The 144,179-nt window shown below is 37.5% G+C and overlaps 1 protein-coding gene and 1 non-coding gene across 3 annotated transcripts; both read left to right on the top strand.

The window, feature by feature from the left end:
• The first annotated feature begins 3,555 nt into the window (after positions 1 to 3,555).
• On the top strand, positions 3,556 to 101,708 carry PPDPFL (pancreatic progenitor cell differentiation and proliferation factor like). Of its 2 annotated transcripts, none has more exons than XM_034650124.1 (5): positions 3,556 to 3,716; positions 97,947 to 98,009; positions 99,586 to 99,657; positions 99,759 to 99,858; positions 101,623 to 101,708. In XM_034650124.1, the coding sequence occupies exons 2-5, from the start codon at positions 97,955 to 97,957 to the stop codon at positions 101,657 to 101,659; spliced, it is 264 nt and encodes an 87-aa protein (XP_034506015.1). In that variant the 5' UTR covers positions 3,556 to 3,716; positions 97,947 to 97,954; the 3' UTR covers positions 101,660 to 101,708. The 2 variants fall into 2 exon arrangements, with proteins under 2 accessions (XP_034506015.1, XP_034506016.1); XM_034650125.1 differs by lacking the exon at positions 101,623 to 101,708 and adding an exon at positions 99,968 to 100,107.
• Positions 99,079 to 99,264, top strand: LOC100463904. Its single transcript, XR_002142534.1, has one exon. It is a non-coding gene; the product is annotated as a small EDRK-rich factor 1 (transcript).
• Positions 101,709 to 144,179: the final 42,471 nt, after the last annotated feature.

The following is a 144,179-nucleotide window of genomic DNA, read 5'->3' on the forward strand; positions in this document are numbered from 1 at the left end:
AGACAAGCTCCTGAGGACAGTTTTATCCCCAGACCATATGCAACAATATAATGAAACATTGTATTGTCATAAGTATCCTTTTCAAACTAGCACATGCCATGAAAGACTGGAAAGGGTACATCTTTATCTACAGAGATTAAGTCTTAAAAAGTAAGAAATTTCTTGCACCTGAATCCCCACAGGTGAGATTAGAACAATTTGGTTCTAAAATATGCTCAGGACTATCTCAGTTTGCCCAGTTCCTTTTCAGCTTGGTGGTCTAAGGAAAGATCATGATCTGGGTGAAGCTGGAGGTCCTACTTGAGCCTGGGACACCTTTCCTCAGCACACATGAAATGCCTGTAGTTTACTCATTCAGTCCATTATTCAGTAAATGTGTATTGAACTCCAGCTAGGTGACAGGCAGAGTGCCAGGAAGTGGAATTCAACAATAAATAAAAACGGACATTCCAACACTGGATTACTCCATCCTCAAGTCTCTCCAAGTATCACTTTTTCAAAGATGCAAGGCTAATACAGCTCATAAGGAAACTACCACTGGCCTCCCATTTGGCAACTATAGATACACAGCTAAATCCCCAACCCAAAACTCTAATCATCTCAGCAGGTTACAACTTAAATATTCTTCCATAACAGTAATTCCCAGAAAAACAAACAAACAAAAAGTCAAAATACAGTGTTCTTACAAGTTTATACATAAATTAGAATTTGGGAGGCGGCGTAGTGCAGTCACTAGCACATAGTTCTGGACTATGGTGAGATGGCTCTGGTTCCTGGCTTTGTCTCTTATCAGTTGTGTGACTTTGGAGAGTTCTTTCATCAGTCTGTTCTGATTTCCATCCTGTATACTACAAGGATAATAAAAGTATCTGCATTGTAGGATTGTTGTGAGGATTACATTTATTTAAAGCATTGTGGACTTTTTACATTTGATTAACATATTGCAAGTGGTCAATGGATATAAACTATTATAATTAACAATCTCATCTCTGCTCTCAGGCATAGATCACATGTTTGGGGAAAAGTTTAAACAGAAGAAACAGGTCACTTTCCTTTCCCAGGTTACCAAACAATCTACACCAGTGGTTCTGTGAAACTGAGTGATTTTGAAAACACAAATTCCCTAAAGTAGTAAATCCTAACCAGTCTTATGCTAATGCATACTTTTTTTCTACTCAGAGAGTGGCATCCAGAAAGCTCCTGTTTGCTGGCTAAAATGACAAATTTATGACATCAGGTCTTCCCTGAGGATACTTTCTTCCCTGTAGAGTATATACTGAATTTGATGTCTCTAAATTCACCTTCCCCTTTGTTCCTGTCACTGGTGGTCCTAGTTTTGGAATACTGGGCCAAGGCTGTATTCTGGGTGGGACACAGTTTACAGTCTCTAAGGATAGGATAACTGGTGCTTATAAAACACAACTGTACAAAGCTCATGGTCTGGCATTTCCTGCAACCTCAATCTCCTGATGTGGTCTCTCTAGAATGAGCAAGACCCTTTCCCAGGCTTTAGGATGACAGCGTTACCATCTACATATGATACCCAACCTGCTGCCGCCTGTGCCCTCTGACCTGCACTTCCTTAAGTCTACAATTTCTCCTTTATTCTTAATGTACTTCAATGGGAGAATTACCTCAAACTGTTTCTGGAATGGACATGCTGCTCTGGAAACTTGCTCAGCCTGTGCCTTTATGATCCAGGGAAGGTGGCTGTGTCCTCTGCCTTGTGATTTTCTTTCCTAAAATCTTGCTTTGTCTCAGCTGGTACATCTCCTGAGCATCATCATCTCTCAAGCAACCATCAAACATCCTTTCCCTCTCTCCTCCTGCCTCCATAAGATTCGCCTCTATTTCCCCAGGCTTTGATGCCCATGCTTTCCTGATACTCATTCACTTATTCACTCAGTGAAAACACATGAATGGCATGCCTACTGTGCCTAGACATGGGTAAAGTCCTAAGGACGTATCGGTAAGCAAGACAGTTCATGTCGCCAAGAGCCTGACGTTTTTAGTTGATTGATGTAAAGTGCTATGAGAGTGCGGTGAGCATGGAGGAGCATGCCCAACTTTGGGGGCAGGCAGTCAGGGAAGGCTTCTTGGAAGAAATGGCATTGCCACAGTGGAATCTTGAAGGGGGAATTGTAGGCATCTAGGCCAAGGGGCACCTCCCACAATGAAGAGCTGGGAGTTGTTTGGGATGAGATGATGTGGACAGACCTGAGCTACCAACCTGGTAGGACAAGCAAGGTCACAAGGACCACATTCCATTCTGGGATGGAGGCTTGGCTTTCACAGCACAAAGAAGCCAGGCCAAGGCTACAGAGATCACATTTGTATTGTAGAAATCACCCCATTCCTTTCAAACAGAGTCAATTATTTTTCTGAACACTTCAGCTTATTTGTAAAGCCTTCCTGGCAAAAACCTAAGAGGAACAACTGGATCTGAATATCTTTCTTTTTCATTTCACAGATTATATATTGACTCTAAGAATAAAACGGATTTCTTTTTAAGCAACTCTGTTCCTCTGAATTTCTGATATGCTCCTTGTATATGCACGTGTGCACACACACATATACAGAAATGGTACAGTTCATGAAAACAATTTCTGTCTGCCCTTTCATATAGTGGAAAATTTAAAACCCAATAAAGCTATCCTGGTCTTGCCTGGACCTTGAGTATTTCAGCAACCACACATGAAAGCTGCCTGGGAGATGCTCCAAATTGGGCTGTATGACCCGGACATTCCCTAGCTGCCTGTTACCTAATCTGAGTAGTAACAGTTGAAATTCTGAAGTTGAATAATTCATACTATAACACAGCTTTCTGGAAAAAAGATTCATTACATTATATAATTTTCTATTGTTATATTTCTACGTTTGTAAAACAATATAAATTCCATTTATATATTGTGATTATATAATTTTCAAACTTTTCAGGAATGGAACTGGCTCAGAAAAAATCACATGCAAAATACACGCAATAAATCTCTTATCTAGATCCTAAAAGATGGAAGTATTAAACTATATCAATAGAAATCAGATTTCCCCAACCACACTAAATAAACAAAGACCATCTTTTAAAGGGGGCCACCCCATGGGTCCCTCAGATGTCGGGAACCCCCACTTCACTGAATTTCTCAGGCAGATTGTTCCATATTTCTCTATCATTTCCTCTGTCCAAACTCACCTATGTCCTGTTCATTCAGCATGGAGCTACTCTAAAAAACAGTTCATATTAATTTATTTTAAATAAGGTAATATTGGTTGATTGGGCTCAATGCTTATGCTATTTCCATAAAGAATAGTTTTCCAAGAATGGGTCCTTCATAGTGAGATTTACGGTATCAGTAGAAAGCCGGTGGTGAAAGAGTTGCTTGACAGGGGGGACTTTCCTAATGCTTTTTAGGTCAGACGGTGTTGGCTACCAATTCCTTTGCTGACTCATAGGAAGGCCCAGTGCCAAAGGCCAGAGGGCAGTCCCTCCTCTCTGGGTGACACCAGGGTTCCCAGGTTGGGCCAGGATTTAGTCTGGACATCAGCAATACATTAATCATGACTGAGGAGTGCAGGCTCTGAGAACTTTTTCACAGCCTTCCCTGGTCAGCAAACCCTGGAATTTCAAAAAATTTGGATTCTTTGGAAGGAAGATCATCTTTATCATTTCCAGATCCTGACCTAGGTCCAGACTAAGGGTAATGCTTCAAAGGCATGAGAAGGTATGGACATTTAACCAAACAACATGTTCTGAACAAATGAGCATGATATAAATGTATCGAATTATGTAAGTCTTGAGTAAAGAAAGCACTTGAAGATATGTACAATTTGGTGCCATTTAAGTAAATTTTAAAAATCATAGCAATGGTATACTGATGTATAATTTTATGGATACATGCATACTTAGTGCAGTTATAAAGACTTTCAAGAGAAAATCACACACAAACATTAGGTCAGAAGTACCTGAGAGGGACAGAGGGGCAAGGGTGTGGGTTGGATTGCTGTTTCTGTCAAGACAATAACTGTGACATATTTTGGAGATGGGACAAAAGTGTCTTTAGATATTTTCTCTATGCTTAAAATATTTCACAATTTAAAACAATAATAAAACACAAAAGGAACAAAGACAATACTTCTGTTATTTATAATTTTTTGCATATTAAAAATACCACTTTTAAAATTCCTTGGAAATTACTCCCTAAATGTATTCCAAATGTCATATTTTATTTATTTATTCATTCATTCATTTATTTGTTTGAGAGAGTGTGTGTGTGTGAGGGGGAGAGAGAGAGTGTGACATGAGCAGGCAGGAGGGGCAGAGGGAGAAGCAGGCTCCCCACTGAACAGGGAGCCCAGATGCAGTACTCGATCCCAGGACCCCGGGATCATGACCTGAGCCAAAGGCAGATGCTTAACTGACTAAGCCATTCAGGCATTCCCAAATGTCATATATTTCTGAGTCCTTGATGGGTGAAATGTCTTTATTTTTGTCCTCATACATGATTAATAGTTTGGTGGATAAAGAACTTTAAGTTCACATCAGTTTCTTTATAACCTTGCAAACACTGTTTCATTGCTTTTCAGAATCCATTCTGACAAATAAAAAGTCTCAGATCAGTGTGATTTGAATTCCTTTGTAGGAGAGATGTTTTGTGTTCTTTCTATCTCTGGATCTCAAGATCTAAGGATTTTTGCTTCTATAAAATTTAATAAAGATTTCTTTAGTTTTGTATATCATTTTTTTCATCTTTCCTATTTATCATTCATCCCCTTCAATCTAAATGTTTATCCTTTTTTTTTTTTTTGAATAATGAACTTTTTGTGGCTGTTGTTTATTTCTTCTCTTCCATCTTCTCTGCTGGAAACTCCTATTAGTCAGAGTTTGACCCATCCATATAGAGCTTTTATATTTTTTTCTCTTATATTTTTAATGTTTTTGCTTTCTAGCGGCCTTTTTAAATCTTGATTTCATATTCTGTCCTTCTTATTGGCACTTTTATTTTAGCAATCCTACATTTATACACAAATTCCCTTTCTTGTTCTCTTAGTTAATAAATGCAAACACTCTGAATCTTATTGAGGGTGGCAGTTAGAATTTTTTCAACTCTTTCTTTTGTATCCTATTATTTCTGTTTCTGTTTATTTAGAACAATTATTTTTAGGCTGTCAATTGTCTGCAAATGAGATCTTTGACCTTCTCCTCTGTTATGCCTTTGTTAAATTAACACTTGTTAAGTGGAGGAACTGTAGCTCTGTTATCTACTCGTTGCTCTTGATTCATTCAGGAATTAATTTTTCATCCTTAATGTAGTGGTAAGCATGTATATGGAAGGCCTGTATCTTGGTAACAGTAGTCAGCAGCAGTGAGAAACAAAGCCAGATTTTGATTGCACTCCTACATGTGAGGTTTCAGTTTTTTGGGTTTTTGTTAAGATTTTGCTTATTTATTTGAAAGAGAGAGAGAGCACATGCTCTCAAAAGTGGGAGGGGCAGAGGGAAAGGGACAAGCAGACACCCTGCCTATTGGGGTTAATGTAAAGCATGAAATCATCCATAATACCTGGCTTGCTAAAGTGTAACACAGAGGCAGCTGGGGGCGATGGAAGGTTTCAGAGAAGGGCGTAGTAGGCTCTGGAATGCCAAGGCCCGTGGGACCACACTGCCCTTGGAACGCAGCAGAGAGTTGCCCTCAGGGAGGCATTCCCAGCCCCAACAGCCACCCTGTGCTCTAAGACAGGTAGGCAGCGTCCCTTAGCCTATGTTTAGCAGCACTCAGAACACGCAAATTAGCCTATTGTATCTTTCTGTTAAACAGATCCTCCCAGTTTCAGTAAGACCCCTTGTCACACATCACGTGCTTGAGAAACAGTGATAGGATTTGTGATTATCCTGAAGGACCAATAAAAGCGGGAGCAAAGAAGAGCAAAGGGTCTTTATCTCTGAGTGTTGACCCTCTTGCCTTCTCCTCTCTTTCACGGCATTGTTTGGAGTAATCTTTCATCCATCAGTACAGGGATTGCTGATTGTTCCCGGTACCCGCTGAGCAGGGAGCCCCACTCAGGGCTGGATCCCAGGACCCTGAGATCATGACCTGAGCCAAAGTCAAACGCTTAACTGACTGAGCTACCAAGGCCCCCCATGAGTTGTTTTTTATTTATGTTACAGTCCTTAACACTGGAATCCTTTCTCTGTTCCCTATCACCTGCCAGCATAAATACAAACTTTTTTGTGTGTATTCCTTACTATAGGCTCCTTATATAATTTACAACGATGCTTTCACTTTCTCTTTAAGGGTATCATAGAATTCATCAGAACTGAGCTATTTACTTTCACTGAATGGACCAGAGCTTTTAAACTTTTATGTTTTCTGAGGTTAGTGCTGATGCTTGGAATACCGTTCCCTACAGTGAAACTTTGCCGAACTCTTAGCCAGTCCATTACAGTGGTTTAGAGAGACTAAGATTTAGGCTGAGTTTGAATCCTGAAATTAGCTATGTGATGTTAGGTGAGCTACTTCACTTTACTAGACCGGTTTCTCATTTGTAAAACCGTGACAATGAGAGTATTTATTGATTAGGCGATTATTAATATTCTATGAGATAATCTATAGAAAGCAATTAGCTCAGTGCCTAGTAGGAAATACACTGAATATAAATGTTAGTTATTATTAACTACCATCATACTTCACTGGCCGTCTGAATAGCCCTCCCCTGCCTTCCCAAAACAGATGGATTGAGCTGTCATTCAAACTCTGCTAGCTCCGTTCTCTGGAGTGTGTGTGTGTGTGTGTGTGTGTGTGTGTTATAATCATAGTCTTACTCTATTTTGCACAGCATTTGTTTACTTATCAGTGTTCTAGTAACTATACTAAACCTCAACGTACTCAGAATACAACTGAAAGTTTGTATTCAATTTCCAATAGTATGTATTTCTAAACTATGTATGAACAGACTTCTACTTTCCCAGGATACTCTGTTAGGCTAATCTCCACAAGAAGGTCTAACACAGTGCCTAGCTAATAGTACATATCTTGTGGAATTGATTTTAATAGCAATGCTAATAAAAAAACAGAAAACCCAACAATCTTCCAACAAGAGGAATGGTTGGAAAACTAATGGTAGTACAATAGTTTTTGATTGGGGAACTCCCCACATAAGGGGACTGGAAAGGACATAAGTGTTAATGCATCATCTCTACCCACATTTAGCGCTGCACCATACTAAGTTTACAATTTAAAACTGCTTTTACAAGAGTATTTCTTCTCCTCCTTCTTCTTCCCAATTTTATTGCCTTTTTTTTCTTTTTTCTCTCCCTCCTCCTTCTCTTTTTTCTCTTATTTTATTAAGTTTTTGTTTTGTTTTCATTTGTTTGTTTGTTTTCAGTAATCTCACATTTAACATGGGGCTTGAATTCACACCCCCAAGGTCAAGAGTCACATGCTCTTCTGACTGAGCCAGCCAGGTGCTCCATCCTTTTTCCCTTTTTTTAAAAAATGCTGGGTGCTAACAATCAATATCATCATCTAAAGGTGATCTATGTGGATTTACTAGTTCCCGGATACATTTTAATATAATCGTCCTTTGTGTAATGAAAAAATGTGTGTCTCTCTACCAAGAGACTATCTTTGAATATTAATATATAAATGTACTTGCAGAATCTTGTATTAAGTACAAATAAAAAAAATAAAAGAAAGCTTTCTATTGAAAAAAATAATATGCATGAGAATCAGCAAAGCTCTCGGTCTGTTTTTATTCACTGAATGCCAACTCTTTTCACATCTGTGTTTCCAGTAGCCCTCCTACCTATGGACCTGTGGTTCATTTTCATGACAAAATGTTTGAATATAATTTGAAAAGAACTTATCATCAAATATGCTTCCCATTATTTCTTCCTTCTAACATTTGGACGAGTCACTTAACTGTTCCAGAATTAGATTCCTCGTCGGAATATGCAAGTGTTGAAATACTTGGTCTCTTCAATCTCCTGCAAATCTGTATAATTTATTCCAGGCTGTTTGGTGTGTTCTCATTAAAGCCAGAACTGGGAGACACAGAAATCGCAGAGTGTGTCACTCTTTCATAGCTACTTAAACTTGTATTCTTTTCTGAAGCTGTTCTTTCATGGCATTAGTAGTGAAATGAAGGTCTTTATCTAGCAATCCTGCTGAGAAACATTAACTAAAATAACATATTCCCCTCTTTGAGATATAACATGGAACAGTTCCTTGACCCAGCCATGTCTGACAGGGGAAATAGTAATGAGAAACATGTTAATACCTTCTAGACTCTTGCTGTTGAATGTGATTTTTGTGGTGCAGTTTTTTCCCAACTTTCCCTCCTGCAGTTTTATCTTATATGTGTGTCATACATTCCCCTATTTAATCAACTGAATTAAGATGACACCATTTCATACTCTCTTCTTTGCTCCTCTTTTTTTTTTTTTTTTTTTTTTGAGAGAGAGAGAAAGACTTCCTGCATGCACCTGCAAGCCTGGGAGTGGGGGGTGGTGAGCAGATGGAGAGGGTGTGAGAATCTTAGTAGCTACACGCAATGCAGAGCCTGACTCAGGACTCAATCTTACCACCCTGAGAAAATGATCTCAGCTGAAATCTAGAGTCAGATGCTTAACCAGCTGAACCACCCAGGCCCCCCTCTTTGCTCTTACAGCCATCTACTCCTTTCTCAATTACAGTCCTTTAATTGTATTTTTAAATGACAATTTCAATTTAACAATTGTAGATTCATATGCAGTTACATGAAATAATAGAGTGATCCTTCATACACTTTGTCCAGTTTCCTCAGTGGCAATATTTTGTAGAACTGTTATATAATATCTCATTTGGGATATTGATACAATCCACTAAGCTTATTAAGACTTTCCCAGATTTGGGTGTCTGGGTGGCTCAGTCAGTTATGTGTCTGATGTCAGCACAGGTCATGATCCCAGGATCCTGGGATCAAGTCCCACATCAGGCTCCCTGTTCAGAGGGGAACCTGCTTCTCCCTCTGCCCCTACCCCTGGCTTGTGCTTTCTCTCTCTCTCTCTCCTTCTCTCTCTCTCTCTCCCCCCCCCCACAAAAATAAAGAAATAAAAAAAATCTTAGGGGCGCCTGGGTGGCACAGCGGTTAAGCGTCTGCCTTCCGCTCAGGGCGTGATCCCGGCGTTATGGGATCGAGCCCCACATCAGGCTCCTCTGCTATGAGCCTGCTTCTTCCTCTCCCACTCCCCCTACTTGTGTATCGTCTCTCGCTGGCTGTCTCTATCTCTGTCAAGTAAATAAATAAAATCTTTAAAAAAAAAAAAAAAAATCTTAAAAAAAAAAAGACTTCCCCAGTTTTACTTGTGTTTATTTATGTGTGTGTATTAAGTTCTACACAGTATTAGGAACTTGTGGGTTCATATATCCACCAGCAAAGTCAAGCACTAAATAGTTCCAACACCACAGGATTCTTTATATTGCTGTTATATGACCATACCCAATTCTTTACTTCCCTCTCCATCTAACCCTTGACAACCACTAATCTGTCACCCATTTCTATAATTTTGGCATTTAAAAATGTTATAAAACTATAAAATTATTTTATCATTTACTATTGGCTTGAAGAACTTACTTCCTTTGGTAGTCTTTTAGTAACAAACTAGTTAATTTTTTTCTGTCTGAGATTGTTTTCATTCCTCTTCATTCCTGAAGGATAGTTTTACTGGGTATAGATTCTGAGGTTGATAATTCTCTTTCAGCACTTACTTCTTATACCCATCTTTTGTATGAGACATTCATTCTCATTCAAATTGATATTTTCTTATAGATCATGTGTCATTCCTCTCTGTCTGCTGTCAGTAACTTTTTCCTTATCTTCTATTTTTGGAAGTTTAATTATTATTTGTTGTGGTTTGTTTTTTGTTTGTTTTTGTTTTTGTTTTGACGAGGGGGTTCATCTAATCTGTGGTTTGTTTAGCTTCTTGGATCATCAGGTTTGAGTTTTTTCTCAAATTTGAACATGTTTAGGCATTATTTCTTTATATTTTCTGTCAGCTTCATTATCTTTCTCCTGTCCTTTGGGGACTCCAATGATGAATGTTGGATGTGTTGTGATTTTTCTCTAGGTGTCTTATGTTCTCTTCATTTTATTTTTCAGTCTATTTTTTTTCTCTTATTCAGATTAAGTGATTTCTATTATTTTGTCCTCAAAGTCACTGATTCTGTCTTCTGTTATCTTCACTCTATCACTGAAGCACTGTGATTTTTAAATTTCTCTTTCTTATCTTACAATTCTATAATTTCCATTTGGTACTTTTTAATTGCTTATATTTCTTTTTTTTAATTAAAAATTTTAAAATTTTAATTCCAGTGTAGTTAATATCCAGTGTTATCTTAGTTTCAGGTGTACATTTTTTAAGGTTTTATTTTTTTATTTTTCAGAGAGAGAGAACATGTGAGCAGGGGGAGGGTCAGAGTGAAAGGAAGAGAGAGAATCGCAAGCAAACTCCCCTCTGAGTGCAGAGTTTGATCTGAGCTAAAATCAAGAGTTGAATGCTTAACCAACTGAGCCACCCAGGTGCCCCTCAGGTGTACATGTTTTTGTTTGTTTGTTTTTATTTGCTTCTATTTCTTTGCTGAGGTGTTTTAAATTTTTGTTTTAATAGATTTTAATTGATTAATGAAATATTTTTATGATAGCTGCTATAAAATCCTTATTAGATAAGTCCAACATCTGATCCATCTTGGTGTTGGGATTAGTTAATTATTTTCTCATTTGAGTTATGTTTTTCTTGGTTCCTGTTGTGACAGGTGATTTTTTATTGAATTCTGGACATTTTACCTATTAGGTTAGGAGACTCTGGGGTGTATTGGCACCTATATTTCAGCAGACAGTCATATCATTTAGGTTTAGCACATGGCTTTTGGCCTACATTTGGGCTGTGTTTCCAGTGGTACTTTAATTTTCAGAGCCTTTGCAGGATTTTGTTGGTTTGTTTGAGTTATGTGTTGCTACTGGACTTCCCAATGGTCCCTACTGGAGCTCCTTAATAGGATAGATAGTACTTTTCAAACATTCAACTCTTAATATCTCTCAGTGGGGTGGTGAGTGATACCGTGATGAGTTTGAGAAGGGGAAGAGGGTCTTAAGGCTGTGGGAACAGAGAGTCTTCCCAGATTAAAATACTTGCTGTGGCCTGATTCCTTTCTCCTGTTTTGCCTGCCTGCCTCAGTGACTGTATATAGGAAGGGAGACTCCTGCCTCTGCAGGGACAAAAATCTTCCTGATCGAAGCTCTTTAGCAAGGTTTGTCTTGTAGGCTCTCTTAATCTGGAGGACAAGGTGAGTCTCAACCTTGATGAGGAAGGGAGAACAGTATTCCCTGGATCACTCTTTCTTTTGGGTCTCCTAATCAGATCCTTTGTCATACTGTCATGCTCACCTGAGGCTGTCAGAGGGACTCTCATTCCATTCAAGGGATGCAAGAGCCTGCCTGCACTGCCTTTTGTTGTTAGTTCAGGGGTGAGAAGTTTATACCTTGGGTGACCTTTCTCTGTGGAATAGGAGGAAGAGGGTCACAAGACACCCTGACACTGTGTTGCTCCTCTAGTCCTGGGGTCCAGAACCAGGTCACCTTCCTCTTAGCACATTTCAGAGCTTTCCATTGGCTGCTTCATGTTCCATTTTTAAGGTTTATAGTTGAACTTAGTGGGAACAAGTAGGGAAAAAGTTTGAACCATCTTGTCCAGATTGGATATCCCTTTATACTACATTTTACTTTTTTTTTTTTAAGATTTTATTTATTTATTCAACAGAGATAGAGACAGCCAACGAGAGAGGGAACACAGGCAGGGGGAGTGGGAGAGGAAGAAGCAGGCTCATAGCGGAGGAGCCTGATGTGGGGCTCGATCCCACAATGCCGGGATCACGCCCTGAGCCGAAGGCAGACGCCTAACCACTGTGCCACCCAGGCGCCCCTTATACTACATTTTACTTTTTTGATTATTTGCATGCATCCTTCCCTGGCCTGACAGCCTCTCAAAGCTGGAATCATATCCTTCTCTTTTTTGTTTCTGATGTGAGAGTAGATGAATATTCACCAGACATTCACCAATCACTTTATGTGCGAATGGGTAAGGTGATCAAAGGTCTCACTAACTTCAAATGTCACAGTTGAAAGCAAGATGATTATTAAAAGGAACTTGAATTAGGTCTGCCAGAGTTTGGTTTGGCCACTATGGAATTTTATTAAAAATTGAATTTGAATACCTTTAGAAAGGAGAAGACTCATTATGCCCCACAGGTTCCAGAGTCCTCATGTATCATAAGCAATGCTAGAATTTTGCTACTACAGGTGAAATGAGTATTGTGGCTAGTGTCACAATGGATTGAATAAAACATTCACTCCTTAAAATTCATATGTTAAAGCCTAATTCCAAAGATGGTATTAGGAGGTGTAGCCTTTGGGAGGTGATTAGATCATGAGGGTGGAGCTCTCATGAAAAGGATTAGTGCTGTTTAATAGAGCCCCAGAGAGCTCTCTACCATTTCCCCCATGTGAAGACACTGCCAGAAGACAGCCTGTGAATCAGGAAGCAGTCTCTCACCAGACATTGAATCAGTCAGCACTGTGGTCTTGGACTTGCAGCCAACAAAACTGTGTGAAATAAATATTTGTTGTTTAAGCTACTCAGTCTATGGTACTTTGTCATGGCAGCCTAAACAGAATAAGACATAACCTGTTAGATTTTCTCTTCTAAATGAGTAAGGAAAGTTTTGATTTATGATAAGAAACCCTATGTAAAGGAGTCTACTTATCTATGTATCTATCTATCTTGGATGATTCTACTTTGACTTTCCTCATCCTGTTTCTGCTGTGCCCTGCTCACATGTTCTTATGCCAGCTCTGGTCCAGTCTTCTGCATAGTTGGGCACACTGACCACTGTCTTAATTTTGCCCACCACAAAATGCTGTAATGTGCTATTTGCATTTCTGTTTATCTGTCAGTCTCCCCACTAAAATGTAAGCTCTCTGAGAATTGGGTAAAAGGGTTATTTATTCCCAACAAACAACATAGTACTGACACAAAGTATGAGTCCTCAAAATACTCACTGAATTAAATTAATAAATGAATTAAATATTCATTAAGAAATGAAACGATATTTTCTGGCTCAGCACCCATGAATTAGGCCTTCCATAACTGATTGCAACACATTAAAAAGATGGAATTTGTAAAAGCTGTTCTTAACTGTTCTAATTCTGAAATTTCTAAACTATTTTTAGTAGAACTCAATTACTCTCTTTTCTGTCATCATTATTTTGGGAAGTAAAAACCTATTAGAAATAAAATATTATATGCAAGGACATAGAATAGGGCTAATAGTTCAGGGGATTACTTAAGATATTTATATACAAGATCATGCCATCTGTGAATACAGATAATTTTCCTTTTTCCTTTACAATCTGCATGCCTTTTATTCCTTTTTTTTTAATGCCTATTTGTCCTGTCTAGAACCTCCAGTACAATGTTAAATAGAAGTAGCAAGAGTGGTTATTCTTTTTTTTTCTCCCTCTGATCTTAGGGGGTAAGGATCTAGTTTTTCACAACTAAATATGATGTTAGTTATGGGTTTGTCATAGATGTTCTTTATCAGGTTGAGAAAGTTTCCTTCTATTGGTAGTTTGTTAAATGTTTTATCATGAATGGCTATTGACTTTTGACGAGTACTTTTTACATGTCTATTGAGGTATCAAGTAGTTTTTCTTTTTTTTCTATTGATATGACTTACATTAATTAATTTTTAAATATTGAATAAAGCTTGCATTCTTGGGATAAATCTCACTTGGCCATGTTGCAAATTATTTTTATATGTTGCTAGATTTGGTTTTCTAGTATTTTGTTAAGAATTTTTGAGTCTGCATCTGTAGGATATTAATCTATAATGTTCTTGTTATGTCTCTGTCTAATTTTGGTACCAGAGTAATACTGGCCTCATACAATGACCTGGGAAGCCCTCCCTTATCTTCTAATTTTTAGAACAGTGTGGAAAATTTAACTAATTCTTTAAGTGTTTGGCAGAATTCATCAGTGAAGCCAACAGGGCCTGGACTTTCCTTAGTGGGGAATTTTTAAATTACTAACTCAAACATTTTACTAGTTACGGGTCTACTCAGATTGTCTATTTCTTCTTGATATAGTTTTGAAAATGTATATCTTTCTAAGAATTTGTCTATTTTATCTGATTTATCTAATTTGTTGGTGTGTGATTGTTCATAGTATAATCATTTTTATTTCTGTAGGGCCAGTAATAATCTCTCACCTTTTCTTGATTTCTGATTCTAGTAATTTAATTCATCCTTTTTCATGATAAAATGTAAAGGAAACAGGTGCCTGATGTGGGACTCTGTCTCAGGACCCTGGGACCATGACTTCAGCCAAAGGCAGAAGCTTAACCAACTGGGCCAAGCAGGTGCCATGGGCTTAGTTTATATTTTTAATTTAGATAACATTATGATGATACATTCTACATTTCTGCAGAGACATTTTTCAGTTTTTGAGTAAATTCTATAACATTCTGCACACCTCTTAAAGTAAGAAATGGTGCAGTTTTGTGTTTATCTGATTGTTTTTAACCTTGGCCATTTAGAAATAGAAGTCACACATGTGATCCTTACAAGATTTGTCTTGATCTTTGTATCCAAATAGAAAATAAGTCAAGTTCTGTATGTAATTTTCTTATGAAAACGACTTTTGTTGTCATTAAGCCATGGCTTGAGGTCCTCCATGTTTTTTATATGCAATCAGTCCACTTCTAACACTCTGCCTCTGACAACTAAGGTTTTGTTCTCTTTATCTTTAAGCTTAGTTTTCTTTTTCTTTTCTTTTTTTCTTTTTAGACTCCACATATAAAAGATCAGACAATATTCGTCTTCTCTGTTTGACTCATTTCACTTAGCACAATGCCCTCAAGGGTGACCCATGCTGTTACAAATGTCGAGATTTTATTCTTTTTTATGGCTGAATAGTATTCCATTTTATATGTATATACAACACTTTCTTTATCCATTTATCTTTTGATGGACAATTAACTTTGTTTACATATTCTGGCTATTGTAAATAATGCTACAATAAATATGGGGTTGTATGTTCTTTATTAATACAGACATTTGTACCTATAAATTTTCCACTCTTAGCTGTTAAACTTTGTCCACTCTTAGCTGTTAAACTTTGTTAATTTCTGGCTGATTCTCTCTTGCTTCCAACAATGAACTGAGCATACATTGCTCTACGATGTAATGTAAACAAATTGTGGCTAATTTGAAGGCATTAGTTCTGAGGCCAATGTATGATGTTTGTTCTGACCCAAAGAGGGATTTCCCAGCTGTCTTATTCCCACCTTCTCTTCTTCAAACTAGCTGGCTTCCAAATTACCTTCACCAAAACCTCCAATATTTTTGAAAGTGTCGTTAGGTCTGATCTCTCCATTCTCTGTTATAAATAAAGCTAGTGCCTTTTGGAAGAGTTTAGAAGTTTTCTGTTTTATGGCCTGCTTCTATCCAGGCAAAATACCTGAGCCAGGGCTCTGGAGCTGAGGATGTACAAAGGCAAACTTCTCTTCAAGTGACACTCCCATAGGAGTAATTGATCACTCCTTGGAGGGGGGCAGAAGTGTGAGGTCCTCTCAGCTCATCTCTTCTGACATGGAACCAACATGTTCCATGGAAATGTCAGGCACAAGCCAGGGATAAGTTATTAAGGGCTGCAGTATTTTCAATGTACCTCTGTTTTATGAGTGGGAGCTGGATGGAAGAAAGGAGAGCCTACTTCTGGACTATACTCACCAGAGACTTGGACTTAGCAGCAGGCAGCTGGAAGAAAAATAAGAAATGCTGAAGTTCTACCCCACCTTTGAAGATAGTCCTCTGTCTGTGACCTAGACAGAGAAGGACCCTGTGTTCTTGACTGTAGCAAGTCTGGAGTTGGGTTTCTACCTTGCTAAGCTAGGAGGAAGAAAGAGAGACCAATCTAAGTTCCAATAATATAGACTCACTTTCCTTTTTTTTTTTAAGATTTTATTTATTTATGTGACAGAGAGACAGCCAGAGAGAGAGGGAACAAAGCAGGGGAGTGGGAGAGAAAGAAGCAGGCTCCCAGTGGAGGAGCCTGATGTGGGACTGGATCCCGGAACTCCAGGATCACGCCCTGAGCTGAAGGCAGCCGCCTAACGACTATGCTACCCAGGCACCCCAGACTCATTTTTCTTACCTAATTTTCCTAAATTTTATTGAATAGATGTTTCTTAATTTGCTCTGTTCTCTTAGAATTATTTCCAGAGGCAGTCAATTATTGATTTTAAATAATTCTCAGTACTTTCATTGATGAGCAGATTAATGGAGTTTCTTATGCTGTCAAGGTAGAACTTGATCTTTACCTGCATAATTTTTTATAAAAACACTTTGACTACATATAAATCAACCTTAAAATACTGGGAGTAAGAAAAAATGTATGGCATCAAAAAAAAAAAAGCTGTGGTACAGATGTGAAGCAAAAAGTCAATAAAAGTCACTGGCACATTAATTGGAAGGTAAATTGATACCTTAGGATTTTTGTTTTTCTTGTTTTGTTTTTTACTTTATTTCATTCCTAACAGATTTTCTCACATTTGATAGTTTAGTAATATTCCTAGGAGGCAAGATGCCATAGTTGGTAGTTTTCCAAAGTTATAAATTAGAAAAAAAAATACAATAAATTAGTGACATATCCAAGGTCACGTAGCAAGATGGGTCAAACTTCTGCTACAGTTAAAGTTTATTGAAGTATAATTAACTGAATTTCCCTACAAGCTTCTGTGCCTAAGAGGCAACTGGAGTCTTTTAGCCATATTGGCATTTATTTTCAGAGAAGGGCCCAACTTTTATCATTATTGTTCATTGCCAGGGAAGCCCCTAATACTCTCCATAGCTCCATGAAATAAACATGTGAGGCTGGTGAAGAAATCTAATAAGAGTGCTCCACAGGGACACTTAATTTTAGACGCAAGACAGATGTGTTGCTGGGATGGAGCCACCTGGGAACTTCCTCCTTCCAGAGTCCTGCAATCCTGCCTCTGTCTGCATTCTGCTTTCTGGCAGCATTGCTCTCTTTTTACTCTTCATCCAGTTCTCATCCAGTGGAAAGTGAGTGTCAAATGAAGTTTAAAAAGCAGTAAGCTACACAGAATAAAGTTTATTCTAGCATATGTTTCAAACACACACACACACACACACACACACACTATTGAAGAATATTAGTGTTATGCTTCTGGATATAAAAATGTGTTATATTTGGGGGTCCTTCAGTGGCTCAGTTGGTTGAGCATCCAACTCTTGATTTTGACTTGGGTCATGATCTCAGGGTTGTGAGATCAAGCCCTGCATCAGGTTCTGTGTACAGCATGGAGTCTACTTGAGACAGTCTCTCTCTCCCTCTCCCTCTACCCCTACCCCCGCTCACATGTACACTCTCTTTCTAAATAAATAAATAAATAAAATAATTATGTTATCTTTGAAGTATTTACTTTCTATTATTAACTTTATTTTTATTTTTTCCATTATGATCGGTGACCACACTTTACATTATTTTAATTATTTGAAATACACATATACATACATATATATATTGCATATATATACACACTTATGTGTATGTACATATTGAATATATAACTTTTGCTTCATATATTTTGCAGTTCTGTTTCAGTTCATAAACATTTTGGATCGCAGTATGCTCTTGGTAAACTGACCCTTTTATATTCATGTAATAGCATTTTCTGCCTGGTGATAGTTCTGATTTTGAAGTTTACCTTATCTGTTATTAGTATAGTCATTATTGCTTTCATTTGATTAATATTTGCTGTAATTTTCATTCATTTTACTTTCAAGTTATCTAGATTGTTATATTTGAGAAGAGTTTTTTTTGGACAGTATTCATGTGTTTTAACTGCTGTGCCTATCTCTGTCATTTAGTTGGTGTATTTTGACCCTTTACATTTAATGTAATTATTGCTATGTTTGTAGCTTGTGACTACTAATTTTTTTGTTTGTTTGTTTTCTCATTGCTCTCTGTTTTCATGTTTGGGTTTTATTTTCCTTCTTGTTATGTGTTAGCAAAAAATATTATAATTCAATTTTGATTCATCTATAGTGTTTTTGAGTATATCTCTTTGTATGGCTTTTTAGTGATTGCTCTGGGCATTATATTACATTTGAATAGCTTACTGCAGTATACTGGTGTCATCATTTCAAAAATTGGAGTTACGTATGGAAAATTTACCTTCCTTTATACTCCTTTACATGTTTCCATTTATAATATAATTGTTTTAAATATTTCCTCTAAATACACATAGAGCTACATCACATATTGTTACAATTTTCTTCAATTTAAACATAATTTTGGAAACTCATTAAGAAAAGAAAATCCATTTTTATTCATATTATTACTCTTTCCAATGTTCATTCTTCCTGATATTCCAAGATCCTCTCTTTTATTAATCTCTGAAGAACTCTTAACAATTTTTTAATGGTTATCTGCTGGTGACAAATTCTCTTAGTGTTCTTTCAGCTGAGAATATCTTCATTTTTTCTTTATTTCTGAAAAAAAAAATCGACTTTTTGCCAATAAAGAATTCTGGGCAGACAGTTTTCTTTTAGGCATTAAAAAAATATTATGCCACTTCCTTTGGTCTCCCTGGCTTTGAATGGAAAATATGCTGTCATTAGAATTAATAAAATTAATTTAAAAGTCAATAAAGCTGACCAATTAATTAATAATTAACTTATGCATTCATATCATGGAATACTAATCCATAATGAAAAGGAACAGATTACTGATATATACAACAACTTGGATAGATCCCTAGAAAATTATAATGTATGAATAAAGTCAGTCTCAAAACATTACAAAATGCATGTTTCCATTTACATAAAATTTTTGAAATAACAAAATTATAGAAATGGAGAGCAGATTAATAGCTTCTGGGCTGAAGGATGGGAATAGGTGGTGGCAGGAGCAGTGGCAGAAGGGAAAATGATGTGGCTATAGAAGGGAAGCATGAGGGATTCTTGTAACAGAACAGTTCTGTATCTTGCTTGTATTATGTCACCATCCTAGTTGTGAAATTGTACCATAATTTTGCAAGATGTTGCCATTTGAAGAAACTGGATAAAGGATATGGCATTTCTCTGTACTATTTATTAAAATTGCATTGAAGAAGAAAATTATATCAAAATAGAAATTTTGATTAAAACAAACTTTCATGAAGAGTAAAGAAAAAATATAAAGACTTAAATATACATACGCCAATTTTTTCCCTCACATAGTCGCCATTTTTTTTGTGTAGAGAAAACACTTGAAGTACAGTCTTTAAAAAAAAAAAAAGATTTACTTATTTATTTTAGAGAGAGAGTGAGCACACAAGCAGCAGGAGAGGAACAGAAAAAGATGGAGAGAAAGAATCCTCAAGCAGACTACCCACTGAGCACGGAGCCCTACATGGGGCTCAACCCAGGACCCTGAGATCCTGAACTGAGCTGAAATCAAGAGTCAGACCTTAACTAACTGAGCCACCAAGGTGCGCCTGAAATACAGTCTTTACAGATTTCAAGTATAGAACATTTTATTGTTAATTATAATCACCATTCTGTACATTAACTACCATTTTACTTTGTTATTATGAGTTAGACTTTTTATATTCTACCCATAATTGAGATCATGCAGCATTTATTTTTCTGTATCTGACTAATTTCACTTAGTATAATGTCTTTGCATCCATTTTGCCACAAATGGCAGGATTCCCTTACTTTTTAAAGTTGAACATATTCCATTATATATATATTCCATTATCTATATATATATACTACATTTTCCTTGTCCATTCATCCATTAATGGGAACTTTGGTAGTTTCCATATCTTGGTTACTGTGAATAATGCTTTAGTGAACACGGAAGGGCAGATATCTCTTGCAGACAGTGATTTTCTTTCCTTTGAATATATGCTCAGAAGTGGGATTGCTGAATCATATGATAGTTTTATTACTAATTTCTTGGTGAACCTCTGTACTGTTTTCTATAATGGCTGAAACAACTTACATTCCCACCCATGGTGGGTAAGCATTCCTTTTTCTCTACAACCTTGCCAACATTTGTTACCTTTTGACTTTTTCATTGTAAGCATCCTAAAATGTATGAGGTGATACCTCATTGCAGTTTTGATTTGCATTTCATTGATGATTAGTGATGCTGAGCACCTTTTCATACACATGTTGGTCATTTGTATGTCTTCTTTGGAAAATGATCTATCAGGCTGTCCATTTTTAAATCAGGTTATTTATTTTTTGTTACTAAGTTGTAAGATTTTCTTACATATTTTGGGATATTACCCTTTATCAGATATATGGTTCACAAATACTTTCATCCATCTGATATATACATGTCTCTCTATTTATTGTTATTATTATTGTTGAGATTTTATATATGATTATATATATTCTTAATATATGTAATTTTTTTCCTGTGCAGACACTTTTTTTTAGTTTAATGTAGTCCTATTTCTTATTTTTTATTTTGTTGCTTGTACTTTGGGGTCAAGTACAAAAATTAATTGCCAGGACCAATGTCAAGAAGATGCTCCCCTATGCTTTATTCTAGAATTTTTACAATTTTAGGTTTCATATTTAAGTCTAATCAATTTTGAGCTAATTTTTGTGAGTGGTGTAAGATAGAGGTCTAGTTTCATTTTTTTAACATGTGGATATCCAGTTTTCCCAACACCATTTATTGAAGAAACTACCCTTTCCCCACTATGTGTTCTTGGAGTTAGTTGACTGTATGTATTAGTTGATTGGATATATTAGTTGACTATATATGCATGGGTTTATTTCTGGGCTCTTTATTTTACTTTATTATACAGTGACCTCATAGCTTCTTCTCCTTTATTTTGGTTTCCATTTGCATGGACTATCTTTTCCCATCCCTTCACTTTCAGCCTATATGTATACTTAAAGCTGAAGTGATTCTCTTGCATATAGCATATAGTTGTGTCTTCTTTTTTTAAATCCATTTAGCCACTCAATGTCTTTTGATTGGAGAATTTAATTTTTTGTTATTTTGAACAAACTTACTGTGAACTATTATTTACAGGTATTGCTGTTCTAGGTTATATGATAAAGGCATATTTAGTGTTAAAAGAAACTACCAAATTACTTTCCATTTTATCTGTATCATTTTACATTCTCACAAGCAATGTGTGTTTCTGTTTATCTTCACCAACATTATGTTATCACTATTTTTTGTTTTCCCTTAAATCTGATATTTTATTATTTGTTTTCTTTTTGTTTGCTTTGGACCGAATTCTCCCATTTCTATTCTCTTGCTTTCTTATCATGGGTTTTTGCCTTTTAAAATTTTTTTATTTCATCATTAGTTATTTACAGTGTTTTTGAGTTATAGTTTGTATAGTTTTCATAGTGTAGTTCTCATTTGTATAATTTTCATATGGTTGCTTTGGGCATTATTATATACATATTTATGAATTATCACAATCATCTGGTATCAGCATTTACCACTTCACCAGAAAATATGGAAATATTGTTTCTATTTAGGTCTGTTTACTTTTAAATTTTATTGTGTTGAGTACCATTTGGTGTTGTAATTTTTGTTTCAATTATCAAATTCCATTTTTAAACTCACAAAAGGAGGTCTATGGAATGTACCCATATTTCTGCTCATCCTAATGCTCCCAAATTTCTTCTTTTATCATTTCTTTTCTATTTGGAAAATCATCATTTAACCAAACTAAAGGATGCTGTGACAAACTCTCTTACATTTCCTTTTTTTGTTGTTGTTTTTTTTTGTTATGTTTTTGTTTTTGTTTTATTTTCATTTTATTTTGTTTTGTTTTTTATTATAATGTTATGTTAGTTGCCATATAGTACATAATTAGTTTTTGATGCGGTGTTCCATGATTCATTGTTTGCATATAACACCCAGTGCTCCATGCAATATGTGCCCTCCATACTACCCATCACCAGACAACCCATCCCTCCACCACCCTCCCCTCTGAAACCCTCAGTTTGTTTCCCGGAGTCCATAGTCTCTCACAGTTCTTCTCCCCTCTCATTTTCCCCCCTTCATTTTTCCCTTTTTTCTTCTAATGTCCTCCATGCTATTCCTTATGTTCCACATATAAGTGAAACCATATGCTAATTTTCTTTCCCTGCTTGACTGACTTCATAATCCCCTCCAGTTCCAATTATGCCAGTACAAATGGTGGGTATTCATCCTTTCTGATGGCTGAGTAATATTCCATTGTATGTATGGATCACATCTTTTTTATCCATTCATGTGTTGAAGGGCATCACAACTCCTTCCACAGTTTGGCTATTCTGGAAAATGTTGCAATGAACATTGGGGTGCACATGCCTCTTCTTTTTACTACATCTGTATCTTTGGGGTAAATACCTAGTAGTGCAATTTCAGGTCATAGGGTAGCTCTATTCTTAACATCTTGAGGAACCTCCATAGTGTTTTCCAGAGTGGCTGTACCAGCTTGCATTCCCACCAACAGTGTAAGAGGGTCCCTTTCTCCACATTCCCATGAACATTTGTTATTTTCTGTCTTGTTAATTGTAGCCATTCTGACTGGTGTGAGGTGGTATCTTATTGTGGTTTTGATTTGTATTTCCCTGATGGCTAGTGATGTTTAGCATTTTTTCATGTGTCTGTTAGCCATTTGTATGTCTTTTTTGGAGAAGTGTCTGTTCATGTCTTCTGCCCATTTTTTGACTGAGTTATTAGTTATTAGTTTATAGATCTTGAACATCAGCCCTTTATCTGTAATGTCATTTGCAAATATCTTAGGTTTCCTTTATGTGAGAATATCACACGTGACCATTTTTTTCTTTCTGCGCTTGAAGAATGTGGTGTCCTTTGGCCTTCATGGTTTCTGATGACAAATCAGCTTTTATTCAAGTTTTTATTCTCATGAAGGTAATATGTCATTTCTCTCTGGCCACTTTCAGGCATTGTTGTTTGTAGTTTTTAAAAGAATAACGATGGCTCTTAGTTTGGATTCCTTTGGGTTTATCTGATTTGGGTTCAATCATCTTCAAATTATTTGTGTCTCAGAAAAGTTGGGACGTTCAGCCATTGTTACTTCTAATGTACTTTAATTCCCCTTTCTCTTTCTCTTTGATGCTGTGTTAATATTAGTGTTGGATCTTTTATTATTATCTCACAGGGCCCTGACACTCCATTCACTTTTCCTTCATCTATTGTTTATATCGGCTAATATCCATTGTTCATCTTCAAGTTCACTAGTTCTTTCCTTTGTTGCCTCCATTTTTCTGTTGAGCCCGTATGTTGAGATTTTTGTTTTTGTTTTTACTTGTTATTGTATTTTTTGTTCTATAATTTCCATTTGATTCTTTTTTATAATTTCTATTTCTTTGGTAACATATAGTCTTTTCATTTGTTTCAAGAGAATCTGTGACTGTTGAAACTTTTTGTGATGACTGCTTTTAAACCCTTCAGATTATCCCCACCACCTGATTTGTTGAGTTGTTGTTGATTGAACCTTTTTTCATTTCAAGTTGTGATTTTCTTGATTTTTAGTATAATGGGTGATTTTCTATCATAACCTATACACTTAATTATTATTTTAGGTGTTTCTGGGTACTATTTCAATATTTTATTTTCATAGACTGTCATTCTCTTTAGGTTTAGCACATGGATCTTGAAGTATTTTTGTGGGCTTTGGTCACAATGGTAGTTTAATTTTCAGATTCTTTGCAATGAAATTTTAGTCTTTTTTATTTGTGTGGTGGTGTTGGTGCTTTTAGTGGACTCTGCTAGTGTTTCCTGAGGGGACAGAAGAGGTTTCTGTGGGCTGACCTCAGGTATCTATCTGTGAGGGAGGGGGAGTCTGAGATTGATTGCCTCAGTGGGCTTTTATGGATGGGTGCTTGTTGTGGTTGGATCCCCTCTGCCATTGCCACTGGCTTCCCTATTTTCTCTGGGTGCAGGATGCGATCCTCAGGCCCACAGGGTCAAAAAGGCTTCTAGAGTTGGGCACTTATATCTAAACCCTTCTTGGTATTCCCTTCCAGCTGCCTCCATAAACCTGGGTTGGGGAGAGGGGTCTTAGGTCCATTTCCAGAGCTCATAGTTGCAACTTAGCAGGAAGGAGAAGAAAGAAATGAGTATGACTTCTTGTCAGGATCAGAAGTCAGTGGTCACAGTTTAAACAAAGTGCAATATAGCTCCTCTTTTTCTACCTTTTTTAAAAGATTTTATTTATTTGATAGAGACAGAGAAAGAGAGAGAGAGAGAAGACAAACAGGGGACATGGCAGAGGAGAGGGAGAAGGCAGGGCTGGATCCCAGGGCTCTGGGATTATGACCTGAGCCAAAGGAAGATGCTTAACTGACTGAGCCACCCAGGTGCCCCTAGAGCTCTTCTTCTAAGGAACAAATTAGTGACACAAATTCTCAAAGTGTTGTCTAAGAGTTCATAGGGATCCCTGTGCCACATTCAAGTGGTCTACCAATGTTTTTTTTTTCCAACTACATGTATATTTGAAGACAAATTTTTTTCACATTCTTCAATAAAAACAACATGATACAACAGATTGAATGAAGAAACATATATAAGAATCCAGCTGTCTTCCATTAAGCCTATCAGTAAGGAGGCTGTAAATATGAAAAACTGCCACTCATATCACTAAATGCTTATTTCTATTTGGGAAATTTCTTGTGTAAATATGTTACATTAATACATAGTGAATTTATTATTGTTAGGTTAAATGGATAGGTACATCTATATTTTAAAATTTTGTTTTAAATATCAAATATGATAAATATTAAAGATATAAGCCACAGAAACATAAGCTTTTTAGGGAATTCAAAAGTTTTAAGAGAATAGTGGGTCCAGATACCACAATGGCTGAGAACAGCTAAACTGATCAAGGCAAGCAGAGACCCAGTTAATTTAATTTAGTGCCATAAAGACTGATTTAAGACATAGAAATTATTACTTCTAAAATCACTATAATACTTACATAAAGGTATAGACTTTCACAAAATATCTTATAAAAATATTCAGTTAAAAATTTTTCTTTTAAATATTTAATAGTAGAGCAAAGGATTCTGAGACAAACAAGATTTTTACTGTTCTTCTAACTGTATTTAATTTCATTCAGTTGAATTCAATTAATCAAACATTGTACACCTACTATGAACTGATACTGAACTCTGTGGACCTTAAGATGAATTAAAAAATAGTCTTCCTTTTTTTCTCAAGTTGCTCATAAATTACCAGGGAAGATAACACTGAACAAACACACTGTAGAGAATAACCAATGTTCCAGCAGAGGAAGACAGCTTCTAAGCCTGGAAGAGCACAGGTTCTTCTGAGAGCAAACTATATCTAAGATGCCAATGGAGTCTATTCTTTGTTCTCTAAATGTAGAGTTGACCTACCACCCAACCTATCCCTTCCACATCTGGGACACATTTTTTCAAAAGCTAGAGGCATAAGAGAGAGTGCATGATTGAGTGTCTTCAAATGGTTAGGAATGACTGAAACATGGCTGTGAGGGAGAGAGGAAAAAGGGTGAGATCAGGCAGAACATTGCATAATTTAGTCCCAGGAAGGTAAGGTTGCAACAGAGCATTCTAAGGAGCAGAGTAAAAGGATCAGAATTATATTCTAAAAAAGTAACTCTGGTGGTGTCTGTAGACATTTGACTAAATTAGAACCATATGTAGAAGGCCCTGTGGGTGACTGTATTAATCCAGTATGAAAAGATAAGTGCCTGATTTAGGATCCTCTCAGTGAGCACTTACTTTCAGCCCTATAGAAATGTAGTTTCCAGAAATGTCCTGCTTTCCATCACATTCTTGTTCCTACCATCATACTCACATATTTTTAGAAATAGCATTCTGCTTTCCTTTCTTCTGGATTGATTGTGATTTTCTTTTTCTTTTTCTTTTCCTCCTTCTTTCTTTCTTTTTTCCCTTTCAAATCTGCTACCATGTTTTTTTGTCTGAAAACATTTCATGCCCTCTCAAAAAACATTTAAATTTCTTCAGTACCAAAGGGAATATGACAGTTCAGCCCCTCATGATTTTGCTGCAAGTGCATTCACGGGCTTATTTCTCATGGTGATGGAAACACAAACTTCTGTTTCGCTCCAAAATAGTAATGGCAAAAATTGAGTGTTCTCAAAATTGCGCATGAAAACAAATTGTATCACATAGAAAGTGAGGAATATATGATTTTGTTTATGATAATTTTTATGCAAAATAAAGTTGAGAACTACTGAACTAGGAAATAACAAAACTGTTCTTAGGTAGATACCATTCTGCTTTTAAGATAACTGTAAATATATAAAAATTAAAGGGAGAATGGGTAGAGAATTCTGATTTCCCTGCTTATTTACAGGGTTTATTCCACTTTTCTTAAATATTAAAGGTCTCTAACTTGAAGTGATGGTAACAAATGTGTTGTTGATATCAGGATTCAAGGAGATGGCATATTTTACTCTCCTAATCCAGGGTCAGACACTCACATAGTAAGTACTTTCATCTGAGTTACTAGCAGATTTCTTTGCTGGATTTATATCTGAATTTGCTTGAGGCTCTCCATTGCATGCAGTTCTCTAAATGGTGAAGGAAACATGGCTCTAGGTTTTTGTCCTTCCAAATTGTCTTTCTGGGCCAGCCTTACTGAGCAGTAGGCTCTAGGTTGTGCTGATACTGGACTCTGAGGTCATGCAAGTTAAATGGGGCATTGATCTCTCATTTACTCCTTTCAAACCTGCACCTGCAAGGTTGCCTCCTTCCTGTTGTGTGCTGTGGTCTCAGACATGCTTTCCAAGCCCCATTTACTACAACCTTCTCCTCACAAAATTCCCTCCTTCTCTTCTAAAGATGCCTTTGTTCTTAAAGCAATGCTTCTCTTCCCCCAAAAATCATTCCCTCCAAACTTCTTTAGTAAATATAAGAAATATAGTTCTTTTGCCAATTAATAGACATTTTAATTGTTTTAATATTTTTTATTGAATGCTCCTTCAAAACTTTAAAGTTTCTAATCCATCCCTCAACTATATTGTAGCTCTGATGGTCTGCAAACAGCGGTGATCACTTATTATTGATGGATTAAAGGAAAGTGACAAGTTAAGGAATTCACCCAGGAAATCTCAGACCTGCCATACCAAATTAATATTTTCAAAATACTGTGCTAAATAATTTTTAGCACATCTGATAAATACTTGTTGAAATGGGATAAAATAATATCAAAGATAAAATTAAAACTAATTTCCATTTTCCTAATTGCCAGGAAACCTTTTCTGCTTCATAAGAGTTGTAGGATTTCCAGGTAAGAATTGCTTCAGAATGTTTTAAATTTCCAGAAGGAAAAATTCTCAGACTTCTTCTTCTCATTTCCATATATAGTTGTATTGGAATTGCTTATGAATATAGCAAGGCATTAATATTTTAAGCTCAAGAAGTATAATAATAAAGGGCTCATATTTTTCTTAAGTACCTAAACTTAAATTATCTCTGATTTGCAAGCAATAAAATGTAAAGGAAATAATATAGAATACAAATGAATGACGTATTATAAAATATAGACATGTTGGGCTTAATTTATGTTTATAATTCAGATAACAATATGATAATATATTCAGAGATTTTCTTTCTTTCTTTCTTTCTTTCTTTCTTTCTTTCTTTCTTTCTTTCGTCCTTCTTTTTTAGTTTTTGAGTAAATCCTGTACTGTTCTTCACACTTCTGAAATAAGAAATGGAGTGATTTTATATTTATCTGATTGTTTTTAATCTTTGCCATTTGAAATAGCTAAAAATGTGGTCCTTACAAGATTTTTTAAAAAGATTTTATTTATTTATTGGCCAGAGAGAGACACAGAGAGAGACACAGGGGAGTGGGAGAGGGAGAAGTAGGCTTCCTGCTGAGCAGGGAGTCCAATGAGGGTCTCAATCCCAGGACCCTGGGATCATGACCTAACTACCTAGCCACCCAGGCACCCCCAGGATTTGTTTTTGAAGTTTGTATCCAGGCAGAGAGCAATTCAAAACCTAATTTACTTATGAAAACAACTGTTGATGCCATTCAGCAGTGACTTGAGAGCCTCCATGCTGTCTATGTGTAATTGGCCTTTCATTTATTTATTTATTTGTTTGTTTGTTTATTTGTTTATTATTTAGATAAATGAATACCCATTTAAAAGTATATTAACTGGCATGTTTATAGAAATTACCTTTTCACTAAAAATAGAAGTTTTATTGTTGGACACTTTTTTTTACTTCATGAAAGAATTAGAATTTGTAGTACATTTGACTCATTCTTTTTTTAATTAATGTTTTTATTTATTTATTTTTATTTAAATTGAATTAACATGTAATGTATTTTTGGTTTCAGAATTGGAGGTCAGTGATTCATCAGTCTTATATAATACTGAGTGCTCATTTCATCATGTGCCCTCCTTAATGTACATCACCCAGTTGCCCCATTCCCCCACCCCTCTCACCTCAAGGAACTCTCAATTTGTTTCCTATGCTTAACAGTCTCTTATGGTTTGTCTCCCTCTCTGATTTTGTCTTGTTTAATTTTTCCTCTCTTCCCCTACAGCCCTCTGTTTTGTTTCTTAAATCTGACATATCAGTGAGATCATATGATAATTGTCTTTCTCTGATTGACTTATTTCACTTAGCCTAACACCCTCTATTTCCATCCACATCGCTGCAAATGGCAAAATTTCATTTTTGATGGATGAGTAGTATTCCATTATATATATATATATATATATATATATTAGTATTCCATTATATATATATATCTATATCACATCTATATATATAGTATTCCATTATATATATATGTATGTATATATACATATACATACATATATATATAAATATATCACATCTTCTTTATCCATTCATCTGTTAATGGACATCTGGGCTCTTTCCATAATTTGACTATTGTGGACATTGCTGGTATGAGTATCTGGTGCAGGTGCCCCTTTGGATGACTACATTTATATCTTTGGGGCAAAAACCCAGTAGTGAAATTCCTGGGTCATAAGGTAGCTCTATTTTCAACCTTTTGAGTTACTGCTATACTGTTTTCCAGAGCGGCTGCACCAGCTTGCCTTCCCACCAAAAGTGGAAGAGGGTTTCCTTTTCTTCTCATCCTCACCAACATCTGTCATTTCCTCAGTGGTTAATTTAAGCCATTCTGACTGGTGTGAGGTGGTATCTCATTGTGGTTTTGATTTGTATTTTTCTGATGCCCAGTGGTGTGGAGCATTTTTTCATGTGTTTTTTGGCCATTTGCATATCTTCTTTGGATAAATGTTTTTTCATGTCTTCTGCCTATTTCTTGACTGGATTTTTTGTTTTTTGGATGTTGAGATGGATAAGTTCTTTGTAGATCTTGGATACTAACCCTTTATCTGATAAGACATTTTCAAATATCTTCTCCTATTCTGGTGGTTGTCTTTTGGTTTTGTTGACTGTTTCATTTGTTGTGCAGAAACTTTTTATCTTGATGAAGTCCCAATACTCATTTTTGCTTTTGTTTCACTTGCCTTTGGAGATGGATCTAGCAAGAGGCTACTGTGGCTGAGGTTGAAGAGATTGCTGACTGTGTTCTCCTCTAGGATTTTGATGGATTCCTGTCTCACATTGAGGTCTTCCATCCATTTTGAATTTATCTTTGTGTATGGTGTAAGAGAATGGTCCAGTTTCATTCTTCTGCATTCTGACTGTCCAATTTTCCCAGCCCCATTTATTGAAGAGATTGTTTTTTTTTCCCCCATTGGCTATTCTTTCTTGCTTTGTCAAAGATTAGTTGACCATAGACTTGAAGGTCCATTTCTGGGTTCTGTTCCATTGGTCTATGTGTCTGTTTTTGTGCCAGTACCAGGCTGTCTTGATGATTACAGCTTTGTAATAGAGCTTGACGTCCAGGACTGTGATGCTATCAGTTTTGGTTTTCTTTTTCAACATTGTTTTAGCTATTCAGGGTCTTTTCTGTTTCCATACAAATTTTATGATTGTTTGTTCCAGCTCCATGAAAAAAGTTGATGATATTTTTATAGATATTGCATTGAATGTATAGATTGCTCTAAGGAGCATAGCCATTTTAACATTTGTTCTTCCAGTCCATGTGCATGGAATGTTTTTCCATTTCTCTGTGTCTTCCTCAATTTCTTTCATGAGTGTTCTACTGTTAGTTCTGAGTACAGATCCTTTTACCTCTTTGGTTAGGTTTATTCTTAGGTATCTTATGGTTTTGGGTACAATTGTAAATGGGATCAACTCCTTAATTTCTCTTTCTTCCATTTCATTGTTAGTGTATAGGAATGCCACTGATTTCTGTGCATTGATTTTATGTCCTGCCATGTTGCTGACTTCCTGTATGAGTTCTAGCAATTTGGGGGTGGAGTTTTTGGGTTTTCCACATAGAGTATCATGTCATCTGCAAAGAGTGAGAGTTTCATTTCTTCTTTCCCTATGTGGATGTCTTTTATTTCATTTTGTTGTCTGATTGTTGTGGTTAGGACTTCTAATACTATGTTGAACAACAGTGGTCGGAGTTGACATCCCTGCTGTGTTCCTGATCTTAGGGATAAAGCTCTCAGTTTTCCCCCATTGAGAATGATATTCATTGTGGGCTTTTCATATATGCCTTTCATGATATTGAGGTATGTTCCCTCTATCCCTACACGGTGAAGAGTTTTAATCAAGAAAGAATGCTGTGCTTTGTCAATTGCTTTTTCTGCAACTATTGAGAGGATCATATGGTTCTTGTCTTTTCTTTTATTTATGTAGTGTATCACCTTGATTGATTTGTGAATGTTAAACCATCTTGCAGCCCAGGAATAAATCCCACTTTGTCAGGGTGAATAATCCTTTAAAGTACTGTTGAATCCTACTGGCTTGTATCTTGGTGAGAATTTTTGCATCCATGTTCATCAGGGATATTGGTCTGTTATTTTAAAATAAGAGAAATATTCATTGTCATATTACTATTGATAATGAACAAGTGAGTTCATTTTCAGTAGAAATCACAAATAAAATTATAAAGTAATCATAAAGATTAATTATTATAGATAGGGTTTCTTTTCTGTTGACAAACACGACAGTTCTGAAGTTTTGTTTGGATAGATTTGGTAATAACCAAGAAATTCTAGCTCCTGAACTTGTCTTCCTGTAAGTAGGTTCTACAGGGATAAAGCCCTGTTTATACCCAAAACAATTCTATTCTCTTTCTTTAAAGGTTTAGGAATGATAACTTTCAAAAATAATAAATAGTATTCTAACTTATATTTTTAAATAATAAATTAAATTTTATGTCTTAAAAGCAAAATTCAACTGAATAAATGTTAAAGATCTTACTGGTTTTATTCAATGACTCATAAACTGTGGAGCATCCAATCTAGCAGAGAGAAAGGAGCCCAGAGGAGATGTAGATAATGAGTCTCTTATAGGCAGAAGGGAGTGGAAACAAGGAAGTTATACTGGGTGAAAGAGTGTATTGGTTATGGCAAGATCACTTTTCTCTAGGGGGTACCAGAGGTCTATCAGGCAGATTTGTTTAATTACTGCTGATCAGGCAACTTCTGACTAAGTGGTTTAAGATTCCATTTCTGGCACAACCAAAACTGTAATTAAGTCTCAATTTGGTGACATGGAGCTTAGCATAAGTGACTCCATTTTGAGCCTGTTGTCTTGTATTTAACATATGTAATAAATGAAACAAATGTATTTATTCATGTGTACACGTTCGTATGTATTATGCCTCTCAGTACTCAGCTAATGCCATATTACTAATTCGATTTTACACATTCATATGCTATTGACCAGACTAAAATACACTCTGTTGTATTTGATTCTTATAGCAATCTATCAAGGTGGATAACCCCCCCCAGTTAAAAGTGTGGAAACTGAGGACCAGGGACTTACTAGCCAGACATCACACACCTGATTTTGGAATCCATGCTACATCCATTACTCCACTGTGAAAAAACACTGGAAAACCTAGGGTGACATTCAGAATATTATGGTAACTCACTTAGGTAGTGTCCCACATCTAATCATAGCAGTGTGTGCGTGTGTGTGTGTGTGTGTGTGTGTGTGTGTGTATGAAAGAGGGAGAGAGGAAGAGAAACAGAGAGAGATGTTTAATGTCCTCAGGATCTAAAATTTGCTATATTTTCACTTTGATCTTCACTGAAGATCTCACATCTGACTTAGATATTATCTAGTTTTTGCTACAAATGAGGCACTAGCAATTTGCTGCATGCTTAAACAGACACCTCTAGGTAACTTGATTATCCAAGTGATGCCTAATCTTATTTTTTGATGTTTATTTCTTGATGATATTGCTTTGTCATTTTTAATTGGCTACTCTGCCATGCACATATTCAATTTAAAATAAAATAAATACACATGACATATTTGTGGACCAGTATGCCAATGACGTCTCAGAGGAAATTTGTGAGTGCCAAGAAATTTGATAAGTGACCTGGAGACCTTACAAATCAAAATAACATTAATCACCTATGAAGCTTTGACATACCAGAGACAAGTCCCTTACTAGCATCAAGTGGGAATCAGGAAGGTGTTTCTAGGTGACTGCGGTATTTGAGTTGCATCTTTGCTATCTTTAGGATAACATCTTTGGAGATGTTACAAGATTTTAGAAGAATCATTTCACATAAGTGAATATCAAATGATATCTATTAAAATGGACTGGGCTGTTAGAAATGTTTTTCTTAGAGTATGTGATGTTTAGTGGAAGGAGACATAGAGAATGGTTCTTAAGGAAGGAAGGTGGGTTTGAGAGGAAGTTTCCCACTCTAAGAGAAGCAGTCTAGCAGTTTCAAGTCTGAACCTCAGGATGGGAGATGAGATCACATTTTCTCATGTACTTTGTTACAGGTTTTCACATAGTTGGTAGCTCTTCTCTTTTGAATAATGACTACTTTTATTGTAGCTTTCTGAATACATTTTCTCTGTGGGGTTTATAATAGAGATGATAGAATAAATGAAGCATGATTCCTTCCTTTTATGGGACAAAAAGGTGGGATCTATCCACTTTTCTCTGCCTTCCACCCCTCTGCCAGTATTGTGTGTCCTGGGTCTTGCTCTCTAAGGTTCCAGGTAGACGATTGGCTTGTTAAATGAATAAACTAAATACTATACATGGATAGTTATGTTTTAATGTTTTCAACTTTTCAGAAAATGCTTTTATATTTTAAATAATTGAGTATTAATTAATTAATCTAAGCATGTTGGGGGAGTTCTTTCAGACCCCATTCATATGTGTGGAACATTTGTTTATCTCTAAAGGGAATTTGAGATATTACCTAATTCATTTGTTTTCAATTTTGTGGCATGTTAACACTTTATTCAACATCTTGTACAAAAGTTCCTCTATAGAAATGTACAAATAGAGTTGCTGTGATTAAAAAAAATGAAGTAAGATCTGGGGTGTCTGGGTGGCTCAGTTGGTTAAGGTAAGGTCATGATCTCAGGGTCAGAGATCAAGCCCCAGTCCTGCTTAAGATTCTCTCTCTCTCTTCCTCTCCCTTTTCTCCTCCTTTCCCTGCTCACATGTACGTGTGCTCTCTCTCTAAAAAACAAACACACAAAATGAAGTGAGAGAATCCAGAAACCAGGCTTTGTCACCCTCAAAGTAATTTCTGAGTCATTCTGAGACTCTGGGGCTTCATGAAACAAAATTTAGCAATTTCTAGATCATAAAACCATATTATTTTATAAGAGCAGACCTCAGATCTTAGGAGACAAAAATGACTCATACAAAAAAAGCAGTTAATAGAGACAGAACAAAAACTAGAGTTCCAAGAATGCTGTCTCTTAGTTAATTGCCTCTCTCAGACACCAAATTAATTTTCTATTTGCTTTTCTTAAAAGATATATTTAATTTAAATATATTGATACAAAACACTGCATAAATTTAAGGTGTACAGCATGTTCATTTGGTATGTTTATATATTGTAATGATTGCCATCCCAGTGACAATTAGCACCCCTGTCACATTACATAATTATCATTTCTTTTTAGTTGTTGGAATAATTAAGTTCTAGTCTCTTGGCAAGTTTGATGATTATAGTAACAATAGGGATGTTTCTCAAAAAGTTAAAAACAGATCTATCATATGATCCAGCAATTTCACTTCTAGCTCTATCTCCAAAGGAAATGAAAACAGGACATTGAAAAGATGTATGCACTCTCATGTTCACTGCAGTATTATTTACAATAACCAAGATATGGAAACAACCCAACTGCACATCAGTAGGATGAATGGATAAAGAAGATGTGGTACATATATTTAATGGATTCAGCCATTGAGGAAAAAGGGGATCCTGCCATTTGTAATAACATGGATGGACCTCGAGCACATTATGCTAAGTGACATAAATCAGACACAGAAAAACAAGTACTATATGATACTGTTGATGTAGGAATCTAAAAAAACCAAATTCATAAAAACAATAAAATGATAGTTACAAGGCAATGGGAGTTGGAGGGATAGGACAGATGTTGTTAAAGTATACAAACTTGTGATGAGTTGTAATTAAGCCCTAAAGAAGTAATGCACAGTACAGTGAATATAGACAACAATATTGTATTAATTTGCTTTTTTAAGTGTTTGGACTTCTTACAGTTGTCCTTATATATGGGAGCTTCATTCCTCAAAACTACAGTAAAATATAATTTGGCAAAGCAGATCATTATTTTCTTGGGGGACAAAAATCTAGATGTAATTTCTAACCACATGCATTTGATTGTCTAGTATGGAAAATAAGATATTTACGAAGGGGAAATTGAATAAAAACACACAGCTTGGCTTATAGGGGTTGGTTGCGAATAGCTGCAGTGTGCTTCGGGGATTGACTGCAGGAAGGGATCACATTTTCCAGGATGTGGTAAATTCAGGAACGTTTCATCGTGGAGGAGTAAATTTTTATTTTCAAACTTCAAAGGTTACTAGGATTTCAGAAGATAGAGAAGGAATGTGGAAAAAAAGATTCTAGACAAAGATGACTTAACACTCCCAATCCCTCTACCTTATCTGGTTTTGCTCATTTTATTCCATTTTTAGCACATGACATCATGTTTATTGTTTATTATCTGTCTCTTGCCCCCAATAGCACAGGGAGTTTTACTTGCTGTACTACAGTATCCTAACTGGCTACAATAGAGCCTGGCTTAGGGCATTCAATGCCGTGTTGATGAGTGAATGAATGGGCAATCCATGGTTTAGCACATGCCCAGAAGAGTGGCCAGTGTTAAGCTGGGAGTCACTTGGAAGCAGGTTAGGAATTATTGGATTTCTGATGATTTCCATGGGTAAGCCATGAATGTGAGCACAGACACATGAGTGGACTCTACCTTTGCCCAACAATATACCTGCTTTCCTGTAACTATGGATGAACTGCTTCCCCTCTAAGGCCAGAACAAATGCTTCACTTTTGCATCATATCCCAACCCTTCCTTTCTCCTTGTCAGTGTATCTTTAGTCATCCCTACTAATTCCCCTGCGTGGTCAGCTTTTCCATCTTTATCAGATCATTCTCATCACCATAACAACATGCTGTAATTTCTCTCATCTCAAAAGAACCACCTTTTCCCTATAGACACCACACCATTTGTTTTTGTCACTTTACGAAAACACTTAGGAGATGAGTTGTACATACTCAAGGTCTCCAATTTCTTGTAAGACCCACTCCAGTAGAGCCTCTGAAAATTGTTCTTATGAAGTTCAGTAATGGCCTGGACATCATTATTTCAATCCTTAATTTCCAGTCCCCATCCTGGTGATGAGTAAGTAACATTTGGTAAAGTGATCACTTCCTTACCTCTCCCCCCCTTTTTTTTAAGAGGTGGGGAGGGACAGAGGGAGACTGAAGAGAGAATCCTAAGCAGGCTCCACACCCAACACAAAGCCTTGGTGAGGTTTGATCTCACAACCCTGAGACCATGACCTGAGCTGAAATCAAGAGTGGGACGCTTAACCAAATGAGCCACCCAAGTGCCTCTTTCCCTTCTTGAAAAATCTTTTCCACTTGGCTCCCAGAGTATCACACTTGCCCGTTTCTTCATTTGTTTTTGTTTTTGGTTTCGTTTTCAGATTTTCTTTTACTTTACATTATTTTGTTTACTATTCCCCTTCTTTTCCTAACTCTTCCCTTCCCTTCCCTTCCCTTCCCTTCCCTTCCCTTCCCTTCCCTTCCCTTCCCTTCCTTCCCTTCTCTCTCTTCTCTTCTCTTCTTTCTCTTCTTTTCTCTTCTCTCTCTTCTCTTCTCTTCTCTTCTCTTCTCTTCTCTTCTCTTCTCTTCTCTTCTCTCTCTTCTCTTCTCTTCTCTTCTCCTCTCCTCTCCTCCTCTCCTCTCCTCTCCTCTCCTCTCCTCTCCTCTTCTTCTCTTCTCTCTCTTCTTTTCTCTCTTTCCCTTCCCTTCCCTTCCCTTCCCTTCCCTTCCCTCCCCTTTACTTAGTTTCTTCTCTTCCCTGCTTTCCCTCCCATCCCCTCTGTTCCCAACATTTCTGTTTCCCTCCCTTCCACTTCACCCTTTTCTCCAGCCTCTCTGACCCCTCCCTGGATCTCCTTCACTGGCTCCTACCCATTTTCCTACCCTCCAATCTCCTCACTGCCTCTGATCTCAGTCCTTGATTCTCTGCTCTGTTGTATCCCTATCCTTGCTCATTCTTGAGACTCATCCAGTTTTCTGTCTTGAAATGCCTCCTGCACACTGATGACTTCCAGATTTGTATCACCATTGGGGATCTCTCCCTTACCTTATCCAACTGTCTTATTGATAGATTCAATTGACTATCCTACAGGCATTGCAAACTTACCCTGCCTGGCCGCACCTGAGAATCTGGATCTGCTCCCCAAGCCTCCTTGGCCTGTATTCCTCTCCATCTCACTTTAGTTGAAATTTCATCTGCCCACTCTGGTTCAAGCCGCTGTCAGTTTCCACTGGGATTATTACAACCGTATTCTAACTGCCTTGCTTCCTTTCAGCCAGGATGATCCTGGTGAAGTGAAAAGTTGGGTCAAAATAATGTAGCTTCTGCCTCACTCAGAAGTCTTTCTTTAATTTACAGGCCACATGCCATGTAACTACACTTCGTTCTCTGACCACTCAATGCACTCTTGTGTTCCTTCTTCCTGCATACTCTGCTCAGCCTACTGATGTGTTGCTCCTTAAGAACATTGTATTCGCCATCCTCAAGGCCCTTGCACACACTATTTCCTCTAGAAAATGCTAGGAATTTTTCTCTCCAGTGTTCACACAACTAATCCACATGGATCAGACATTTCCTTCTTGTCTTCATTCAACTGTCTGCTTCTCTTTCAGGACTTACCAGTGACTCTACCAGAATACTTATCTACCTTTTGTTTTATTTAATTCCACCTTCACATGTATACACTTATCACTATCTTGCATAACATATATTTAATCAATTTAACATTTTTTCACATTTTAACAGCTCTGAAATCAGGATCCTCAGGATGTACTTATAGCCCACAGGATTTTAACTGTTATAATTTAATTTTTTGTTATTGTATCTAATAAAAGATGACATCTCAGCTTTAATAAAATAGAGTACTTATCTTCTGCTAGTATTCATCCTTGAAAGAAGGATTTTTTGGTGTTTTGTTCTCTGATTTATCTCCAACAATGTATGGCTTAACTCATTATAGGTTATCAATCATAATAATCTAATGAAGTTTTTGAGAAAATGGTCAACATATCCTTTTAAGAAGCTTTGTCTAGAGGTAATAATTAAATCACGGTGACAACTAGAAGACTTTTCAATGGTCTACTTGAGACCAGCTGAGATAGAGGAGATGGTTGAGGAGGTAAGACATACTTGAAAAGTAGCATTAACTATATCTTGAGTCCCCATATATTGAAGAAAATGAGGCCATGCAGTCCCAAAGATGATGAGGTTTAAGCTGGGGTAAGATTATGGCATTCCTTCAGTAAATGGGGGATTTAATAGGGGGAGTATATTTTGAGGAAAAAGGTAACTTTATCAGTCTTCACTAAATTGAATTCAAGTTCCTAGGTAAATAGTGCATTTAAGACAGTAGATAGAGGATGGAGTTTAAGCTTTGTAATAGAAACAAGGGCTAGAGATAAATAAGTTGTGGTTGGCAACCTTCAGCAAAGTATCAGAAAAGCAATGCTACATGTTTAGTCAGGGACATGGGTTGGAAAGAACAGAAATGCACCTGCATTAGTCTAAACAGAAAAATAATTTGTTTAAAGGGTAAAAAGGAACTCATAGAAAAGAAAGGGAGTCAGGTTTGAGGAATTGGACACATGGAGTAGAACAAGAAAATGAGGTGCCTGGCCTCTGCTTCCTGCTTCTCTCCTACATGCTGGTTCTCTTTCCCTTCTTCCCTCCCTGTCTCTCCCTTCTCTCCCTCCCTCCTTCTCCCTCATCATCTATCTTAACTTTTTCTCTCTGCCTCTACCTTCCTCCCAGTTAGCTTGCTTCTTTACATGCACAGGAAATAATATGGCTGCTTCCCCCCAGTTATACAGCTCAATTTAAATAACATTTTCACACTCACCAGTTGCTCTCTTTTAGTCTCAATTACAAATTCCTTGGAGGAGAGAATTTGTTTGGATCAGGTAGAATCAAGCATCCACCCTTGGTTCAGTCAACTTCGTCAAATAGCACAACCATGACCTGAGTCCAACCACAGTGAAGGGGAGGTAGGACACTATCACAGAGCAGACACCCCTCAGCATCTTAGCAATTCTTACTGCTTTGTTTTTATTACCATCACATGTGTCAATTGTGAAATTTCAAACAGTGCATGAGTTGATGTGAAAAATGAATGTGCCTTCCTTGTTTGACCATTGGTCCTACATAGAGGACTGAAGCCCAAGCCACATAGTGTCTGTGCCCATGCTTGGGTGCCCAGCATGATCCTGAGCCTCTGGGCCTGACAGCACACAGTTCTACACTTTGGTTTTTATGTACTGTATGAAATACAATGCACTCCAGAAATCTTTTCATAGTAATAGATATAACAGAATTTCAGTTTGTTATTTATTTACGTGAATGAGAGAGAGAAAGAGAGAGAGCACAGTGGCGGGGAGGGGCAGAGGGAGAGGGAGAAGCGGGCTGCAGGGAGCCCAACACAGGGTTCCAGCCCAGTACTCTGGATTCATGACCTGAGTCGAAGGCAGATGGTTAACCAACTGAGCCACCCCAGGTGCCCTTGTAGAATTCAATTCTGTGAGCATACACAATTTACTTATCCAGTTCCTTACTGAGGGACACAAAAGGTGGATTTTTTTCCCCTTTCATTGTTTTCATCATTTATTTATTTTGCTCCATACATGTGATGACATCAATCTTACAAATTCCTGAACTTGGAATTGCTGGATCAAAGAGCTATGCATGCAACTATTTTATGGTTATTGTCAAATTTTCCTCCAAAATGGTGATACATGTACATGAGCAGTGTATTCTTTTTATCCTTAATACTGTGTAATATTAATGTACAGCATTGCTAACTTGATAGATTACAAATTTTGATATATTTTTTAAAATGTGAATGTCCTTAATGAGGAATGAACTTTAACTAATTTCACTTTTAACATTGTTATACTTCTGTTTGTGAGGATTAAATAATTTAATATTTGCTTAGCACATAGCATATAATAAACATTATAGCTATCATAAAGACATAATAAACACATAGTAATTTAGCAGAAATTATTTTTAATTGATATTCTTTATGTGATACAGAGGTTTATTCTTACATCTTGTAAGGACAAATTTATCAAAATTTTCTTTTATGACCTTTGAATTTTGTAGTTTTCTTAGAAAAGATTACCAATAAAGTCAAAGCTTATATTATAATCATTTCAAGTGTTATAGACTGGATACATTAATATTTAAAATTCCCAAATTAATATGAGTTTCCACGGAGCCCAGTAAAATGTTCAGTTCTTTTAAGAGAGAAGTCAGAATTAAAACTAGTAGTCTCTCTATAGAAAACTAGTTAATTAAATAAAACAAACCCTCTCATCTTCTTAAAAGTTAGAAGAAATGTTTTTAAGGAATTATTTGGAAGATCTTAGTCTCTTTAAATATTTAAATAGCCTATTTAAATGTTTGAATGTTTGGTCTAATACCCTTTCTTTCTTTTTTCTTTCTCTTTCCATTTATCTTTACTAAGCAGAGACATCAGAGAGAAAAACAACTATTTTTTCTGATAATTTTTTACCATGTGAAAGATATTTTCAATGTATAAAGAATATTTAAGATTTCCCTTTTACTTTCTCAGACTCATTTCTCCTCAATTTAATAAAAGGTTCAAGTATTGATTTTTTTTTGAAATTGAACATTTCAAAGGATATGGCTATATATACATTAGAAGTTTAAAAGTAGATGTTGAACAGAGACTTAAACATGTTTTATGAAATGTATATATTCAAATAAAAGAGCTTATACTGATATTGGACACATTACGGTATGTCACGACTTGCCAAAACTAAGTAATCATTCATTTTACAAATTATCTGGAATTATATAACTTAATACAAGATGTTTTAAGCATATATAAAATCTCTTTTGGATGATTTAGGCATATTTTATATCTCCCAGGGAACATTTAATCATTTTATTTATTTAAAACATGGTGGCTTTTTGTCTCTTCTGTTTTGAATAAATGTTTTGCATTTGGAAAAGTTTTTGTTTTTAAGAAATTTTTAATAAAACACCTTATATTTTCAGGAAACAAAGGCAAAGAAAATAAATGAGTTTTTTCTTTAGCTACAAAGGCTAAAATAGAGCAATTTTTCCTTAAATATTCCATTGAGGTTCTTTTCTCTTTTCTTTTTTCCTAGTGAAAAGATTAGAGGTAACAAACATTATAAATATTGGGGAAATAAATTCTTTTAAAATTTTCCTTTCTTGTTGTAAGAAATTTGAGTGATATAGTTCTTCAGACAAATGATTATAACTACGAAATAAAAAGTCGGTGGAGGACAAGCCAAACATGATACATGACAAATACCCAGGCTCCATACTTCCTCTCACCGCATAGAACCACCCAGGTATTAAAATGCATTTCCTGGCTCCTTTTCAGCATGTACGCAGACTCTTATCTTAGAGTGTGAGTGTGCATTTTACACAAGCACCCACTTGTGGTTATGTTTTGCATATCTTTAATAATGTGTATAATCAGTACGGCATTGAACATGTTTAATTTATGAATAATTTTATATATACTGGGAGTATACGCTCAACATATTTCAGAATTCAGTTTAGTGATCAGTGCTCTCAAAGATTGTTTTTGTGTAATTCCAGATGTAATTACTAGAGATTTGGATTGAAATTATCCAGATAATTACTTTAAAGTAACACCTCATTTTGTATATATGGCCTAAATGTTAGCAGTAAAAGTTGAATTCTGTTTCATCCTGATACTAAAGTAATAAAATCACTCACCATACATTGCCCTCTGGCTAACTTACAATTTTCTTTGAAGTTTTAGTGTAATATTATAACTACTGCTTTCAAAGAGCAAATTTTCTCAAGATATTGAATTTCATTTTCAATGGAACCTGAATATCTGTGTGGTAGCTTTGTAACTTACATAGCAGCTGTCCATGGGAGTTACTGGTAATGACTTGGGTTCATGATTTACAAATTGTTTTCAATGACAGTCTATCAGGGATTTAGGCTTCTCCCCTCTCAAGAAGAAATGTAACAATCTAAGGTAATCACTGAAGTGACAACACACTCAGAAACGTTGTCCACTAGGAAATGTTCACAATGCTATAATATTTAGGGACAGACAGACATATCTTGTAAAACTGCTGTGTTTCTGGGTATGGCCACAGCTATCATGTCTTTGTTGAACTGTAACTTTAAAGCCAGATGGATATAAACTCCCCTCAATCCTGTCATTACAGAGGTCCCATGGGCTCCAGAGCTCCCCACTCTGCATGCACCAGGACCCTATTTCCTGTCTTTATCCTTCCGGACTGGTATCTTCAGTTCCTGCGGTTACACTCACCAGAGCATCATTACTTTGCAACCAGCATGTGTAGAATCCCTTTCACACTTTAGATTGGATTTCTGCAGCAATAGGCCGCCTAGCTCAGCAGAAGGCCTGGAGAGATTGGAGCGATAAAATAGTCTTTCAAGTCTCATCGATGCTGTGCTGTGGTTGTTACTTACCTGTGATAGCTTTTTCCAGGGCCGTGCTGCTAAATGTTGAGCTACCAGCTTTCAGAAAAGAAAGAGCCCTGATATGTGGTGTTTGCTATTTCTGTGGTGTAAATATTCCCACCAAGGCCGGTTCAGGCTGCAGGCACTCACCAAGGCTGAGCTAGGAGGAGATGGTGCAGGAGTTGGGGGCACATAGCTGCTCAGTACTGCAAGCTGGGTGCCCTCCTCTGGGCCAGGATTATGGGGTGGTGATTTTCTCATTCCTTTCTGTCATCAACACCTCTCGCCCCAAGTTCAGGAACAATATTCAAAATGTTTGCCAGCTCCCATGTACAGATACCCACTGTTCAGATTGGTCATTGGCCTTAACACCTGAACCTACCAAGAACCCAGCTGACCCTCATTCACTGCAAGTTCTCTGACAAGACCACTCTGGTCAGAGTTCTTGGTGTCTCGTGCAACCATCCAGAGCAGTTTTATGCATATAAAAACACTAATAATATATAGTCTTCCTCCAATTACTTTAAACAAGTGATGAGATACCATACACCCTCTAGAAAACTTTGCTTTTTTCCACTCTACATATTTTGAATTCCTTCCATATTACCAAGTAGCGATGTTCTTCTTTTTAACAGCTACATGATAATTTTACTATTATGTGGCTTGATCACAATTTGTTTACACAGTGCCTTATTCATGGACACAGATTTTTAATTTTCTGCTTATTTAAAATGCTGAAAGAATAAATTTGTAAGTATGTCAATTTTTATTCTTGCACATATATGTGGGTTAAGTACTGAGAAGTAGGATTACTGGGACAGAGGAATATGTATTTGCAATTAATATATAGTGCCAGATTTCCTTCCACAGGGGTTGTACAAATATCCAGCCCACCAACAACGCTCAAAGGTGCCTTCAACAGAATGCATCATCAAACTTCAGACACTCCAAATCTGATGGGCAAGAGACAGTATTTTGAGGTAGCTTTAAACAGAATTTCCCTATTGTGATTGAGCTGGAAATCCTTCAGTGTAAGACACATTTGTATTTTTTGGTCTCTGAATTCTTTGTTTCATCTCCCTTTCCTTTTTTTTTCCCCCATTGACTTGTTGCTCTTTTCTGTAATAAAGCATATATCTAGGACGTTAGTGTTTTGTGATTGAATTGCAAATGCACTTTTCCCAGTTTGTCAAGTATCTTTTGATTTTTCTTTGGTGTCTTATACCATGCAAAAATTTTTATTTGATTTAGTAGAATTTATTAATTTATTTTTTTTTAGTTATAGCTTGTAGATTGTGAGGCAGAGTTAGAAAGACCTTTTCTACTCTGAGATTATAAATTGTTTTCTTTTTACAGAATCATTACCATCTTACACCTATACATTTCTCTCTAGAACATATTCATTTGGTTTGCAACTGATCAGTTCTGTAAAATTGACTGGGCATTTAGATATACTGTATGGCATTGCCTTCCATTTGTTAAAGCCTGGGAGAAGAAAAAACTATAAATCATGAATTCAAATTGTAAATATAGTAGGCAGCATATAAAGTAAGATATGGCAATAGGGGCGCCTGGGTGGCACAGTCATTAAGCGTCTGCCTTCGGCTCAGGGCGTGATCCTGGAGTTGTGGGATTGAGCCCCACATCAGCCTCCTCCACTAGGAGCCTGCTTCTTCCTCTCCCACTCCCCCTGCTTGTGTTCCCTCTCTCACTGGCTGTCTCTCTGTCAAATAAATAAATAAGATCTTAAAAAAAAAAGATATGGCAATAGATAATTTTAATGTTAGTAATAATTAGATTTATGGCTAGCATTTATTGAGTGCTTATCCAATAAATTGAGTAATTTTAATAAATTGAGTAATTTATCAAATAATTTATTGAATACTTAGACAGTGCCCTAAATGCTTTACATGCTTTATCTAATGAAATTCTTAAACAACCTTATTGGTATTTCTCTTTACAAATGAGAAGACTGAGGTGTAGATAGGCTAAGCACTTGCCAAGGTCATAAGCTTCTAAGCAGTCGGCCTTGGTTTCTGAGCTGGCCCTTTGACCCTGCTCCCACTGCCTCCAGGAAGAGTGAAACTTCATCCCTGTTAGGTCTCTGGGGACTCCTAATAAAGGCAAAATGTGCTCTGTCCCTGAAGACAGTTGTCTACAGGTTCTGGGATGATGGTGAAAGGCCCTACTCATTGTAGGGAAAAGGTAGAAAATGAGAGAGAGTTTGTGGGGGGCATTTGATCTTTGGACAATTGTAGAGGAGCTTAAGCAGTGATAGTGTTTTTGGACAGTTTTTTAAGCTTATGTCAACTGGCTTGCCTACTGCCAACATGTTGGGTATCTGCAAAGTATTTGGGAACATGGAATAAGAGTCCTTATTTTCTTTCTTTTTTCTTCCTATAAATAATCGTATCCTGGGGATTCAACATTTGGTGGAACAGTAGTTTCATTTCTACAAAAACAAGACAAAAAAAAGAGTTTGATAGAACAAAACAGAACAAATGCTAAGTGTACCTTGGTTTATTGTAATAACAAAAGCAAAAATCCCAAAACCTATGAAGCTTATTATATCTATTACCAAAATGAGTCAAGTCGGATAAAAGGTGAGATTAGGAGCAGGGCCACCTTCCTGTACGTGTCAGGCTGATCTCCACGCAGGACATTGAGCACCTTCAACGTCTCTGCCAAAGTTCCTAAAAGAATACTGTAGGTCCTACAAATGAGATCACAAAACATGCTTAACTATTGGAAACAGAGTTTATATGTGGAGTTTTATTACACTGTGTATGTAAGTAGACCAATCAGCAGTAAATTTAAACACAATAAACAAGAACTATCACATTTTTCTGTTAATTCTACTAGTGTCACATTGCCAAATTTCCGTATACAATGATAAGTACCTATGAATTCATGTCCAACAATCTCAATTATAAATGGGAACATATTGTATGTTTATTAGATATAAAATTAAAAAAATATTACAGAGGTTTCATAATCATAATTATTTTCATAATCATAAAAATAATTAAATTAGGAGAAATAAAGAAAAAATAAACCTTATGTGACAGAATAAATTAAACATGGGAGCAAAAACTCAGATTCAGATGGCATCTTTGATTACATTAGTACATGATTTTTGGTTTCAGAACCTAGGGTCTTCTTTTTTGTTTTTATTTTACTTCCAGTTAGTTAGCATACAGTGCAATATTAGTTTCAGGTACACAATATAGTGATTCAACACTTCCATATATCAACCTGTGCTTATCATGACAAGTGCACTCCTTAATCTCCATCACCTATTTCACCCATCCCCCACCCATCTTTCCTCTGGTAACCATCAGTTTGTTCTCTATTCTTGAGTCTGTTTCTTGGTTTGTCTTTCTCTCTCTTATTTTTTCTCTTTGCTTGTTTGTCTTATTTCTTTTTTTTTTAAGATTTTATTTATTTATTTGACAGAGACAGAGACAGCCAGCGAGAGAGGGAACACAAGCAGGGGGAGTGGGAGAGGAAGAAGCAGGCTCATAGCGGAGGAGCCTGATGTGGGGCTCGATCCCATAACGCCGGGATCACATCCTGAGCCAAAGGCAGACTCTTAACCACTGCGCCACCCAGGCGCCCCTTGTTTGTCTTATTTCTTAAATCCCATATATGAGTAAAATCATATGGTATTTGTCTTTCTTTGACTGATTTATTTCGCTTAGCATTATATTCTCTAACTCCATCCATGTCACTGCAAATGGCAAGATTTTAATCTTTTTTATGACTGAGTAATATTCCAGTGTGTGTGTGTGTGTATATAGTATACACACACACATATATACATATACATATATTCTTTATCCATTCATCAGTCAGTGAGCACTTGGGCTGCTTCCTTATCTCGCTTATTGTAAATAATGCTGCTATAAACATAGGGGTGCATGCATACTTTTGAATTAATGTTCTTGTATTTTTTGGGTAAATATCCAGTAGTAGAATTGCTGGATATTAGGGTAGTTCTATTTTTAACCTTTTGAGGAAACTTCATACTGTTTTCCACAGTTGCTGTACCAGTTTGCATTCCCACCAAAGTGTATGAGGGTTCCTTTTTCTCCACAACCTGACCAACACCTGTCCTTTCTTGTGTTGTTGATTTTAACCATTCTGACAGGTATGAAGTGATATCTCGTTGTGGTTTTGATTTGCATTTTCCTGATGATAACTAATGATGAGCATTTTTTGACATGTCTGTAGGCCATCTGGATATCTTCTTTGGAGAAATGTCTGTTCATGTGTTCTGCTCATTTTTTAATTGGATTATTTTTGGGGGGGTGTTGGACTGTATAAGTCCTTTTTATGTTTTGGATAATAACCCTTTATCACATATGTCATTTGCAAATATCTTCTTCCATTCAGTAGGTTGTCTTTTAGTTTTGTTGATTGTTTCCTTCACTGGGCAGAAGCTTTCTATTTTGATGTAGTTGCAATAGTTTGTTTTTGCTTTTGTTTCCCTGGCCTCAGGGGATGTATATAGAAAGAAGTTGTGTTGAGAATGTTTACATCTATGTTCATCAGGAATATTGGCTGGTAGTTCTCTTTTTTAGTGGTGTCTTTATATGGTTTCAGTATCAGGGTAATACTGGCCTCATAGAATGAGTTTGGAAGTTTTCCATCTTTTTCTATTTTTAAAAATAATTCAAGAAGAATGGGTATTAATTCCTCTTTAAAAGTTTGGTAGACTTTATCTGTAAAGCCGTCTGGTCCTGCACTTTTATTCGTTGGGAGATTTTTTTTTTTTAATTACTGATTCAATTTCTTTGCTGGTTATCAGCTCGTTCAAATTTTCTATTTCTTCTTTTTCAGTTTTGGTAGTTTATATATTTCTAGGAATTTATCCATTTCTTCTAGGTTGTCCAATTTGTTGGCATATTGTTTCTCATAATATTCTCTTATGATTGTATTTCTATGGTACTAGCTTTATTTCTTCTCTCTCGTTTGCAACTTCATTCATTTGAGTCCTTTCTCTTTTGTTCTTGGTAAGTCTGGCTATAAGTTTATCAATTTTATTGACTTTTTCAAAGAACCAGCTCCTGGTTTCATTGTTCTATTGCTTTTTTTTTTTTTTTTAGTTTCTATATCATTTTTTTTTCTGCTCTATTCTTTATTATTTCCTTCCTTCTGCTGGTTTTAGGCTTTGTTTATTGTTCTTTTTTTTAGGTCCTTTAGGTGCAAGGTTAAGTTGTTTATTTGAGATTTTTCTTGTTTCTTGAAGTAGGTCAGTATTTTTATAAACTTCTCTCTTACAACTGTTTTTGCTTCATCGCAGAGATTTTGGACCACTGGTTTTCATTTTTTCCATGTACTTTTTTATTTCTTCTTTATCTCCTGATTGACCCGTGCATTGTTTAGTAGCATTTTATTTACCCTCCATGTATTTGTGGTCTTTCCAATTTTTTTCTTGTGGTTCACTTCCTGTTTCATAGCATTGTGGTCAGAAAAGATGCATGGTATGACTTCAATCTTCTTTAATTTGTTGAGGCAGATTTTGTGAACTAATATGTGATCTATTCTGGAGAATGTTCAGTGTGCACTCAAGAAGAATGTATATTCTGCTGCTTTAGGATGGAATGTTCTGAGTATAACTGTTAAATACATCTGTTCTAGTGAATCAGTCAAAGTCATTGCTTCCTTGCTGATGTTCTGTTTAGAGGTTCTGTCCACTGATATGCATGCAATGTGAAAGTCTCCTACTATTATTGTATTATTATTGATTGGTTCCTTTATGTTTGTTATTAACAGTTTTATGTATTTGAAAGGTGGTCCCAAGCTGGGTGTGTAAATATTATTATATCTTCTTGTTGGATTGTCCTCTTTATTATTATATAGCATCCTTCTTTGTCTCTTATGACAGCCTTTGTTTTAAAGTCTAGTTTGTCTGATACAAGTATTGCTACTCTGGCTTTCTTTTGACAACCATTTGCATGAAAGATGTTTCTCCATCCCCTTCTCACTTTCAATCTACAAGTGGCTGTAGGTTTAAAATGAGTCTCTTGATAGGAGGAGTTAAGATGGTGGAGGAGTAGGGGACCCCTTTTTCAGCCGGTCCCCTGAGTTGAGCTGGATAGGTGCCAGACCAGCAGGAACATCCACGGAATCAGCCTGAGACGCAGGAAGATACATCTGGATCTCTACAAATGAACATCTCCAGCGCTGAGTATCAAGGTATGAAGCGGGGAGCCGTGAAACCACGCACAGATATCGGAAGATAAACAGAAGGGGGAGGGAGCCAGGAAGCGGTAGCCACCTGCACGGGGGAGCAGACGGACCGCGGACCCGCACACTTGAGACAGCAGACTGAGAACGGGAGCTCCGGGAGCGCGCGCGGGGCGGCTGGCGGGCCACCTGCACGGGGGAGCAGGCGGACTCGCGGACGGCACCCGTGAGACAGCAGACTGAGAACGGGAACTCCGGGAGCGCGCGTGGGGCGGCTGGCAGCTGGCGGGCCACCTGCACCAGGGAGCGGGCCAACCGTGGACCTGCACCCTGGATACAGCAGACTGAGTCCGTGAGCCGGGAGCGTGTGCCACCAAGCATCTCACGGAGCTCCAGAGCTCCGGTGTGCTCACTGGATTCAGGCTGAGACCGGGAGCTCCGGGAGCATGCACGGGGTGGCTGGTGGCTGGCAGCTGGAGGGCCACCTAAACAGGGGAGCAGGCAGACTCGCAGTCAGCACCCGCGAGACACCAGACTGAGACCGGGAGGTCCGGGAGCCCGCGTGGGGAGGCTGGCGACTGGAGGCTAACAGGGTTGGAAACACAAAGGACAGAGACGTGCCGGCCCTGGAAGTGAGGGCTAGGACGCCTGGTGTGGGGCGCACAGACTGGGATGCTGCAGGGTTGAGCAGCACCAACAGAAACAGAGTTAAAGTGGCCAGAACACCAGTGGAGAAAGATCTGCGATCCCTCTGTTCTGAGACAGAGGCTGAATTTCAGCCGCTGCTGCTCTGACTCTCAGAAGAGGCATAGCAAACCGCCAGGGAAAGCTGCCAGAGAACAAAAGCCCGGAAATACCGGCTCACAGGGTGCCCATCCCCATCACCCCTCACAGGGGACATGGAGACTCTACCCAAACAGGGTTTCTGAGTACCGGCCAGCAGGCCCCTCCCCCAGAAGTCAGTCTGAAAAATCAAGAAGCCCACAACCCGGAGCGCCTGACTGGCACAGTCATTAAGCTCCTGTCTTCGGATTAGGGAGTGATCACAACATTCGAGAAAGGAGTCCCTCATCGGGCTTCTCTACCGGGAGCCTGCTTCTTCCTCTCTCACTCCCCTGCTTCGTTTCCCTTTCTTTCTGACTGTCTGTCTGTCTCTCTCAAATAAATAAATAAAATCTTTAAGGAAGAAGTCCACATGCCTAAGATCTCTATAAAACAAGGGCACACAGCCTGGGTCCCAGTCAATAACTTGGGGTCTGGACAACCCCACAATCTCCCCTCATCAGAATGACGAGAAGGAGAAGTCCCCCCCAGCAAAGAAAAGATAATGAGTCTGTGGCCTCTGCCACAGAATTAATACATATGGATGTATCCCAATTATCAGAAATGGAATTCAGAGCAACAATGGTCAAGATGATGAGTAAACTTGAAAAAAGCATCAGAGAAAGCGTTGCTGAGAATATAGAATCCCTAAGGGCAGAAATGAGAGCGAATCTGACAGAAATTAAAAATTCTATGGGCCAAATACAGTCAAAACTAGAGGCTCTGACGGCCAGGGTCACCGAGGCAGAGGAACGCGTTAGCGAATTGGAGGATGGGTTAGTAGAAGAAAAAACGAAAATAGAAGCTGGTCTTAAAAAAATCCACGCCCACGAATGTAGATTACGGGAGATTACTGACTCTATGAAACGATCCAATGTCAGAATCATCGGCATCCCTGAAGGGGTGGAGAAAAACAGAGGTCTAGAAGAGATATTTGAACAAATTGTAGCTGAAAACTTCCCTAATCTAGCAAGGGAAACAAGCATTCGTGTCCAAGAGGCAGAGAGGACCCCATCCAAGCTCAACCAGGACAAACCTACGCCACGGCATGTCATAGTGCAATTCGCAAATATTAGATCCAAGGATACAGTATTGAAAGCGGCCAGGGCAAAGAAATTTCTCACGTACCAAGGCAAAGGTATCAGGATTACGTCAGACCTGTCTACAGAGACCTGGAATGAGAGAAAGGCTTGGGGGGGCATTTTTAAAGCTCTTTCAGAGAAAAACATGCAGCCAAGGATCCTTTATCCAGCAAAGCTGTCATTCAGAATTGATGGAGAAATAAAGACGTTCCAAAATCGCCAATCATTAACCAATTTCGTAACCACGAAACCAGCCCTACAGGAGATATTAAGGGGGGCTCTATAAAGGTAAAAAGGCCCCAAGAGTGATACAGAGCAGCAAGTCACAACCGATACAAAGACTTTAAAGAGAAATGGCATCATTAAAATCATATCTGTCAATAATCTCTATCAATCTAAATGGCTTAAACTCTCCCATAAAACGCCACAGGGTTGCAGATTGGATAAAAAGACATGACCCATCCATTTGCTGTCTACAAGAGACTCATTTTGAACCCAAAGATGCATTCAGACTTAGAGTAAGGGGATGGAGTACCATCTTCCACGCAAATGGACCTCAAAAGAAAGCTGGAGTAGCAATTCTCATATCAGATAGACTGGATTTTAAACTAGAGGCCATAGAGAGAGATACAGAAGGGCACTATATTATTCTTAAAGGAAGTATTCAACAAGTGGATATGACAATTATTAATATATATGCCCCCAACAGGGGAGCAGCAAGATACACAAGCCAACTCTTAACCAAAATAAAGAGACATATAGATAAGAACACAGTAATAGTAGGGGACCTCAACACCCCACTATCAGAAATAGACAGAACACCCTGGCAAAAACTAAGCAAAGAATCAAAGGCTTTGAATGCCATACTCGACGAGTTGGACCTCATAGATATATATAGAACACTACACCCCAGAACCAAAGAATACTCATTCTATTCAAATGCCCATGGAACATTCTCAAGAATAGATCATGCTCTGGGACACAAAACAGGTCTCAGCCAATACCAAAAGATTGAAATTATCCCCTGCATATTCTCAGACCACAACGCTCTGAAATTGGAACTCAACCACAAGGAAAAACCTGGAAGAAACTCAAACACTTGGAGGCTAAGAACCATCCTGCTCAAGAATGACTCGATAAACCAGGAAATCAAAAAACAAATTAAACAATTTATGGAGACCAACGAGAATGAATACACAACGGTCCAAAACCTATGGGATACTGCAAAGGCAGTCCTAAGGGGGAAATACATAGCCATCCAAGCCTCACTCAAAAGAATAGAAAAATCTAAAATGCAGTTTCTATATTCTCACCTCAAGAAACTGGAACAGCAACAGAGGGACAGGCCTAACCCACTGACAAGGAAGGAGTTGACCAAGATTAGAGCAGAAATCAATGAATTAGAGACCAGAACCACAGTAGAGCAGATCAACAGGACTAGAAGCTGGTTCTTTGAGAGAATCCATAAAATTGATAGACCACTGGCAAAACTTGTCCAAAAACAAAGAGAAAGGACTGAGATTATTAAAATTATGACTGAAAAGGGAGAGGTCACGACCAGCACCATTGAAATTGCAAGGATTATTAGAAACTTTTATCAACAGCTATATGCCAAAAAACTAAACAATCTGGAAGAGATGGAGGCCTTCCTGGAAACCTATAAACTACCAAGACTGAAACAGGAAGAAATAGATTTCTTAAATAGGCCAATTAACTATGAAGAAATTGAGTCAGTGATAAACAACCTTCCAAATAATAAAACTCCAGGCCCAGACGGTTTTCCTGGGGAATTCTACCAAACATTCAAAGAAGAAATAATACCTATTCTCCTAAAGCTATTTCAAAAAATAGAAACAGAAGGAAAGCTACCAAACTCATTCTATGAGGCTAATATTACCTTGATCCCCAAACCAGGCAAAGACCCCCTCAAAAAGGAGAATTACAGACCGATTTCTCTAATGAATATGGATGCCAAAATCCTCAACAAGATCCTTGCTAATAGAATCCAACAGTACATTAAAAGGATTATCCATCATGACCAAGTGGGATTCATACCTGGGATGCAAGCATGGTTCAACACTCGCAAATCAATCAATGTGATACATCATATCAACAAGAAAAGACTCAAGAACCATATGATCCTCTCAATTGATGCAGAAAAAGCATTTGACAAAATACAGCATCCTTTCCTGATTAAAACCCTTCAGAGTGTAGGAATAGAGGGTACATTTCTCAATCTCATAAAAGCCATCTATGAAAAGCCTACTGCAAGCATTATTCTCAATGGGGAAAAGCTGGAAGCCTTTCCCTTAAGATCAGGAACACGACAAGGATGCCCACTCTCGCCACTATTATTCAACATAGTACTAGAAGTCCTTGCAACAGCAATCAGAAGACAAAAAGGGATCAAAGGTATCCAAATCGGCAAAGAAGAAGTCAAACTGTCTCTCTTTGCAGATGACATGATACTCTATATGGAAAACCCAAAGGAATCCACTCCCAAACTATTAGAAGTTATAGAACAATTCAGTAAGGTGGCAGGATACAAAATCAATGCCCAGAAATCAGTTGCATTTCTATACACGAATAACGAGACTGAAGAAAGAGAAATTAGGGAATCCATCCCATTTACAATAACACCAAAAACCATGCGTTACCTTGGAATTAACTTAACCAGAGACGTAAAGGACCTATATGCTAGAAACTATAGATCACTTTTGAAAGATATTGAGGAAGACATAAAAAGATGGAAAAATATTCCATGCTCATGGATTGGAAGAATTAACATAGTTAAAATGTCCATACTACCCAGAGCAATCTACACTTTCAATGCTATCCCGATCAAAATACCGAGGACATTTTTCAAAGAACTGGAACAAATAGTCCTTAAATTTGTATGGAACCAGAAAAGGCCCCGAATCTCCAAGGAACTGTTGAAAAGGAAAAACAAAGCTGGGGGCATCACAATGCCGGATTTCGAGCTGTACTACAAAGCTGTGATCACAAAGACAGCATGGTACTGGCACAAAAACAGACACATCGACCAATGGAACAGAATAGAGAACCCAGAAATGGACCCTCGGCTCTTTGGGCAACTAATCTTTGATAAAGCAGGAAAAAACATCCGGTGGAAAAAAGACAGTCTCTTCAATAAATGGTGCTGGGAAAATTGGACAGCTACATGCAAAAGAATGAAACTTGACCACTCTCTCACACCATACACAAAAATAAACTCCAAATGGATGAAAGACCTCAATGTGAGACAGGAATCCATCAAAATTCTAGAGGAGAACATAGGCAACAACTTCTATGACATCGGCCAGAGCAACCTTTTTCACGACACATCTCCAAAGGCAAGAGAAATAAAAGATAAAATGAACTTATGGGACTTTATCAGGATAAAGAGCTTCTGCACAGCCAAGGAAACAGTCAAAAAAACTAAGAGACAGCCCACGGAATGGGAGAATATATTTGCAAAGGACACCACAGATAAAGGACTGGTATCCAAGATCTACAAAGAACTTCTCAAACTCAATACACGAGAAACAAATAAACAAATCATAAAATGGGCAGAAGATATGAACAGACACTTTTCCAATGAAGACATACAAATGGCTAACAGACACATGAAAAAATGTTCAAAATCATTAGCCATCAGGGAAATTCAAATCAAAACCACACTGAGATACCACCTTACGCCAGTTAGAATGGCAAAGATAGACAAGGCAAGAAACAACAATTGTTGGAGAGGATGTGGAGAAAGGGGATCCCTCCTACATTGTTGGTGGGAATGCAAGTTGGTACAGCCACTCTGGAAAACAGTGTGGAGGTCCCTTAAAAAGTTAAAAATTGAACTACCCTATGACCCAGCCATTGCACTACTGGGTGTTTACCCCAAAGATACAGACGTAGTAAAGAGAAGGGCCATATGCACCCCAATGTTCATAGCTGCATTGTCCACAATAGCCAAATCATGGAAGGAGCCGAGATGCCCTTCAACAGATGACTGGATTAAGAAGCTGTGGTCCATATATACAATGGAATATTACTCAGCTATCAGAAAGAACGAATTCTCAACATTTGCTGCAACATGGACGGCACTGGAGGAGATAATGCTAAGTGAAATAAGTCAAGCAGAGAAAGACAATTATCATATGATTTCTCTCATCTATGGAACATAAGAACTAGGATGATCGGTAGGGGAAGAAAGGGATAAAGAAAGGGGGGGTAATCAGAAGGGGGAATGAAACATGAGAGACTATGGACTATGAGAAACAAACTGAAGACTTCAGAGGGGAGGGGGGTGGGGAATGGGATAGACTGGTGATGGGTAGTAAGGAGGGCGCGTATTGCATGGTGCACTGGGTGTTATACGCAACTAATGAAGCATCAAACTTTGCATCGGCATCCGGGGATGTACTGTATGGTGACTAACATAATATAATAATAAAATTAAAAAAAAATAAATAAAATGAGTCTCTTGTAGATAACGTAGATGTGTTTTGTTTTATCCATTCTGTCATCCTATGTCTTTTGATTGGAGCATTGAGTCCATTTACATTCAAAGTAATTATTGATAAATGTATTTATTGCCATTTTATTACTTGTTTTGTGGTTGTTTCTGTGGATTTTCTCTGATCCTTTCTTGTCTTTCTCTCTTTCAAGTTTTCCTGATTTTCTTTAGTGATATGTTTGGATTTATTTTTTTTTTAATTTTATTTTTTGCATGTCTCTTTGTGGTTTTTGATACACAGTTATCATTAGTTTTGTATATAACCTCTTCTGCATATAGCAGTCTATATTAAGTTGATGGTAGTTTAAGTTTGAACCCATTTTTTTCTCCTCTCCTCCCCACATTGTAGGTATACGTTATTATATCTTATATCCATTTTTTCCTTGACTAATTTTTTTACAGAAATATTCGTTTTTACTGCTTTTGTGTTTCCTATCTTTTTACCGTCACTGTTGGTCTTTCCTTTCCATTCAGAGAGTTCCGCATGGTATTTCTTACAGGACTGGTTTAGTGGTCACAAATTCCTTTAGTTTTGCTTATCTGGGAAACTTTTTGTTTCCTTCCATTCTGAATGATAGCCTTGATGGATAGAGTATTCTTGGATGCAGATTTTTCCCATTCAGCACTTTAAACATACTACAAACTATTCCCTTCTGGCTTGCAAAGTTTCTGTTGAAAAGTCTTTTGGTAGCTTTATGGGTTTTCCCTTGTAAGTTAATGACTTCTTTTTCTTGTTGCTTTTAAGATTTTTAATATGTTTTGATGTGGGTCTGCTTTTCTTGATTTTGATGGATATCTCTGTGCCTCCTGGATCTGGATATCTATTTCCTTTCCCAGATTAGGGAAGTTTTCAGTTATTATTTCATTATAAATTTTCTGCCTTCTTTTCCCTCTCTTTTTCTTCTGGGACTCCTATAATGCAAATGTTATTATGTTTAATCAAATCGCTGAGTTCCCTAAGTCTATTCTTGTTTTTTGTAATTGTTTTTCTCTCTTTTGTTCGGCTTGATTACTTTCCATTACTCTGGCCTCTAGGTCACTAATTCATTCCTCTGTTCCATCCAGCCTGCTGTTCATTCCATCATGCATTGTTTCTTACTTCTTTTATTGAGTCCTTCATCTTTGCTATGCTATTCTTTACCTCTGGTTAAGGGTCTCATTCATGTCTTCCACTCTTTTTTAAAGTCCAGTGAGTATCCTCATGATCAATGCTTTAAGTTCCCTATCAAGGAGGTTACTTATATCTGTTTCATTTAGATCTCTGGCTGTGGCCTTGTCCTGTTCTTCCATTTGGAATAAATTTCTCTGTCTCCTCATTTTGTCTGCCTCTTTGTGTCTGCTTCTCTGTATTAAGAAAGTTAGTTGTGTCTTACATTTTTGTAAGTAGTGATTTTATGAAGAAGAGGTCCTGGGATGCCCTGCAGTGCAGGATCCCTTGTTCATCAGAACCTGGCACTTCAGGAGAGTATCCTATGTGTGTTGCTTCTGCCCTGTTCTTATGTCTGAGTCAGTTTTCTGTTCAGTGCAGTTGTCTGCACTGACTCTGCCTATTGTTGCCTGTGCTTGCTCTTAATCAGACTGTAGAGTCTTCTTAACATTAATCTACTCCCTTATTTTTAAATAACTAGATTTCCTTGGTTAAGTGTTTTAAGGGGTGATGTGTACAAAGAAAGGAAATCTAAAGAAGGTTAGAGAAGAAGACAGCCTCTGAAAACAAGTGTCATCAACAATTTTAAGAATCTTTCTCAATATCACTTTTTTTTTTAAAGATTTTATTTATTTATTTGACAGAGATAGAGACAGCCAGCGAGAGAGGGAACACAAGCAGGGGGAATGGGAGAGGAAGAAGCAGGCTCACAGCAGAGGAGCCTGATGTGGGGCTCGATCCCAGAGCGCCGGGATCACACCCTGAGCCAAAGGCAGATGCTTAACGGCTGTGCCACCCAGGCACCCCTCTCAATATCACTTTTATTTCCCTTCCTTGCAGATAAACCTTAATTTTTAAAAGAAAATTAAAATAACAAAATAAAGTTCTTAACTTACAATAATGGAGGAATAAAATTGAGTAAATATTGCTAAAGGAGTATCTAGAATGGAGCCAGGAGGACATTGAAAATTTAGGGCTTGTGCACCTTGTCTCCTGCCTCAAATTCTCAGAGTTGCTGAACTCAGCTAAAAGCCAAGGCATCTGCTGCAAGTTAGAATGGACAGAAATGGACTTTCTGCCCAGCCTAGCCCTAGCAACCAGTCATGTATAGATAGTGTAACTATAAATGTCAGCACCAATCGCATTTCGTTCAAAACAACTTAAGTAAATTCCCTTTTTCCTCTTTAAAAGCTCTAGCCTCCTTTGTCTTTCTGGAGCATGCTTTTGATTTCAGTAGACTCTGCATTTCCCAGATTGCAATACCTAAGACTCTAAATAAATGTACACATTTTATTTTTCAGCTTGCAGTCTTATCTTTTGTTGGTCTACACTCAGTTGAGGTTGGCTGAAATACACTGAAACAGCACTGGACTCTTCTAAATTCATTTAAAGAGGCCAGTAAAACCTCATTCTGTAACTGAATGCAAAGAAATGATTTATCCTGGGAAGTAAAATAAAATTGTTGGCAAAACTGATTTGGGATTAAAAACAACCAAACGTAATTCAGCTTTGAATAACTCTTCATAAAGCTCCATGGCTCTTTATGGACACTAAAGGCAAAGTACTGAAAAACAGCTCTTTATAACTAAGATATCTTTACTCCATTAATCTAAACACTATATACACTGGTGACTCTTTTGGCTTAAGAATAGGTATAAAGATAAAATTCTTCACCTGATATTCCATGCATGGACCAAGCTGGAGTTGCTGGCTAGGCTAGTCACTCATATGGACAGCATTGAAGTTCAGTGAAGTTCATGGTGATTAATATGCAAGAATATTCAGTGGCCTATAACTAACACAACTTAAGTTGACTTTGGTAACTCTCTAGGTAGGTGACCCTGAGCAAGTCACTTGTATTTATACTTTAGTTTTATTGAGTTTAAAAGTTGCTAAATTTTGAACTCTTCTATGTCACATAGGATTTGAGAGTTAATAAAAATAAAAATGTTAATTATTTTTAAAATAACTTGCCTAAAAATCAAAAAGCCCAAGTATTAGCAAGTACTAAGGCATTGGCTATCCTCTTGAAATTTATTCATTCAATAAACTCTTTTTAAAAAAACTAATGAAGTTTTGAAAATTTACAAATAAGGGTTTATAACAAATGGGTAAGGTGTAAATAATAATGAATCAATGGCCATATGTCCACCATCTGTTGCAGGACAGAACATCCTGGATTCTCTCTGTTACACTGTATGAAGTAACCATTAGATGAAATTTTGCCTGTCATTTTCTAGATTTTTCATATAGTTTCAAAAGGCATTTAGTGTTTGTGTGCCTTTATATGTAAGGTGTCATGCTACTTTAAAGGTAGGAGTATTGGTTAGAATTATGAATAGCATTTTAAAGCATATTCTCTAAACAATACACTTCATTTCATAATGCAAATCTTTGAAGACTGGAGACATCCTCATGGATCTTTCTCTACTTCATAATGAAAGTCTTCTTTCCCCCAATTCATTGATTTTTAATGCTGTTTCTAGGAAAATAACCCAGCACAGCTGAGCAGATTTTGGCATTTCCTAAGAAGCTGGCTGTCCTTTACTAGAATTTCTCTTTTTCTTTCACCTATATTTTACAAAAAATAAGTTATTGAGGTGGTGATGTTGTGATTTATAATAAGACATATGTATTTGGTCTGTCCAGTTTCTGGCAAAGAGCTTCTAAAACACTTAAAATTTCCTAAGTGAGGTGAGGGATAAAAACTATCTTTTGTTATATAGAAGAGGTGATTTTTACAAAACAACTAAGTATGAGAGCAGGTTGCCAGGGGAGTGACGGTGAGATTAGAAGGTTGGAATTTTCAATTCCATACCCCTCCCACCTTCAGAGAGGAAAGAAAGGCTGGAGGTTGAATCAATTAACAATGGTCAATGATTTAATCAATTGTGCTATATAATGAAGCTTCCATAAAAACCCAAAAGAACAGGGTTGGAGAGTTTCCAGATGGTGAACATACGGAAATTCAGGAAGAGTGATGCCTTCAGGTAGCATGGAAGCTCTGTCTGTGCCCCTTTCCACATACTTTTCCTTCTGTATCTCTTCCATCTGGCTGTTCCTGAGTTATACCCTTTTATAATAAACCAGATAATCTGGTAAATAAAGTATTTCTATGAGTTCTATGAGGTGCTCTAGAAGATTAATCAAACCCAAGAAGTGGAATGTTGGAACCTCTGATTTAAACCAGTGGGTCAGGGGCATGTGTGACAACCTGGGCCTGTGATTGGCATCTACACTGGGTGATAGGGCAGGGTTATAGGACTGAACCCCTTAATTGGTGGGATATGATGCTATTTTGAGGTAATTTCAGAATTGAATTGAATCCTGGGACACCCAGCTGGTGTTTCAGAATTACTTGGTATGTGGGGGGAAAAAAACACATAGTATAATTGGTGTCAAAATTGTAGTTTGTGTAAGTGAAGTGGAATTTGCTACACTGTCCCTAGCTCACAGAAACATGTGCTTTGAGAAGAGAAAGGACGAAAGAGTCAAGGATGAGGAATCTTTGATTCCTGAGTTGTTATGTGGTCACCAGTGGTATGATACAGCAGCTGTGTTTTGTTAGTATGATTGGTTTTGTGATGAATAGGATATTCATACCCTGAAATGCCTATTACCCAAGTTAGGGTAAGTGCTGTGATTAAGGCAGCCCCTTTTGCATGGGTACCCCATGTAACTTTACTGTTACAAAAATCTAACATTTCCAGAAGCCTAATGAAATTTGCTGTCTCAGCTTTCTCACATGGGTCTTACTGATACCAAGACCATTAAATTAATTAACACGAAAATGAGAAGAGATAAAGGGGAGAGTCAAGAGACTGACTGTACAGGGTGGAAGTCCTTAGATAACTGTTGAGAAATGGGGTGAATAAAGCAGAGATCAGTGGAGCTGTGTTGATATAGCGCTATTAAAGGTTGGGAGGACTGAAGGACCCCATTTTTGTTCCCTGACATTAAAGAGTCCTGAGTAATTTGTGCTATTTATCCCAGTTTGGAGCAATTCACACGTCAGCACAGATTCCAATGAGAAACCTGAACAGAAATCAACTGCCATGATGGTTAAGCCAATTAATCAAGGTAAAGACCTATGTAAAGGCCCAAGGCTGTATGTACATGTGTGGATAGAATGGCTGGGGCGGGGAGAAGAGATTTTTCTGGAGCTCTCTAACACAGGAGCCCCAAGGCACTGTGATTTTGAAGTCTTAATGGGCTAAGGTTATACTGAAAATACAGAGATCCAACAATTGATGGGATTAAGGTGAACATTTAGGTGAAAATTCATTTTTGAAAAGATTTTGTCTTTATATCTTCTTTACCAATAATATATTATTGGGATGGATATGATGTCTGTCTGGGAATTGCTTCTGCTACCTAATATTGTAAAACGGAAGACATGTAAGCCCACCCGCAGGCCAGTTTTAATTGGGTATACTAAATGGGAAGCACTAGAACTGCTCCCAAGCCCACATAGGTGGTTAACTCGAAACATTATAGAATGCCTGGTGGGCACAAAGAAATTACCACTTCAATTAATGATATATTAGAAGCTAGAAATAGTGGTTTCAGTGAATTTGTTGTCTTCTGTGACCTGTGACAAGGGTGATGGCTCATGGAGCCTAAGAGCAGACTACAAGGGCTGAAATAAAATTGTACCACCACAGCTTCAGAAGCTTCAGATGTGGTCTCCACAGTATAGAAAACACAACAGGCTAACCAAGGCTGATACTTAGTTACTGACCTCATAAATGCTTCGTTCTCTATCTCAGCCTCAGAAAAGAGACAGCTACAGTTTGCTTCACGTGAGAAAGACTAATATATTTTACAGTAGTCCCCCTTTATGCATGGTTTTGCTTTCCACAGTTTTAGGTACTTGAGATGAACTGAGGTTCAGAAGCAGGTGGTCCTCCTTCTGACATATTGTCAGAAGGTCAGTGGTAGCCTAATGCTACATCACATGCCTATGCTTCACCTCATCTCATCACATAAGCATTTTATCCTCTTACATCATCATAAGGTGAAGAGTAAGTACAGTATAGTAAGATATTTGGGAGATGGAGAACAACATTCACTTAAGTTGAAGCATATTATTGTAATTGTTCTGTTATTATTGTTGTTAATCTCTTATTGTGCCTAATTTACAAAAAACTTTTTCATAGGTGTGTATAGATAGGAAGAAACAGTATATATAAGGTTTGGTACAATCCATGGTTTCAGGGTTCCACTGGGTGTCTTGGATCATATCTCCCCTAATAAGGGGAGACTGCTGTATTGTGCTGCCATAGTGTTATCTCAACTTAGCAATTTACTGTCATGATTTGGTCAAAAGGGATTTGAGCTAAATGCAGGTCTCAAGTGCAATAATATGCTGTATTGGTGACAGTATGATAATATCACAAACTGAAGAGCAATCTGGGACTGATTTGAATACAATGATGTACATGGTCAACTGGAACTGCTTAAAGCAACCAGCAAAGGTACAAGGGCCTACCCAAATGGCAAAATTCTTAGGAATAACCTGGGCAGGAGCCACCCAGCATATTCCACAAGTGACAAAAAAATAAACCGCTATCACTAACCGTCCCCAGAACCAAACAAAAAGCCCAGCATTTGCTTATCTTTATTTGGATTTTTGAGAACACATTTTCAACATTTTGGAATATTGATAGTTCCTATCTTTAAGATTACTTGAAAGAAAGTTATATTTCGGTGGGGGCCTATATTTCAGGCCATGTCTAAATTACAAAAAGTGGTAGCTATCTCAATGCCATTGGGCCATTTTGACCCCCACTCAGATTTGATTTTGGAATTGTCTGCTGCATACTCATGCAGACCAGAGCTTTGGTAAAAAACCATGAATGCTTCCCAACAACAACCACTGGGTTTTGGATGAGAAAATTCCCAGATGTTGCTGCTGGGAACACATCATTTAAGAAACAATAACTAGACATTAATTGAGACTGCCTCAATGACTGAAGGACATAAAATAATCATGAGACCTGAGATACCTTTAATGTCTTGGGTGATGTCAGAGAAACATTCTAATAAGGAAGGCAGTGCTCAGAAGAATTCCATAATACAGTGGAAATGGTTCGTATAGGAGCATGCTGCCCAGAGAATGCAAAGAGGCACCCACCAAAGAGCAGGTAGCTATTTTTCCTCTAGGACCAATGTTAGAGCTACCTGAGGAACTGCCAGAACCAAGTGCTTTATGAATGGCTCTCAGTTGAACAACAGAGAGGTGTTTGATTTACTGAAGGCAGTTCCAAGGTGAATAAACAGTATTCTGTTTGCATTAAGACTAGTAGATGGGATGCGCCTGGGTGGCTCAGTCAGTTAAGCTTCTGCCTTCAGTTCAGGTCATGATCCCAGGGTCCTGGGATTGACCCTTGTGTCAGACTCCTTGTTCAGTGGGGATTCTGCTTCTCCCTCTCCCTCTGCCCTTCCCTCCACTCCCCCCACCCCCATTTCTCTCTTGCTCAAATAAATAAAATTAAAAAAAAATAAAGACAACTTATTTAATGTATATTGTTGATTCATTACCATTGAAATCACAGTCAATGGCACCATAACTCATGCCTAAACAAAACTTATCTAACACACATAATTTCTTCACGAGCACATCCCAATCTTGTCCTTAGGAACACTAGAAAACACTTTAGCACTATGCTCAGGGAATATTTTAAACAGGAAAATCAAAAGCACAAAAATGCAAAACAAAACAAAACAGGGTACTTAATAGACCATAAAGAAGATACTTGTTTAGAGTATGAAAGCTGAAACAAGAAAGCAGAGAGTCACCTCGTTTGATTTCATTGGGAAGGTGCATGTCAGGTAACTCAAATGTTTTGCTCCTCCAGGCACATTCAAAAATGACCATAAAAGTGCCATGACTATTTATTTGGGTGTTGCAGATAAATTTAGCGAATAAATGCATTCACAAATATGGATTCCATGAATAATTATAATTGACTGAATATCTTTATAGACATCAACTTTCTGAAAAAGAAAAAAAGAAAAAGGAAAGCAATACTCCCTCATCTGAGAATGTAGGTAATAATAGATAACTATCATTTTATTCTTGTAATATAGAAAATTGAATAACATTAAGTACACAAGATTAATCTTAAGCTACAGCTGATTTCTTAGTATTTATAAATAAAGCATTTGATTATTTTAGGCCATTAGAATCCTTTTGGTATGTGTGCATCTGTTCTTATTGAAGACCTGTCAAAGGCTATCTTCTTTCCTAGAAATGGACAATACTGCCCTTAGATAGCTTGCTGGTGATCTAGTGAGCTACAGGGAAGTTTCCTGAGGATACTGCCTCTGCTTATAGCCACTTCATATTATTGTGTATTGGTCTCACATAAGCCAGGGTAGTCAAGGTTTTTAGGTGTAAATAATAAAAACCAACTAAGGTCCACTATATCAGTTAGCTTTTGCTGTCTAATAAACCATTCTAAAACATAATGTCTTTTAAAAAGAGCCAGCTATTTGGTTCATGATATTGTGGCATAACAATTTGTGCTGGACTCGTGTTGGTAGGCTTTTCTGGTTTCTGCTATACCACAGTCAGCTGCCATGTCTAGGTTGCCTGACTGGGAGGGTCACCTCTGGACTGCAAGACTGCTTCAGCAGAGTTTCAAGACCAACTGATATGGTGGTTGGAAATAATTCTGAGACATTTAGCGGAAAACTTGTAAGGCCTCTTGCAACTAACTCTGTCTGGAAAGTGAGAATTTCCTAATTTCTAAATATTCTTTTTGCCTAAGCAAGTCAGAATGCCATATCAGATTCCAGGGATGGGAAATTACATTCTATTTCATGATGGGAAGAACTGCAAATTCATATAGTGGAGATATGGATATCCAAGGTGAGTAATTGTGCTTACTTTGCAAAGAATCTGTCCAATTGACTAAGCAAAGGACAGGTAGGTCACAATATTGCCAAGGAGTTTAGAGAATAAGGTGTAGATAAGGAGGCATAATTGGGCAGGATAAAAGATGGATTGATTAGTCAAAGTTACAGTTAAAATCACACTACAGAATCAGTTCAATGACAGCATCACTCTTCTGACCACTGGATGCTGAAGCCGGTGCGTCTCTATTGATGACACCTATTATTATTGCCACAGTTTGGTTTAAAATTAAAAGTTACTTTTACCTTGCTTCTGCAACTCCCAGAAGAGATACTTCACTGGTCTTGCCCTCATTGGCACATCACATTTGCTGGATTGAGAACACTTCTCCATGGTCTGGATACAAGGGGGGTTGGGAAAATAATTATCTTTATTTTGTTTCCATCATGGGGAATGGAGTTATATCCTTACAATACCATAGGTGGGAAGTTACCAGACATAGACAAAGGACTCAGGTTCAGGAAGGGCAAAAGAAACTATAAATATCAAACACATATAATTTTAGGACAAGTAGAAAGGGATTGAGGGGTTAGCCTAAAATATTCTGTCCTAAATTTTTGTTTTTGATTTCCCTTTTCCCCTCAGAGCATAAGGCCCCATAACTACATATTAATCAAGATCCACAGAGATTTTTAAGGATGAGCATTTGAAGCACAGTTAGAGGGAGTGTGGAGGAGTCAAATTCCAACTTTGGGACTTCCTGGTCAAACCATATTTTACCACACTGTCACCAAAATAAAATTCCCTGGTTTGCAGGATGATTCTCTGTGAGGTATCTTTAAAAATCTTTGTTCTCCTTATTCCTGACTTATAGATGCAGATGAAGAAATCAGACAACATAAGGCAGACAGTGCTGAACATGTGGTGTTTTGATTGAAATGAGTGGGAGGTACTGTGTGATTATACAGGATGGTCACATTGGTGCTCAAGTAACCCATGAGCTGTGCAACTGTAAGACTCACCAGCTCATGCCTATGTTTTTATAAAATGGGAGTAACAATGGCATGGACCTCCTAGCTTGTCATGAGGATTAAATACACATGAAATATGCAGCCAATGAATGCTATTCTTATTTTTTTTTTTATTCGTTGAGAATGGCTTAGTTATATAGGTGAAGAAATCAGTGTAGATAAATTTAAGTCCAGGAAACATAGAAGACTTCAGCAAAAGTCACTTCAAAACTAAAAGGAAAATGCATGTTTTATTATTATATGAAGAATGTCCTATATGAAGGTATTGAATTTCATTGTAGCAAGAAAGAATTTTTAACATTATTTCTATATTTCTATGGCAACAATAACACCTGCTGTCACTAATTTCTGTTAACTAGTATAGCCATATTATACAAAGGGAGTGGTCCAACATCCCAAATATACTCCACCTTTATTAAGTGCTTAAGTGCTTTTTTCATTTAATATAGCTTTCAGTAATTGTGCTCTTGCAATGTGTCAAGCAACATATCAGATACTTTACAGGAAGTATGGCCCCTAGTCCTCATACAGTCTTATTATTGGTCTCTTGAGTTTATAGATGAAAGAACTAAACTTTCCTAATGTCACAAACTATTAAATGGTGAGCCCAGAATTCAAACCAAGAAGTCTCACTGAAATACTCGGCTCTTGGCTCCCTATTTTAAGTAACACTCACTTAAAAAAAATTGAATTATAGTTGACATATACAATAATTATTTCATGTGTACAACATGGTGATTCAACAATTCTATGCATTACACTATGCTCATCACAGAAAGTGTAGTTACCATCTGCCACAGTGTTATTACAATATTATTGACTATATTCCCCATACTGTATTTTTCATCCCTGTGACTTACTTACTTTATAACTGGAAGTTTATACATATTAATCCCCTTTAGCTTTTCTGCTCTCCCTCTAACCCCCTCCCCTCTGGCAACCACCAATTCTCTGTACTTATTATTCTGGTTGTTTTTTGTTTGTATGTTTGTTTTGTTTTTTAGATTCCACATGTAAGTGAAATTGTATGGCATTTATCTTTCTCTGACTAATTTCACTTAGCATAATACCCTCTAGGTATGTCCATATTGTGGCAAATGGCAAGATCTCATTCTTTTAATAGCTAAGTAATATTCCAATGTGTGTGTGTGTGTGTGTGTGTGTGTATCATATCTTCTTTATCCATTCATTTATCAAAGGCACTTAGATTGTTTCCATATCTTAGCTATTGTAAATATTACTGCAATAAACATAGGGATACACACATCTTTCCACATTAGTGTTTTGGGGTTTTTTGGGGGGGTAAAAATCCTTGCTTTTGAAACCATGGACTCATCCCAGAGCTCAGAACCCCAGAAGATCCCAAGCCCCAGACTGTCATTGGCCGAGAGATAGCATGTATTTAAGCCCTAAGAACCTTTGTCTAAGGGAGAACCCATTACAGACCAGTTTCTATCCTGAGACCAGCAATAGAAAATCTGGTACAATTATTCCCCAAATGGTCACTTATCATTTGGCTGGCACTGTGTCTCTTCTTTACTTCTACTAAACATTCTTCCTGGAAATCAGTTGTTGTAGAAAGAGGGTATAGTGACTTTACCTCTGATTATTAGCTAAGTGGTTAAAAAAAAAAAAAAAAAGAGGGTTTTTTTGCAGAAACCCATACTCTATTAATCCAGGAACCTTAGGGAGGTGAGTTTGGTTCTATGTCTGACCAAGGGCAGAGCATTAGTCTGTTTTAAGCATTTGCGAAGGGAAGTTATTTCTGAAGATTTGGGCCTCAATCATGTGGAACAGGTTGCTGTTAGGTTCTAGGAAAATTTAGATTAGGCCTAAGTGCCGGGACACCGCCGCGGAGCCACGGCGTGATTGGGCAGAAGGACGAGGCACCGACAGGTTAGCTTGTGGAAGAGAGCGTGGGTGCAGGGGACCACCGCAGAGCATGCCGCTGCCAAGAGTGCGATTGCCTGGAACAGCTGCAACCACGTGTATTTATTGGCAATAAACAATGACAGACAATCAAGGGGGTGATCCTAGTGAATAGTATAGTACATCTCGGGGCAAGTCACAGATTTAGATGATGTAACGTCCAGCAAGTGAGGCCTATTCTTAAACATGTTTCTATGGACCCCGCCAGCTATTGTCAAGAGCAATCAAGTTTCGGTTGGGGCAGCGTTCTGCCCTTTAGCAGACCAGGTGTTCCTGGCCGCTTGTTATCTGAGGGCAGCATTCCACCCTGAGCGAGCCGGCCGTTCCTGGCTGCTGGGCAAGCCGGGCATTCCTGACTCTGTGCTCTGATGTTTACCCTAAAGCCCGCAAGGTCACCAACATGTTTTCCTGTTATATCCTTAGCATAAGCTCTCAGCCAGGGGCTGCTGCACCTAAGGTCATATTTAAATGCTCCCCTTCCCTCTCTCCAATTAATGAAGCTGCTAGGTACAGATGGCTTTTACTCATAGCACATAGGAATATTAAAATTTTAGCATGAAAATTACTTAAGAAGACTTTATACGTATTTACATGTGTGTATGGGCTCAAGACAATCTAAGTGCATGCATTATTTGTGTCATTTTAGCTACTTAGTCTTGGTGAGAACTAATGTTGAACCAGCCTTAAGTAGTTTTAAAATCACTAATTTTGAAATAGTGAGTAACCCTCTCTTTCGACCTGTCTTTATGAAGTCAGCACCCTCATACTGTGCCCAGTGATCTAAGAATGAGGAAGTCAGAAGCACCAATAGTTCCAACATAGGGGAGTAAGTTCAATGGCCAGCTTCCAGGATGCGCTGGAAATGCAGAAGAGGGATGGGTAACCCAGTTGGCCAGTCAGAGATAGCTACCTGAGCAGCTAAAGTCTGAGCTGAGGCTAAAGGCTAAGTGGGAAAGATCAGGTTGGATCACACAAAGCAGTCATTTTTATAGATCAACAGTGACCAAATATTGGTAATTTGTATAGTTCAACCTAATCATGAAGGTAATAATATCCAGATGGAGGACTCCCCCACATTCATAAAACCTAGAGAAGAAACAGGACATGTGCATGTCACCACTGCCCCTATTCCCACTAAGTCTACTGGCAAGCCCATGGTGACACAATCTCTGCAGTCCCAGCAGCTCGAGGATGATCCCCTGCAGCATGTGACCAAGGAAGCCAGCTGCCCTGTACTCTTTGCATTGGGAATGCTTTGCTCTTCACTAAGCTGCAATGGCAGTGAGCTTTCTTCTGCCGTTACAGGTCTGGGCCACAGGAACTGTAGTAATAAGAGGAAGAGGGAAGGGGAGCACCCTCAGCAGTTTCCTTCTGGGCCAGAGGATGAATTTACTCACAAGATACATTTTCTAAATTTAGCATTTCCTGAGACTCCATAAAAGATTCAGAATGTATCAAATATCAAGAAGCAGGTGCTGGTGAAAACACGTGTGAAGCACTGGGTAAACACACATGCCTACACCCAGGAGCCAGGTAAACACATGTAAACCTTTTCTCCCAGGGGGTCTATAATACCTAAATCAATGTTCTTGCCAAAGGCATAGTTATATGCCTTAGGTTGCAATTGTATTTGAATAATTCCAATTTCTAGCTCTTATGTAACTGACCTGTTATTTCTTTGAATTTTAAGAGCTCAATTTTTCTGTTCTTTCTCCTAAGGAATCGTGACTTTCCTCCAACCCAGGAGCTGCTGTATCTCCTCGAGGCTCCATCTTTTAAGACAGGAGGATGGGAAATAAATTTTAGTGCTAGCACTGAGTAGATAGTTTATATGACTTAATCTTTAAATCCTTATAAAAGTCTTTGGAAGTCAGTATTATTATAGTTGCAGATAGCTGGGCTTCGAGAGATGAAGCATCGTGCTTATCACAGCAAGTGGTAGAGCCGGGATTCAAACCCTGTTCTGTCTGAGACCAATGCTGCTTCTCTACTGTCTCTCCCACACTGCCTCTAGCGCAAGGCCTCCTGTGCAGAAGACGCTTGTTAAATGTTTGCTGGTCATGTGATTCCAACTTTCCTTTTATTTCCTTCCAGTAGCACCTAGATAATGATATTTGAACTTCGTCATGTGCACAGATTATCTTGAGAGCAAAGACATAGCAGAATGCATCATCTCTATGGCTAGTCCATGGTAAATATATAAGGCTTAGAATCAAGTTAGTAAACACTGCGCTGGCCTAGTCAGAAAGAACAGGGGAAATTTCAGCTCTGAGAGCTACATTATCAAAGGCTTTTCTTGGCTTATTAACTTTCCGAATATGATGAAGTACTCCCAGTGCATCTATATAAAGTAAAAGTTGTTGGTATTATCAATAGAGATATGTTTTCTCCACAAGTCAGCCAGCATGTGGGGGAAATTTTGGGCTTTCAAAATGGTTCACCATGTGGGTTTCATTCAGTATCACCAGCCAGAATTTTTGTTTTGGCAAAGTAAGCCTGCTTTCCTTTTGAGAACAATGGAATGGACATCATTCTTTTATGTGAGTGCCCTGCTGATACCCAGAGGAGAGTGACTCCCTCAGACCTCCCTCAGAGGGAGAAAACCCAGTGAAGGACCCAAGCCTGACCAGCGTAAAAATGCCACTACCTGTTGAATACAGCATTTGAAAATCATCTTTGAAAAAGATGGCTGTGTTTGAAAGGCATATTCAAAGTGACCACTTTGGATTCAAAGAGAAACAAACCAAACTCCATCCTTCCCCATTCACAGTAAGCCCTGAAGGGGATTCTAAAGCAGCCATGTAAGTAAAAGTGGTACCGACTATCCTGCAGTCCCCTCTAAATGGGGTGGAAGATAAAGCAGGCGGACAGATGTGAACAGCTTCCCACTATGGGAAATCTTGTAATGAACTAATGTGCAACGTTTTCTTTCTATGCTTCCATGTCTACCTGTTAGCAATCACTACTATCACAACTTTTTCTATCTTCTCTTACATATATCCACTTTTATTTGTAAGTATATCTTCTTTTAATAGGCTGAAACATAGTTCCATTACCTAATAAAGTAGATATTTTTGCCTTAGGGAACCCAGATATTTTTAAACTAAAATCTTTCTGGTCTTTTAAGACTTTTGTTTTGTTTTGTTGGGCTTTTTTTGTTTGTTTTTTTTGTAGTTGGAATCCTTTTTTGGCTTGTCAACATCTCTAAATTTGGAACTGTATTGTGAATCTCCAAATACATCCTCATGTCCATCTCATTTACATGAGTATGAATAAGTGAGGCCACTTGGAAGGAGAACTAGACATTTGAGGATAAAAAAAGCCACATTTCCACTATGTTTTTCAATTTGATCATGATGGACGAGCCATTCAGCTGTCTTAGTATCTGGCTAAATTTGGATCATGGTCAGAGAAAAAGCATAATAATCATAGCTATCATCCTCCCAGTGGCTGAGATAAATCCACCTGGGTATGGGATGCTGCTGGATGCAGAGTTCCCTAGGTTTTTCTGTCATCATCTGTGCGTGAGAGTGTATGTGTGTCCCTGTGTGCATGTGCATACATGCAAGTATCTCAATTTAAATGACCAGAATAGTAAGAAAAATCTTTCTATTATATATAGAATGTAGTGTGTAACTGTCTAGCTAGGGTATTCAATGACTTAGCCGCCAAACAATCTCATCCAAACCTAAAATGATTGACAGCACATAGGCAGCTGTAAGAAATAGAGAATAAAAATTGTTTTAGAATCCATATCCTATTTAACTTATAATATTCAGAAATGATAAGTTTCATGTCTTCCGGCTGAAGATATTAGGTCAAGCCTTATTGATCAGTTGGACGAGCATCACTTCGTGAATTAGGATTTTAGTAACAGCTTGCTTTAGAAGAATGTAGTCCAACTAACAGTGGTTGGAAAACCTATAATGATGCTATTCTGAGCTACTTTCTTTGGGAGAATTATAGCAGTACAAGATGATAAGCCCAAGGCAAGTATTTTCAAGCAAGAAGTAATCAACAGTGAAAAAGAAACAGAGACACTGTTCCACAGGTTACCATCCCCTGTTGGTTAGGAACCCCCTCCAGACAGCCCTTGCTTGCACAGGCTATGATGCAGGAGGGTGGGCTCTCAATACCATCCCTCATGGTGGTGCCAAAAGTGGGAGGCATGATGGAGCTCAGGGAAGGTGCTGTCAGTTTATTCCTGGGGTTCTCAACCCAGGACAGTTGTGTTCCCCAGGGAATATTTGTAGTATCTGGAGACATGGTCAGTCCTCAGGATGGGAGGGGGTGCTAATGGCTTCTGGAGAGTGGAGATCAAGGATGCTGCTAAACATCCAGCAATGAGCAGACCAACCTCCCACCCCCCAACACAGAATTACCTGGCCCCCAGTGTTCACAGGGCTGGGCTTGAGAAAACCTGGGACCATTTGTGAAAGTGGTTGTCAGAGCAATGGCTGTAGTCATGGGTGGGCAGTGAGGACACACAGCAGGGGAAGAGGGTGTCCACCACAGGCCTTCACACAGTCTGAGTGGTGGGCACATGGACAAGTATGTGCATCACAGCAGAGAACACAGATTCTTGAATGATAATCCCGAGTTTAACAGGAAAAGCTGGCAAACAGCCCTATTTCAAGGGAACATTTCAAAGAGGCTAAAGCTCCGAATGGGTAAAGCCTATACTGAAATGAAATGTTAATATTTAGATATGAGAGACTGAGAAATTCAGAGAGTGACAGGGGACAAAAAACAATGTCCCCAGTCAGAGTGTGTGAAGCACCCAGAGGCAGTGGACCTTCACCAGGAGACTTCTGGCCAGGCAAGAACTATTCTCTTAGGCTCTTTGGTTTGGGTTTAGTGAGGAGGAACTAAAGTTTTAAGAGAAATCATCGTGTGGTATTCATGGTTATTGTATATAATTTATTCTCACCTAAATAGGAAAGTTTAGCTAACCTGTGTGAGTCCTGAGGCAGGGGCCATCACAGGTGTGGTCACTGAAAGACTACACCAGGTGGTTTGGTGTGAGCAGATCGGCAATTCTGTGCCGCCAGGCTTTCATCTGTTTAGGTGAGTTAGGCCTGGTGTGACTGCACCAGCCAATAATCCTATCTCACTATTTTAAGAAATTATAATTGAAGAGAGTGTTTAACATATTTGAAAAGATGAAGCATAATTAATTTGAATTACATGGTGTTTTAGAAGTATAACTTTACTGGTCCTTTTCTATTTGAATTAAAACAACAAATTCACTGAGTTGCATATTGAAGTGATTTGACAATGGTACATTCTCTGGGAGCTTCTAATCTTCCTCACTGAAAAATGAATTTGAGAGGTTAAATTTATCCTGCAGACATTTTTTCCCTTCAAATCTCTTTACTCCCCTCCTTTCCATCACACGTTGGGCATCTTTGTGCCAGAGAGCATCCACAGATGTTGCAAAAGCAGAGAGGTTGAGACTGATGTTAGCAGCTGGGGCTTGGAATAGGGGGTGCAGAAAGCCAGGGAAAGAGGACCAAGCCAGCAGGTTTGGAGGGAGAGAGTGAACATCCTGTTTCTAGAGGTACGTATGTGGGCAGGATGTCCTTTAAGTCCCAGGAAGTTTGCTGGCCATGATCACAATCTGTGTATCTAGTGACATTGCTCCCCCAGTGGCCTTTCTACGGGTGTTGGCAAAGATTTCTGGGACAGACAAATCCTAAAGAAAGGAAAAAAAGGCACTTTCATGTTTGGGTAAGGACAGTGGTCAGGGCAAAGGGAAGTGCTGGTTCTGAGCATAGTCTCCTCAGGCTGAGCTCCTATAGAATGAAGGCATGCGTCAGGATGGGCAGACCGGCAGACCGTATTAAATAGTGCAGAAAAATTAAAAGTACCACTTCGCTGCATTCATCCATCGTGTGCTGAAAGTTCTGGGTGCTAGTGGCTCTGCAGCAGTTGCCCTCATATTCAGTCACTGACACCCTTGGTACCAAGGAGTGGGCGTCTGGAGTCCCTGAGTCTTGGCAGAGGGAGAGGGCACTTGGACAGAATGGCTCTTCTTTTGTTTCAGGAACAACAGGTGTGGTCATGTGAATCCACTAGATTTTAGGAAAAATAGAAATTAGGCAGGTATTGTGTGGTAGTCAAGAGAAACAGATGTGGTGTCCATGGGGCATATCCTGGTGCCCCCTGCCTCTTCATAGTTTCCCTCTGCACCCCAGTATGGGCAAGCCATATCAGGTCAGAGCAAGTAGGAGGGTTGACTTCTGGACTCATGTGTGTTTGAGACTGACGTGTAAATACAGAGGTGGATAGATAGATAGATGATAGGTAGATAGATAAAATTGAGTAGATCACTAACATCAAGTTAAAATATATAAAATCATGTAGACAGCGGGAAAAAGCCATTGTTTTAATAGTGTGTATGTAGATTGATATCAAATTACAGATACTTGCTCAATATACAGTTTTTTATAAATAAAAAAAATTATAAAACTGGCACAATTTATGAACTACAACTGTGGGGAGCATAATGCAAAATGACAATGGTCAAACTACTTAAATTGGTCATTTTCTTACTTTAATTTAGAGGAATAGCACTTTCATTACAGAGTGATATAAAATGGACTTCTCTCACTTTTCAAAGTTAGAAATCATTATCTTCTGAAAGGTTAATATAAAAGTAATTTGAGGTCATGGTTATGTTTCCATTATGGTGTAAAAGAAGAAGAAGTATTATGTAGATTGTTTCATATATTTCAGATCATGAATTCTGGTATTGAATCTGTATTTCTTCAGATGCTGTAAACAGATTCAAAGAAAGAGCCCTTAAAGATACAATTACTAATTACTAATCATTACTTCTATATATTCATGTGTTCTTTCAAAAGCCTTGAAGCACTTTGCTCATATTATTGTTGTTATAATTTTTGATGAGTGTTAATGTGAAACAAGTTTGCTTTTTTTTTTATTTTAGAGATACAAAGTGCAGTATTTTCTAATTGAATCACATCTCCGTTTACAAGGTAACTAGTCAAACTGGTAGGATTAGAAATGTGTCTGCTTCTAAGAAAGATCATATTTTGAACCCCAAAATTGCATACTTAGTCATAAACATCATCTGATTGTAAAACATTTAAAAATTTAACCACTGAAGAAAATCCATAATATATGAAAACACATTGTTTAATATTAATATTTAATATAAAATAATTTTAGATGGATCATAGATCAAACATGAAATCTAAGGGCATAAAATGTCTATATAAAATATCTTTGCAACCTTGAGATAGGCAAAAATTTCTTAGTGAAAACACAAAAGACATTACACATTATTTTTAAAAAATGATTGATTGGCCTTTGACAAAATTAAAAAGTTTAGCCCATCCTTTGTAAAAGACTTAAAATTCAAGTATAAGGACACTGTCTAGATGCCAAATCGGGACCATGCTGCATTTTTTAAAAGACCACCAGCCAGAATTATCACGTGGATGACAAACATGAACCAACCTGTTCACCTTTTTAAGGAACAGAGGGAGCACATTTTTTCCGGGCTTTGCAAATAGTTTCCTAAAACAAATCTGCCAGCTCACAAAAACACATACACATACCAGAAAATTTTCCAATCTCTGCTGTTGCTGGAGCTGACTCTTTTTCCTTTGGGGCAGAGACTATATTCCAAAAAAAAAAAAAAAAAAAAAAAAAAAAAAAGGCCAACGAATAAGTCAATACTATTCATTAAAATGCTGCATCATTCCTGATTAAAAAAAAAAAAAGTTTAGCCCATCAAAAGACATCATGAAGAAGATGAAAAGGGAGCACACATATTGTCAAAAAATATTCATATAGAAGAAATGTATTTAGAATAAATAAAGAGCTCCTACAAATCAATAATCAAGGATAAACAACCTAGTAAAAATGGGCTAAAACTTGGACACTTCACAAAAGAAAATATTTGAATGGCCAACAGGCACATGAAAAAGGTGCCCAACATCCTCAGTTATTAGGGAAACACAAGTCAAAAGCATAATTTGATACCTTTTCATATCCATCAGCATGGATGATATTAAAAACCCTGATGATAAATTTCAGGGAGGATAGAAGCCATATACTATCCCATGACCTAGCAATTCCACCCCTAAGTATTTACCAAGAGAAATGAAAACGCTTGTCTTCAGAAAGACTTGGAAATGAATGTTTATAGCAACTTTACTCATAATGGCTAAAAAAATGACCCAAATGTCTGTCAATAAAAGAATGGATAAACAAGTTGATAAAGTCATATACTAGAATATTCTACTCAGCAATAAAAAAGAGAAAAAAGAATAAACCACTTATACATACAGCAACATGGATTAGTTGTGTGTGTGTGTGTATGTATGTACACATAGATATGAGTGATGAAAAGCATTCATAAAAGAATACTTTATGTACATTTCCATTTATATGAAATTAAAAACAGGCACAACTAATTTGTAGTGATGTAATTCAGAACAATGACTATTTGGGGAGGATAGAGGTGACACAAAGGGATGATAAAGTCTATATGCCTTGACTAGAATGGTGGCTTACACAGGTGTATACATTTATCAAAACCCATTCAATTATACACTTAAGATATGTGCCTTCCACTCTATGTACATTTTATCTCAATAAAAAGTAATGAAATTGTAAATAACTAGAACAACGTGTGTTATCTCAACTTTCCCCAACTATAACTATTGACATTTTAAAATAGGTTTGAAAACATAATTCTTTTTTTTTTTTAAGATTTTATTTATTTATTTGACAGAGATAGAGACAGCCAGCGAGAGAGGGAACACAAGCAGGGGGAGTGGGAGAGGAAGAAGCAGGCTCACAGTGGAGGAGCCTGATGTGGGGCTTGATCCCATAACACCGGGATCATGCCCTGAGCTGAAGGCAGATGCTTAACCGCTGTGCCACCCAGGCGCCCCTGAAAACATAATTCTTGAGCTTAGATTTGATAGGAGTGAAAATTCTTCAAAATACCCTACTGGAGGGACAGTGAGGGAATTAGTATTTCCTAAGCATTTGTGCACCAAGTGCTATGGTGGAAGTTTTATCTACATTGTCATAAGTAATATTTACAGGAATCTAGTGAAGTTTGTTTAATGATCCTCACTCAACAGATAAGGAGAGTGAGTCAATTGCCAAATACCATACAGCTAACCAGAGGGAAAATCAGAATTCAACCTCAGATAAGTTTGTTCAGGATCTATCCCCTTTCCACTAAATCGAGCTATAGTTCCTTCATGCTCAAATAACCAATATTTGTTGGAATTCTGTGTTTGAAAGGAAACTAATTTTCAAGAAAAAAGTATATATGAATACCCTTCTAGAATGCTTGCCTTTTCTCTCTCTTTTTACCACAGCAGAGGGAACTACAGATTACTCTACCTGTCCTCCAGGCACAGATTTGGAGCCAGATTGAAGAAGTTTGGGAAAGGCTAAGACAAGGGAATTTAAAATAACTTATCATCACCATTCAAGAAGCATGTATCAAATATAAGTCAATTAATTCTCTCAACCTTCTCTTTCTTATGTTCCAGGGCAGGCTCATTTTGTCCAGTGTATTCTTGAAATGTTGGTGTTGGTGTTCCTTAAAGTTCTATTTTTTTGTGTATATCTTTTAACCCTGGCTCGAAGCCTGTTTCCCAATTTCTTCACAGCTCCATGTGTGCTTCAAGCACCTCAATATAAATAGGTTTAAAACTGAACACATCAAATTTTCCTAAAAAGAGATGAATTCTTTGTGTTTTCTGTTTAGAGAATAGCACTGTGGTCTCATTCTGCAAGTCATCCTTGACTAATGGTCAACTGGCTTCTGAGTTCTGTTTTATTAAATAACGTCCATATTATTTCCTTCTGTCCATCCTCATTGCTATTCTCTTGTCTCATTTACTGAAAGTCCTCACCATGCCTCACCTAGATCTCCTGTCAGAGCCATCAGTGGCTTCCATATTGCAAATTAATGGATTCTGTTTTGAAGCAATTGGCAGATATTCCTCCTTCCCACCTTTATCTTACTTTATCCCGCAGATGCCAAGTTTGTAAAATCTTCTACTGTACTATTTCCTCAGACCCCATTCCTTGGGCTGGCTCCTGCTCTTCTGCTTGATTTCTAAGCGTTGGCTTAGCCTGCCATGGACTCAGCTTTCCATGTTCCCTTCATGTCTCTGTACACCATAACACTAGATCATCTCATGCAGGCTCTTGGTGTTAACTACCTTCTTACATTAGTAATACCCAGAATTGGAATCTCCAACCTCAGTTCTAGACTTTATTCTGAACTCCAGATAACTGTGTTCATCTCCACTTGAGTGTCTAATAGGCATTTTGACTTTACCCAAAATAAAGCCTTTCATCCCTATGCTCTGAAACACAAGACACTAGACTCAATTTGTTGTCATCTTCTCCATTTCAGTCAGTGACATCATCAGTTGCTCAGTTGCTAAGACCTTGTAGTCATTTTTGTTTTGTTTTGGTTTTTTAATCATTTTCTCCTAATGCTAGTAAGCATTTTTTAAATCAGTTGCACCTTAAAAATATAAAATTTGAACTCTAACACAATCATTTTTGTCCAAGCTCCTATTTTCTCTCTCTTAGAGGTTTTCAATAACCCCCTAACTTAGTTACCTGCTTCCACTTTGACAACTTCAGTCTTTATTCTATATAATAGCTTTTAAACATGAAAATCAGATATGTCATGCCTCTTTTGAAAATGTATAAATAGCACCCCATTATGTTCACAATAAAAAAAATCAATGTTCTTCAAGTCCTGCCAGTCCACAAATGAACTGGTCTCTACTCACCTCTCTGACTGCATTTCCTATTACTTCCCTACTTCTCTCCTCCTCATTCACCCAATTATATCCACAATCATCTTTCCTTTTGTTTCTGAGCTTTCCCCTATCTCAGAGCATTCATACTTGTTCTTGGTGTCTGGAATTTTCCTCAAACTGATGTAATATATGAATTTGCTCCTTCATTTAGAGTTCACCCAAAGGAACCCACCTCAGAGAGACTGTTTCTCATGACCATACCTAAATTGGTTTTCCCTCAACACTCTTTCTGCTTGGTTTATTTTATTTGTGGCATGTTTTCCTACTGGAAATTATATTATTAATTTACTTACTAACTAGACTCTATGAGATCAAGGACTTTGTCTAATTAACCTTAGGTATCTGCATGATAACAAGTCCTGGTATATGGTATACACTCAAAAAATACCTTTGAATGAATGAATGGATTGATGATCATTAGTATCTGTGCGGTAAAGAACCCAAATATTCAAAGGGTCCTGAGAATTTACAGATAGAATACTGGCTTTCACCATGTTTGTAGAACAATATCCATGAAACAAAACAAAAGCAAGATTTCAATCCCTATCTTTCCATTCTATTGTAGGTAGGGATGTGACATTCTATTAAATGTCAATATTCTTAAAGTCTACAGGCTTCTTGGAGACAAAAATAGCAACAGAGTGCCTGCCACATAGCAACCACTCTATAAATAACTACTACATAACTACTACATGTTGGAAAATTTGTTCTAATCTTAGTCTGTCATTTGATGATGCAGAGATCCATGGTTTCTAGATAGTAAAATTAGTTCCCCACTACTGTTTCAGGATTTGGTAATTATTATCTTTATTATCTTTAAACTTGGTATGAGAATTTTGTCTTTTTCCCTCAACTTTTTTGAAAGATTTTGACAATAAGTGGGAGTTATGGAGCCATTAGTACTGCTCCTAAAATGATAATGGTATCTCAAACACTGTTCATCCTAAGTAGGCATTTGTAATATATTTTCTGAAAGAAAAAAAAAGAATACTTGCCGACATATGCATGGTTTTAGTTCATGGACATTATTGTGGCTCTTGAAAGGATTACAAAGTGGTTCATTTTGGTTTGGTTTTTGATGAAATATTCATAAACTCTTTTATGAGTCTGCATGAAGGCTTGTGAATTTTGGACAATGAGCTTTCATAAATATTCACTGAAAAATCATAAACACTTCATCCCTTGTATGGAGAATTTAATTAACTAAAAGTTAAAACAAAGTCTTTCAGAGTATTCCCATTAGATATGAGAGAGTAGATTCTGTTATATTTACTCTAAACCCATTACAGATTATATTTTATAAATAATAGTGAATTTGAAGTCATTATATGTGTTGTTAGCATAAATGCTGCGGAAAAGATATGCTAATTCTGGTAGCAAGTCTAAATAAATCTCAAATTTCATTGTAGGATGCCTCAGAAAAGTGTTACATTTACCAAGAAAAGCTGCTACAGAGGCAAACTGTATTTTAATGATGCAGGGAAGTTAGTTTTAATGAAGTTTGCTGAAGGAAGCCATTCATGTCCTGTGATATGATTATGAACTCTGGTAATCCAACTCCAGGAGATCTATCCCCTGGGGATTTGCTAAAAGAGGCTGAGAATAGCTCATGATCTTCCACAGATGTCTAATGTACAATTAGAGATTAATTTAAAAGTAAAAGGAGAACACTAATTGGGTTAAATTGGTAACAAGTGGTATAATGTGTCATGCTTTCCAAAAGCATACAATAATTTAAAGATTCTTATGTATAATACTTTGAAAGATATTTAAATTTTAATAGCTTTATATTCACAAGAAGAAATAAAGACACAGGGTAGTTATTTGTGTCTTGCTTACCCTAGCACATTTAAACAAAATCCAGACCCAATGGACTGGCTTCTGAATTTCATTAGCCTTCGTTACCAACAGATATAAATGAAAATTTTGTATTGTGGGGATTAAATACAAGGATATTTGCTTGGTTTATATGATAAACTTAAAGTTCTACCTGAAACCTCTGACTTTTAACTTTCAATCCTGAAATTTGAATTACATTTTTACCCAATTCTGTGAAATGTAAATAGTCCTACTAAAAAGATTAGCAATTTATAATTAAATGGTATAGTATACATCATTTATTATAGTTCGCGATCCTATGATGTGTTATTCAAATTCTGTGTTTGGACATTCTTCTGTTGCTTGAGGGTCTTCATTTGGAATATGTGAGAGATGAAGACAGTGAAAGTATCCCAAGTGAGATACTGAATCAATGCATATGCCATCTTGGAAACCAAACAGTAAAAGATCAGCTTGCTCGAGGTATTTAATCAATCTTACTGAGCATATTAAATGTGCATTCAAAGAAAAATGTGTTTTAATTACAGCTTAAATGCAGTCTGAATACTAATATGACAAAGATTGAAACGCCTTATTTCCCTTAGTTCCATATTTTACAGTTAGCATACTGCTTGCAATGGGATACTTTAAAAATTACTTTAGCTACGAGGATTTCTTATTTCACCATAAGAAAAGTCACCAGAAAGTATGATTGGTTTATTAATGTAATAAAGAGCCTCAAAGAAATCTGAACTATAGAAATATTACTCCAGGAAATTTGCCAGCTCAGTTCCATACTGCGACTCCCCCTCTGCTTCTCCCTCAGTACCCTGCATGCTGCCACTATGGCCTACAGATTCTTTTCAAAGTATCTTCTTTCTAGGTGACTGTGTGTAAAATAATCTCCACCCATTGGGCTGTAAAGTAACGTCAGGGATGTTTATTTTGGTTCCACGCTATGCTTGAGAAATATTGTACAGTCAGAATAATGATGTGGACTAAACAACAGCTATTATGACTCATTAGAAATGGACACATTCCACAAGAATAGTGTCTGTCTCTCCCTTCTTTAATATGAATGAAAACACTACAGACAAGAAAGCTATATTTTGTCTCACTCTTTTACTCTTTCATTTGCCCTTCAATGTTATTTTCTTGCTTCCAGGTCCTAGGTCCAGGTGTACTCCATGTTGTTCAGGGTTGGGACGGTGAGGGGAGGGGGTGTTAGGATAAAATAGAGGAAAACCCCAAACATCTGTGACTCTAAATAAAGTGGGGATAAGTGTTAGGTAATCGTAGTAGTAGAAGGGAATGTGTTAGGGAGGGAAATATGGCTTGGTCAAGAAATGCTAAAACCTCAAAATATTTGTACAAGTTCACTAATAATTTGAAACAAGTATGGAATCACGAAAGAATATCAATTTTTACCTTTGAGCTCAGTATTATAGATGCACATATAGAAGATTGTGTGGTGTGTTGCGACAACTCTGTGTTCAGCAAATGTTTTTCTAATATTTTCCCTAGATTGTAGGTAAAACTGTTGTTTTACATTTATTTTAGAAACACCTAAAATTCCATATCTCCTTGCATTTTTTTTGTAATTGAGTACAGGTGTTTAAATACATATAGACATAATAATTTAGAAAAGTTCTCTATCAGTAACTTAACATTAGTTGTTTGTACCTTTCTATAGTTAACTATATAATTACTTTGAACTACTGATCAAAGTAATTACTGATTACTTTGAACTACTGATAAAACTTTGTAAAAGTTCTATGAAAAGCTTTTACAAATGTCATAATAGATTTGCAATACAAGTGAGTTTTCTATGGTTCCTGGCAATTGCTTGTGAAGATACTGCCAAAGGTAATCCCCCCCTTCCTTTCTTATGATGAAACACATCAAGATGCATGGCTTTCCCTGGGTTGAAATTCAAATTCCATCTTGAGCTTTGGATTATCTATAAAAGTTAATATTTAACCTGAAAGTCCAGCAGTATTTATTTCCATAAGAGAAAAAAAAAAAAAAAAACAAGGATGGGAAGTGAAATAACACTGTAGTTGAAAATTATATCCTCAATTAGGCATAAAGAATGAAAAGTACAATAAAATAACACCACTGTTAAAACTATTCTTTCTTTTTATGTGTAGGTCTCATTTAAAATTTTTATTTCAGATAAATAATAAATAATGTACAATCTAATGCTTACAACATATTGGCTTGATTTGGGTTCTTTGATAATTATAAGAGGTTATTAAAAATGCATCTTGTATCTCTATCTCTAAAGCTCATTTTGTCTGGTTTTAATTCAGAACAAGAAGTTGTTTTGTGCAAGTTTAGTCAAAAGATCAGTGAAAAAGTGCAGTGTGTGAAGTTTTATGGCAGAAACTATGTATATTACATTCCAGCTATAGCAATGCCTATATTTATGGGTAAAGATAAATCAAAATTTATATAATTCAGGACATTCAATTAAATGGATAATTCATGTCCAAAATTAAATTTTTTATCCTTAGTGTATAAGTGGTGTTTGAGGTCTTACTTCTATTAGTTAAGTTGTCTGAGTGATATTATAATGTAATTGCCAAAAAGCTAGATGGTTTGAACAGATGATGCTTAAGGCTTCCCTCTGGCATGACCCATAAACCTCCCCAAGTGCATCTCAGAGTCTGTTTCCCAGGGAACCCAGCCAAAGACAATACGACAGCAGAGCTGAGATTTTGGAGCTGGATCACCCTTCAGCTGGCTGTTGATGTGGACCCTGTCATTGGAGATAGGTGGAGGGCTAATAGTACCTAGCATGCTCTAAGCAAGTTGTTATGCAATGTGTTCCCCCAAAATTGAAGTTCTAATCTCTAGTACCTCTTATTACCTGGAGATAAGCCTTTGAAAGAGGTAACCAAGTTCAAATGTGGTCATTAGAGTGGGCCCCTAATCTAATATGATTGGAGTCATATAAGAGAGTTGATTAGAACACAGACACATACAGAAGTACATGTGAAGATGCAGAGAGAAGACAGCCACCTACAGGTCAAGAAGAGAGGTCTCAGAAGAGACTAAGTAAGCAGACACCTTGGTTTTGAACTTCTAACTCCACAGCTGTGAGAAAATAATTTTCTGTTGTTTAAGCTACCCAGTCTCTGATACTTTGTTATAGCAGCCCTAGCAAACGAATACACAGAACTACTGTTAAAATGTTTATGAATAGTGAACTGGGATAGGACGATGGTGGAAGGGGATGACTAGCATTTGCAGCATCTCAGGTGTCTGAGAGGGTCAGAGGAAGTAGCAATTAATAGAGCTACGGGATGAGCTGTCTGTAGCTGGATATCGCTGACAAAGTGGAGAAAATCTGTGAAAGGAAGCGAGTGATTATTAACTGATGCAAGGTAGAAAGAGAGAGAGAGAATAAGAAAGAGAGCAAGTGTGCAAGTGCGGGAGGGGCAGAGGGAGAGAATCTCAAGTAGACTCTCCACAGAGCGTGGAGCCTGATGTGGGTCTCATTGCTGGGCTGCATCTCACGACCCTGAGATCATGACCTGAGCTGAAAACAAGAGTCCGACACTCAGCCGACTGAGCCACCCAGGCACCCCTAACTGATGTAGGGTAAATGATGAAAGTTAGATGGCTCCTTGGCAGCATTAAAAGGACTATTATCTCCTGCAACTAAAAGGCAGAAAAAACTGAGGTGAAGTCTCAAACACTTAATTATAAGGGGGTTGGACTTCAAAGAAGGTTGAATTCCCAACCCTGGAAAGTCTGCTTCTTCAAGCTCAGGGCTCCAGTTGGAAAGAAATTCAACACTGAAATTTGTGATAGGGACATCTGAGTCAATGCACTAAAAAAATGTTGACTGTCAAGATCATCCCAAAACTCTGTGTCTAAGGAAATGGCCAACACTTCTTTGTTAAAATCAGAGTCTCTCTTTTGCTTGAAGGTGATGCATAGGTCTCTGGCTTGCAAGACACTACATGCCTCATCAGGATCTCCCTCTAACTCCTGTTCTAGGCATTGGACAAATAACTCAGGTCAGGTATGTCAGCTAGCTGAGGCAGCCGGGCCTACTGGGTACAAAAGGAGTATACTCTAAAGGAGCTGCAAGAGTTTCCAACACGTACATGGCCAAATACAAATGGAACTAGGTCCTTATGGTACTGTGTCAAGGAATACTGGTTATGAAATTAGCTAACAGGAGAGTCTATTGATAAGGATGACATTTCCCAGGATATAGAATCTAACACCCTGGCAAGGCCACCATACAATGTTAATATGTTGTCAGGATGATTCTTGGAAGCAACAATGGCCCCTACAAAGTAAAATAAAAATTCCAGAATTGCTGTGGAAGATGGTTGAGATAGAAATGAGCATGCTAGAGAGGATATCCTACTTAAGGCCAAAAGACCCAACTGACTAGATTTCCCATTTCACAAAATGAGAAGGAACACACTGGAGAGAGGAGCAACAGCTTCACTGAGAAGTGCAATGAGGACTTTTCTCTATAGTTCAAGACTCAGAATAAAAGGTGCTGTTAGAATTGACTCCCTAATTGCAATGGGGGCAACAAGATCCCCCAAAGGAGGCTGGGTGATGGAACTTAACCATTAAACGCTCAGTGAATGCAACCATCAGAACAGGTGTAAGATCTGAGTAGCCACAAAGGGAGCCTTATGTACAGTGAGATGGCTTGTAGAACATGGTGCTCCTAGGGCCAATATAGGTAAGCAGGCTCAAGAATCTTGCTTAATTTATACAATTAAGATAAAATCAAGGATTGTAACAGCAACTCATCAATAAATACTCATGATCCCTAGTCTAGTGTCTGGATCCTAGATAGTTCTCATATCTGGAACTCATTGATCTAAGGAGCGCTGGGTTCCCATCAGTTAGGGTCCCGTGACATCATAGAATCTGAAAATAACCCCCCTAGGTCTTCCCTAAAGGGACCTAAAGGGCATTTATACACCATGAGGTGGGGGTTAGGATGAGAAATCTCCAGTAAAACTGTATGCAGATGTATCCATTTTCCTGAGAGCAGAGCCTAAGGCACCCTTAGTCAGGTCATCAGGTACTCCATGCATTTAGATTAGGATTTTGTGCATATCAAAATAAGTAGCCTCCTCATATTTAGGTTTGGGATTTGTGGGAAATGGAAGCAATTATATTAGGACAAAGAAAAACGATGTTTAGGAGTTTGATCTGATATTTAAAAGCAATCTTAAATTAAAAAAAAATAGAATCCCTTGATTTATTTATTTATTTATTTATTGCTCTTACAGATGTTAGGGAAGACATGAAAGAATGCGTGTTCATGTCTCCAAACTGTTTCATAGGGCTCCAAGTAGTTGTTATATTGATCATTGCCAAGAACAGGTACCTAACTCAGCAAGCATAGGATTCATAAGCCAGAAATACCGACTTAGATAATTATGAATATTTATTTATGCTTCAAATCATAAAACCAAGAGAAAATTGAAATGAAATCCTTTTGGTTTTAGTGTATTTATTACTTTCAGTGTATTTGATTACCTAAATATCTCAGCATTTAGGAAGACAAAAGCATTTGATGAAGTAATGGTCGTGAATCTCCTCACAAGCTCTCTAGAATCTGCCCTGCCAGTCCTGGAGAATGTAGGGTGCTGAGCCTTGGGAAGTTCTGCCAGTTATTACGCTCATTTAAATGCCTTACCACAAGAAAATAAATGCTGACCGTGATTTGGAAACTGGCAACTAAGAGAATCCTGAAGAGATTGCCTACTGAGAAATGGTCCATGCACCAAGAAAGACAGCTATCTTCTCCTGTCTATGAGTTAGTGTTGAGGAAGGTTCTGGTTGTTGCTCTCACAGATTTGGCTATTACAGATGATACTCACTTGCCCAGGGGCTTTGCAGACGGTGAGGGGAACCTGAAGAATCAAGACCCGTGCTTATTAATAAGTGATCAATCAGTGTTTTTACATTGTGACTAATGTTTGGAGACCGATCAGGGAGAAAGTGGGCCAAAGCTAAGAAGGATAAAGACTGGGACTGATTTTTTTTTTTTTTAAATGTTTGACTATCTGTATAACTGGCAACTGACTCATTATCTCACCCAGCAGTTACACAGACATGAAGAAGTCATTGAACTTAATTCTCCTTTGGTTCAAGGGATCAGGGAAAGGAGCAGAAAAGAAAGACTTGCAGGTCAGGTAAACAAGATAAATAAGAGCAGGTGGGGGGGGTGAGATTGCTCTACTGGAAGAAAGTGACTAAAACTGCTCAACAAAGCCAGTTCTGTGTTAGGAGTAGGGACAATGGAGTGTGCTGGTGACCTCAGCCTTTGCACCTGGCTGTCCAGCACCTGAGGAACCATTCTATTTGGGGGATCCAGCACTCTGTACCACTCATTACAGAAGTCAGAGTGATTTTAAGGGTCAGGGTACAGTATTAAGTTGAATAACAGTAACAAGATACAATAACTAAAAAGAGAACTTTATTTCATTCGAATGTCAGAACAGTTGTGCCACCCTCAGTTATGACTCTTACCTCTGCACAAGAAGTCCAGGGCAAGTGGACTGGTCTTTAAAGACACGACCTTGAGATTGAACCACTCACTTCTCACATTTTACTGGCCCACGCCAATTCCTAGCTGCAAGGGAGGCTGAGAAATGTAGTCTCCAGTTGGGTAGACTATGCCCAATAAATATTAAAAAGAAAAGGAGAGAATAGTTCCTGAAGAACGGTTAGCAATTTTTGCTGCAAGGATATGTTGTTTTATATGCAGCTTGATGTGAGCACATGACCTAAACTTAGCCAATAATGTCAGTTCCACTGGGTGCCTTGGATTGGAGGATTAGTCATAGCTGAAAGAAGGCGTCTTAGCATATTCTGCCTGGGTGTGACCTGAGCAGGTGCTTCCCTGCTCAAGTTATTTAGTTCCTGCCACATTCTAAGCCTGATTCCTTCTGGGTGGCTTCCCAGTAGTGCAATAGCCCTTAGGTCAGTGTGTTCAATGTTGCATAGTATGGATTGAGAAATAGGATTTGTTGGGAAAGTTTATGAGCAAACAGTCAGTGAAAGAAGGCAGTCCTAGCCCCAAACCCTCATTATCCCTGTAAGAAGCATACAGGGCCAGGATTTTCTGGTGAACATGCTGCAGTACTTCATTCTAGCCCCTCTCCCTTAGGGAGTAGGAACAACTTTCTCAGTGCAGAACTAAACACTGCTTGCTAGACGGCAGAATTTAGGGTGCTCACTTTTTAGAGGAATTGCCTAGGAAAGCCTTTTGGGATGTGCACCTGTGGCAATTTTAGCCCCTTGATCCATGGAAGAAAGCTCAGTTTGGTCACACCTCCTGCTGCACTCCCCACTCAGATGTTTCATCGACCAAACTACTCCATGTCAGCTCCCAGGATCTCACTGGATGGTCTTGATTTTCAGACCACACCTCTTTCTGTTTCCTATTTATTTAAGGAACTGACGGCTATTCTCCCAATAAATCGTTTCTCTGCTTCTAGATGAAACTGATTTCAGTTTTGTACAGCCATGATAACTGATTGAAAGACCATATGTAATTCAGAGAAATATAAAATTTAAACAAACAATTGAATTATATACTTTGGGACTGATTTGGATTTCAAATAAAGTAAAATATTACTATTTCCACTTTATCTATCAGTTGTGGAGGCCCAGAGATATTCAGTGACTCATTCTTGGTAATTTTTCCCACAAAAATTATTAAATGAAACAGTATTATAATGCAAAGCGCCATGCCATTTTAAAACACCTGCTACACGTTTATTTGTAGCATTAGTTATTAAGCATAGATTACTCTATGCCCAGTACATCATGCTTATTGGTCTAGATATTACTACATATTTAAAATCCCTGACTTCTTGTGTGCACACTCTGATATTATATAACTGCAGACTGGAATTAGATATAGACAATTTAAGTCTTCTAGGATGGTCAGATATCGATCTCATGCTACATACTTATCCCATGTCCCATGTCACTTGTCTGGGACAGCACAGGATCATGAGAAATTATCTGCAAGCTTAACCATGTTTCTTGCCATAAATTTCTATGCTCTACAAAACAGCAGTCTGATATCTATTTACTACTTCATTCAATGTCCATAAAATTAGAAAAACTAATAGTTATCTTAAATGTGATAAATAAATCACCTTTCACAAAGGTTACAGTTGACTTTAAAGTACTTATTTTTTTCTTAAATCTATTTTTCTCTTCTCTTTATGAGGCATCAATTAGTAGCATCTTTCAACTTTCTGAACAGAAATTTGTGAATGACAGTTCCATCTTCCACACTGGTTTGTAGTGGGTCCTCAGAGTTAAGCAGGCATTCCTATTATAATCAAAGAGAAATATTAGCATAACTTAAATCTAGGACAAAATCTCAATGAAAATATGGTTATAACCAATTTTAATACATAGATATTGAAAAAAAAATGAGTCAAAATAATTGGGTAAAAATTAGTCTCATTATGTCACAGATGCAACATGGAAATCTGAGCCCTGTTATGATTTTTAAATTAGTAGCCAAGGATGTAATCCTTATTACCATGCATAGGAGGAATATGCTGATCTTGTCAGATTTTTAGAACAAGGACTACTATATGTATCAGGTTTTGTGCTGGGTATTGCTAAAGCAAAAATGAACAGAGTATTCACTGCCTTTGAGGAACTCACATACTAATGTGTGACAGAAACAATAGCTTTATAAAATGTGAGTAGTGTTATAATAGAAAAATATAAAAACTAGAATCAGGTAAGTAGAATGTTGATACCACTAACCAGGAGAGGGGGGAGTGGTGTAGTGAATGGATATGTTACAGAGGGAGAGAAAACAATGCAAGTTATTTCCCACTCAAAATGAACCTGAAAACACACATTCTAAAACTTATAAAGACATCTAATGGTAAGAAAGACAACCAATAGATGCAATAATTGTGGCACAAAGTATATATATAAAATTAGGAAAAGTAAAACAGCTAAAGGGTGCTTATAAGATGACGCAGAACAGCAAGTTGAAATTAAAGGGAATCAAAAAGATACACCTTCCTATTACTTACAAAAAGCTGGTGCTGCAATATTAATATCAGACCAGCTAGAATCCAGGGAAAAAGAAAAAAAATCTAGGGAAATTAAATTACCAAAGTTGTCTAAAACATTCGTGCTGATAAAGGAAGATAAAAGCAAAGATCTTCCAAGAAAATACAACAATCATGACTTTGTGTGCACCTATTCACATAGGTTCAAAACATAAGAAACTAAAAATGATAGAATTCAATGATGCAATCATACTAGAAACTGGTACATCAAGCAGTAACACGTTAGTAAGTATGTAATTTAACAAAGTTAAGTAATAACCTAATGGACATATATAAATAATGACTATATGTTCTATTTTCAACTTTTTGAGGAATCTCCACACTGTTTTCTACAGTGACTGCCCAGTTTGCATTCCCACCAACAGTATAAAAGGGTTCCCCTTTCTCCACATCCTTGCCAACATATGTCATTTTCTCAGTGGCTAACATTCTGACTGGTGTGAGGTGGTATCTCACTGTGGTTTTGATTTGTATTTTTCTGATGTTCAGTGATGTGGACCATGTTTTCATGTGTCTGATGGCTACTTACAGTCTTCTTTGGAGAAATGTCTGTTCATGTCTTCTGCTATATATTGACTGGATTATTTGTTCTTTGGGTTTTGAGTTTCATAAATTCTTTATAGATTTTGGATACTAGCCCTTTATCTGATAAGACATTTTCAAATATCTTCTCCTACTCTGGTGGTTGTCTTTTGGCTTTGTTGACTGTTTCATTTGTTGTGCAGAAACTTTTTATCTTGATGAAGTCCCAATAGCTCATTTTTGCTTTTGTTTCACTTGCCTTTGGAGATTGGTCTAGCAAGAAGCTGCTGTGGCAGAGGTTAAAGACATTGCTGCCTGTATTCTCTTCTAGGATTTTGATGGATTCCTGTCACACATTGAGGTCTTCCATCAATTTTGAGTTTATCTTTGTGTATGGTGTAAGAGAATGGTCCAGTTTCATTCTTCCGCATGTGACTGTCCAATTTTCCCAATACCATTTGTTGAAGAGACTATCCTTTTTCCATTGGATCTTCTTTCCTATTTTGTCGAAGAATAGTTGACTATAGAGTTGAGGGTCTATTTCTGTGTTCTCTATTTTATTCCATTGATCTATGTGTCTGTTTTTGTGCCAGCACTGTGCTGTCTTGATGATTACAGCTTTGTAATAGAGCTTGAAGTCAGGCATTGTGATGGCCACAGCTTTGGTTTTCTTTTTCAACACTCCTTTGGTTATTCAGGGTCTTTTCTGGTTCCATACAGATTTTAGGATTATTTGAACCAGCTCTGTGAAAAATGTCGATGATATTTTGATAGGGATTGCATTGAATGTATAGATGTCTCTAAAGAACATAGATATTTTAGCAATATTTGTTCTTCCAGTCCATGAGTGTAGAACTCTTTTCCATTTCTTTACATCTTCCTCAATTTCTTTCATGAGTGTTCTATCATTTTCTGAGTACTGATCATTTGCCTCTTTGGTTAGGTTTCTTCCAAGGTATCTGTCTTATGGTTTTTGGTGCTACCCTATGAGCCAGGAATTGCACTACTAAGGATTTACCCCAGGGGTACAAATGTGATCCAAAGGGGCACCTGTGCCCCAGTGTTTTATGGCAGCAGTGTCCAAAATAGCCAAAATATGGAAAGAGCCCAGATGTCCACTGACAGATGAATGGATAAAGAAGTTGTGGTATGACTATACAATGAGATACTACTCAACCAACAAAAAAATGAAATTTTGCCATTTGCAATGATGTGGATGGAACTAGAGTGTATTATACTAAGGAAAATAAGTCAATCACAGAAAGACAATTATCATATGATGTCAGTCATTTGTGGAATTTAAGAAACAAAACAGAGGATCATAGGGGAAGAAAGGAAAAAATAAAACAGAAGAGGGAGATAAACCATAAAAGAATCTTAATCATAGGAAACAAATTGAGGGTTACTAGAGAGGAGGGAGGTGGGGAGATAGGGTAACTGGGTGATGGATATTAAGGACAGCATGTGATGTAATGAGCCAGGGTACTATATAAGACATGAATCACTGACCTCTACCTCTGAAATTAATAATACATTAATGCTAATTAGTTGTGTTTAAATTAAAAAATAAAATTAAATAAATGCAAGTTAAATATGTTTTCATAAAAATATAAATTAAAGAAATGCAAAAATAAAAATTATTTTAAATGTAAAATAAAATAAAATGACTATATGCAGTAAATGAAGAATATTTACTACTCTCAAATATACAGAAACCTATTTCCAAAAACACTCTCAAGGAATGAACAAAAATAACACATTTTCTCTCTTTTTTTTTAATACTAACTTTTTATTATGTTATCTTAGTCACCATACAGTATATCGTTGGTTTTGGATGTAATGTTCTATGATTCATTATTTGCATATAACACCCAGTGCACCATGCAATATGTGACCTCCTTAATACCCATCACCGGCCTATCACAATCTCCCACCCCCTTCCCCTCTGAAGCCCTCAGATTGTTTCCCAGAGTCCATAGTCCCTCATGGTTCATTTTCTCTTGACAAAACAGTGGATTTAGAAATAAACTAAAAGAGGATCAGGAGTTAAGATGGCGGAGGAGTAGGGGACTCCTTTTTCAGCCGGTCNAGATGGCGGAGGAGTAGGGGACCCCTTTTTCAGCCGGTCCCCTGAGTTNGAGCTAGATAGGTACCAGACCAGCCTGAACATCCACGGAATCAGCCTGAGATGCAGGAAGATACATCTGGATCTCTACAAATGACCATCTCCAGCGCTGAGTATTGAGGTACGAAGCGGGGAGCCGTGAAACCACACACAGATATCGGAAGATACACGGAAGTGGGAGGGAGCCACCGTGTTTGGGCGCCGGGAAGAGGTAGCCACCTGCACAGGGGAGCGGGGGACTCACAGACCGGCACCCACGAGAGAACAGACTGAGACCATGAGTTGGGGAACGGCACAAACAGACTGAAACGGAGTTCCTCTGTGCTCACTGGAACCAGATTGAGACCAGGAGCTCCAGAACGCGCGGGGGCGCCTGGCAGCTGGCGGTGTTAGAAACACAAGGGACAGAAACGCTCTGACCTGGAAGTGAGGGCTGGGACACCTGGTGTGGGGCGCACATCCTGGGATGCTGCAGGGTGGAGCAGCACCAACAGAAACAGAGTTGAAGTGGCCAGAACATCAGTGGAGAAAAGTCCGCGATCCCACTGTTCTGAGACAGAGGCTGAGATTCGGCTACTGCTGCTCTGACTCTCAGAAGGGGCAGAGCAGACCACCAGGGAAAGCCGCCAGAGAATAAAAGCCTGGAAATACTGGCTCACAGCGTGCCCATCCCCATCCCCCTTCGCAGGGGACACGGAGACTCTACCCAAACAGGGTTGCCTGAGTATCAGCGTGACAGGCCCCTCCCCCAGAAGGCAGGCTGAAAAATCAAGAAGCCCACATCCCTATAAAACAAGTGCGCACTGCTTGGGTCCCAGTCAATAATTTGAGCTCTGGACAACCCCGCAACCTCTCCTCATCAAAATGATGAGAAGGAGAAATCCCCCCCAGCAAAGAAAAGACAATAAGTCTGTGGCCTCTGCCACAGAACTAATGGATATGGATATAACCAAATTATCAGAAATGGAATTCAGAGTCACAATGGTTTAGATGATGTGTAGACTTGAAAAAAAGTATTAACGAAAATGTTAATGAGAATACAGAAGCTCAAAGGGCGGAAATGAGAGTGAATCGGGCAGAAATTAAAAATTCTATGAGTCAAATGCAGTCAAAACTAGAGGCTCTGATGGCCAGGGTGAATGAGGCAGAAGAACGTATCAGCGAACTGGAGGATGAGTTAGTAGAAGAAAAAGCTAAAATAGAATCTGGACTCAAAAAAATGCATTCTCAAAAATGTAGATTACGGGAGATTACTGACTCAATGAAACGTTCCAATGTCAGAATCATCGGCATTCCCCGAGGGGGTGGAGAAAAACAGAGGTCTAGAAGAGATATTTGAACAAATTGTAGCTGAAAACTTCCCTAATCTAGCAAAGGAAACAAGCATTCATGTCCAAGAGGCAGAGAGGACCCCTCCCAAGCTCAACTACGACAAACCTCTGCCACGTCACATCATAGTGTAATTTGCAAATCATAGATCCAGGGATATAGTATTGAAAGAAGCCAGGGCAAAGAAATTTCTCACGTACCAAGGCAAAGGTATCAGAATTACATCAGACCTGTCTACACAGACCTGGAATGAGAGAAAGGGTTGTTGGGGGGGCATTTTTAAAGCTCTTTCAGAGAAAAACATGCAGCCAAGGATCCTTTATCCAGCAAGTCTGTCATTCAGAATTGGCGGAGAAATAAAGACCTTCCAGAATCGCCAGTCATTGACCAATTTCATAACCACGAAACCAGCCCTACAGGAGATATTAAGGGGGGTTCTATAAAGGTAAAAAGGCCCCAAGAGTGATACAGAATAGAGAGTCACAATCTATAGAAACAAAGACTTTACTGGCAAATTGGCATCATTAAAATAATCTCTCTCAATAATCAGTCTCAATGTAAATGGCCTAAATGCCCCCATAAAACACCNACCAATTTCGTAACCACGAAACCAGCCCTACAGGAGATATTAAGGGGGGTTCTATAAAGGTAAAAAGGCCCCAAGAGTGATACAGAATAGAGAGTCACAATCTATAGAAACAAAGACTTTACTGGCAAATTGGCATCATTAAAATAATCTCTCTCAATAATCAGTCTCAATGTAAATGGCCTAAATGCCCCCATAAAACACCACAGGGTTGCAGATTGGATAAAAAGACACGACCCATCCATTTGCTGTCTACAAGAGACTCATTTTGAACCTAAAGATACATTCAGACTGAAAGTAAAGGGATGAGATACCATCTTTCATGCCAATGGACCTCAAAAGAAAGCTGGGGTAGCAATTCTCATATCAGACAGATTGGATTTTAAACTAAAGACTATAGTTAGAGACACAGAAGGGCACTATATTATTCTTAAAGGATGTCTCCAACAAGTGGATATGACCATTATAAATATATATACCCCCAACAGGGGAGCAGCAAGATACACAAGCCAACTCTTAACTACAATAAAGAGACACAGAGATAAAAATACGTTAATAGTAGGGGACCTCAACACTCCACTATCAGCAATAGACAAATCACCTAAGCAAGAAATCAACAAAGAAACAAGAGCTTTGAATGCCATACTAGACAAGTTGGACCTCATAGATATATATGAAACATTAAACCTCAGAACCAAAGAATACTCATTCTATTCTAATGCCCATGGAATATTCTCAAGAATAGAGCATGTTCTGGGTCACAAAAGATGTCTCAACCGATACCAAAAGACTGAAATTATTCCTTGCATATTCTGAGAGCACAACACTTTGAAATTGGAACTCAATGATAAGGAAAAATTTGGAAGAAACTCAAACACTTGGAAACTAAGAAGNCAACCACAAGGAAAAACCTGGAAGAAACTCAAACACTTGGAGGCTAAGAACCATCCTGCTCAGGAATGATTCGATAAACCAGGAAATCAAAAATCAATTTAAACAATTTATGGAGACCAACGAGAAAGAAAACACAATGATCCAAAACCCATGGGATACTGCAAATGCAGTCCTAAGGGGAAAATACATAGCTATCAAAGCCTCACTCAAAGAGTAGAACAAATCTAATTGCAGTTTTTCTATTCTTACCTCAAGAAGCTGTAAACGCAACAGATGGAAAGGGCTAATCCAAGCACGAGGAAGCAGTTGACCATGATTAGAGCAGAAATCAATGAATTAGAAACCAGGAGTACAGTAGAGCAGATCAACAGAACTAGAAGCTGGTTCTTGGAAAGAATTAATAAAATTGACAGACCACTGTCAAGACTTACCCAAAAGAATAGAGAAAGGACCCAAATTAATAAAATGATGAATGAAAAAGGAGAGCTCACCACCAACTCCAATGAAATTGAAAGGATTATTAGAAACTTTTATCACCAGCTTTATGCCAATAANTATGCCAAAAAATTAAGCAATCTGGAAGAGATGGAGGACTTCCTGGAAACCTATGAACTACCAAGACTGAAACAGGAAGAAACTGATTTTTTAAACAGGCCAATTAAATACAAATAGATTGAAACAGTGATGAACAACCTTCCAAAAACAAAACTCCAGGCCCGGATGGTTTTCCTGGGGAATTCTACCAAACACTCAAAGAAAAAATAATACCTATTCTCCTAAAGCTCTTTCAAAAATTAGAAAAAGAAAGAAAGCTACCTAATTCATTCTATGAGGCCAATATTACCTTTATCCCCAAACCAGGCAAAGACCCCATTAAAAGGGAGAATTACAGACCAATTTCCCTAATGAATATGGACGCAAAATCCTCAACAAGATCCTGGCTAATAGAATCCAACAGTACATTAAAAGGATTATCCATCATGACCAAGTGGGATTCATACCTGGGATGCAAGCGTGGTTCAATATTCGCAAATCGATCGGTGTCTTAGATTTTATCCAGAAGGAAAAAGCCAAAAATCATATGATGCTCTCAATAGATGCAGAAAAAGCATTTGACAAAATACAGCATCCTTTCCTGATTAAAACCCTTCAGAGTGTAGGGATAGACAGTACATTCCACAATCTCACAAAAACCATCTATGAAAAGCCTACAGCAAATGTCATTCTCAATGGGGAAAACCTGGAAGCCTTTCCCTTAAGATCAGGAACACGACAAGGATGCCCACTCTCGCCACTATTATTCGACATAGTACTAGAAATCCTTGCAACAGCAATCAAACAACAAAAAGGGATAAAAGGTATCCAAATCAGCACAGAAGAAGTCACCATCTTCGCAGATGACATGATACTCTGTATGGAAAACNGAAGAAGTCAAACTGTCTCTCTTTGCAGATGACATGATACTCTATATGGAAAACCCAAAGGAATCCACTCCCAAACTATTAGAAGTTATAGAACAATTCAGTAAGGTGGCAGGATACAAAATCAATGCCCAGAAATCAGTTGCATTTCTATACACAAATAATGAGACTGAAGAAAGAGAAATTAGAGAATCCATCCCATTTACAATAGCACCAAAAAACATATGTCACCTTGGAATTACCTTAACCAGAAACGTAAAGGATCTATATTCAAGAAACTATAAATCACTCTTGACAGACATTGAAGAAGACACAAAAAGATGGAAAAATATTCCATGCTCATGGATTGGAAGAATTAACATAGTTAAAATGTCCATGCTACCCAGAGCAATCTACACTTTCAAAGCTATCCCGATCAAAATACCAAAGACATTTTTCTAAGAACTGGAACAAATAGTCCTTAAATTGTATGGAACCAGAAAAGGCCCTGAATTGCCAAGGAACTGTTGAAAAGAAAAAACAAAGCTGGGGGCATCACAATCCTGGATTTCGAGCTGTACTACAAAGCTGTGATCACAAAGAGAGCATGGTACTGGCACAAAAACAGACTCATAGACCAATGGAACAGAATAGAGGACTCAGAAATGGACCCTCGGCTCTTGGGTAACTAATCTTTGATAAAGCAGGAAAAAACATCCAGTGGAAAAAAGACAGTCTCTTCAATAAATGGTGCTGGGAAAATTGGACAGCTATATGCAAAAGAATGAAACTTGACCACTCTCTCTCACTATACACAAAGATAAACTCCAAATGGATGAAAGACCCTGATGTGAGACAGGAATCCATCAAAATCCTAGAGGAGAACATAGGCAGCAACCTCTACGACATCGGCCAAAGCAACCTTTTTGATGACACATCTCCAAAGGCAAGAGAAACAAAAGATAAAATGAACTTGTGGGACTTCAAGATCAAAAGCTTCTGCACAGCCAAGGAAACAGTCAAAAAAACTAAGAGGCAGCCCACGGAAGGGGAGAAGATATTTGCAAATGATACTACAGATAAAAGACTGGTGTCCAAGATCTACAAAGAGCTTCTCAAACTCAATACGTGAGAAACAAATAAACAAATCATAAAATGGGCAGAAGATATGAACAGACCCTCTTCCAATGATGACATACAAATGGGTAACAGACACATGAAAAAATGTTCAAAATCATTAGCCATCAGGGAAATTCAAATCAAAACCACACTAAGATACCACCTTACACCAGTTAGAATGGCAAAAATTGACAAGGCAAGAAACAACAATTGTTGGAGAGGATGTGTGGAAAGGGGATCCCTCCTACATTGTTGGTGGGAATGCAAGTTGGTACAGCCACTCTGGAAAACAGTGTGGAGGTCCCTTAAAAAGTTAAAAATTGAACTACCCTATGACCCAGCCATTGCACTACTGGGTGTTTACCCCAAAGATACAGACGTAGTAAAGAGAAGGGCCATATGCACCCCAATGTTCATNCCGAGGGGATGCGAGGGCATCACCTCCCACCCTGCAGAAACCAACAGTCATAAGCTATTACCTTACATAGTCTGTCCCTGCTGTCTGCAGCCCCAGTTGGCACTCTGATGGGCTGAAGGGCAGACAGGGGGAGAGCTTCACCTCCCTCTGCTATACCGACAGCTCAGGTTTCAGCCTTCTAAATATAAGGTGTGCCCAGGGGTCCCAGAGCACGCCCACATTCACTGCAGAGTGCTCCTGGCCTGCAGAACTCAGTCCCTCCTGGATCACGTCCACTCTTCCAGTGTGTTTTCTGAGGAAAACTTAGAACACGTTTATTTTAGAAGGACAAATTGGAGAAAACGAATAAGTGAGTGACTATATCACAGCTGTGTTAACACTTTTTCTCTGACCTTTAGATTTATTTCAGATGGAACAAGCAGTGGGCAATGTTTGTAGTTGAATAGTTGGGTGTTTTTTTTTTTTTCTTGCTTTTCCAAATAAATATACGCATTGATTGCATTTTTTGGTTTATTGTAGTATATTCGATTACAATTTTGTGTAAGCTTTCTAATTCTTTCAATCCGATATTTATTATATGGTAAATTATGTTGCTTTGGGGCGCCTGGGTGGCACAGAGGTTAAGCGTCTGCCTTCGGCTCAGGGCGTGATCCTGGTGTTGTGGGATCGAGCCCCACATCAGGCTCTTCCGCTATGGGCCTGCTTCTTCCTCTCCCACTCCCCCTGCTTGTGTTCCCTCTCTCGCTGTCTGTCTCTATCTCTGTCGAATAAATAAATAAAATCTTTAAAAAAAAATCTTTAAAAAAAATTATGTTGCTTTGCATATATATATATACATATATATAAAGAAAAGGAAACTCTGAGCAATGAACAACCTCTCACTTCCCTGTCACTGTTTCCAGATTGCTGTTCACTGTCTCTCTGGTGTTTGTTCACAGGGAAAACAATGGCATCAGTACCTTCCATTGGTTGCCTGCTGGCCAAAAATCAGTATTATCGAAGTAAGTTGTATCATCACTAGAGTATATTCCTAGACAATGTGATTTGAGGTGATGTTTGTGAGATATTGTTAACCTGCATATCTTGTCCTGGTCAGAACTTAAGGGACAAGACTTGACAATTGGTTGTGATAGTGAAGAAAATAGGAATAAATTCAATCAGACCTCTCTGAATCAATATTGTCAAGGCTTCTCTCTTTGTTCTATGTTATATTATATCATATTGATGAAACCATTAACACTTATAAATAAGTGAAAATAAGGTCATATTTAATAATAATGTTTTAATTTCATGTATCTTGCATTGAATAGAATACATTAAAAGCTGATAATTTTACATAAAGAAAATACAGTTGATTTCTTAGAAAAGAAGGGGTAGCATGACTGCTTCAAGGATTCTTTAATTTCCATTTTCTCTTGGATAATAGGTCAGCTTTTATTTGCCACTTTTATTTTTATTTATCTATCCATCTGTGAATATTCATAGCTGAATACAAGGTTGTAGCTTCTTAAGGAAAATTTGGAAATTTCATAGAATGAAACAATCATTTCAGAAACAAGTGATCATTTATTGAAAATATGCCCATATTAGAAAATTCTAATTTCACGTTTTGTTTGTAGATAAAATTTGGAAATGTCTATTGATTTATTCTTTTTATAAAATTGTTAAACTATTTCCATTTACTTAGTATTATTACATCCACAGAAGTTATTTTTATATTCTGATAGTTTAAAAGACTTACAGGTTTAAAATACAAGTATGTTAAAACAGATAAAATATTTATTCTTTAAAAATAATTCCATTATTTCTAAATTTGTAACTTTTGTAGAATATTTAAATATAGGCACATGTAATATTTCTAATGTAGTACAATAATATTCATTCTTGATTTTTTACTAAGATTTTGAATTTGGTGACATTTGTATTTTAAATTCTACATCTATATCTATGGAGAGAGACAGAGTTGTCCACCATAGAAAGAAATATACCTTATTAATAGAAAATGTGAGTGTTCTAGGAGACCATTGCTCTTCCAAGTAGCTCTCTTCCAGGCCTGGTCTGGTGGCCAGCATGGCCCACAGAAATCAGCAAGAACTTGCCTGCCAGAAAAACATGAAGAAATCCCAGGAAATTAGGAAGCAAAAAAGAAAAGAAGATAGCTTGACTGCCTCTCAGAGAAAGCAGAAGGACTTTGAAATAATGCAGCAAACGCAGAAGGCAGCTAATGAGAAGTCTATGCAGACAAGAGAAAAATGATGACTATTTGGCAAACCTGAGTGCTACTGCCAGCTAGCTGTATCATAAGCTCTGTGATCAGAATTTTGTGGAGTGAACAGTCACGTGTTATGACTGACCTTTTAAAAATTACCTTTAAAAACAAGAACATGTGATATGCCTTTTCCAGAAGACTTTTTAATTGACAATTTAATCCATTTTCTGATTCATGAAGTCAGGATCCAGGAGTAAATGAGTCCAAACCATGGAAGTTTGCTACTTGGAAGTTTATGCACAAACAATATGTCTGTGTTTGTTTGCCTATTACTTATTTGTTTGTTGATTCTCATTTGTTTCCTACAGAGGCGAGTATTTCTTCAGTTAGCTCTTTAGCTGATCCTGTTAGCATTATACCTGATGACAAATTCCAACAAGGTATTTGGTTTATTTCTTATCAGCATCACCCTCATTATTTTCTTTGTTTCTAATCTTCCAAACGTGTTTGAGAAGGGGGTCATATGACTTTTATTTGATAGGGTTACTGAAAGTGGAAGAATCCAGCTGGTGGTTTAAATCCTTTTTCCATTCTGAACCTGTGCTTTCAGATGTAAGAAGAAAAGATCCATCTGCTAGTGGGTACGTTTTAGTTTTTTCTGATAAAGGTATTTCCTTAATCAGAATGAAACAATATAGGTAGTAATTACTATGTTAACTATTAGGGATAAAAAATAGTTGTTTCTTGAAGGTGAAGAAGGTTTTAATACTAAGCATACTCGAGGGGCGCCTGGATGGCACAGCGGTTAAGCGTCTGCCTTCGGCTCAGGGCGTGATCCGGCGTTAAGGGATCGAGCCTCACATCAGGATCCTCTGCTATGAGCCTGCTTCTTCCTCTGCCACTCCCCCTGCTTGTGTTCCCTCTCTCTGGCTGTCTCTATCTCTGTCAAATAAATAAATAAAATCTTTAAAAAAAAAAAGCGTACTCGAGGGATTGACGTGGAGAAGACATTTGCTCCCCCATTTTGTTAACCATCAGTCAAATCATGAGCACTCTTTCTAATTCTGTCACTAAAGAGAAATTGAAAGTCATGTGCCATTGTTTAGGGGAAATGGATGGGGAATCAGAGGCAAAGTTCTTAATTTGTTTTTCCAGTACTTTCAGGAAACAAAATTATCCATTCTAATAAAAGGAGATGTGGCTCCTTGGAAAATAGCCAGCTCCAGGACAAGGAAGGAAAAGGGAAAAAAAAAAAAAAAAAAAAAAAAAAAACAAGACCCTGGGCCGTCTTAAGGTGTGAAAGAAAGAAAAACTCAAAAAGTGTTGGAGATATGTCAAAATGACGTAGGACCCAATTGGCCAAACCTGGGACAATTTCAGCAACAAAATAATAATTGTAACAGATAATTGCCCATTGAATAAAATAAAACCTGTTAATTATTCTTGATATAAATAAATAAATGAATGAAGAAATGAGAGAGAAGGGAAAGCTCTTTATTTCAGTGTTCTAATTAATAAATGTAGAAAGAATGATGGAAATGGAGAATTACCATTTGATATATATTACAGTAATCATTATTCCAGGCAAGGATTATCTATGGGTACTAAAATAAATGGGGTCAAGTAGGAGAAATGAGTTCTTCTCAGAGTGTCTCCCCATAACTATTTATTAATTACAAAGGGGAAAATAGTAATTTTCCAATGGAGGAAACTATCAGATACCACCTTAAGAAAAACAAACAGAAAACAATTATTTGGTTCCTGTCCTAAACAACCCACTTTAGTCCCACTGGTGGCTTTGATTAGCCTCTGTATGGTGACAATTACTAGAGAGAAGATTGAATTGGTGGGTTTGCATACAAATGTTTCTACATATTTTGAACCCTAACACACTGAATAGCACAGTTGTTATTCCAATGGTTTCTAAAAATTTTTGGGGGGGTTTTTAGACAGTTAACTAATGACTAGTTACCAAATAGAATAAAAAAGAGTAAATAATAATGGATTTCATAGATCCTAATGTTAAAACATTAGGGTTTTAATGAATTTTTTACATGTGATAAATTTGAAATAGAATCGATTAAATATTGATACTTTTAAAAATCAAAGTGAGGTTAATTGTTGAAAACATGTATCCTTTATTCTATCAAGTATATTAATTTGAATTATCTAGGTAATTGTTTCACTTATTTTTCCACTTTACTTTGACTATAAAGATAATTTACAGCTAAGCATTTCTCAGCTAATGATCTGTGTTCAACAATTCAATGAACATTGTTGTAATATTTTATATAGCACTAATAGTTGATTCTGACAATCAAGAAGATTCTACCTGCTGAGGTGCTATATTTGTGAACCACACCTTTCAGTACTAAGCTATTCCAGATGACTTTTCTTCATTATAGGAAGACAAACCTGCTGGAGAACCCATTTATACGATAGGATCTCTGCAGCCCCTCATACAGCAGAAGATCAGGCATTTTCCTCATTACACAGTCTGTTGCTGCAAGTGGCATCAGCAACATGGAGAATACTGGAAAAGTATGCCTTTGAAAATATGCACCTTTTTAAAGTAATAAGAGACTTCAAATGTAATGATTTGTATGAAGTAGCCTTTTTTTAAATCCACATTATTTTTCAAAAAGTTTTCAAAAGTTTCTCATTTATATTTTGAAAAAATTGTTAGACTCTGTATATATCTGTTGAATGATTGATATATTATACCTTAAAGTGAAACATTGATGCCTAAGAATGGTTTAAACGTTAATGAATTCAGAAATGTAGAGAACAGTTGCAAAAACTGTATTTTTAATCGTGAACATTGAAAAGAGAAAACATCCCCATAAATTCATTACTTGTTAAAATATATTCCTGTATACAGAATTAATTTGTTATTGTGTAGACTTTAAAATTCATGGTTTTAAATAATATTTAACAATATGGAATAATCTATATATGGTGTGATTTTAGTTGTGTTAGATATGTATATATTCATAATAATAGATTGAGAAGAAATATACCAAAATGGTAATAGTGGCTATTTCTGGAGATAGAATAATGGGTGGTTTTCATTTTCTTCTTTATATTTTTTCCATACCTTTTCAAATTTTCTAATATGATGTTTTGTGTATAATTTGAAAATAATAGATGCTATTATAAAAAGAAGCATTGGACACATTTTGTGAACATGAATATTCCCTAGATTGGCTAGAATATTCCCTTCTTTCCTCAATATGAGGTAGATAATACTAAATGAGTTTCAGCTGAAAAGTTTCTCTATACTGCTTGCAAATATTTTTCAAGGTAAGATGTGAGGCTTTTGAAATTAGGGACGGTGAATTCAGTCAGGTTGATGTCACTAGTCTTATGTGACTATTGTTGTGTTAAACATCCAGGGGAGCACACATGGTTGTTAGTAGGACTGTCTTCTTACCCAACTGTATAATCATGAGAAAATATCAGGACTGACCATTTATAGTGATGGACACAACTGACCAATCATTTACTACTCTTTCCAAATGGTACATGCATTCCTTCAATTTTGCTTTTCTATCACTTTGCTGTCAATGAAGGGACTCGTATACCATATTGGCCCAATAGCACATCGTTATTTACAAGCTATTGCTTTTCTAGTGGTTGCTTGCATTTATATTTTTTATAAATTTGTAAAGGTTGATTAAATTTTTGGACTATATATCTCATTTGGCTTTAGTATAAAATTAAATTACAATGATGGAAGGTTTAATCTTTTTTTCTAAAGTGGGAGAAAATTATGATGAAACAAATATGGTAAATTGTGGGAGGTTTTGTTTTTTTCTTTAAGATTATCAATGAATTCCTTTTTCTTAGCCTCTTGGTATATGTGTGAACAGATTGCTTGTTTGGGTTATTTGATGAATTTCCCCAAACAGGTTATCAAGTTGATATTTACTCAGAAAGACAGCATTTATTAAATAATATCTTTTTGCCTATGTATTTGTATATTTTGAACATGTCTAAATTACTGCTTTTATAGTAGTTTAGACTAGTGTTACTGTTGCTGAAAGTTATTATTGTTTAAAGTAGTTGGATTTTACATAAGATTTTTAGTCAAACATATTATAATGAGCATATATAGTTATTAAGCACTTTAGAGTAGCTAGTACACACACACAAAAATAAATGATGGATAATTCATGGATGATTAGATAGATGGTAGATGATAGATAGATGATAGAAGATAGATAGATAGATAGATGATAGATAGATAGATAGATAGATAGATAGATAGATAGATAGATAGATGATAGATAGGTAGATGATAGATAGATAGATGATAGATGATAGGCAGACAGGGATCCTGAAAAAAAAATATAACGAATCTTTCAGAAAAGTAACATTAAAGTTAATTTTTTAAAAAATTGAAAGGATTCCTGTGCTATCCCAGAGTTTGTACAGAATGAGGATGATATAAAGAGAACAAAATGTCTTCTAGCTAAATTCTAGTAAATTGCTTCTAATGTAGTTTTCCTACAGCTCAGACACTTTGGGTCTGTGTTTAAAAAGTACTTCACACATATATCTCCGCATAATTGTGTTATTTTAGTTCAAACATCCCCTGCCTGGCTTTGTTGCCTATTGGCTCCATAGCAAATAATGGAGGCTAAATATATTACAGGGGTGTCATAACTCCATATGACTTGAGATATGCTATAATCACTCTAATTTGATATTATGAAATATTATTTGACTTGGCTGGGATGTCTATATGAAATGCAACTAAGTTTTGACTATTTCTGCTCAGGTTCTGTGAAATTATATGTTGTTTCCACTAATTTTTTGAGATATGATTTTGATAGCAGGTTCCAAGTTATTGAACCCACTTTTTTTACAGATAAAACCACCAACAGCCAATTCATCAATTCTCACTAGTGTTAAAAGTCCTCTAGCTGGATTTTAGGCCTACTTGGTGCTTTATACATTATGCAGAAGTTTAGGTTGTAGAAAATAAAAATCAGGAAATCCATTTGCCTATTAAAAAGTGATGATGAAAAATAATGATTTAAGTCAAATGGAGTAGCTAAATTTCTCACTCATAGAAATTCAAAAAATGTGGAGTTATAATTTATCCATCCTCCCAATGACATCCTCCAAATGAACATGCCAAAACCCAGCTCATGATCGAATAGCTCACAATATCTCCTTGTTGCTTCTCCTTTCTCAGAAAACGGTGACACATTCATCAGCTCAAGCATGTTCACTATCCATGATATCTGCCTTTATATTCAAGCCAACACCAAGTCCTTTTGATTTTATTTTTTGTATTTTTGGGTCTACCTACTTATTTGCTTTCCCACTAGCACTACCTGAACCCAGACTTTTATCATTTCTCCTAAAGAGAATGGCCATGATATCCTAAATGGTTTACTTGCACCCTTTTTTAGATCTCTCCAATTGAATGTCCTCTACAGATCAATCATAATTATCTTAACAAAACACAGATCTGATTATACTCCCCTGTGAACACACACACACCCCAACACACTAGCACACCCACAATATTCAATAATTCCATTACGCTCAGGTTAAAGTCACAACGCACACAAATCCCCACGTATTCTGGCCCATGCGTATCTCCATAATCTATTCTGTACCTCCCTCTCCAAAGCATCCTGTGTTCCAGCTATGTCAGCTCTCCTTCAGTTTCTCACATAGGTCAGCTTCTCTCCTGCCACATAGGCTTTCCACAGGTTATTCCCTCAGGTTGGACTTTCTTCACTTAATTAACACCTATTCCTCTTTTAAATCTTGGCTCAAGTCTCTTCCTCAGAGAAAATTTCTCTGATCTACTTAATAAATTAGATTTTTCATTGTAGGCTCTCATAGCCCATTTTCTCTCCTTTCTAACTCTGATCACAGTTATAATTTTATATTTGTTTATCTAGGTGTTTGTTTTCTCTGCTGCACTATAATACATTTTCCCCACTGCATCATAAACTACAGGAGGGCAAGGATCATGTCTTCACTACTCAACATTTTATACCCAACTTCTGACATATCAAATATTTGTCAAAAGAAAGACAATGGTTTTTTAAGGAGAGCTGGCCCCTCTCTCAAGAAGTGTTATGTTTTCGCAAAGAAGAGTAAACACTAAATCAATAAAGACAACCTTTTCCAACAGTGGCAAGCACTGTAAGGAAATGATGTACTTTTGTTGGAGAGTGATCGAGGTAGGACAAAGGTTGACGGAGGGCTTCTTTAATTGGTATGGTTAGGAAAGCCTCACTAAGAAGTGGGCATGGACTGAATCCTAAAAGAGGGGAAGCAGCCAGTTTTGTGAAAAACACTCTAGGCAGAAAAAATAGGCAGTGCAATTTACCACACTCTACATAGTATATCTAGTTTCCTGTTACACTATTTTCAAGAGCCAGCTGCTTTAGAAGAATTTGGAATTTTCTAGAAATAACTGCTTTAGAAGAATTTGGTATTTTCTATATAGGAGTCAAATTCTCTACTGTGTATCTTTCCAGCTAAAACCGGGATGAGAAATGGTCTGGTCAGGTTTGGGGTTATGTATTTTTTTCTTAAAGTCTCTCAGGGTGACCTATAAATTGTCCAAAATCCCACTGCATAGCAACATTCATGTAAAGTCACCAGACATCTCCCACAGCTCTTCTGAATGTCTTGAATCCTGTGAGGCACAGCCTCATGAGTGTTTCCAGTCCCTGAAATAATTTTCTAAACTACAAGTTAAGTTTTATCCCATCATTTTGATGAGGGAACGGAAGGCAAGCTGAGGAAAGCAGAAACTGACACCCTGCAACCCCCACCCCCCACCGCGGATGTATGCAGCATTCCTTGTCACTCCTGGCTGCCCTAAAACTAAGGAAAGGAAAAAACAAATGGTTAACTGACAAAGATCACAGTCCTGCAAGACCTATAATTCTCCCCCAGTTTACAAATGTCTTAGCAGTTTACAAGAACGAAGCATTTCTACCAATAACCTAGCTTCCGGAAGGGAATGTAGATACAATTAAATGTCCTTATAATCTGCAGCCTCCAGGAAGTTCCCAAGCATCTTAATGTTAATGCCTTGCTAGAGGGAAAAACAACCCTAATTTGACAACCCCAAGGCCTCCCTTATCCTGAATCTTCTTTAACATATGAAAGTGCTTTCTCAGCCTCCCTTTTTCCTCACCTCCCCCAACCCCATGGTATATAATCAGCCACCTCTCACAACCCAGGGCAGCAGTTCTTTCTGCCCATGGGTACTGTCCCCATGCTTTAATAAACCACCAATTTTACACCAAAGACGCCTAAAGAATTCTTTCCTGGTCATCGGCTCCGGACTCCACCCCACTGAACCTCACGTATATTCCACAACCTCGTCAATTTTTGCCCCACCTCTCATACTAAATGGGATAAACAGACTGGTATTATTTTAAAGATTCTTTTTGAGTTTCATTTAAAAAAATCTTATGACTTTTATAAAAACAAAACAAACAAACAAAAAACACTAGTGAAAGAGAATGTTACATAGTTACTCTCCTTCCTCAATAGCTTTGAAAGAATCTGTTTCAGTGTGGGTGTCTGAAAAATGTCCTCCTGCTACAGTATAATTATCTGGTTTCCAAAAGGTGGAAGGGGAGAAAAGTATGTGATTCTAATACTTTGCTTCTAACAACTTTCATTCAACCTTTTATTACATTTTAATTAAATTCATTATAACCAAATATGTATTTCAGCTATTCAGGAAAAATGATTTGTATTTTTTAGTTATAGTTTTATCTAAATAGGTCAGATATAAAAGTTTTGCTTCATCTTTTTTAATTAGAAAGATTGAAATTTATTTGGGTCCAGGTTGTAAACCCAAAATATGTTAAATCATTTGCATTATAGTAATTATTTGATTAACAGCCAACTAGAATATAAGCTTCATAAATATTTTATCCTTTTTACATGCCTAGCAGAGGTTTTCAAATAAATGGTTGAACAGTTAATGGAACTATGATTTATATGTCAACTGACTACAAAGGTTAGGATTTTGAAATTCCTTTGCAAGGAAGAGTGACCAACGTTTTATTTTCAAATAAACCACCTTTGAAAATATTTATGCAATCTTAAAAAACACATTTAGAGAGCTATCCATCTTCAAATTTCAAGCTGAATTTTACCATGAAGAGAGAAGACGGACAAAGCTCATAAAGTAAACTGATCATGTTGCTTTCTCTTAGTCATCCTAGATGGATTTCACATATCCACTTATTTCCTGTTACTGCTGATACTGCTTAATATTCCTGAGGGACACCACATTATTCTTTCTATTGTGCAGAAAGCATCCTTCTAGCTTCCTTATGTCTGGCTGACATTCTTTGCTGTCCCTGAGGTAGGAGCGCATTTGAGTCCACTTGATGGCAAATATAGGAGCTCAATCTGCCCAGCATTCTGGACTCCAGAAGCAGCATCCCAAACTGAAAGCAAAACAGGCTTCATTTAAAGTGGCAGGGTAGGACTGGAATAGAAATTTGGGGAAATGTGGAGGTGAATTAATTTTTCTTACACTATCTTAAGAAATATAACCAGTATGCAACTGACCAATTCATTCCAATTCAATGAACAAATATTTCCCTTTGAAAGCCACCTTTTAACATTATTCCACACTCCCTGTGCTTTCAAAATTCCAAGAAAATGTTAAATTTTAAGTCAAATCTCTCTCCAGCTAATTATTGTAATTCATTATTTACAGTGCTTGGTGAAGCACTTTGTGTTTCTTCAAAGGGCAACAGTAACTTTTCTAATGCTAATTGAAATGGCAGGTATATGGAGAATGCCTGGAGGTATATCACAGCAGTGTAACAACTCTGTAAGAGCCTTGATTGTTGCCTAGAGAGGAAGACGCTTGTTTTAGCAAAGCTGCAGCCCTACAATTCTCAAATCTCAGTGTGCCTAAGAACCACGTGTGGAGTTTGATAATATTCAGATATCAAGGCTCCATCTCCAGTAATCCTAGATCAATGGTCCTGGGCTGAGGCCTAGGAATCTCATTCTTTAATAAAAGCTCCTGGTAAATTGTGTCTGGTATGTAGAATGCTTTATTAGACTGGCAAAAACTGCAACTGTCCCTCTCCCCAAACTCGGGAAACAAGCTTATGGTTTGCTGTGGCTGTAATTTTAGATGTGAAAAGCTCAAATTGGCCCGAGAGAGCACGTGAGTAATTCTTGAAACAAAATCACACAATATAGAAGTCATTTCAAGTGACAAAGGGTTAGGAGTGAACATCGACTTCAGAAAACTAATTCTTGTGTTCTTTAATTTTTCATTTTTTTCAAAAAGTGTTATTTTTTTAATTAAAATGCACTTCTTGTTTTTCAGTTCTTGATTCACTTATTACCTGTGTTAGAGATAAGTGAAGTCTAAAAGAATGATAATTTTTATTTCCGTTGCATATCTGTTACATAAAATGCCTAGAGTGCTTATCCAATTTTAATTTTTTTCTGTGATTCTGTGATAGTACTATGGCTGTCAAAATAAATATAGAAAACTGGCTTATAAAATCACTTAATTTTCAAAAATAGCAGTACAGGACCATGAATTACATCATTGTAGATTAAGAGGACCACCCACAGTGACGACCTGTGCTGACTTTGTAAGCACATTCCAGTGGCAATATTTGTTTTATTCATTTAGTGATCATTTATTGTCTGTCTGCCATTTGACAGGTACTCAGCTAGACTCCAGTGTCCCAAATTCTTATTTCACACAAGTTCAGGAGAACATTCTATTTGTGACTCTTGGGCAGGCTGGAATTCACACTTGTTCCCCTGCAGAGCTGAGGGAATGAGTCTACTAAATGCCTGCTACTGAGGTTTCCAGATTGTGGAATGGTAGAAGGGAAGAATAACTAGTAGGCTGAAGATAAAAATAACCACTGAGGTTTTAAACTTTAAGAAAATAGAACAACAGTAATATTTAAAATAGCTTTGGACAGGATTATCAGAGATGGCAGAGGAGTAGGGGACCCCTTTTTCAGCCGGTCCCCTGAGTCAAGTTGGATAGCTACCAGACCATCCTGAACATCCACAGAATCAGCCTGAGATGCAGGAAGATACATCCGGATCTCTACAAATGACCATCTCCAGCGCTGAGTATTGAGGTACGAAGTGGGGAGCCATGAAACCACAAACAGATATTGGAAGATAAATAGAAGGGGGAGGGAGCCACCGCGTTTGGGTGCCGGGAAGCGGTAGCAACCTGCACACGGGAGCGGCAGACTTGCGGACCAGCACCCGCAAGGGAGCAGACTGAGACTGTGAGCCAGGGAACGCGCGCGACCAGACTGAACCGGATCTCCGGTGCGCTCACAGGTACCAGAATGCGATTGGGAGCTCCGGAGAGCGAAGGGGTGGCTGGCGGCTGGCGGTGTTAGAAACACAAAGGACAGAGATGCGCCGGCCCTGGAAGTGAGGGCTGGGTTGCTGGGTGTGGGGAACAATCCCAGAACACTGCAGGGTTGCCCAGCACCAACAGAAACAGAGTTAAAGTGGCCAGAACATCAGTTGAGAACGGTCCGTGATCCCTCTGTTCTGAGACAGAGGCTGAGATTCCGCTACTGCTGCTCTGACTCTCAGAAGAGGCACAGCAAACTGCCAGGGAAAGCTGCCAGAGAACAAAAGCCTAGAAATAACGGCTCACACTGTGCCCATCTCCGTGCCCCCTCGCAGGAGACACGGAGACTCTGCCCAAACAGGGTTGCCTGAGTATCGGTATGGCAGGCCCCTCCCCCAGAATGCAGGCTGAAAAATCAAGAAGTCCACATCCCTAAGATCCATATAAAACAAGTGCACACTGCCTGGGTCCCTGTTAATAATTTAGCTCTGGACAACCCCACAACTTCTCCTCATCAGAATGATGATAAAGAGAACCCCCCCCCCAGCAAAGAAATGACAATGAGTCTGTGGCCTCTGCCACAGAACTAATGGATATGGATATAACAAAATTATCAGAAATGGAATTCAGAGTAACAATGGTTTAGATGATGTGTAGACTTGAAAAAATTATTAATGAAAATGTTAATGAGAATATAGAATCTCTAAGGGTGGAAATGAGAGTGAATCGGGCAGAAATTAAAACTTCTATGAGCCAAATGCAGCCAAAACTAGAGGCTCTGATGGCCAGGGTGATTGAGGCAGAGGAACGTGTCAGTGAATTGGAGGATGGGTTAGTAGAAGAGAAAGCTAAAATAGAATCTGGGCTAAAAAAATGCATTCTCAAGAATGTAGATTACGGGAGATTACTGACTCAATGAAACGTTCCAATGTCAGAATCATCGGCATTCCCCGAGGGGGTGGAGAAAAACAGAGGTCTAGAAGAGATATTTGAACAAATTGTAGCTGAAAACTTCCCTAATCTAGCAAAGGAGACAAGCATTCATGTCCAAGAGGCAGAGAGGACCCTTCCCAAGCTCAACCATGACAAACCTATGACATGTCACGTTATAATGAAATTCGAAAATATTAGATTCAGGGATACAGTACTGAAAGCGGCCAGGGCAAATAATTTCTCATGTACCAAGGCAAAGGTATCAGAATTACATCAGACCTGTCTACACAGCCCTGGAATGAGAGAAAGGGTTGGGGGGAACATTTTTAAAGCTCTTTCAGAGAAAAACATGCAGCCAAGGATCCTTTATCCAGCAAGTCTGTCATTCAGAATGGATGGAGAGATAAAGACCTTCCAGAATCGCCATTGACCAATTTCATAACCACGAAACCAGCCCTACAGGAGATATTAAGGGGGGGTTTTATAAGAGAAAAAAGGCCCCAAGAGTGATATAGAAGAGAAAGTCACAATCTATAGAAATAGACTCTTTATTGGCAACATGGCATTATTAAAATCATCTCTCTCAATAATCAGTCTCAATGTAAATGGCCTAAAGTCTTCCATAAAATGCCACAGGGTTGCACATTTGATAAAAAGACATGACCCATCCATTTGCTGTCTACAAGAGACTCATTTTGAACCTAAAGATACATTCACACTGAAAGTAAAGGGATGAAATACCATCTTTCATGCCAAAGGACCTCAAAAGAAAGCTGGGGTAGAAATTCTCATATCAGACAGATTGGATTTTAAACTAAAGACTCTGGGACACGGAGGGCACTATATTATTCTTAAAGGATGTATCCAAGAAGTGGATATGATAAGTATAAATATTTATACCCCCAACAGGGTAGCAGCAAGATACACAAGCCAACTCTTAACCAGAATAAAGAGATATATAGATGAAAATATGTTAATAGTAGGGGACATCAAAACTCCACTATCAGCAAGAGACAGATCACCTAAGCAAGAAATCAGCAAAGAAACAAGAGCTTTGAATGCCATACTCGACAAGTTGGACCTCATAGATACATATATATAGAACACTATGCCCCAGAACCAAAGAATACTCATTCTATTCTAATTCTCATAGAACATTCTCCAGAATAGAGCATGTTCTGGGTCACAGAAGAGGTCTCAACCGATATCAAAAGACTGAAATTATTCCCTGCATATTCTCAGACCACAACGCTTTGAAATTGGAACTAAACCGCAAGGAAAAATTTGGAAGAAACTCAAACACTTGGAGACTAAGAACCATCCTGCTCAGGAATGATTCGATAAACCAGGATTTGGAAGAAACTCAAACACTTGGAGACTAAGAACCATCCTGCTCAGGAATGATTCGATAAACCAGGAAATAAAAAATCAATTTAAACAATTTATGGAGATCAACGAGAATGAAAACACAATGATCCAAAACCTATGGGATACTGCAAAGGCAGTCCTAAGGGGGAAATACATAGCCATCAGCAACAGAGGGACAGGCCTAACCCACTGACAAGGAAGGAGTTGACCAAGATTAGAGCAGAAATCAATGAATTAGAATCCAGGAGTACAGTAGAGCAGAACAGGACTAGAAGCTGGTTCTTTGAGAGAATTAATAAAATTGACAGACCACTGGCAAGACTTACCCAAAAGATTAGAGAAAGGACCCAAATTAATAAAATGATGAATGAAAAACGAGAGGTCACAACCAACACCAATTAAATTGGAAGGATTATTAGAAACTTTCATCAACAGCTTTATGCCAATAAATTAAGCAATCTGGAAGAGATGGAGGACTTCCTGGAAACCTATAAACTACCAAGACTGACAGGAAGAAATTGATTTTTTAAACAGGCCAATTAATTATGAAGAGATTGAAACAGTGATAAACAACCTTACAAAAAACAAAACTCCAGGCCCGGATGGTTTTCCTGGGGAATTCTACCAAACATTCAAAGAAGAAATAAAATCTATTCTCCTAAAGCTATTTCAAAAGAATAGAAAGAGGAGGAAAGCTACCAAACTCATTCTATGAGGCCAATATTACCTTGATCCCCAAACCAGGTAAAGACCCCATTAAAAAGGAGAATTACAGACCGATTTCCATAATTAATATGGACGCCAAAATCCTCAACAAGATCCTGGCTAATAGAATCCAACAATACATTAAAAGGATTATCCATCATGACCAAGTGGGATTCATACCTGGGATGCAAGCATGGTTCAACACTCGCAAATCGATCGGTGCCTTAAATTTTATCCAGAAGGAAAAAGACAAAAATCATTTGATTCTCTCAATAGATGCAGAAAAATCATTTGACAAAATACAGCATCCTTTCCTGATTAAAACCCTTCAGAGTGTAGGGATAGAGGGTACATTCCTCAATCTCATAAAACCATCTATGAAAAGCCTATGGCAAATGTCATTCTCAATGGGGAAAACCTGGAAGCCTTTCCCTTACGATCAGAAACATGACAAGGATGCCCACTCTCGCCACTATTATTCACCATAGTACTAGAAGTCCTTGCAACAGCAATCAGACAACAAAAAGGGATAAAATGTATTCAAATCGGCAAAGAAGCAGTCAAACTGTCTCTCTTTGCAGATGACATGATACTCTGTATGGAAAACCCAAAAGAATTCACTCCCAAACTATTAGAAGTTATAGAGCAATTCAGTAATGTGGCAGGATACAAAATCAATGCTCAGAAATCAGTTGCATTTCTATATACAAACAATGAGATTGAAGAAAGAGAAATTAGGGAATCCATCCCATTTACCATAGCACCAAAAACCATATATTACCTTGGAATTAACTTAACCAGAGACGTAAAGGATCTATATTCTAGAAACTATAAATCACTCTTGAAAGACATTGAGGAAGACATAAAAAGATGGAAAAATATTCCATACTCATTGATCGCAAGAATTAACATAGTTAAAATGTCCATGCTACCCAGAGCAATCTACACTTTCAAGGCTATCCCAATCAAAATACTGATGACATTTGTCAAAGAACTGTAACAAATAGTCCTTAAATTTGTATGGAACCAGAAAAGTCCCGGAATGTCCTAGGAACTGTTGAAAAAGAAAAACAAAGCTGGGGGCATCACAATGCTGGATTTCGAGCTGTACTACAAAGCTGTGATCACAAAGACAGCATGGTCCTGGCACAAAAATAGACTCATAGACCAATGGAACAGATTAGAGAACCTAGAAATGGACCCTTGGCTCTTTGGGCAACTAATCTTTGATAAAGCTGGAAAAAACATCTGGTGGAAAAAAGACAGTCTCGTCAATAAATGGTGCTGGGAAAATTGGACAGCTACATTCAAAAGAATGAATCTTGACCAGTCGCTCACACCATACATAAAGATAAACTCCAAATGGATGAAAGACCTCTATGTGAGACAGGAATCCATCAAAATCATAGAGGAGAATATAGGCAGCAACCTCTACGACATTGGCCAAAGCAACCTTTTTCGTGACACATCTCGAAAGGCAAGAGAAACAAAAGACAAAATGAACTTGTGGGACTTCATCAAGATCTAAAGCTTCTGCACAGCCAAGCAAACAGTCAAAAAAAACTAAGAGGCAGGGGCGCCTGGGTGGCACAGCGGTTAAGCGTCTGCCTTTGGCTTAGGGTGTGATCCCGGTGTTGTGGGATCGAGCCCCACATCAGGCTCCTCTGCTATGAGCCTGCTTCTTCCTCTCCCTCTCCCTCTGCTTGTGTTCCCTGTCTCGCTGGCTCTCTCTATCTCTGTCGAATAAATAATAAAATCTTAAAAAAAAAAAAAACAACAAACTAAGAGGCAGCCCAGGGAATGGGAGAAGATATTTGCAAATGATGCTACAGATTAAAGACTGGTATCCAAGATCTACAAAGAACTTCTCCAACTCAATACACAAGAAACAAATAAACAAATCATAAAATGGGCAGAAGATATGAACAGACATTTTTCCAATGAAGACATACAAATGGCTAACAGACACATGAATAAATGTTCAAAATCATTAGCCAGCAGGGAAATTCAAATCAAAACCACACTAAGATACCACCCTACACCAGTTAGGATGGGAAAAAATTGACAAGACAAGAAACAACNCAGCATGAATACTAGGTCAAGCGTCAGAAGACTTGCATTCTGTTCCTTCTGGTTCTGGGACCACATTAATGAATTAACTTCTCCAAGCTTAGTTTTTTCCACTTGTGAAATATTCATAAAACCTTCCCTTCTAACTTATAAGAAATTTATAAGACAAAATAGGAAAATACTTTGAAAACTGTAGTATTGTTCCAGTGTGTATGCTACAGTACGGGGCTAGTATGCTCTGCTTTTTGCCTAGGTCATGGAAAGAGTACCTTCTGAAACTGTTTCTTTACTGGTAGTCAAGATCCTCAAATAAGACATTATAGTATTTATTATTGGGAAATAGGTTTTATGGGAAAATTAAAGTTCATGCTGGTTTCTGAGTTTTGATGCCTTAAATTTTTAAAATATAGTAATTTTGTATAGCATGAGGTAAGATAGGTTATAAGATAGCTATCTCTACAAAAATGTTTTCTATAAATTATAGAATAGTCTTTTCTATGAGTCTCTTTATTGAATTCAGTGCAAATTTTTTTTTTAACCTTCTCATCAGGGAAATAATGTTCATCCTACAATTGTAAAGTCATTCTTTCTCTCTTCCTTTCCAGGCAGAGGGTTTGAGGGTCCTTTAAAGTATAGAACTGCTTACATAGATAGTATTGTATGCTCGTTTTACTACATTACAAGCCTTGTGTAGTTAAGTTATAAAGCATATCTTTTAGTATTGCATTACTTCTTCAGAATTTTTTTTCCTATGGCAGCAATTAGCAATATCATATTCAGAGTTTATGCTATAGAATCTTACTGCCTAGTTCAAATACTACTTTGTAACTCTGGGAAAATTACTTGACTTCTGTGTCTTTTTTTTTTTTTTTCATTGTAAAGGGGGGTTAATAATAATAATACCTATGAATATCTACTTTAAAGAGTTGTTGGGTCAGTATATTAAAAGGAATAATGTAAAGTGCTAAATTTTCATAGGGTCCAGTACATTCCTAAGTGCTCAATAAATACTAATACTCATCCATCCATCCTTTCCATAAGTATTTATTGCATACCTGCTTTGTTTCAGGCACAGTCCTAGGCTCTGAGGATATAGCAGAGAACAAAAGCAAGTTTTTGCCCTCATGGAGCTAATATACTAGTGGCAGGAGGCAAAATACAAAACCAGTGTAGCTAGAATGTCAGATGGCGTTAAGGACAATGGGAAAAAAAATCAAGGTAAGGTGAGAGAGTAGTCTTAGACACCTCACTGATTAGTAACAATAAAGCAAAGGAATATGCCTGTGGATATGTGGGGAAAGAGTGTTCTAGGCCAGGAGGACACATATGCAGAAGCCCTGAGGGGATGAGTTGTTTGTTTTAGCATAGAATTTGAGGAATAGTATTAATGCGTAGGATCTTTCTTAGTATCTAAGTTTTTAAAAAATTCCTTTTCTAATTCCTTTTCTTCAGTTTTTTTTATATAAAATCGAACTGAAAAGTAGAAAAATAGAATGAACAACCATATACTTACTCTCTAAATTCAACAATTAATACTTAATCATATTTGCTTCACCTGTTATTTTTTTCTGAAACATTCCAAAGAATGTTAGATATCATGACATTTACCCATAAATATCTAGCATGAATCTCTAAAAATTACTGTTATTCTTCTAATATAATCACAATCTTATCACACTTAACAAAATTAACAGTAATTTGTTATATCATAGCCTAATCTCATAGCTAGTTTGTATTCAGATTTTCTCATCCTGAAATTATTTTCTGAAGATATTTTTTTGTGAACCAAAATTTAGTTAAGGATTATGAATTGCATTTGGTGTGTTTCTTAAATGTCTCAATGTCTTAACACTCCCTCTCCTTTTCCCCCATGATACCTGCTTTTAGATAAATGGGCCGTGTTTTCCATGTTCTGGATTGGTCTGTTGCCTTTGGCTGTTGTCTGCCTTTCTCCTCTGTTCCCTTATGTTTTCTAAAAACTGGAAGTTAGATTGCCTAACTCCATTAAACATTTTGGGTAAGAATACTTAAAATAAATAAATAAATAAATAAATAAATAAATAAAATAGCTTTGAAGAAGGAAAAAAATGAAAACATATACTTACCACGAATTTTATTATTGCTGGAGGTTTTATTTATTTTTTTGTACGAGGTTTTATACAATGTAGTTTGTATTTTAAGAACGATCTTCTTTAAAAAAATTCTAATTGTTTTACATTTTTCCCAAAAGTGTAATTTCTAAAATATACTATGTTCACCCAAGGGTTCCTAAAAATGGAATAAAATTTTACAATAATTACAGGAAATTGATTTGTAAGGCATTTACTTTTGTTGAAAAGTGTTCATACAAAGTTTTCAAATCTCTAATAATTTCCTTTCTTGGATTGCTCAGTGGGTTAAGCATCTTCCTTCAGCTCAGGTCATGATCCAGGATCCTGGGGTAGAGGCCCACATCGGGGCTCTCTGATCATCAGGGACATGCTTCTTCCTCTGCTGCTTCCCCTGCTTGTGCTCTCTCTCTCTGTCAAATATACAAATAAAATTTTTATGCAGCAATTCAATATTGATATAAGGTGTTTTTACAGTCCTATGCCATTTTATCACATGTAGATTTGTGTAACCACCCCCCACAATCAAGGATATGGAACTATTCCATCACCACGGAAATATTTCATCACCAGGGAACTATTTCCCTCCCTCTTGCTATCTATACCTTTCCCTCTCCACCATCCTTAACCCCTGGGAACCACTAATCTATTTCCATCTCTATAATTTTGTCATTTAGAGAATTATATATAAATGGAATCATACAATATGTATGCAATATAAATTTTTGGGATTGGGTGGGGTCTTTTTAATTGGTTTTTGTTTTTGTTTTCATTCAGCATCATTGCATTGAGATTCATTTGAGTTGCTGCATGTGTCAATAGATCATTTCTTTTATTGCTGAGTAGTGTTCCAGGCTATAAATGTACCAGTTTGTCTCATCATTCACTCATTAAAGGGCATCTTTCCAGGTAGGTTTATTATAAGCAAACCTGCAAAAAACATCAGTGTACATGTGTTTTGTGTGAGCATAACTTTTCATTTCTCTGGAATAAGTGCTCAAGTGTAATTGCTGGATCATATGGTAGTTGTTTGGTTTTATAAGAAACTGAAAAACTGTTTTCCAGAGTGTCTGTACCATTTTACATTTCCCCAAATAATGCATGAGTGATTCAGTTTTTCTATATCCATTCCAAAATCTGATGTCGTCAATTTTGTTATTTTAGTTATTTTGATAAGTGTGTAGTGCTTATTTTTGCTCCAATTATCAATCATCATTTAGAAAATTCAAGAGAAGGAAAGTCTGTTGCACCCTCCTTCTCCACTCAAATGAGCCAAATGTTAGATCTTTTGTTAGAGTCCAACAGATCCTTGAGATTCTGCCCATTTTTTTTAGTCTATTTTCTTTCTGTTGTTCATGAAGTGTAGTTTCTACAGTTCTATCTTCAAGTTTACTGTTGTTTTCCTCTGTCTCCCTCATCCTACTGTTGAGCTCACATTCAAGCTTTTAATTTTGCTTATCATAACTTTCAGTTCTAAAATTTTCATTTGATACTTCTTCATATCTTCTATTTTTGCTGAGACTATGTTTTTCTTTTTTAAATTTGTTTCAAGCATGTTTGTAAATTGCTCATTGAAGCATTTTTATAATGACTGCTTTGAAATCCTTGTCAGATAATTTCAACATCTGTTTCATCTCCATGTTGGCATTTATTGACTTTTTAAAATTTTCTCATTCAGTTTGGGATCTCCTGGTTCTTGGTATGACAAGTGATTTTCAACTGAACTCTGGACATATTGAGTATTACACTACAAGATTCTGGAGCTTATTTAGATTTTATTTTTTACTTATTTATTTTTTTACCAAACTCCTCTGACACTATGCCAAGGGGTGGTGGTAGGGCACTACTTCATCATCTCTAGGTGTGTGTGGGAATCCAGGCTGTCCACTAGACTGTTTTGACACTTGGGAGGAGAGGAGCTCCTTGTTACTGCACAGTGGATCCACAGTCCTGACTCTCCACCTGGCCTCAACTGACAGCACCCAATGGGGAACAGGAGAGCCCACTTGTTATTGTTGAATGATGTTGGAAGTATGGACCCCCTCATTGTCTCCGATGACACCAAGGGTGAGGAGATTTATTAAGAGCTGATTTATTAAGAGCTGCTGGGGATGACAGTCTATTGGGGAGGTCATTGTCAGGATGTGACTGCTGGTTGACCCATGAGCTGGACCCTGGGCAAGTTGGAGGCTGCCTACCCTTTTACCATCCTTGGAATTTACTTTCAATTTGCCTTTTCAGCCCAGAAACTGCCCCAAGGACACAGCCTTGAGATAGTGATGTGGTGTTGAAGCCATCTGAACAGTATACCTCACTGAGCCCAGTTAAGGCTGTATAAACTTTTAAGATTTGGCCAGCAGGTGCAGACATCCACTCATCTTGCAGCTGTCCAAGACATATGTAAGTTCCCTTTGCTCATTAAAACTGCCTACCCAACCTGGAGTTACTTGCCTCTTTCATCAGTCTGTTCCTGCCCTGCATATTAGGGTTAGTTTTAGATTACACCTGGGAAATTCCTGAGGAGCTTGTGAATCAACAATTGCCAAACCAGCCAGGTGACAGAAGAAATGGGTTTTGGGAAAGAGGTATCCATGGGGAATTCAATTCTTGATTTGGCAATGACCTCTATGTGGGAAGGGTGCCCTGTATGTAGATGCTTCTAAACTGTTCTGTGAATACAGGGATGCCCTGAAAATGTCAGATGGCCTAATACACTTGGTGGACCCGCACATAGCACACGGTGTCAAAGAAGGGAAATGCATGTCTTTTTTCTTTTTCTCTTTTTAAGATAATTTCTTTTTTTCTTTTTTAAAGATTTTATTTATTTATTTGACAGACAGAGACAGACAGAGAGAGAGGGAACACAAGCAGGGGGAGTAGGAGAGGAAGAAGCAGGATCCCAGTGGAGGAGGCTGATGCGGGGCTCCATCCCATAACGCCAGGATCACGCCCTGAGCCGAAGGCAGAGGCTTAACGACTGCGCCACCCAGGCGCCCCGGGAAACGCATGTCTGACACAATGAGCAGGCCTCTCCTGTGGGCAGTTCCACTGGCCACTGATGCTCAACCAGAGACTGAAGATCAGGTTAGAAAGTTGGAGGAACTGAGGTTAGAGAAGGGTGTCCCACTACTCTGCTGGCTTCAGGGTTAACAAACAAGGTGGGAGAGGTGAAGACCTTAGCGTGCTATTTTGCAAAGCTAAGAGGGCACAATCTGCCTCAGATTAAGGTCTGAGCACTTGTAACAAAACCTGATTGAGACACTAAGCAGTGGAGTCTGTGGAAAAATGAGGAGAGCAAAGAGATTTTGCGATGAAGAAATTAATGAAATGTTTCATGCTATCCAACCCCTATTACAAAAGAGAATTTTAAATAGCAATTACCTCAAAGCTCCTAGGAGAAAACTTGACTTCTTTCTCCATCCTTTAAACTTGTAAATCTTGTCCTGTCTTAAACACTCCAAGAGATAACTGCCCACAGAGTTAGAAATTAAAAAAAAAAAAAAAAGAATTTAAAAAGAATTTTAATACCAAAAGTATACTGGTGCAAATTTAGAACTTGGTTTTCTCTCTGTTAAAAGAAAAAAGTTGTCTTAGATTAATAGCCTGCTATTTAATAAAAAAATAACAAAACTTTTGTTTTGTTTTGGTTTGGTTTTATTTTTGATGCAATGTACCTAGAAAACAAAGATTCTGTGTTTTGTTTTTATCAGGTCTTTGATTACTCAAGGAACTGAGTCTTGATTAAAAGAGCAGCTTTCTTCAACTATGTAATTTTTTAAAGTAATTTTTGTATATGTTAAATTTCATGGGGAACATTATCAAATAAGGGGTGATGATAAACTTTTTTTAGAGTTTGTTTATGTAAAATTCCAAAAATATGATATATCTTGATATAATGTTATCATTTATAAATTTCAAATGCATGTCACAGAAATAAATTCACTTGTCAGTTGCTTTATAATAAACTCATCATATCTTTAACCATAACCATTTTTAAGTCCTTCGCCATTTGCTGACACTGTTTTACTCCAGTGCTTTGACAAAAAGTATTCCCACGAAAGGCTTTATTTTCAAGGAAAAGACTTGACAAGTTTCTGATATAGCTAAGATCAATTTTTTTTTTCATGTGGAAGGGACAGTAATAAACCTTTCAAGTGCTTCCGCAAAGCTACCTGTGCATCCCCACAATGTGTCATGAGATGGCAACCCGAGAGCTGTCCCCTTGCTTCCCCACATCAGTAAAATGGGCTCATTACGTTAATAATATAATATCAACATGTGAAGACATCTCCCTACAGTAGGACACACTGCAGATTTTGCTGAAACATCTGTGAGGGAGAGGATGGATGGTGAAACCACAGAAAACTCAAGGCTCATGTATTACTGTAAAGTTTGGGGAGTCTTTTGGTTGTGTAAAACTCATGCTGTCCCAGAAGTTGGGTTTAATAAGATACAAGCCTATCCAAGCCCTGAAAATGTAAAGGAGATACAGCTTTTGTAGGACTTTTGGGGTTTGTAGGGCTTTTATTTCTTACCCTTCCTAGTGCCCCCATTCTTTATACTACCTCGTAAAGAAAGGGCACATATGGGAGTAGGGATAGAGCAACAAACCACCTTTGAGGAGGAAAAATACCAGTGAAGCAGGTTAAAGCTCTGGGCGTCCCCCAAGCAGGGCCACCATTTGAGTTAGATGTGTCTGTGACTCTGGAAGGTGTGGGTCAGGCACTGTGGCTGAGACAACAAAAGGGAGAGTGCCCCTAGGGTTTTGGTCCCAGCTCAGGAAGGTGGCAGGAGCCTAACAGATCCCCACAGAGTGACAACTCCCAGCAGTGTGCAGGGTGCTACTTTGAGTGGGGCCTCTCAGGAAGGAAGGAACCACAGCATCCAGTGGGCTGAAATCAGAGTGGTGTGACTGATGACCCCTTTGCACTGAGAGTTGGGCTGTTCTAAAAAGATTCACTGTCTGACTTGGACAATAAGAAGCCAAGGGGTAGATGATTATATATAAGCCCTTAAAAGGGTCAAGATATGTGAAGAGGCATTTGAGTCCATCTGCAAGAACCTGAGGCAGTCCTCACTGCTTTGCACATCCTGGCTCATAAGCCACTGACACTTCCTGGCAATCAAAAATCTGATGCCTAGCTGTGTACAAACTGTAGCAACTGACCCTGCAGTAGTATCGCAGATTGGGTGCATAGGAAGAGTGGCCGCCGAAGTGCCCGGGTAAGATGGTGTGTTGCCAAGCGTGGTGATGTGCCCTTGAAGTACAGTGACTTGGTTAATGCAGTAACACCATGCCTTGTGTTTTAGACAATGCACAAGGCAACTGCCGAAGGAGATTGGGACCATCCACTGGAGTTCCCAACTGGTAAGGGATTGGAAAGTTGATTATATTGGCCCGCTCCCTCTGAGTGAGGGTTCTCAATATGCCTTTGTTTGTGTGGACATTGCATCCGGCCTGACCCAACCTTTCCCCTGTCGATGTGCAAACCAGGCTACTGCCATTAGGGCATTACAGAAGCTGAGTTATGTATGGATACCCTCATGGCATAGACAGTGATTGGGGTTACATTTCAGAGGTCATGATATGTAAGATGGGGCAAAAGAACATGGCATTAGATGAGGTTACATCTTCTTTAAATCAATAAGCAACAGCATTGGTAAAAAGGAAAAAATGGAATATTTAAAGCAGCAAATTAAATTGTTAACAGGTAAAACCACCTTAGCTGGGTGGACTAAAGTACTGTTCTAGGTTTTAATACATTTGATTGATCAACCAGTGAAGCCTGTTGCTCCCTGAGGCTGGGGACCTCTTCTGAGACACCAAACACCATAAAGGGATAGCAGTCACAGGAAAAAAAACATTGCCCCCACTCTCATCATGGATCAACATGTTATGCTGCTGAGAACACCAAGCCCCATCACACCTGGGAAAGGAGTTACCTATTAGAATTCACAATGGGTTCGTTACATTGCACCCTTGGATGAGGGGGAACTACTCAATCTCCACTGGGATCCCACTGTCCTGCTACAAGCTGGACATGTTTAAATGCACTGTACCTGGAATGGAATATACACCATTGAAAGAGTGGAGAAAATGCGAGTCCTTGTCTGGCATATCCACGCCCAGTCCATCTCCTCAAACCAGATTGTTCTGCCTCCCCAGCATATATGGTATGCACATCTGTTCACATTCCAAAAAGCTGCCAGCCCCCCTCTTCTCAAGGCCAGGTGGGCACATTCTGTTTTCCACTGGTTTATCATTTGGTTGCCATCTTTGTTCCCTCCACTGTCCTGGAGGGTGTTATAACATATACAGAAGCCCTTACTAAATTCACCCAGTAAGTCTTTTTTTTTTTTTTTTTTTTTTTATAAGACAGAGATAGAGACAGCCAGCGAGAGAGGGAACACAAGCAGGGGGAGAGGGAGAGGAAGAAGCAGGCTCATAGCAGAGGAGCCTGACGTGGGGCTCGATCCCATAACGCCGGGATCCCGCCCTGAGCCGAAGGCAGACGCTTAACCGCTCTGCCACCCAGGAGCCCCCACCCAGTAAGTCTTGACCAATAGCAACAAAACCTGTCCTTCCTGGACACTGAACACTGGGGCCACAGATGAAAAGAACTGTCCTCCACTATAGGATGCTGATGAACATGACAGCTGTCTCAGAAGGAGACAGTGCATGTGTTCATACTCATGAGTCTGCTAACGTATCGTTTTTGTTAAACCACATGAGGCCATAAGTGAATGCCCCAGTGTAGCAGTGGTTCAGATCATGGAGCTCTTGGGAATCATTGTCTTAACCTGTGCTTCTTTTGCATGAGCCTGTATTGTTGCTGTAACATCTGCCTCTAGTGCAGCCAGGTAGTGCCAAAGGGCCACCCCTATCCCATGAAACTCCTGCTGACATCTCAGGGCACAATGCAGAAGAATGGAGGGAAAGGAGGTGCATATGCAATTGTAAGAGTGGGTCACTGGGGAGTGGAGTGTCAGGGGAGGTCATCAAGAGGACATGACTGCTGTTTGATCTGTGAGCTGGACCAGGCAGTCAGAGACTCCCCACTCTTCTCGTCTTTAGAATGTGTATTCTGCTTCCCTTTCCACCAAGGACACAGCCTTGAGATGGTGACATGGTGCTGAGAGCTGAATGGTACATGACTGAGCCCAGTCAAGGGCTCTATACAAACTTAAAATGTGGCAGGCAGTTGCAGACATCTTGTCTTGTGCAGCCCAAGACAAGCTTTATACATAAGTTTCCGTGTTTATTGAGCCTGATCCCTCCCCATCTTCCCCATCTGAAACACCTGCCTCTTCTTTGCCTGCCCCAAATAACGAGACCAGTTTCAAATCACACCCAGAAAGCTCCCAGGAGCTTGGGAACCATCATGTCCTGGCTCTGCACTGGAATACTTTATCCAATACCAGTGCTGGGGATTGGGGTGCCTGTGACTGCCTGGTAAGGGTCCAGGTCTCCTCTCACCTTTGCTGGCAGGGAGGGAGGTGGGGCCACAGGTTTTCTGTGGTGCAGGCTGCAGCAGAATGATTCTTATCAAAAGTACTTTATCTGGAGTACTTTGGACCTGACTCTGAAGACTTTCCTTGGGCTTTTATTTTTGGGCGCTCTTTTTGGATTTTGTTTTGTTTTATTGCTCATTGGTATTTCCTGGTTGCTGACTTCTTCCGTATTCAGTTTGAGATATATGAAGGAAAAATAAAACCCAGGGAACTCACCACCATATTGTTCCTTGGATCTAAGGATCTTAGCCACTCCTCTTTAGAGACTTCTTATATTTGCTTTATATGTAATGTCCGGGGTTGTTAGTTTTAATTAGTAGGAGGAATGTGCCTACTTCATCTCCTCAGAATCAATTTTCCCTCCATAATTTTTTCTTCAGAAATTTCTTTTTTATTTTTGCTTTCTTATTTCTTTATATAAGGTTTGAAAACCTTGCCTTTGTCCTCTTATTTTTTTCCAAATTGTTGCTGTTATTTTACTGTGACTGCATTAACTTTCATTGCTAACTGAGGGAGAATTTGCATTTTTATTGAATTATTTACCCCCAAGATTAAGTGTGTCTATCCACGGCTCATGGCCTTATTTGTGTTTCTCACTAGTGTTTCAAACTTTTACTCACAATGATCTGCATTTGGGGGGGGGTTCTATTTATAGATATTTTATATTACACATCCTCCCATCTCCTCTTCTAATTGCTTGTGTTTGTGTGTTGCAGACTAGTGATTCCTGTATATTAATTTTCTATCTAGATATGCTATGAACTCTCATGTCATTTATAACAGTTTTTCATTGATTTTTTTTTAATTACAAAGTAAATATATCATCTGTAAATAAATTATTATTTTGCCATCTACTTTCTCATTTTTATATCTTGTTTCTTCTTCTTAATTTTGTTGGGCAATTCATTCAGAGCAATGTCAAATAAAAATGTCCAATTGAGTTGAGTTGCACAAGGTGGCGAGGTGACATCACTCACATCATATTTCTCAAAAACATGCCTCTGTCTTGCAGTGCAGTGACCTTACAGCAATGATTGAAAACTCTTGTCTTGTGTCTGCCTACAACTGCAATATTTCCAATGTTTTTCCATTAAGCATTTTGCTTTGGGATTCATTATGATACAACCTCTAACAAAAACATATATCGTTCCTATATTAAAGAGCTCTTTAAAAAAGAATGGATGATGTTGTTTTAAGTGTGTTTTAAATATCTACAGAGTTGAGCATAGACTCATTTTATTTAATTGTAAACCGATTCATAATTTTCTTCCCTTGTGATATCATTTTGGAGTTTTGCTTTAAAGTTGGCCCATGTCTTCAAAGAATTTGCAATTTTCTTTTTCTAATTTCTGGAAAATTTTAACAGCATTAGCACTATCCATTTCTTAACTGACATAATTACCTAGCAAATCCACCGGGGAGCACAGCTTTTTAGAAACTGTGAGGTTACAAGAGGGCAGCTCTTTGAATGGCTTTTCTCTCAGATATCATCATCATTACTCATTTTATACAGGTTATCAAATTTATTTGAATATAATTGATCTAAATAATCACTTGGAATTCTTTTAATCAGCTGTGTTTTTATGATATCCCCATCATTACATTTCCTATTTTTCAATATTTTATTCTTTTTTTTTTATTAACTGTGTGGTAAATGTTTACATATTTTGTTGTTTATCAGAAATAACTCATGGTCTTTTAAAAATTCTACTCTTTTAAAAAACGACTTTGAATTTATAAATTTTGCACTTATATTATCTATCATTTTACTTTCCTTAGATTTATTTCATTGTTCTATTATTTTTTAATTCTTCAGTTGGAGCTTGATTATTTTCATTCCATTTGAAAACTGTTAATAACATGACTGTTTAAGGTTATGAATTTTTCTGTCACCTCACCTTAAGTCTGGATCCAAAGCTCTGGTATTGTACTGGGGGCACAGGGATGCAAGAGCACTGACTGGGGTTCTCAAACAGGCCAGGTTTGGCCACATGCCACTGACAAAATCCAAAGATAGAGAAACAAGCCAATGTCTAAGGCTGGATCACAGTCAGGGTCTTTTCAGCTCAAGGGAGTTCCTATTGAAGGGGAAGTTTGGGATCCCATCAAGGGATGCTTTTCCCACAGGATCTTTTACCTGAGTTAAGAAATAAGCTGGAAAGCAAAACTTAACAAAGTTTGAGGTCAAAATTGAGGTCGTTGAGTCTTCTTTCAATAGAATATTCTAATTTTGGTTACTTTCAACATTGTCTATAATTTTTGTTTGATTTTCTTTCTGACTCAAAAGATATTTAAGACTTTTAACTTTTTAGTTAAAACAATACTTGCTGATATTGTTTTATTTTCCAGTTTTGTCATCGATTCCCAGTTACATTCCATTATTACCAATAATGTTGTGGATTAATATATCATCACTTTTGTGAACACCTCTATGGATGCTTGTGGGGGGAAAATGGTTTAACCTTTGTTTTCAAGAATTGTGATTTATCACATTTTTCTGATGCTATCACAAGTTTGGCAGCAATACAAGCTTGTGACCTGGAAATTTTCATGGGTCAGGAGTTGAGGCAGCTTAGCTGGGTCCTGCACCCAGGGTATCACAGGCCCGGCTTTCAGTCCTCTTCCAAACTGATTCAGATTGTTGGCAGATTTGGTTCCCCTGGCTGCAGGTCTAAGGGCTTCTCTCTTTTTGCGCAGCACCCCACACCTGAGCAAGTTGCCTTGAGAGCCTGGGCACTGCCCCCTTGTGGCGCTGGCAGGAGATCAGGAGACCCAATGAAGTACCCTCATCTCAGCCCCACCATTAATCAAAAGAACACCGCCCCCCCCCCCACCCACCCCGGCCCTGCCCGTCTCCTTCCCCTGCTCTCTCAAGCCATTTTCCAACCAGCTTGAGCATTTCACCTGTTGGAAAAGCCTCCGCTATATAGGCAATAAATCTTTTCGTACTCTCTTGGTATGTGTGTCATTTTGTGTCATGCCAGCCAATTTTGGGTCCCCCTCATTCAGGTGTTAATAATAATTGGTGCTGCTAGCAGGATGCTGAGTCAATGACCACTGCCACCAGGATCTTCCTGCTCTTGCTCTAGCTAGTAATTAGCCCTGCTGTCCTATGGCAAGCTTGTGACTGGCTGCTCCATTTGCTGGGTCCTACCAAGCCTGTGTCGTACATTTAGTTCACTTATACCACAGGTTGCAGGAGTTAATTGATATTTAGGGACAGGAGGATGGAACTAGGGCCATCCTTAAAGTGGCCCTGAGCCATGTTACTTGGTCTGGACTTAACCTGTGCATCTGTGGTGGTTAATTTTATATGCGACTTGACTGGACCATAGGGTATTTTATGTTTAAACATTATCTGGTTAAACATTATTCTGAGAAAAAGCAAACATATTATTTTGGTAGTGTCTGTGAGGGTGTTTCTGGATGACATTAGCATTTTAATCTATAGGCTGAGTAAAGAGGAGTGTCGCCCCCCCCTTGTGCATGTGCCTCCTTCAGTTCCTTGAGGGCCTGAATAAAACAAAGGGACTGAGTAAGAAAGAATTTGACCTTAGTTATTGGTCTTTTCCTGCCTCCAGTCACAGACTCAATCTGGAACTTATACCATCAATTCCCTGGGTTTCCAGCTTGCCAACTCACTCTGCAGATCTTGGGTCCTCTCACCCTCCATAACCACATGAGCCAATTCCTTACTATAAGCAAGTATCTATGTAAAGATAGATAGATCTCCTCTTGGTTCTGTTTCTCTGGAGGGCCCTGACTAATGCACTATCTCAGAACATAGCTTTGACTGACACGGGCTTAGGGGAGAAACCTTTAACCTGTGACCAACTGGTTGTGTGTTTTAGCCAGGTGTTGGCCTCAACGTACATAGTGACCAGGGAAGTGTCTTCACCCTGTGTGAGATATAGGCCTATCCACTTGTAAAAATGTAGTCATTAGGTAGTATGCTGAGGTCCAAACTCCTCAGAGCAGTTGACTTACCAGGACCATACTTATTTTGGCTACTGCTGCTGTCCATGCCTAGATCCTGATCCTTAGGGTCATAGAGGGAAACACCCGTGACATCCTGTGGCACAGCAAAGGGGTTAATGAACATCTGACTTAAGCCCAGGGCCCTTCAACCCTATAAGGTAGCCATTGTCATGGGGGACACCTTTAACCCTTGTGATACTCATTTGAGGCTCTTTGGATGGAGAAACTTACAAATAGAGCAGAGGAAAAATACTCTGAAATATATCCAACCCAACATTTATTAAAATAATCTACTAAGAGAATAAAGAGATAAAAGGCCTTTTACTGGCTGCTACACCTCTATGACATAGATTCTGAATTAAATTTAGTATGTGCTGTAATGCATCAATGGCATTAACAGAGCTCACTTGTAATGTCACTAAATTTAAATAAGGTACTCCCTACAATTTTAGGTCTTATAGAAGACCTCTTTAGTGAAAAGGTGATATGACTATGGCTTCTCTAACAGCCCAATTTGACCTGGAAAGAATAAATGCTGCCTGATAGTGCAAGGTTCCCTAACTTGGTTAAATTCCTAAAAATTACTTGGTAAATCAAGAGCTACTCAGTCTCTGAGATTGTCAAGAAACAGCTGTTGAGGGGTGCCTGGGTGGGTCAGTTGGTTAAGTGACTGCCCTTTGGCTCAGGTCATGATCCTGGAGTCCTGAGATCAAGTCCCTGAGCAGGGAGCCCGTTTCTCTCTCTGACCCTCCCCCCTCTCATGCATTCTCTCTCTCTCTCAAATAAATATATAAAATCTTTAGAAAAAATAAAAAAGAAACAGCTGTTGACCTTCTCAGCATTCACAACTTTTTTTAGGCATTTGTTAGGCACGGGTACTGGGGGAACATATTCCTCACTTACAAATTTTACTTAAGCCCATTCATGCTGTTACCTGCAAATCAGCCCGCAATAAATGGAGCCCCTTCCAACAAAAAGTTCTTGAATGTGTCCAAATAGCAATACAACAGGAACTCCCATAATTGCCCCCCAAAATTAAACAATTCTTCATAATAGAGGCTTTTGCAACCTCCTCTCCTGCCTCTGGGTTCTTTATACATTCTGTGCTGAGCACAAGTTGCCCAAAGGCATCAGATGCAAGAAACTACAGTCTTTAGCCCCTTGCTACACATGATTAGAGTGTAATTGCTATAAACATCCTTAGAAACATAGGCTCTCACAGTCCCTGAGCCTGTGACCTTCTGTCACATAAAGCCATAGAAGAAACATCCCACAAGCTCAGCTACTAAGGCCTCTTTAATAGAGGATGGAGCCACACCTGGGGTGTCTGACATATTCCACGTGCAGGAGCAGGTAGCTTCCTCTGTCCTCAGTCTCTTGCCAGTTGCCACAGTTAAGGAGGTTGTCACTCATCTCCCACAACCCTCAGGTTCCTTGGAAGCCACTTAGGATCAATAGAGTGAATGCCACTGGGTGTTCAAACACTTTATTACACATGATGGGCCTCACCGGAAAGCTCTTGCTTTTCACCCCTTAACTGGGCTGACCCTGATAAAGAATAGATACCAAAGATTAGCAAAAAGACCCTGAGAATGTCTTGCCTTACAGATACGCGAAATAGAAATCAAGTTCCCACATCTCTACACTTACTAAAGCCACAAGACGAGGCCTCAACAGGACACCCCTCTTCCCCCTCTGGAGTTACAGACATTATTGAGATCAAAGTGTCTGTGTCACTTCTAAGAACACACAATATTGGGCTCTTAAGGCATTCAACAGATCCTGTACCTTCCTTCCTAACCTCAGGTTACAGGCCCCACAGAGCTCCGTAATGACCCACTTAACCAAGTTTACTATTAATCATGTAGTAATAGTATGTTTCTGTAATCTGTCAAACATCACAGGTGAATTTTAGTAAGTCTGGCTCCAGTTTTCCGAGGTTTGCTGACAGATTTTAAGCTTCATGCCTCCCTTGTCCCCTTCTGCCCCAAATCTGGGAAAGCTGAAAGGAAAGCCTGCATGTCCTATTTTCTGCCACCAGCGGGAAAGTCAAACGATGCCAGTCCCTTCTCACAATGGGAACCCTCACACGCCCTCATCCCCTGACCACATTAAAAAATTCTCAAGCCAGCCAGACTCCTTTCCTTGTTCCTTAAGCTATTTTTGGAGCAACATGGGAAGCCCACCCTTCTCTCACCATAAAGCCTCAATTTTGTAAGTAATAAAACTTTTCATACTCTCTTGGTACATGTGTGGTATTAACAGTCTTAATATTGAAACCATATTTTGAGTGGGGGTTTATTCTGTTGACTCAGGGCGGCTAAAACATTAATCTCTCATGGGAAGTTCACAGCATGCCTGCTTGCCTTTTCAGTGCCAGAGGGAGAGCGTCTTTGTGACTTCTCTCTTCTCTGACCTCTTAACTTTCTTTTGAAGGAGCTTGCCTGATTAGATCAGACCCACCCAAGGTAATCTGTCTTTTGATTGACTTGAAGTCAATTGATTTGAGACCTTATTTACACTGGCAAAATAACTTCACCCTTGCTATATAAGGTAACAAATCACAAAAGTGATACTCATCACCTTAGTCATATCTTATTGTTAGAAACAAGTTACATGCACCATCCACATTCAAAGGGATGATCTTGTACAGTGGTGTGAGCTCCTGGGGTTATGTTTGCATTTGCTTACTAAATTGATTAGAGTTATTCAATTATTATTTTTGGTTTTATAAAAGCTTATTTTTGATCACTTATATCTGCCAAAATTGAGGGGTAAATTTGTCTCCTCCAAGTAATATATTTTTTTGTTTGTTTGTTTGATTTTCCTTGTATCCCTACAGTTGTTGCTTTTATAATATTAATGCTATGTTATTCTCACATAGACAGTAATAACTATTAGATCTGCACTATGGATACAAAGTTTCTCATTATAGAGTGTCCATCTTTGCAACAGCTATTTGTTTCCTTATTTATAATCCTGAATTCAATCACACACCTTATTAAAGTTATGATGCTTATGTTTTTGTTTATTTGTTTTAATTTGTCTGGAATGTTTTTTGTACAAACTTTGAGTTTCTTTGTTTTGTGGATATGACATCTACAACTTTAGTTTATTTACTTTAAATTCTATTTTTAATTTTTTATCATATGAGTTTAGTTCATTTATATCTATCTAAATATAATAGTTGCATTTGTTATTATTCCTCTGCTCATATGTTCTGCTGTGGTTCTCTTTTTATAGTTTTAAAAATATATTTTACAAATGTTTGGCTTTCTGGATTTCCTTCTTCAAAATTCTGTGATGTATACTACTTACTCCAGTGGATATCTAAGATAATCACAACTTTAAAAAATATCTTTAAAACTTTTAAATTAGTATTTATTTTTTTCTATTCTATATGATGATGGAGTTAATATAAGCCTTCCTCAAGCAAAACCTTTGGAGCCACATGTTCAGGATTCAATATTATTAGAATTTTAAAGTAGCGCCTCAGTGGCTCAGTCAGTTAAGTGATCAACTCTTTATTTTGGCTCAGGTCGTGATCTCAGAGGTCGTCTGACTGAGCCCCACTGTGGGACTCCATGTTCAGTGCAGAGTTTGTTTGTCCCTCTCCCTCTGCTCATCTGCTCTCTCTCTTAAATAAATAAATAAAATCTTTTTAAAGAAAAGATTTTTAGAAAGATAACATGGTGCTTATAATATCATGTATTACATACTAACATATAGAATTACACCCACTAATATTACTTTAGTAAAATATGTGATCATTCACACAGTGCAGAAAAAGGGATATTATAAGTAGCCTCACATTCAGATTAAGGGTTGTGTGGGTTTTTTTTTTTTTAAGATTTTATTTATTTATTTGTCAGATTGAGTGAGAGACACTGAGCAAGCAGGGGGAGTGGCAGACAGATGGAGAAGCAGGCTCCCCACGGAGCAAGGAGCCTGATGTGGGACTCAATCTCAGGACCCTGGGATCCTGACCTGAGCTGAAGGCAGACACTTAATCGATTGAGCCACCCAGGCATCTCTCAGATTAAGTTTTAAACTAAATGATTACTTAAATGTTATTGTCTTCAGAACTTTAAGGATTTAACTATTTCAGAAAAAGACCTTAGTATAAGGTCTTCTTTTTTCTCTCCATCAACATATGTAACTTACTATATTTCTTTGCTTAAACTTTAGAATTTCAAATATATCTACATACCTAAAATATAGCTTAATAGCGTTTAATTATATCTGTCAATCAGCTATTTAAAAAAAATGAGAAAACCAGAGATGAACAGAAACTCATATCTTCTTTCCCCTTCCGATTTTAGAACTCTTTTATCATTTTTATATTGTCAAGATTTATAATTTTTCCATTTTTTTGTAACCATAATTACCGTATTTATTTTAGATTTTAGTCAAACAGGTCATGTACTCGAAACTTAACCCTGGAATTTTGCTACATTAATTAATTTATAAATTAGTTGGCTGAGGTTCGTTCTCCAATAGTTTGCTCCAGAATAACTTATAGGAACAATGTTCCCTGGGCACTCATATTTCTGTGTTTGTGTGTGTGTGTGTTTTAATTTCGTTTTTTGAGCTTGCGGTATTGTTGGAGAGGCATAAAATCCTTTTGCCATTCTTTCTTTCTCTGAAGATTTTGTGGGCATTGCTCTAAGGTAGTCTAGTCTTGAGAATATATGATGGCTAAGTCCTGCCTCTTTCTTTCTGTATAGAAAGTATATTTTATATAACTATTCAAATTATTATTTTTTAAGTAAACTCATGAAGCTATTCTACTGTTGCTTGTTTGGTGTCATTTCCCCTTCCTTATATACACAATATTTCTTTTAAATGTCAAGATTTAAGTACCTGGAAATTTTTCTTTTTTTTTTTTATATTTTTTTATTATATTATGTTAGTCACCATACAGTACATCCCTGGTTTTTGATGTAGTGATCCATGATTCATTAGTTGCGTATAACACCCAGTGCACCATGCAATACGTGCCCTTCTTACTACCCATCACCAGCCTATCCCATTCCCTCACCCTCTCCCCTCTGAAGCCCTCAGTTTGTTTCTCAGAGTCCATAGTGTCTCATACTTCACTCCCCTGGAAATTTTTCCTTAATGGCATATGTAAATAATGTTTTCCTGTTTCATTGTTCTAGTTCTTTCCATGGACACACTCATTGTATACTTGACTTCCATTTTTCCTTATATTTTCATATTTTCTCACAATATATTTTAAAAATTGAAATGAAACTCATATACAACAAAACCTATTCTTTTAAATTGTACAGTTCATGGATTTTAGTATAATCACGAATCTCTGCATCAATCCCGGTTATCTAATTCTAGTACTTCCATCACCAGCACACATTAGCATTCATCTCTCCTTACTCCTCCCCGCCCCCCCACCCCAGACCCTGGCAACTCAAACCCTATTTTCTGTTTCTATGGATTTGCTTAGTTTGGATGTTTCATGCGTGGAATCATAAAATACATGAACTTTTCTGTGTAGCTTCTTTTATTTATAATGCTTTAAAAGTTCATCCATATTGTCAGACGTATATGTACTTTCTTCCTTTTTATGGCTGAATATTATTCTATTTATGAATATACTACAGTTTGTTCATTCCTCAGTTGATGCACATTTGGCTTGTTTCCGCTTTTTGGCTATTACAAATATTAACTACCATAAGCATGTATGTAGAAGTTTTTGTGTGAACATGTTTCCATTTCTCCTGGTTATGTACCTAGGAATAGAATTACTGAGACATATGGTAACCCAGTGTCTAACTTTCTGAGAAACTGTTTCCAAAGTATTGCACTATTTTGTGTTCCTTTTAAAAATTTATGAGGGCTCTGATTTTTTCGCATCCTTTCCAACACTTGTTATTGTCCATCTTTTTGAGTATAGTCATCCTAGTGGATGTAAAATGACATTCATCTCTTTGTAGTTTTGATTTGCATTTCCCTAAAGACTAATGATGTGGAACATTTTTTCTTATGCTATTTTTGTATCTTTTTCTGAGAAATGTCTATTCAAATTCTTTATACCTTTTAAAACTGGCTTGTCTTTTTTATTGTTGAGTTGTTAGTGCCCTTTATATACGTCAATTACTAGAGCCTTATCAAATATATGATTTGTAAATATACTCTTCCATCCTGTGGGTTGTCCTTTTACTTTGTTGATGATGTCCTTTGGAGAACAACATTTTTATTTTAATAAAATCCAATTTATCTTTTAAGGAATGTTGTTGGTTTCTTGTGGTTTTGGTTTCATATCTAAGAAACCATTGCATGATGAAGATTTATACCTGTGCTTTTTCCATAGCTCAGTACCTTCTCAGGTCTTTCCTGGGCATGTGCACATCCCTACATATACATATGACCTTCTAGTCAGTAATTTCTTAGTAAGTTTGCTTTTGTTTTTGTTTTTTCTAAGGGTTTTGTACGTGGGATAACAATTGTGTGCTGTGGGCAAATAGTAATTCTCCTTCGTTCACAGGGTTTAGTACGTATTGGTGGGTTCTTAACACCCTATCGTTCCAATGCAACTTTAAATTGTCACTGCAGCATTGTTTGCAACACAAAGTTTCCTCCACCATGTTCTCTATATATTGCTCTTTAATATGGCTTTTCTGTGTGAGTTTTCATTCTTCTATCTTCTCTGCTTTTTGAGACTCTATTTTAATTGGGAATCAAAGAAGTGTTGCTGGTCAGCCTCACACAGATTATGGAAACTTAAACTGGAACAGTTCCTATACATAAGGGTGATCCATTGACTTTTTCTGAAATTCACAACAACAGATTTCTCCTTTGGCTGTCTCCAGGCACTTCTATTTAATCTTCACTCTTTTTATTTTTTACTTTTCTTTCCATGTTTTAAAAATGCTCTGAATTTCAATGGAGGTTGATTATTCAGTTCTGTTTTTTGGGGTTTTGTTTTGTTTTGTTTTGCTTTTTATTTTACTCTCTTGGTTATCTTAGATGAATTTTAGGAAGAGTAATGTAAAAGCATGACTTGATGTTGCTATATTAAAGCTGGCATTTCCAGTCCTAGTTTGCATTAACTTCATATACAACTAGAGAAAAAATAATTGATTTTAGTATTTGCAATAAACATATGCAATATCATCACACTAGAATGTGTGCTTTGAACTTTATTCACCACAAGATTAATTAACTCAAATTATTTGCCTAAAATATCTTGCTAGGGCTCTTGAGAGCAATGTTAATTATTTATATATCATCTTTTCTGGCTTGGAGCTTAATACTGTAATTAAATGGGTGGTTTGCATGAATATAAAACATAGACCTAAACCTATGTTACAATGTGGCTTTGGGGCTGTAAAGTAGACTTCATGGGTTGAAAACCCATCTTTAACACGTTCTGTATGACTTAGAGTAATTTACTGAACTTAAATTTCACTTTTTTTGATCTGCAGGATAGGGGTAATTAAAAACAAAACCCAGAACTATCATTTGGGTGTATTGTAATTATATAATGGAATAATGTTCATAGAACCTTTAGCATGGTGGCTGGCATATAATAAAGAGTTAATGCATATTGGCTGATTTATAGTTAGCTATTTTAATATGTAATAAGTATATATTGTAACCAAGTGAATTAATCAGCTAAAGAGATTTTTATCTCTGGAGGTTTCTAGTTTTAAAAAAATTTCCACTTTTTAAAATGCCATAGAATAATATGAATACCTGAGGGAAACAATAGTGTTTTATGACTTGCACAGGCATTTTCCATATCCCCTTTGATAGTCACAGCAACCCAGTGAGGTATCCAGACAAGATTGGAAGAAAAATAGTAGGAATAAAAATATATTTCTCCATTTCTCTATGTAAAACATTGTGTGGTGATGAGTTTTTACCAATACTGTCATGAAGTTGGAGTCAGTGTGGTGAAGTGACTGGCATTCTATTTTTGGAGGCAGACAGACCCAGATCTATCTTTGTGAATTATAGCTGTGTGATCATTAGCGAGTTACCCAACGCCTCTGAATCCCTTCTATTATAATACAATGGTGACAAGACTATCTCATTCCAAAACATTGTTTTGGAGATTGAGAAATTACTAGTCACTTTCTCTCACTCCTCTATGTTTTCCACTATTAATGGTTCCAAAGCAAGAATTCTTAAGTAATTATTTTCTTTACTGATCCTAAGACTAGAGAAACTATAGTTGAAAGGATTTAGAATTAAATGAATAGTGTCACTAAATGTTCTTTTAAATGATATTGGTAATATAGACTGTGAGCTTTCTGAAGACCTTTCATTTTCTTATGCCAGCATCTAGCAGAGAGCTTGGTGGTACCCAATGAATGTTTGTTGAGTTAATATACTTGTATCTAAAGGCCAAATTTATTCACTTATAGTTCTAGAGTTCAGAATTCCAGCACAGTTAAAATCAAAGGCCTGGCAGGACTACGTTCCTTCTGGAGGCTGTCAGAAAGAATTAGTTCCCTTGCCTTTTCCAGCTTTTAGAGGCTGCCCACATTCTTTGCCCATGGCCACCTTCCCCATCTTCAACTTTAGCCACAAAGTATTGAGTCCTCATGATGTATAATTCTGGTCTCCCTCTTCTTCATTCTTCTTTATTTTTAAGAATCCTTGTGATTCCATTAGGATCACATGAGTAATCCAGGGTAATTTCCTTATCTCTAGGTAAATTAACTGAATCACATTTGCCAAGTCCCTTTCTGCCATATAAAGTAGCATATTTAGCAGGTTCCAGGGATTAGGGTGTGGATATGGTTGGGAAGGATAGTATTCTGTCTATCAGAAAGCTCTCTGGCAAAGATAATTTATATCAGAATACGGCCTGGGTGCAGGGTTAGGGCACTTTCCTGTTCAACAGCAAAGAAGGCAAGCTGCCTTCCCTGCCTTTCTAGCGGATCTTCGATTATTGACTTTCCTCCAAACCAAAGCAGCATTGATGAAGCTTTGGATCTCCCCATGCTTAGGAATCCATTTTGGTGTCATCTCTCACATTTCAATACATTTCTTCCAGTTGCTCCAGATTTAGCAAATGGTTAATGCTTCAAGTGAATTTGAAGACAATTGGAAGCAATTATCACCTAGCAGTGCTTTTCAGAAATATAATACTTTGAAAAGCACAGGGTGTGCGTAGGGGGTGCTTGGGAAAAGAATTACATTTTAAGGCAGGTTCCTCTGGTAGCACAGTTTACCTTACTGTAAGTAATTGTCACACACTGTGTTCTGGATGGTTTGTCAATTGCTCTAAATTAAACATCTTGCTGAGTGCCCACTTCCCCTTGAAACTGTCAGTTGAGACTAAGTTTGGTAGCTGTGCCTCTCTGTGCCTACTCCTCCGGTTTGCATTTCCCATTGATTAAATAGAGTGAGAGAGTCAAAGGTTGTTTGTTTGTTTGTTTGTTTGTTTGTTTTCATTTGAGTATTAAAGCAAACAAGTAGGAAACAAGCAATTTTGGGACCCCTTTAAAGGTTGTAAAACCCAGAATTAGCTTCCATACATAAAAAGCTCTCTAGAAGCACATAGTTAAAGTAAGCCAAGTTTTTTGTTTGTTTGTTTGTTTTCTTTTCCATTTGCATCTGCTTTAGAGCTTTTCAACCTCCTTTCTACTCATTTCACTTTCCTATGTATGTATTGTTCTGTCTGACCTAACCCTGAGTCTGCTTAGGCCCACTCACACACAGTCATTCTCTTTCACTTTTAAAAAACAGTGCTTGTAAGATATTCATTCCTTTTGCTTTGCATTATAAAAAACAAGGTCAGGTTCAAGTTTCTATTGAATGAAATTTTTTCTCTCTTCCTTATTCTTAAGCTGAACTTCAAGAATTCGGGTTTGAATGCAAATAGTAAATTCTATATTAGGGTAATTGTTTGGTGTCAGAAAATAAAGGAGCTAAGAGAAAAACAAGCTACTTTTTACAGAGCAAGTTAACCAAAACTGTTCATCAAAGCATAGTTTAGTCTATTAAAAGAGACAAACCAGCTTACCCTAATCAATTGCTTCTCGGTAAGGTGAGTTAACAATCTAATTACAAATTACTTGAAATCAGTTTAAATGTGCACTGCAAATAAAGCGCACATACTTTTAGTGGTGGTGGGTGATGAGGTTGTGGGATATCAGTGAGGTGAGGTGAGGTGAGGTGAGATGAGGTGGGGTGGGGTGGAGTCTGGAACTGATGACCAAGAAAGAATTCTTGAGATGTCTTTGGTGCAAAATGGTGGTTTATTAAAGCACAGGGACAGGACCCATGGGCAGAAAGAGCTGCACCAGGGTCACGAGGAATGGCCCATTATATACCCTCAAGTTGGGAGGAGGTTAGGGATAGTGTAAGTCTCTAAGGAATTTTGGATGCAAGGTTTCCAGAGCCTTGAGGGGGGCTAGCTATTTTTGGGAAAAGGTCATTTATTACTGTGTAATAAAACCTTAGTCATAAAACCCTCCAGATATATATCGGTGGACCATATGCTTGGGGGATGATTGCCAACACGTATCTTGGGGGGGAGGTGTTAGAGAAAAAGGAAGTTTCCAAAGGAATTTTTATATGTTAAAGTAGACTTACAGGACCCTGGTGTGGGGGAGGGGGTCAGGTTAGGACTGCCTTTTGCCCTTAGCAAAGTATTAACCTCAAGGCAGTTGAGTCCCTAGAGGAATGTCACTCTGCCTGTTTCCAGGACTTGTCAATGGGCTGTAGGTGGTAAGGAAATTTCATAATTTTTTTTCTGCCTTTGTTTTCCACCTCAGTGGGTTCGAAGGTAGTCGTTATGTCCAGACAGCTTTGACTTACATCAAATTGCTATCTGTTTAATCTGCTTAAAAGAAAATTGTCAAGGAATTTTAAAAAGCCAAAGTCATAAAAACAGAGAGTAAAACAGTGGATTAAGGGAGGGACGGGAAGGAGATGCTTTAAGATTACAAACTTGCAACTAGTCATAAATAAGGCCCAGAGATCAAATCTGCTAAGACTAGACCTTAATTATCTCCACCACCACAAAAAAAAAAAAATTAAAAAAAATATATGACTTGATGGACATGCTAATGTTATGATATATTACAATATATAAATATGACAATATATAAGTACAATATGTAAATGTTATATTAAATACATAAATTATATTACATTATATTATATGCGATATATACAATATCAAATCAACATGTTGTACACCTTAAACTTACACAATGTTATACATCAAGTTTATTTTAATAAAAAAATCTAAGAATTTATTTTTAAGTAATCTCTATACCCAATATAGGGCTTGAATTTACAATCCTGGGATCGAGTCACATGCTCTAATGACTGAGCCAGCCAAGTGCCCCAGTTAAAAAAATAAAATAAAATAAATGCTGTTTGCGTGCAGAGAAATTACATATGTCAGCAGGGCTACTAAGATGCTTGCTTATCAACTGCTTTAGAATCAACTATATTAGCTTCTTTCCTTTTTGTCCCTGAGTTGTTTTCTATCCTCCTTTTTTGTTAACTATTCTTTCTGGTCCTTCAGGTTGAAAAAAGGAAAGTATGAAGGATGGGATCTCAACAAGTGTTGAAGATGAACCCCCAAGAACCAGGAACTGAAGGATGAGATATAAAAAATACAGCCAGGAAAACCATCAGTCACATCACAGAACTGCAGATGACACGTTCATCTGTAGAGTAGTCTTAGTCATCAAAATTGTACATGTAGGAATTAATTGGCTTTAAACAGCTTCCGATATCAGAGAAGGGAGCTAACACTAAGAAATGCCAGCCATACAACTCTTTTCCACCCCATGATCTCCTCTAACTCACACCATACTTAAGGAGAACAGAAGTTTTAAGTGAAGTTTAGACTTTGATTAATATATTACTAGACATTTTAATTTCTCAAATGAAACTACTTTTGTTGTTTGAAGTAACTAGAGGAAATTTCATTATATTAGTGTCCAGAAAATTCAGAAGTTCTGCTCAATAATTCAACCAAACAATGAGAGAAAACTAGCCTCACAGATTGGGTTTGGACAAGCAATATGGGTAGGGGAGAATAAAGTTGTTTTTGTTTTAAACTACAATCATTCTTGAACCATCCCAACATTATATACATGGATAATCTATTATCTTTGTCAATCTTGATACATAGACAAATATCATAAATGCTAACCATTCATGAAAACACTAAACAACTTCCTACTATTACAGGTAGTATGCTAGGCTCGCTAGGCCCTGGAAGAATAATAATAAGAGAGAAATGAATGTGTATGAAGCAGGCACACATGAAATATAAAGATATAACTATGATCTTATAATATCTTGCTTATAATATAGGGTTTTGACCTGTTCTCGTTCATTATTCAAGGCATCCCTGACACAATAACAGTGAGCTGAGCTGAGGTTAAGGCCATAAAAAAATGAGAATCTAGGGTAGAAAGAAAAGCATCTGTGAAGTTTATGTTGTGGTAAGAAACATGGAGAATGTGAGAACTAGAGAAACATCATTATGGCTAGAGTAGAAAGAGTAAAGGAGGTTTTGGATCAGAAGTTAGGAAATTAGGTAGAGGCTAAACCATTCGGGTCTTTATATGCCTAATGCAGGAGTTTTCTCCTAAGAAAAGGGCTCTGGGAAGCCATTGAGATGTACATATCAAACAGCCTAACATTATCCATACCACATTGCCTATCTTACAAGCGATAATACTATCAGGTATGGGGAGCTAAAAATAAAATTAAGTCCAAAATCTAAAATAAAATTGAAAAAAAGAATCAACTACATTAGAGAGAACATGAAAGATGCATATTGGACTTGATAAAAAAAAATTGTGTTTGTTTTTGAGGTGTAATTTTATTATTATAAAATGACAGGATAGAAACTAAACCTTAAACCAACTGCAAAGTTAAATTCATGAATTATAATAACCTACTTTAGTAGTAGTTTTTAGTAACCTAATTTTATTGAAGGCACACAAGCATAAGATAAAAAGAAAGAATTGTGACATCAAAAACAAAATTTTGGGAGGGGAATAAAAATGTAAAGCATTAGCATGTGTTTAAACTTAAGTTGTTATCAACTTAAAATAGACTTTTGTAAATGCAAGTTGTTTTGTATAGCTTCATGGTAACCACAAACCAAAAATGTCTACTAGATAGACAAAAGATAATGATAAAGGAATTTAAGCATGCCAGTATGGAAATTCATCCAGTCATAAGGAAGAGAAGAAGGGAAGAAGAAAAGAATGGAGGAACTACAAAACAGACAGAAAACAATGAAGAAGATGGCAATAAATCCATACCTACCAATAATTATTTTAAATGTAAATGGACTAAATTCTCCAATCAAAACACCTAGTGGCTGAATGGAATTAAAAACAAGACCCAACTATATGCTGCTACAAGACATTCACTTTAGACGGAACACAAATAGACCAAAAGAGAAGGAATGGAAAGGGACATCCCATGCAAATGGAATGCAAAGAAAACTGGGGTAGCTATACTTAATCAGACAAAATAGAATTTAAGAAAAGACTTTAATAAGAGACAAAAATATTATATAATTATAAAGTGGTCAGTCCAACAAGAAGATATAACATTTGTAAATGTTTTTGAACACGACATTGCAACACCTAAATATATAAAACAATTAACAGATCTAAAGGGAGAAATAGACAGCAATACAATAATAGTAGAAGACTTTAATACCCCATTCTCATCAATGGATACGAAACATTGGCCTTAAACAGCACACCAGACCGAATGGACTTAATAGATGTATACAGAACACTCACTCCAAAAGCAATAGAACACACATTTTTCTCAAGTGTCCATGGAACATTGTCCAGGATAGATCATATATTAGGCCACAAAACAAATCTTAATAAATTTAAGATGAGTGAAGTTATATCAAGCATCTTTTTTGACTACATTGGTTGAAGATAGAAATCAATTACGAGAAAACTAGAACACTCACAAATATGTGGAGAATAAACTACATGTTACTCAACAACAAATAAGTAAAAAAAAAATCAAAACAGAAATCAGAAAATATCTCCAGACAAATGAAAATGGAAATATAATATACTAAAATATCTGGGATGCAGCAAAAGCAATTTGAAGATGGAAGTTCATAGGAATAAGTAACTACATTAAGAAATCAAAGGTTTTAAGTAAACAACCTAACTTTACACTTCAGGGAACCAGAAAAATGACAAAACCAAAAATTAGTAGGAGGAAAGAAATAACGAAGATCAGAGTGGAAGTAAATAAAATGCCAAAAAGAGAATGAAGGTTGATGAAACTAAGAGCTGTTTTTTTGAAAAGATAAACAAAATTGACAAACCTTAAGCTACCAAAAACAAAAAGAATGAGGACTCAAATAAAATCAGAAATGAAAGAGGAGACATTACAAATAATATGACAGGAATACAAAGAATTATAAGAAACTTCTATGAATAATTATATGCTAACAAATTGGATGATCTAGAAGAAATAGATAAATTTCCAGAAGAATACAACTTACTGAGACTGAATCATGAAGAAATACAAATTTTGAACAGACCAATTACTAGTAAGGAGATTGAATCCTTAATCAAAAACTTCCCAAAAACAAAAGTCCAGAACCAGATAGCATCAGTGGTGAATCCTAACACACATTTAAGAAAAATTGGTACAATCCATCAACCTCTTTCAAAAAAGAAGAAGAAGAAGAAGAAGAAGAAGAAGAAGAAGAAGAAGAAACACTTCAAACATTTTATAAGGCCAGAATTACCCTGACACCAAAACCAGACAAGGAAACCACAAGAAAAGAAAATTTTGAAAGGACCAATATTCCAGATAGAAAGAGATGCAAAAATCCTCAACTAAATATTAGCAAACTGAGTTAAAAAATACATTAAAATGATCAAGGGGGATTTATTCCAGGGATGCAAGGACGTTTCTTACCTGCAAATCAATCAGTGTGATATGCCACGCTAACAAATTGAAGTGTTAAAATAATATGATCATTTTAATAGATGCAGAAAAAAACATTTGGCAAGATTCAATATTGATTCATGATTAAAAATCTCAACAAAGTGAGTACAGAGGGGATGTACCTCAACATAATAAAGGCCATCTATGACAAGCCCGCAACTAACACAAAACTCAGGGAAAAAACAAATCAAAAATAAGGTGAGGAATAAGACAAGGAGGCGCTAAGACAGCAATAAGACAAGGATGTTTTCTCTTACCAATTTTATTCAACATAATATTGGAAATCCTAGCCAGAGTAATTAGACAAGAAAAAGAAATAAAAGTCATCCAAATGAGAAAGAAATAAGAACTAATAAACAAATTCATTAAAGCTGAAGTTTACAAACTCAACACAAAAAAATCAGTTGCACTTCTATTTACTAATAATGCATTATCAGAAAGAGAAATGAAGAAAATAATCCCAAGTACAATTACATCTAAAAGAATAAAATACCTAGGAATAAATTTAACCAAGGAAGTGAAAGACCTGTACACTGAAAACTATAAGACATTGATGAAAGAAATTGGAGAAGACACAAGTAAATGGAAAAATACTCTGTGCTCAATAGTCAATCATGGATTGAAAGAATTAATATTAATTCTTAATTAATATTGTTAAAATGTCTATGCTACTCCAAGCAATCTATAGATTCAGTGCAGCCCCTATCAGCCCCTATCAAAATTCCAATGGTATTTTTCACAAAAGTAGAACAAAGAATCCTAAAATTTGTATGGAAGCACCAAAAGCTCCAAAGGTAGTCAAAGCAATCTTGAGAGAGAAGAACAAAGCTGGAGGTGTCATATTCCCTGATTTCAAACTATATTACAAAGTTATAAAAATCAAAACAGTATGGTATTGACATAAAAACAGACACATAGATCAGCGGAACAGAATAGAGAGCCCAGCAATAAACCCACGCATTTATGGACAATT

Source organism: Ailuropoda melanoleuca, unplaced genomic scaffold (genome assembly GCF_002007445.2).
Source record: "Ailuropoda melanoleuca isolate Jingjing unplaced genomic scaffold, ASM200744v2 unplaced-scaffold11384, whole genome shotgun sequence".
In the NCBI taxonomy this organism is placed as follows: Eukaryota; Metazoa; Chordata; class Mammalia; order Carnivora; family Ursidae; genus Ailuropoda; species Ailuropoda melanoleuca.

Coding starts and splice junctions, on each gene's coding strand:
- PPDPFL (XM_034650124.1), top strand. CDS start 97,955: ATGGCATCAGTACCTTCCATTGGTTGCCTGCTGGCCAAAAATCAGTAT. Junction 99,658..99,758: donor TGATGACAAATTCCAACAAG/GTATTTGGTTTA, acceptor TTTATTTGATAG/GGTTACTGAAAGTGGAAGAA. Junction 99,859..101,622: donor AAAGATCCATCTGCTAGTGG/GTACGTTTTAGT, acceptor TCTTCATTATAG/GAAGACAAACCTGCTGGAGA.